At 42.9% G+C, this 144,179-nt stretch overlaps 1 protein-coding gene across 1 annotated transcript; it reads right to left on the reverse strand.

Moving 5' to 3' along the window:
- Nucleotides 1-388: 388 nt before the first annotated feature.
- RGMB (repulsive guidance molecule BMP co-receptor b) lies at nt 389-117,295 on the reverse strand. Its single transcript, XM_056537551.1, has 6 exons — nt 117,150-117,295; nt 92,799-92,964; nt 90,702-90,749; nt 53,084-53,298; nt 27,870-28,378; nt 389-3,825 (listed from the first exon to the last, which is right to left on the reverse strand). Coding segments are annotated over exons 3-6 (1,392 nt in total). The 5' UTR covers nt 90,704-90,749; nt 92,799-92,964; nt 117,150-117,295; the 3' UTR covers nt 389-3,159.
- Nucleotides 117,296-144,179: the final 26,884 nt, after the last annotated feature.

Genomic DNA, 144,179 nt, shown 5'->3' on the forward strand with positions numbered 1-144,179 from the left:
TTTCATAAAGAAGATGAGACATAGCCACTCCAAGTCTCCGTGGTGGTTATTTATCTCTTTTGAATAGCAGAAGTTTGGGGTGTTCAAATTTATCATGGCAATTCGGGGTGAAACGGCAGGTCCCCATACACATTATGGTTTCCCAACCATTGTCCCTCCATCTGTTGAAAAACTACAACTCCCAGCATGCTCGGGGACACACTGGTTTGGAAACTCTGCTTTAAAGGGGTACTCTGCTGGAAAACTTTTTGTTTTAAAATCAACTGGGGCCAGAAAGTGAAACAGATTTATAAATCACTTCTATTTAGAAATCTTAATCCTTCCAGTACTTATCAGCTGCTTTATGCTCCACAGGAAGTTCTTTTCTTTTTGAATTTCCTTTCTGTCTTACCATAAGTGCTCTCTGCTAACACCTCTGTCCATGTTAGGAACTGTCCAGAGAAGGATAGATTTGCAATGGGGATTTGCTCCTACTCTGAACAGTACATAAAATAGACAGAGGTGTCAGCAGAGAGCACTGTGGTCAGACAGAAAAGAAATGCAAAAGAAAAGAACTTCCTGTGAAGCATATAGCATCTGATAAGTACTGGAAGGATTACGATTTTTACATAGAAGTCATTTACAAATCTGTTTAACCTTCTGGTCCCAGTGGATTAAAAAAAAAAAATGTTTTCTCAGCGGAGTACCTCTTTAAGAGTCAGCCATGTGGGGCCTTTGAAGCATGTATGATGTCTCCATTTTATGAATAGTAATTTAACCTTTGATGATGAATTTCTGTAACAATGTAGTTGGATCTTTCCTCTATAACTAATAGAACCATATAGGAGAAAATATAAAACTTTAACTAACCTGACATTGCGCTAGTTTGGCTAACAAAGTGTTTTATACATCCAACATGAACAACCAAACCCACTATGAATTTAAAAAAGAAAACAAACACTCTTCCACCTAACAATGGCAGATCCTTCCATGAAAAGTCAACTAAGTTCACCGTGCACCTAGATGGCAATGGCAAGGGTGGGGAAAATTTGTCATCCAGACAATTATATGGACATCACCCATGACTCCCATCCCAAATGTTAGGCAGTTAGGGGCACAGGAATTCGGGGTGAGCCCACTTGACAACATAAGCAACTGCTCAGAATAACAGTATATTCATTGTAATATATAAAAAATGTTTCAGACATGACTGAAACAGATAAGAGGTTAGCGTTTTCATTCAAAGTTCGGAAAAGCAAGGAACAATAGTAAAGTTTACGTCTCAGACGAGTTCTTAAAAGAATAGGCATGCCGCCGTAGTGGGATCGGTTCTATTCTATAGCTCGTATGCTCAAAAATGGAATTGTGGACACTGTTTTTTTTTTATTCCAGGAACCCATAGGAACAATTATGTGTTTTTTTTAAGTAAATATCTTAAAATAATATAATTTCTGTGCAGAAGTGGCTGTCTAATGAGAAAATATGAGGCAGCTGTCTCCGGCAGGAGGGTTTGGGGGGCAGCCAAAATTAGGGAATCAATTTATAAGATGAACATTTTCTTCCTGCCTTAGTATAAATGAACAGTTTCTAATAATGACTTAATAGGACACAACAGCAATATAAATGTTTAGAATTCTGGGTAAAGGATGGGAACGATGCCATCTCTGATGAATCATCACCAGTATTATTAGGTCGACAACTATTTATGGTAAAAGGGCAAAAAAGTAAGAAGAAAATCACTTAAATATGTCATTTATAGCAGAGGTCCCCAACCCAGTCCTCTGGGCCCACCAACAGTCCGAGATTTATATTTTTCCCTGTTCTATTCCATTGGAGTAACCAGAATGTTGGTGGGCCTTGAGGACTGGGAAAAATTACTATAATATGATACTACAGATCTATAGGAGATGATACAGATGTGTAGTGCCTGTGACATAATGGAAGTTTGTTTTTATATGAACAAAAGGGTCTTCCCATTTAACAGTAACAGTGTCACTCTTATCTAAAGGCCATGTTTGGTACTGCAGGTCAGTCCCATTAACTAGTATGTAGCTGAGTTGCAATACCTGAAATAGCCTATAGACAAAAGAAACACTGTTTTTGGGGAAAAAAATAAAATATTTTTTTAATGCAACTTTTGTCTACAGGAATATTGTGTTTTACAAAGGTATGTACAGGGACCATAACAGGAGGGTTTATCATATAACTAAGGAGAGCAACCAAGTCTTTTTTTTAAGAATATGGCCTATATAAAGCTGTTCACTCGAAAAACTGAAAAACAGAATGGAAGGGTTAACCATCAGAAATAATTGGAAGGGTTACCCATCAGACACCAGAAATAGTTTTGTTCTAGCAAGCATCTGTACTGTGTGAACAGCGTGATAGTTTAAACGGGTACTCTGCTGCTCAGTGTTTGGAACAAAGTGTTCTGAACGCTGGAACCGGGAGCTCGTGATGTCATAGCCCCGCCCCCTCATGACCTCACCCCCCACCTTCTCAATGCAAGTCTATGGGAGGGGGCGGGGCTATAATGTCACGAGCTCCCGACGCCAGCTCCAGCGTTCAGAACAGTTTGTTCCAAATGCTGAGCAGCGGAGTACCCCTTTAATCATCACTACTAACCCTTTAGTGTGGCCCATTAGAACAGGAAAGATAGCTGCTCATAGCTTATTTTTTTATTTTTTCTTCAATAAACTATTAGAAAAATTCCATGACAAACCATGGCAACGCTACTGCCATTACATGGAAACTACATCTAACCTGCCAAGTCACACAATACAAAACTTTCTTAGGTATCAACACAATACATAAACAGAGCTTAGTATGCGTGTGTTCACACATATTAAATCTCACTTGTATAGACACATAAATATCTTATAAAAAATAAAGTGCTTTCTAAAAGGTTCCGGCAAAGGAACATATAAAACATTGTACAACTGAAATAAAAATAAAAAAACTAACAAAAAAAACAAACTAAAGACCATAACAAGACAAAACCAAACAAGTAATAATACTACATCCAGCTTCAGTATAAACAATAACACAATATGTACAATCTCATGGGCATCCCAAGACAAACATCCCTTCATATACACGGTATATACATATATGCTGTTATCCTTGCTCAATATATTATAACAATATATATTTTACAATTTTTTTTTATACACCAGAAAACTTCTACAAAAGAGCAACAAAGACCAAGCTCACAAGGCCGAGAATAAGAGCAGGCAAAGCGGGGGTTCTGCCTATGTTTCCATTTGTTGGAAAGATTATCCAAAACTCCTTTCTAGGGTGCAAAGCCTTCACGTCCTCCCAAGCACTCTGAGCCGCCGCTGTAAAGTTAGCGTCACTGGTAGTAAGTAAGTCAAAAACACAAGAATGGAAATAGATGTGCCTGACTTGGAACTTTTCAAGACATTTGGCAATGGCACTTTCCAGTGTGTATGATGAGTGTGATTGTCCAGACGATGAGGTGGGTGAATTGGTACTGCTCATGGGCAGGGGCAGATGTCCATGCTCGTCGATGCGTTCACTGGATGGACAGCCATTCATACACAGTTGCAAGTCTTGGCTTTCCTCATAAGCCATGGCCAATTCCTCTGGCATTCGAATCGCTAGAGTTAGGTAGTTTCCAAGCTGCCGCACAATGACGGTTGTCCCAATGTATCGGGCATGCATTTCAACATGCTTTCCACTGACTTTCTCTATAATCCGCAAAGTTTTCGTATCCCCATCGCCACCGCTGGTTGTGCCGTCCACAAATGCTGCAGGCAGGTCGTCCGTCACAGCCTGGTACACTTTCTGATCTGTGCAGTCTTGGTAGGATTTGAAGATAATGGTTATCTAGAACAGAACAGACAAAAAAAAGTTAAATATTTGCAAAATTAACATTCAAATTGCATACAAACAAAGCAGTAGTCCCAGGAGATTTTATAAATATGGTGCCCTGTCTAAAGCATCAAATATAAATTCAAAGCATGTGAACTGGGTCTGGGTCTTAAGATGCCCATACACAGTAGGGTAAAGTTGGCTGAACGGGCCGACTTGTCTAAAGTGTATGACGGCCTCTCGACTTTCCACCAACAGATGACCTTGGTGAAGAGAAGGGTCAGGTGTTTACATTTTTACCGCCCAGCCCTATTGTTCTGGGCTAGAGAAGCTGGTGCCAGAACTCTCTGGTTATGGCTTGTCCCTTCACTTCCAGCAAACATGAACATTCGGCCATGCTGAATTTATTTTGCGTATGGGGAGGTCGGGAGAGAGAACTGTCAGTCTTATGAATGTTGGGCAGACAGCTATGGCCCTCTTTAGATTAAAGAGGTACGCTGGAGGAATAAAAATCTAATTAACTGGTGTCAGAAAGTTATGCAGACTTGTAAATTACTTTTATTAAAAAATCTTAATCCTTCCAGTACTTATCAGCTGCTGTCTGTTCCAAAGGAAGTTGTATAGTTATTTTTTGTCTGACCACAGTGCTCTCTGCTGACACCTCTGTCTGTGTCAGGAACTGTGCAGAGAAGGAGAGGTTTGCTATGGGGAGTTACTCCAACTCTGGACACATCCTGACATGGTGGTATCAGAGAGCACTGTGGTCAGACTGGAAAGAACTGCACAACTTCCTCTGGAGCATACAGCAACAGATAAGTACAGGAAGGATTAAGATTATTAAATAGAAGTAATTTAGAAATCTGTTTAACTTTCTGGCACCAGTGGAGCTGAAATTCCCCCCCCCCCCCCCCCTCCGTAGTACCCCTTTAACAGGTGTATAAAGAACTGCACACTGTGTTTTTCTAGGTAGACAGAAGCCGAAAATCTCTACACACATCAAAAAAATTCAAGACCTGCAACATTCTCCTTGGTTTACTCAACACCTGGGAGAGTGAAGTGATCTAACAGGAGCAGTCATAATGAGAGGCAAATGACAGGTCTCTCTATTTAATAGGTACCTTAGGCGAGCCACAATCATAACATTAGCGCACTAAATTAGAGAATCAACTCTTCTCACAAAGCTGAGCAATTTGTCTGTTTGACAGCCGTGACTCATAAAAGTCTCTCAAGTGGATTCTTGATGCTGAAATATAGGTTAGTACAGAGCAGCAGGACGCACGTCCTGACATGGACGCGGGCTTTTATATTAGGAAATAAATCAGTTCTTATAAGAAACCAAATGATCAAATGGGGAACAATCGGGTTGCCTGAATGCACATCCAGTTGTCTGGAGACTTTATAGAAATGGAATGTGACTGTATGGTTTGCTTTAGAACAACATATATTCTGCAGAATATAACAGCACATGAGCTAAAATGGTGGGGGCATGCAATTTCATAGCACCTATAGCATGGCATTAAAGGAAGATATCTCCCCCGTGATCTCCGCCACGCCCCCTCCATTAATGTCTATGGGAGGAGGCGTAACGGCTGTTTAATAGCTGCCACGCCCCCTCCCACAGACATGAATGAAGGGGGTGTGGCGTCATGATCACGGAAACTCCAGGCTTCCATGACCGTAAGGCCGGCAGCACAGGCCCAAAGATTGCAGGGGGTCCCAGCTGCCGGCCTTCCAGCGATCAGACATGTTATTCCCTATTCTTTGGAAAAGAAAAAAAAAAGGATTAGGCAATTGAAATCCAACATGCCTGATCCTTCTCTCTCCAATGTCGTTTGTTGGGGGATAAAGTCGGGAGGCCCCTGTACATGTTAGACAGTTGGTTGATCCACTGAAATCTGTAGGTTTAGGAGACTTTATTAATGTGTGCAGATTTTTACAAAAATGCACAGGGCCCATAAGGCAGTGTTCCCTAACAGGGTTCCCCCAGCTGTTGCAAACCTACAACTCCCAGCCAAAGGCACAACTTGTAGTTGAGTTGTAGTACTGCAACAGCTGGAGGCAAACTCATTGGGAAATGGTGCCAAGTATTGAAAGGTTCCACATTTTTACTGATCAAAGGGCCATTTGTTCTGGGCTCTTGGGCACTAACCAGATTTGGGGTTATTTAGTTTGGGAAAAAGATGGTTTAGAGATAATGTACAAATATGTTAATAGTGCAGTGATATTTCTAGAGATTTATTTTGATCTTTTTATACCTAGGCCCTTAACCAGGACAGGGTACATCCTCTAAATCTCATTGGCTGATTTATTGAATATGTCCAAGAGGGGCCTCTATGCATTTTTGAAAAATACTAAATATTACAAGATATAGGTACTAGATTTCCGGAGGTGGGACACCTATCAAATCAAGTCCTAGTCATGAGTCTTATCTGTAACCTTGACATGAGAGGTTTTGATGTATATACTGCAGGGGAAGAGCAAAAGTATGCTACACCCACGAAATACAAGGTCGTGTCAAGTCAGCTGAAGTGGAAAGAAGCTCATTTCAGTGACCCCCCCACTTTAAATAACAGAGGGGGTCCTAACCAGCACATCCTCTTTTATACATCCATATACCCTAGTAAGGTTGCCCAGATGCTTAAAGGGGTATTCCAGGAAAATACTTTTTTTTTTTTTTTTATATATCAACTGGCTCCAGAAAGTTAAACAGATTTGTAATTTACTTACTATTAAAGAATCTTAATCCTTCCAATAATTATCAGCTGCTGAAGTTGAGTTGTTCTTTTCTGTCTGGCAACAGTGCTCTCTGCTGACATCTCTGCATGTCTCAGGAACTGCACAGGGTAGAAGAGGTTTGATATGGGGATTTGCTTCTACTCTGGACAGTTCCTGAGACAGGTGTCATCACAGCACACTTAGAGAGAAAAGAACAACATCAGCAGGTCATAAGTACTGAAAAGATTCAGATTTTTTAATAGAAGTAATTTACAAATCTGTATATATATCCAAATAGGCAGCAGCATACACGAGGTAGGTGAAAAAACGTAGCAAAATTTATTGCATCATCATGCCAGTGTACAGAGAACAACGTTTCTGCGGCCTCTCGCCGCCATTTTCAAGCCCCGCGAGAGGCCACAGAAACATTGTTCTCTGTACACTGGCATGATGATGTAATAAATGTTGCTACGTTTTTTCACCTACCTCGCGTGTGCTGCTGCCTATTTGGATATATCTATGCTGGGATCCCCTTGCCAAGGCTCCGACACAGCTTGCACCATTTACATATAGCCTCAGTTTTGTTGGTGCTGCTCTTCTGTGAAGTGTGTATATGTTTTTTTTCCTAGATAACCCCTGTTCTACTTTTGTCCAAAGACCTTTTGTTAAGATTGGTTGGGATGTGATGAAACCCTTTCCGATAGTTTGGTAAAGCCAGATGAAGTGCGTGCTTCATTCCCGGATTGCCACTCAATATGAAGACTGGCTCTATTGACTATAATGGAGTCAGTTTCTTGTAATCAGTCAGAACAGAGCACCAAGCCAAGAAGTGAAGTGTGCACTAAGCCAAGGAGTGAAGCGTACACTAAGCCAAGAAGTGAAGCGTGCACCATGCCAAGGAGTGAAGCGTACACCAAGACAAGAAGTGTATACCAAGCCAAGGAGTGAAGCGTACACCAAGCCAAGGAGTGAAGTGTACACTGAGCCAAGAAATGAAGCATACACTAAGCCAAGAAGTGTAAGCGTGCACCAAGCCAAGGAGCGAAGCATGTCCCAAGCCAAGAAGTAAAGTGTGCCCCAAGCCAAGTAGTGAAGCGTGCACCAAGCCAAGGAGTGAAGCGTGCCCAAAGCCAAGGAGTGAAGCGTGCCCAAAGCCAAGGAGTGAAGGGGGCACCAAGCCAAGGAGTGAAGCGCGCACCAAGCAAAGGAGTGAAGCGCGCACCAAGCAAAGGAGTGAAGCGCGCACCAAGCAAAGGAGTAAAGCCTGCACCAAGCAAAGGATTGAAGCGTGCACCAAGCAAAGGATTGAAGCGTGCACCAAGCAAAGGAGTGAAGCGTGCACCAAGCAAAGGAGTGAAGCGTGCAGTGGCTGCAGCCACATAAATCCAATGTCCAACCTCAACGTTTTACATGTCTTTGCGACGGAAACTCTCTATTAGCAATATTTAATCTACGTTCTCAGTATTTGTGAGAGTAAATTAATTCAACAGTTTAGGAAATGTGTTGGGTATAATTATCCTTCTATTGTTACAAATTGGGGTGGAGGGTGGGACAAAGACAAGAATTGTTACCACACGTTGTGTATTTGATGTCTATAAACTGGGAGGATTTCATGAGTGTCTGGTCAAAATTTACAACAGCTACAAAGGTAATCCGAGGACACACTAACAAAGTCATATGAGAATAATTATAGTTATTATTGTTTATTCATATATCTTACTAAGGAGGTAGATACATATATATATACAAGCACAAATGCTATACTCAAAGCCAGGAACAGCAGAACCAGAAATCTTTTCATTATAATCAATTGAATTGATAACTTCTTCTGTGCTATACAAAACAACATAAATCACTATGATGGGCTTTTTGCAACATATTTTGAACAATTACTTGATGAATCAGTATGTTTAGTACCAACTGTGACACTACCACTGCAATTTTCTTACAATATGACATGCCAGGAAGCCAATGTGCCTAAAATAATAACCACTGGCACATTTTTTTAGTCATTTCTATTTAAGATAATGGATAAACATATCCCGTCATTCCCTTTGGGAGCTGCCTGATGGAAGCTATCTGCTAGTTTCCTGTTACACCACGTCAAGCAGATACAGATATGAACAAACCATATTCAATAACCTTAGAGTAGTGTTCTGAGGACACAGAATTATTGTTAGATTATATATATATATATATATATATATATATATATATATATATATATATATTGAGACACATATTTAGAGAAAATCATCTAATTAAGATAAAAATTACAAATCACATCTTAGTTGTTTATGGACATTTCCAGTGGAAAGATCTAGGCTTTTCTGCTGGTCCAAAATTTTGGGCTTACAAGCTTAAAGGGGTATACTGCCTATCCAAAGGATAGGGGATAAGATGTCTGATCGCGGGGTCCCGCCACTGGGGACCCTTGTGATCTCCGTGCTGCACCTGGCATTTGTTTAGAGCATCAGGTTTAGCGCTGGAGACTCGTGAAATCACAGTTGTACCCTGCCCCGCCCCCTCCCATAGACTTGCATTGAGGGGGCATGGCCATGACATCACGGGAGGGGCATGACCTCGACCTCACGAGCCTCCGGCCCGCATCGCCAGTCATCCAGCATTGAGTGAAGTTCGCTCCGTGCACTGGATGTCTGGGGTGCCGCAGCCGAGATCGTGGGGGTCCCCAACGGCGGGACCCACGCAATCAGACATCTTATCCCCTAACCTATGGATAGGGGATAAGATGTCTAGGGGCGGTGTACCCCTTTAAGTAGACTTGTATTACAGGTAACAGACAAACCTTTTGTAGTCTACAATCATGATTATCTTACATCAGCCCCTTTCAGCTAGATCAGCACTCGTCTGCAGAGCCTTTACAAGGCTCAATCAATAATGCGCTCATTCAGATTCATCCTTATTGGCCGCACATCACCTGTTTTATCAGGGCAATAAGTCGCACAAAAGATCCAATCAGGAGATAAACAACCATTTGCTTGTTTGTCAGCTGATTGCTGGCCCTTTTACATGAGCTGTGTATAGGGGGAATAAGAGACATAGCTATCTAAAATGTATGGCCTGCTTAAAGGTGCCCAAACATCTTAGACTAAAGTGGAACGAACCTGAGCACAGTTATGGATAGTCTATGCCCACCTCTACATATGACTGCAGAATCAAACTATGCAGGGTGACTTTATAGCCTGGAATCGCAAACTAAATGGGTCTACATAGGAAGTGTATATCAACAATAGTTGGACATTGGATGTTGTTTATTTACTATACATTTATTTGAATGATAAATAGTAAAATTGTTACAAAACTGTACATACCCTAAATACTCTGTAAAGGGTGGGTTCACACTACGTTTGTAGTGTTGAAGTGTCGGATTCGGTTGGAAGGAGTGAAAACCGGCCGCTCCCATACCCCAGCCGGAACCCCATTCATTTCAATGAGCCTTTCGGAGTCAAACGCTGACTCCGGTTGGCTCATTTTTGCCACGGTTTTAGCTCCAGTGGGAAAACCGCATACGGGGCAAAAATGAGCTCCGGGTGCTCATTGAAAAGAATGGGGTTCCGGCCGGATCCGGCACCTGTACACTACAAACGTAGTGTGAACCCACCGTAACATACGTTCTATAAAACGGTTTGGACGTATTGTCTAATGGTTGGCCTTCTTTTGTTTAGACTCGGTGGTTCCGACGCTGACACTCTCATACATGACCCCTATAATGCCCTTGTTCATTAGACAAGCATTCAGGTATTTGGCACGTTTGCGCCCTCCCAGTGTCATTTATTATTGATAAGCAGAATTCCTGTGCATTAAACATCGATGCTTATGTTAAATTTCTTTCCCGGACGAGCTGCTGCACTCATCCATTATTAAACTATTTGCTCCTTGGCTTCAAACCAGCTGTGAAAACAGTAACATCAAGGTACAAAACAGAGTAATGTTTCAGGCCCTCAATGTCAACCTCTATGGTAAATGCCCTTATATAGAAAGAAAATAACCAGAAACAAATGAGCTGTAAATTCTTATAATTCCATTAAGGAACTTTTTGTAAATCTGAAGTTTTCAAACCTAGCCCAGACACACAACTTTTATTGCCATTATTTATATACATGGCACATTTCATAGAAGATTTGGAAATTGTGAAAATCCCTCAACTAGCAGGAATCCAATTATTCTCTCCATACAGAGAACCAATAAAGCCGGCCATCTTCCCACAAGGAGATCAGTGTTTTGTTATTGTCATTTATGTACAGACAAGAAATGTATGTATTTATGTATTGTGGGGAGCAGAATGGAAGGACCTTTTAAGAACGCCCCAGTGTGTGCTTGTGAACACCTATACTATTAATTTAAAGCCTTTTGGCTGACCTTTTTGCTGCACTGTTTGAAATCCTGCGCAGGCACTTTGCAAAAGATGTGCGGCACATGTACAGCAAAGATTGCTTCTGCTGACTGCCTTAAAAGGGGTACTCCACTGGCCAGCATTTGGAACATTTAGTTCCGAATGCTGTGTGTGCACTGCGGGGGTCGGCCACGCCCCCTAATGACGCACCATTCTGCCCCCTCAATGCACGTCTATGGGAGGGGGCGTGACGGCCTCCACGCCCCCTCCCATAGACGTGCATTGAGGGGCGGGGCGTGATATCACAAGGGGCCATGGCCAAACTCTGCAGCGCGCACACAGCATTCGGAACTAAATGTTCCAAATGCTGGCCAGTGGAGTACCCCTTTAACTGCTCACCTGCACTGTTTTGACAACAGAGACAGCAGGAAGAGTTGGCCTGGCACATGCGCTGTAATTTCTGCTTCCCGAAGATGTCACTCAACGTAGTGTAGGCATTTACAAGCAGGCACAGGGGCATTCTTATATGGTGATCCATGGGCTGAACCATGCTTCTGGGCTTTTGAGTCCTTAGTGTGGGATTTGCTAAGTCCCAATATATATATTTGGGGGGATGGATTTTGCGAGTACCCCGATGCATCTCATGATCCTTTTCTGCACAGTCTTATAAGCGGGTGCTATGAGCACTTTTCTGTGCCATTTTTCTGTTTTGTTGAGGCAAACATTTTGGCAAAAGTTACAACAGGAAGCGTTGCCAACTTGGTCATCTTTTTACACTTGAGTGTCATTCTGTCTCTGTGCTCTATGACTAATAAAGTGATAACCTTGCCTTTGATTTTTAGAAGCTAATTCCAACTTGACAACCAATATGGCCTCAACTCATTTATGCCAAAATGTCCGCCACCACAAAAAAAGAAAAATAAAACTACCACCAAGCATTGGCTGCTGCTCTAACATCTGAACTATTAATATATGGCCAAGTGTACTTTGGGCAGACATTCATAAGGATTGGAACATCACAAGCGCCATCCTCCCATGACCGACGGTGCATGCAGAACCTCTGACAAGTTCGCAGACATGCTGGCCCAGTCAGTAAATGTCAGGAAATGTCTTCTCCATCTGGCCACAATTATGATGCTGGATAAGTGATCAACAAGTTCCAATGAATGTCTTTTTTCTGTAATTACTTACACATCACAATGGGGTTAGGAAGCCAGCTGTAAAGTAAAAGAACTGCTGTATCCCAGGATGATTAGAAAGCTCATTTTCTTCAATTAGAATCATTAAAGCAAGACATCTGTTCATATGTTACCATTAGCATGCCATGTAATGCAATCACCCCTCCCAGAAATATATATGTGCCTCATGTGTTTGCAAACACAAATCGGCAAATGGCTTGTTTTGCACGGCAGAGCCGCTGTCAGGAACTACCAGTATCTCACGTCCATCTGGTAAATGAAATCTTTAGGGTGCTCAATTAAAACTTCTGTACATGAGCTATAAATTCTTAACAGTGTACACGTGCGGGGGACCTGGGAATGGAATACAGCTCGCCATTTAGAGCCAATATAATTTGCAAATGAGCTTCAAACTGTGTCATGTGGTTTATAGAAGCCATTTGGTTTGATGAGAGTTTAATTGCCGTTAAAACTTGGTTACCATTAAATGATTTCTATGGAGTCCTCTGGGTTGGTAAGCGACATTATGTTATTTACAGACAGAGTGCGCATCTGGTATAAAGGGCGTGATGTATGCCAGGAAATCTATGGTGCCTCCAATAATTGCTATACAATAAAAAAATATGCACGATATATATGGCAGTGGCTTATCTCCCAGAGTTGAAGTCATTGTCATTTAAAAAAGAAATAAATGAATAAGAAATACATATATAAATAAAAATGTATATATATACATATATGTGTGTGTGTGTTCAAAACTGATCAAAACACCTTTCAAATTAACCCCGTAAATGGGCACTGTCAGATACAAAAACTTTTGATATGTTGTAAAGCATGCTAAACCAATAGGTTTTGCAATTGCTTTCATTAGAAAATTTTCAGTATTTCATACTACAAAAGCCAGTCAAACAACTGCCCCCCCTTCCTGCTTGGACACATACTAGTCCTGCTGTGTCCATACGTCATCACCTATGTCATGGACACACTTCCTTCATTGACAGCTGTGAGTGCAGGGCTCACAGCTGGAGGGAAAATCCTCCCCCTGTCAGCTTGTGTGCCGCTACTGACAGTGAGGACAAGCTGGGAGTTGTAGTTTTGCTAATGCTAGGGGACATGTGAGCAGACAGCATACTGAGGGAGGGGGCGGAGACCTGCACAGTGATGCCACGTCCCCTCCCTTTGAGGGGAATTCAGACTAGTGAGCTAAATTAAAAGCGTAATAAAAAAAAAATTATAATAAAGGTGCTAGACACATAAAAATTAGATGTCCATGGTCAGGATTAGGTTCTGAGTGATATATAAAAAAAAAAATTTTTGTTGGATCTGACGGGTACGCTTTAAGGACGCAGCCCTTTTTTGCAAATCTGACCACTGTCACTTTATATATTGTTAATTCTGGGATGCTTTTACCTTTCCTTCTGACTCAGAGAATGTTTTTTCGTGACATATTCTACTTTAACATAGTGGTAAATTTTCATCGTTACTTGCATTTTTCATTTTCACGGACCACTGTACAAAAAATCTGTCAGACACCTGTGGGGCATAAATGCTCACTGCACCCCTTATTACATTACGTGAGGGTGTAGTTTCCAAAATAGGGTCACATGTTGGGACCACGGGGGGCTTTGTAAACACATGTGGCTTTCAATTCCGGACAAATTTTCTCTCCAAAAGCTCAATGGCGCTCCTTCTCTTCTGAGCATTGTAGTTCACCCGCAGAGAATTTTACATCCACATATGGGGTATGTTCTTACTCAGAAGAAATGGGGTTACAAATTTTGGGGGGCTTTTTCCTATTAACCCTTGTGAAAATGAAAAATTTAGGGTAACACCAGCATTTTAGTGAAAAACATAATTTTTTTCATTTTCCCATCCAACTTTAACGAAAATTCGTCAAACACCTGTGGGGTGTTAAGGCCTACTGTACCCCTTGTTACATTCCGTGAGGGGTGCAGTTTTCAAAATGGGGTCACACGTGGGTATTTATTTTTTTGCGTTCATGTCAGAACCGCTGTAAAATCAACCACCAATTTAGGCCTCAAATGTACATTGTGCGCTCTCACTCCTGAGCCTTGTTGTGCGCCAGCAGAGCATTTTACCTCTTTTAAATATGGGGTATTTCCGTACACAGGAGAAATTGCGTAAAAATTTTTGGGGGTCTTTTTTTTCCCTTTTACCTCTTGTAAAAATGAAAAGTATGGGGCAACACCAGCATTTTATTTTTTTACAATAACATGCCGGCGTACACCCAAACTTTACCTTTTCATTAGGGGTAAAAGGAGAAAAAGCCCCCCCAAAATTTGTAGCGCAATTGTTCCCGAGTACGGAAATACCCCATATGTGGCCCTAAACTGTTGCCTTGAAATACGACAGGGCACCGAAGTGAGAGAGCGCCATGTGCATTTGAGGCCTAAATTAGGGATTTGCATAGGGGTGGACTCGGATGCAAGTGTTACAATTGCGTCCGCTACCAAAAATATTCTATGCCAGTGATTCCCAAACAGGGTGCCTCCAGCTGTTGCTAAACTCCCAGCATGCCTAGACAGTCAGTGGCTGTCCAGAAATGCAGGTATTTGTTATTTTGCAACAGCTGGAGGCTCCATTTTCAAACACTGCCATACAAGTTTTTAATTTTTATTGGGGGGGGGGGGGGGGGGACAGTGCAAGAGTGTGTATATGTAGTGTTTTACCCTTTATTTTTTGTAGGTGTAGAGTAGTGTTTTTAGAGTACATTCGCACTGGTGGGGGTTTACGGTGAGTTACCCACTAGGAGTTTGCGCTGCGGTGGAAAATTTGCCGCAGCCCAAACGTAAAGCAGGAAACTCACTGTAAAACTGATAGACTGTACATGCTGGGGGTTTTACTTTTGCAACATGTACTGATCGATGAAGGGCATGCTGGGAGATATAGTTATGCAACAGCTGGAGGCACACAACTAAAACTCCCAGCATGCAGAAACAGCCGTTTGCTGTTCTTGCATGCTGGGAGTTATAGTTTTGTAAGATTTAGAGGGCCACGGTTTAGAGACCACCACACAGTGATCTCCAAACTGTGGCCCTCCAGATGTTGCAAAACTACAAATCCCAGCTTGCCAAGACAGCAAACTGTTGTGTGGGCATGCTGGGAGTTGTAGTTTTGCAAAATCTAGGAGGGCCACAGTTTAGATACCACTGCACAGGGATCTCCAAAGTGTACCCCTCTATATCTTGCAAAACTACATATCCCAGCATGCCCAAACAGCAAATGGCTGTCTAGGCATGCTTGGAGTTGTAGTTTTGCAATATCTGGAGGGCTACATCTTAGGGACCACTGTAAACTGTGGCCCTCCAGATGTTGCTAGGCAGATGGCCGCCGTAGCTGCCGCACACAGAGGATCGCAGTTGGTCAATGACCTCCGGCGCTGATCCCAGCACAGTTCCCCTGCTCTGCCCGGACTACCGCGGGTGGGTAGAGCAGGGGGAACTGAAGTTTAACCCGTCCCCGATCTGCTATTGGTCGGTCGCTTCTGACTGACCAATAGTAGGGATAGGAGGGTTGGCACCCCTGCCACCTCACTCCTATCCCTTCTGGGGGATTGGGGTGTCTTGGACAGCCCCGATCCCCCTTACTTTCCAGTTCACCGGAGACCTGTATAACCTGGAATCGCCGAAAATCGCCGGTCTGAATTTACTGGCGATTTCTGGTGATTGCCAACATGGGAGGGGGGGATAGGCGCCCCAGAATGATTTCAGCAGGCATCCTGGTCCAGTCCCCGACTGGCTAGCGGCGGGGACCAAAATTCCCACGGGTGTACCTGTACGCCCCAGATCCTTAAGGACTCAGGATGCAGGGCGTACGCGTATGCCCTGCGTCCTGAAGAGGTTAAACATGCCCAAGCTGTCGCATCACATTAGACCAGTGTTTCCCAACCAGGGGGCCTCCAGATGTATCCGGGCATGCTGGGAGTGATAGTTTTGCTACACCTGGAGACTCCCTGGTTGGAAAACACTGCATTAGACGATTGTCCGGCCACACAGAAATTGTATGGGGGGACTTTAGAGAGCCATTCTCTCTAATAAGCTACATCTACCAACCTACTGCTGCTGTTAGCTTATCTAGTCACCTACCATTCATCCTTCCTTATTAAATCTTCTCTTTCTGATTTTCAGAACTTTTCTTGAGCGCTACCTACTCTGTGAAACTCACTGTCCCAAACGTAACATTTCCAGTTTTTCCTTAAAACCTTCTGTGTTCAGTGAGGTCTACACATATCTTCATTTTGACTACAACCATAGTCCATGGCCCACACACGACCTGCTATGTTTGCAGATCTCGCTCCACTTTCGTTTGCACATTGTTGCTATATAAATATTTGCATTAAAGAAAAATTCTATAATTCCAAGCACTGCGTCTATACCCAGTCATTTACTGTGGTAAAGAAGTAGTAGGATAGGTAAAGGGGAGATTTAACACTAAATATCAATAAAATGCACACAAAATGTATACCTTATAAGTTACATTAAAGAATACCTGTCATGATCTTGATATTTTTTTTATCCTGCCAGTTCTCTCGCCCATTATGATAAACCACCCCCTGCCATTATTTTTTAGTTTTCTACCTTGATATTGTGTTGTATCTTCTGCTCAGTTTCGTTGAGCTCCACAGAATGGGAAAGGGTGTTCCCCAGCAGGTGTGACATCATCTGAAGCCATACAGGAGAGAACTTCCTCCTTCACTCTGCTACACACAGCTGGGAGCAGTTCAGTGGGAGATGGGCTGTGATTGGCTGAAACCGAACAACCCCCCCTCAGCTCTTAGCACTGAGCTCTACAGTGTATATGGCTCTGCCCTGTGGCTTGCAAAGGGAGCTGAAATATTCAGCACAAAATTTAGCACAATATTCAGCACTATACACTGAAGGCATCACGACTACAGTCTGGCTCAGCTTAAAGGGAGCTGAAATGTTCAACTTTATACACTGTGCTGAGCTGAGATCCCACCTACATTTCCTGACTTATCTTTGCCAGGCTCCTGCAGGAGACAATCTGCTAGCAGGACTGCAGGCAGGACCAGAAGGAGGACCCCTGGTGGCCGAACTTTTAAGAGTTAATTTAACACATAAATTTACTGAATGTTATTAAGAAGTATATTAGAAAAGTAATAGGCTAATCTATAACATACTAATTTTTATTACTAATGACAGGAACCTTTTAAATTGACTGGCGTTCATGATAAAGCAGGTAGACACCAGGGAAGACGTGACATCAGCACCAAGTTGGCTCTTGGATTAAGAAATCCCTATCGGCATACTGCAAGCTTTTAGCTGTTGAACATTATAATTACAGGACATAAAATCTACATGTTATGCCAGAAACAGAAGAGTCTATGCAGTCCAAAGCTCACCTGGTGAAGTGACTTCCTTGCTATGTCACGCACAGCCTGACAACTAGAATGTGGTATAGAAGAAAACACTGGTTGCCAGGGAGGCATAACAGTCTCTTTTAAATGTAAGGGCATGAAGGGCACTGAATAACATTTAATACTTTACAGATGCCACGTACATATCATAAGGGAAAAGAAACAAGTGATGTAAGCAAGAGATATCTCAAACTCTTCAGGAAACAGCCACAGAAAGATGGAAAGTTTCATGGCTTCTACTGCTTCATAATCTTTTAGTAAAGACTGATAGAGAAGAACAATGGGCAAACGGGAAAGTCAAACCTACTGGCCACCAAGCTTTAGGAACTGTATTAAATATTGATTTAAATGAACACTAGACATAAAATATAAGGAGTATCCCAGCATTTCCTCCTTTCATCTTCATCTTTCCTTTGATCCCAACTTGTCTTGCATAACAATTAGAACTGAGAAATATTTCAGGAAGTCCCTTTTCCTCCTTCTCCTCCTCCATGTCCCATGTCTGGTTGCAAGACAACTGGCTGAAGCAGGAGCCTCCCCCCCCCTGCACTGTCCGCAGCATGAAACTTAGTCCCACCCCTCTAGGTCCAGTGTTCCTAATATGGCCACATCATCCCGCTCAACTGCTTCAATCCCTAAATTTTCATCAATACTATAGACGTTACCTTAGAATAACATAACTTTCATATTATGTGTTACATATTGCAGTATAAGGAGTGCCATATTATTAGATTCATTGTCTTATGGCTCATGCACATAGCCCATGACCCAGGCGAAAAATGAAAGTGCTTCCCAAAGGCACATGGAATGCAAATGGCATAGTTGTTTGCATGAGCCAATATTTCCTTTATCCTTTTACTTTTTCAATATAGTATGCAGACATCTTCCATTCATAATAACAGGCTAGAATGAAGTATGCAGCAGGCCAGGCATGTGATGACCAGACTGGATATGTTTCTAGCTCAAACCTTTGGAAATAGCCTTGTATCATTGGTGGCGCACACAATATTCAACTCCTGTGCTGAACCACTTTGTGCTTTTATCTAATGAGCAATGAAATGTACTTTATTATGCTTTTGGCACAGAATGAAGGTGATGTTGGATATTATGTTTAAAACTATAAATTCCGTTCAGCCGTGAGGTCAATAGATTCCAATATTCTAATGACTTTTCTGACTTTCCACTGGAGAGACTGGCTTTCATCACAAGAGGTTAATAAAGTTATTTTACAGACGGCTAATGCACTCGGAAAGCCAAAGAAGGAAGCTAATGTGGGCGCACACACAGCGTCAGGGCCATGCTGTTGGTTGCCTTCAGGAACAGAATCTTTTTTACATACGCTGTGAGTAAGGCTATGTTATCGGATCAGAGGGTTGTCAGAAGCCTCTATTGCAGATTACATAGAAAAAAACAGGACAAAGTAATGAAGCACCAATTTGTACGGTAAAATACTGAACACCATGAAGGAAACCTGACAGTCCCCAATAAGGTCAATGGGTCCGTCAAGCACTATTAGGATATGGCATGCAAAAGAGCAAGCACTGCCCTTATTTTAGCCGTGACAGAGCCAAAAAAGATACATTAAAGATGTGAAGAGAACCTAATGTAAATTATTACCCCTGTCCTTATAGGAGCTAGGCCTATGATTAGAAGCATTACATATAGTACAGTGGTCCCTCAACATACGATGGTAATTCGTTCCAAACGACCCATCGTTTGTCGAATCCATTGTATGTTGAGGGATTCGTGCAATGTAAAAGTGCATTAAATACTCAACTGTCCCCGCCGCTCCGTACCACGTACTCACCGCTCCCGATGGTCTCCCAGGTGCTCCCGCTGCTCCGGCATCTTCTTCTGGGTCCTCCGGCGTCTTCCGCATCTTCACCGGTGTCAGAGCCTCGCTTTCTGGTGACGTTATTACGTTGTTGCGCCGGGACGGTGTGCGCACCTACGTAATAATGACCCGGAAAGCGAGGCCCGGATCCCGGAGAGGACCCGGAGCAGCAGGGATAGGAAAGTGAACCTGCTGGGGCACATTACACTGCTATCCGACAGCAGCTTAAGCATTTTGCGCTGCCGGATAGCAGTTAATATACATATCCCCTCCCTCACACTAACTATTAACCTGCCAGATAGTTAAATCATACTTTACCATCACGTTGGTTCGGCACCAGGAAGATTGAAAGTCCCGGGCAATCTCTGCAGCCTGAAAGTAACGTGATCAGGTGAAGTACAGACTTCAGAGAAAACGCCTGCCCCTCACATAAGGGGGTTGGTTAGAATTGATTAAACCTTACTATATTTTTAGTTGACATATAAGTAGCATGTGTACCAGGTTTTATCAATATATCTCCAGCCATCTGAAAGTTAAACTGGAACATACATACATATATATATATATACACACAATTCAATTTGTCACAAGTCACACATAGCTTCCCATGTTACTATAACATACCGCCCAAAAACGTTTGTTTATATTAAAAAGTATTGTCTCTAATAGTAAAGCTAGAGAGGTTTATTAAAAATCACTACACTAAGTATGCCATTGGGACGCCAACCAATAAAGGGGGCAAACGTGTATGTTTCAAGATAAAAGGTATCTTACAGGGTAATGAGTCTGTTTGGAGAGACTATCAAGCTGTCATAGGGAGATTATAGGCCCGGCAATGCAAAGTAGCCCTCCACTAAAAGGAAAAAGTGCTTGCTCTCTAGTGCCACCTATTGGATTTTCCCTGTAAATCAATGAACAATCCCCTTAAGATACCTTGAAACATGACTGGGGATTACCAGCCAAAAGGAAGAGTCTCCCATCTCTGTAGGCAGCAATTATATATATATATATATATATATATATATTTTTTTTTTTTTTTATTTTTTTTTTTTAAGGTTGTTGTTTCCAACCGGAAGGCCTGCAGCTGTTGCAAAACTACAACTCCCAGCATGCCCGGACAGCCTTTGGCTGGTGGTTGCAGTTTTGCAACAGCTGGAGGCACACTGATTGGAAAACATTGCTTTAAAGGGGTCAAGACTATGACTTACAAGGAAGCTAAGGAATGTATTCAGTGGTGCATATATCCCTGACTTATAGCCCAAATGCATTGTGATCATAGCATAAGACTTCATACTAAACCAAACATAAAAAAAAAAGTGGTCCGCGTGAAAAACCTAATGGAAACCGTATATGTTTTTTTTTTTTTTTTCTAACATGGGAGTCAATGGGAACCATACAGAACCATATGTGCGTATGATTCCATCCGATTTGCACCATACGGTTTTTGACACTTAAGTATTTTTTCTTGGAATTTCAATCAAACAAGTGAAAGTTTATTCATAATGGAATCAAAAGTTAAAACGTATCCGTTTTTTTTTTCTTAAAAACGGATGCAACCGGGCATCATTTTTTTAAACCATATATGGTTTTCAACCGTATACGGGTTAAACACACGCGTTTTGATACAGTTTAGTCAGGTTTTGAGGAATCCCTTTTTCATCAAAAACCTGATACATGTACTGTATTGCAAAAACAGCCTTATCTGGAAGACAATCCCTGTCCTAGTAAATAGGTTTCATCATCATCATCGTTGTGGCCCACAAAAAGGTCAGCATAGTATGAGGGTGATGTAACGTGAGCGTGTCAGCAGGTAGACGCTGAGGAAATGTGTGTCATAAACCACACTAAGATAGACAACTGCGCACAAATTGAAACATGTTATAGAGCCCATTGCAACAACACGCCTGTTTGCTAAACACAATGTAAAAAGTCCGCCAAAGCAGCAGATGCCGCAGAGTTTACATACGACACACACCTTGCTAGGGCTGCGTGCCCACAGAGTATGAATGCTACATTCAGTCTCTACACAGAGAGGCTTGTGGGAAATACAGGGTATTGGTTACCACACGGAATAACTCTTTAGGTGCCAGATTGCATATTACTGTGAGGAAAAACATCACAAATCTGTCGCTACACTGCTCCACCCCAGCTCTGTAGCGATACTGACACTGGCTGGTTGCTAGGGATGTGCTGTCTGACAATACTTTTCAGCAGACTTGTTGTTAGGCAGTGTATCCATAGCAACTACTTTTAGGGCTGTCTCAGTCGATCATGTCTAAGCTCAAATGACGGTTGTGTTAAAGGTGTATTCCAGGTTTTTTTGAGCTTTTAAAGGGGTTATCCAGGAAAAAAAACTTATATATATATATATATATATATATGATATATCAATATATATCAGCAGATTTTTGCGTAACCCAATACCTGCTGCAAAAGTGTGTGGTTTTCCCAGTTGCTGTGCAGAATTGATGATGCTGCGCACGTCACTTCATAAAATTGCACAAATGACAGGAAGCCCCTGAATAGTGCAAACAAAGGGTGAAAAGCTCACACACATTCCTACACCAGCAGGTCAAACAGTGCATCTGCTAACCACGCTCCCTGGAAGCGAAAGTGCAAACAACATAAAAATAGTGCAAAATTAGATTATAATTTCAGCACAAAATAAAAACACACTGCGTGTGCCATTTTGCTGGTGCAGTTCAGTTGACAAAATTCCTCCCCCCTTCCCGGAGATTCTTTTTTCTCTGACAGATTCTGACCAAAGCCGTCAGGAATAAAATGGTATGTGGTATGATCTCTCTTATTGGAAGGGCGCCTTTTCCCAACAGCAATTTTAAGATCTCTCCACAGGTGTTCAATGGGATTTAGATCTGGGCTCATTACTGGCCACTTCAGAACTCTCCAGCGCTTTGTTGCCATCCATTTCTGGGTGCTTTTTGATGTATGTTTGGTGTCATTGTCCTGCTGGAAGACCCAAGATCTCGGACACAAACCCAGCTTTCTGACACTGGGTAGTACAGTGCGACCCAAAATCCATTGGTAATCCTCAGATTTCATGATGCCTTGCACACATTCAAGGCACCCAGTGCCAGAGGCAGCAAAACAACCCCAAAACATAATTGAATCTCCACCATATTCCACTGTAGGTACTGTTTTTTTTTCTTTGTAGGCCTCATTACGTTTTCGTTAAACAGTAGAATGATGTGCTTTACAAAAAAGCTTTGTCTTGGTCTCATCTGTCAACAAGACGTTTTTTCCAGAAGAATTTTGGCTTACTCAAGTTCATTTTGGCAAAATGTAGTCTTGCTTTTTTATGTCTCCGTGTCAGCAGTGGGGTCCTCCTGGGTCTCCTGCCATAGCGTTACATTTCATTTAAATGTTGATGGATAATTCACACTGACACTGATGCTCCCTGAGCCTGCAGGGCAGCTTGAATTTCTTTGGAACTTGTTTGGGGCTGCTTATCCCCCATCCGGACTATCCTGCATTGACACCTTTCATCAAATTTTCTCTTCTGTCCCTGCCCAGGGAGATTAGCTACAGTGCCATGGGTTGCAAACTTCTTGATAATGTTGCGCAGCACTGTGGACAAAGGCAAATCTAGATATTGGAGATGGACTTGTAACCTTGAGACTGTTGATATTTTTTCACAATCCTCAGACAGTTCTCTTCTCCTCTTTCTGTTGTCCATTCTTAGTGTGGCATACAAAGACACACAATGCAAAGACTAAGTGAACTTCTCTCCTTTTTTTATCTGCTTTCAAGTGTGATTTTTCATATTGCCCATGCCTGTTACTTGCACCGGGTGAGTTTAAAGGTGAATCACATGCTTGAAACAATCTTATTTTACCACAATTTTAAAAGGATGCCAATAATTTTGTCCAGTCCATCTTTGGAGTTTGGTGTGACATTATGTCCAATTTGCTTTTTTTCCTCCCTTTTTTACATACAAAGGGAATAAACATGTGTATAGCAAAACATGCGTTTCTGCAATCCTTTTCTGTGAGAAATACTTCATTTACTTGAAAAATTTTCAGGGGTGCCAACATTTACGGCCATGATTGTAAACTACATAATACCAGGACTCCTATATTGTATAATGACTGTATATGTGATAGAGTCTCCCTAGTAAGCACTATACAGGAGCACACACTATGGGACGCACTAAAACAGAGCAGGTTATTCATTAATGGCTGTTCCCTGTAGCTGCCCTCCCCCCGCCGCTCCGCGCTCACAGGAGAGCAGTCATTTACCGGCTCTTCTCTCTTCTGCTGCAACTGAGTTCTTTATGAACTTCAGTAAAATGCAGTTTAATACATCCTGGCACAACCTGTGCACCGTCGCCAGGGCCCCATCTGTCCCAGCTTTACCAGAAGTATTACAGACTCATATTCTATGTACTTTTAAAGCTCTTAGAACAGTGTTTCCCAACCAGGGTGACTCCAGCTGTTGCAAAACTACAACTCCTAGCATGCCAGGACAGCTGAAGGCTGTTTGGGCATGCTAGGAATTGAAGTTTTGCAACAGCTGGAGGCACCCTGGTTGGGAAATACTGACTTAGAAGGTGAGCTATTCTAGTAAAATAAAAATAACTGAATTTCTACATGTAAGGGTCTGAATGGAACAGATTAGAAAAGGACACGGAAATGTTACTAGTACTACCGAATCACCCAAGTGCCAACATGATGGCGGTATTCTGAATACGACACTTACGGGAAACTTTATGATGGTTGATCATAAGGAAACACAATACAGGGAAATCTCTACAAAAGACCACATATTTTAGAAGACCAACCCCTTATCCCGAAGACATTTTTGGGGTGCTGAAATTTCGGACCATCATAGAAAAAGTGTCCCGTGGCCGGAAGAAGCGTCCTGTGACGACGCAAAACTAGTTACCATTCATCACTCCCCGCGTGTGGAACCTGTGTTTCCTTGTATCCACTACATATTGGGTAAGTGCAACCTTATATTCTTGTTTGCAACTGTATGGAATTGCGTTCATTTACCTATGGAAGTTAGCACCCCCAATAGGATACTTCAGCAGTATTCCAGAATAGCAGGATTAACCAACTGGCAAATGTTACTCAAAGCACAGCAGTGCCTGATTGACTGTTTTAAGAGATTTTACTATGCTTCAGGCTTTTACCCAACAGGGACATGGGCAGCAAGTAAAGGAACCAGATATTGGCAAGCTGAAGGGGTACTACGGTGGAAAACGTAAAAAATTTTTTTTTTTTAATGAACTGGTGCCAGAAAGTTAAACAGATTTTTTAATTACTTCTATTAAAATATCTTTATCCTTCCAGTACTTATTAGCAGCTGTATGCTAATTCTGTATTCTTTGCTTTTTGAATTTCTTTTTTGTCTTGTCCACAGTGCTCTCTGCTGGACACCTATGTCGTGTCAGGAACTGTCCAGAGCAGCAAAGGTTTAGAATGGGGATTTTCTCCTGCTCTTGACAGTTGCTGCTACAGGCATCAGGTGTAAGCAGAGAGCACTGTGGACAAGACAAAAAAAAGACATTTAAAAAGAAAATAATTTCCTCTGTAGCATACAGCTGCTAAAAAGTACTGGAAGGATAAAGATTTTTTTTTAACAGAAGTTACATACAAATCTGTTTAACTTTCTGGCACCAGTTGATAAAAAAAAAAAAAAAGTTTTCCACCGGAGTACCCCTTTAAAGTGTTATTGTAATAAAAAAATTTAAAAAACTTTTGACATGTTACAGAGACATTTCACAAGTTTTGATCCATTTGGGTCTGCCAACTGCTAGAATGAGCAAGGGTAATGCTCAGCGGAGCACTTGTTCTAGCTCCAGAAGATAAATTCTAAGGAAGTCTATGGCCCTGTCTCCTGCAGAACAATAGCTCAGCTAAATGCTTCTCCCTACTCATTCTAGCGGTTGGTAGAGGTCTCAGCATCTAGACCCTGACTGATCAAAACTTATTTTTTTCCTAAACGACAGGAACACTTTAAGCTAGCTATATAGCAAAGACAGGACCCACCTTAGGGTATCTCTACCCTGCTTTGACCAGAAGTATATGCCTATATGCATACATTTGCCTAGCTGTAAACCATATGCAATACTCTGTAATCTAAACCTTATTTATTAAAAGCATAAAAAACTGACAGCAGAAAAAGACCACCATTTCCATGATAGTGTTTTATGTCAAAAGGATCATTTCTAGTTGCTAGTTGCTGGCTCCAATAGTCAACGACTGACCCCAAAAGTCTACAGTATTTTGCATACACCCGCAGTAGGACATGTCATCGAGCACTTGGGGTCCAAACACTGGGACCTACCACGACCTCTAATCTCCGATGGAAAGCAATTCATGTATGTAAGGTTCAGTTTTTGTAAGTTAAAGAACGGCACCAAGTGCTTCCATGGGTGCAATGTATTAATACCCTACTAAGGAAAAAGCCTCCTCTGACAAAAGCATAGTTTTGGATCAACCTGTAGTTTATGGACTGAAAACTTAGGTTCTGCATAAACAACAATATTACAGATAAAAAAATGCCACAAAGTAAGGCAGTGCAAGGGGCGAAAGGTCCATAGATCTATATTCTATTTACTGGCATAAAGGTCGGTAGCTGGTGCCTGACAAGTCAGAGGTATGTACAGATTTTCTTTTGGAGCTTTAAATTCTTTGCATTTTAACCTAAACTTATCGGCATGTACATAGATATCTGAAATTTCAGACTGAACAAATATATCGTATATGTCAAAATTGATTTCAGTTTGTTATCCATATTCATGCTACATCATTCGGATAGGTTTGTTCTCCTGAAAACATTGCTTGCTTGTAGGCACTAGGACTTCTCTACTGCAGTAGTGGGTGGCATGTTTTATTAACTTAGCCTGCAACATGGCAGCCAGTACTACAAATCCCTGATGATTAACCCCTTAAGGACGCAGGGTTTTTCTGTTTTTGCATTTTTATTTTTTCCTCATCACCTTCTAAAAATCATAACGCTTTAAATTTTGCACATAAAATTCCATATGATGGCTTATTTTTTGCGCCACCAATTCTACTTTGCAGTGACATTAGTCATTTTACCCAAAAATCCACGGCGAAACGGCGCTTTCGTTTCTATGCAGTGCATTTTTCTGTAAAAATAAAACCTTATCTTCATTCTGTAGGTCCATACGGTTGTATTGATACCCTACTTATATAGGTTCGATATTGTCGTACTTCGGAAAAAAATCATAACTACATGCAAGAAAATTTATATGTTAAAAATTCTCATCTTCTAACCCCTATAACTTTTTTATTTTTACGTGTACGGGCCGGTATGAGGGCTAATTTTTTGCGCCGTGTTATCAAGTTTTTATTGGTACCATTTTTGTATCGCTTTTTATTCATTTTTTCATGATATGAAAAGTGACCAAAAATACACTATTTTGGATTTGGGATTTTTTTGCACGTACGCCATTGACCGTGCGATTTAATTAATGATATATTTTTATAGTTCGGACATTTTCGCACGCGGCGATACCACATATGTTTATTTTTATTTACACTTTTTTTATGGGAAAAAGGGGGGTGATTCAAACTTTTATTAGGGAAGGGGTTAAATGACCTTTGTTAACTTTTTTTTTTTCTCGCAGTGCTATAGCACTGCACACACTGATCTCCTATGCTGATCCCTGCAAAGCCATAGCTTTGCACGGATCAGTCAGATAGGGGCTTGATTGCTCAAGCCTGTAGCTCAGGCTTGGAGCAATCAATCGACGATCGGACGCCGCGGAGTCCGGTAAGGAGACCTCTGCATGCGTCCCAGCTGATCAGAACATCGCGCTTTTATTGCAATGTCCTTATCAGCCCAAATGAGCTGCCGGGAAGCGTTTACTTTCGTTTTCAGACGCGGCGGTCAACTTTGATCGCCGCGCGCTGTTAGCCCAGGGTCCCAGCTATGATTAGCAGCCGGGACCGACCCAGTGTGATGCGGGGTCACGGCGTTACCCCGTTTTAAACACTGGGAGCGGGCGTAGGGTGTACAGGTATGCCCTACGTCCTTAAGGAATTAAGGGGGTTATCCAGGAAAAACTTGATATATATATATATATATCTCAACTGGCTCCAGAAAGTTAAACAGATTTGTAAATTACTTCTATTAAAAAATCTTAATCCTTTCAGTACTTATGAGCTGCTGAAGTTGAGTGGTTCTTTTCTGTCTAAGTGCTCTCTGATGACACCTGTCTCGGGAACTGTCCAGAGTAGAAGCAAATCCCCATAGCAAACCTCTGTGCAGTTCCCGAGACAAGCAGAGATGTCAGCAGAGAGCACTGTTGCCAGACAGAAAAGAACAACTCAACTTCAGCAGCTGATAATTATTGGAAGGATTCACATTTTTTAATAGAAGTAATTTGCAAATCTGATTAACTTTCTGGAGCCAGTATATAAAGTATTTTCCTGAAATACCCCTTTAACTTTACATATGGGAATGGACTGAGTAAAGGCTGTTTATTCTGTAAAACAAAACCATCATCTGAGAAAGTTTTAACATTGATTTCAGATGCATCTCACCCCCCACAAAGTCGAAGCAAGTCAAGGCTTGTCATTGAGTTACCTTGTTAGTAGCCGTAGCACTGGATCCAGGGACCACAGGCACGTTGGTCACCTGTACAGACAAATAGTTGTTGTCTATTAGCGGCCAAGCTCCTTCCACTTTGCAAGTCTGAAAATGGTCTTTAAAAGTTCTGAGATGTGGATCTCCAAACAAGCCACAAAAGAGGTATTTGGGCTGAGGCTTCTCTCCTGCCCCCGTTTCTCTTGCCGTCACCTTGTTGTGGAAGTTACAATGGTCATTGGAAAGTTCCGGGTTTGTAGAAGATGTAGGACCATCCTTCGAACAGTTTCTTTGAGTCATGAGATCGCTGATCCCCAGCACAGCAGAATGGTATACTAAGTTTCCACGACAAGCTTTAGAAGTCCTCTGCGTGCAGCCATCATAAGCCCGCAATGCTTTACAAAACTCAGAGTCAAAGCCATCGCTTCCTGAATTTAGATGTGATGTTAGAGACACGAAGTCTGTTGTGCACTTCTGAATGCGGCATTGTGTTTGCTGCTGACTATAACCTGATGGAGAGAAAAAACAGTAATGAGAAACTGACGGACTTCATGAGACAATAGAATACTAAAATACACCTTAAAGGAGAACTCCAAAACATAAAAATTGTCACCCATAGTGCCGGCAGTAAAAAAATAAAGATGTACATACCTTCCTCCGCTCCCCCGGGGCCTCCGGTAACTGGCTCCGGTCTCCGCCGCGATACACTTCCTGGTGGTCTGATGAATCATACTGCGCTCAGCCAATCACCAGCCGCAGCGCAGTCCGACTCGGCCGGCGATAGGCTGAGCGGCAGTGTGACGTTTTCGGCCCCGGCCGCAGGTGCCGGTGTAGTGAAGAATTTTGTGTCCTGAAGCGTTTTCACACTGCCGCTCAGCCTATCGCCGGCCGAGTCGGACTTCGCTGCGGCTGGTGATTGGCTGAGCGCAGTATGATTCCTCCGACCACCGGCAACCAGGAAGTGGATCGCGGCAGAGACCGGAGCCGGTTACCGGAGGCCCCGGGGGAGTGGAGGAAGGTATGTACATCTTTATTTTTTTTTACTGCCGGCAGTATGGGCGACAATTTTAATATTCCGGAGTTCTCCTTTAATATCAAGCATACATGTATGTAATGGGGAACTAGCATATCAACATAAAAACAAAAGGAAATAAGCCCGGCACTGCTATACCACGGTGGAAAAAGCTTAGTGGGATAAGTAGCCGGGGTTTGACAGCTGTACTTTAAGTCCGTATCAGTGCTCTGACTATGCAGTTGAAAATGAACTAAAAATCCATAGAGAAAAAAAAAAAGGTAAGTTGGCACTCACCGGGTTCTTCTGATTTTCTTTATTCCATATACTCACGTATATCACAGGACGGTGGACATTACAAAGTGTGGGGGGGGGGGGTACCACAAGCGACAGCACTTTCGCTCTGTCTTGAGCTTCAACGGCCCGTTGAAGCTCAAGACAGAGAGAAACAGTGTTGTCGCTTGCGGTAGCCACCCCCCCCCCCCCCGCACTTTGTAATGTCCACCGTCCTGTAATATACATGAGTATATGCAATAAAGAAAATCAGACGAACCCGGTGAGTGCCGACTTCCCCTTTTTTTCTCTATGGATTTTTAGGGAACTAGCATATGCCAACAAAGTATGGGTGAAACTTGTAGATGTAAACGCTGCAGGTTCCCTAGTTTCACAGCAAGATAAAACTGAATGATTCCAACATAATAGGATATCAACGATCTTACAGTCGTAAAGATGTTATACAATATAAGAATCTTACAGCATAGCATTAGAATACAGGTCCTACAGACTGCTATCGGGCCATACTGGGTCCAATTTAAGCGTAACCTTTTCAATCTGTTCCTTCAAGATAAAAAGTTATCATTATCTAGGTCGGCTTCACACATAAAGTACATTATCTGTTGCGTTGTTTTTTGGTTCGTTCTTTGAGTGGAGGCAAATGGAAGAGTGTAAACTTCTTTCTTTTGTATCTACTTCTGTAGCTTAAAAACTGCAGGAAAACTGCCTCTGCTCGTAATCCTAGTAAAAAAGGATGATGGCTGTAAAGATGTCCATGCATGTTAGAGGAAAGTTATCAGATTTCGGTGGGACCAGCAGGATATTGAATTTACCCAAACTATAGATGTCAGGGTTTAAACCCTCTGTTTCTTCAGCAGACAAGCTGCTGGCAGATCTGCCTGACAGAAGCTTATTTCCTTCTACCCATAATACATGCATAAGCCAAGCAGGGGAGTTAAAGGGGTACTCCGCTGCTCAGCGTTTGGAATAAACTGTTCCAAATGCTGGAACCGGCGCCAGGAGCTCGTGATGTCATAGCCCCCTCAATGCAAGTCTATGGGAGGGGGTGTGACAGACATCAAGCCCCCTTCCATAGACTTGAATTGAAGGGGCGGGGCGTGACATCAAGATGGGGCGGGGATATGACATCACGAGCTCCCGACGCCGGCTCCAGCATTCGGAACAGTTTGTTCCAAACGCTGAGCAGCTGAATACCCCTTTAAATAGCCCAATTTCCTCAACTTTAACCTAATGTGTATGGCTACCATAAAAAGAATCATCATTCAATCAAAATCTGTTAAAGTCTATGGCCATTTATTAGTGTTGAGGGGATTTACAGGAAGTTCGGCCATTGATTGCTTCAGTCTGCATACATTAGCATCGCTTTCAAAGAACCATACTTTTCCACCTTTGTCCAGAGATTCACTAACCCTATATTACATAGCCTATTCGCATCTCCCTGTGCTCATACAGGGTGTCCATACAACGTGAGCTGATGGAAATTTATGCATTCCATCCACACGTTGCATTTTAGGTGCGACTCAACATTTTTGAGCTTGCACTGGGATATCTGGTAAGCAGCAAAAAGTTTTGCAATTTCAATCTGAAGGAAAAGCTATTTATCTTCCCCAAATCACAGTCACTATAGAAACACTTTAGGGTCCTGTCTGAGAATATCTGTAAATCAGAGTGGGCTGCAAGAGAAAACCCCAGACTAACCATTGGAGAAGAATGGTACTAAACATACATTCTTTGTGGCTATTAGGTATGACCACCCTGATGTTACTTCACAGCCTGGGAAACCCTGCCAGAAAAACACAGGTGGTAAGCTAATATTCCAATCCATGTACATACAGAGGAGGGAAAAAAATGAATATCAAATTTCAGACTATGCAAACGAAAAATTCTAGCTCCACTTCTCACAGACAGAACAATCTAGTTCTCCTGCTTGAAGCAAATCAAATTTCAAGCCTGCTCTGCCTTTCACAAGACGTCTTGGAAGAAAAACAACTTGTGCCGCAATCAGACAAGATACATTTGTAGCCTGTCACTTCTTCAAAGGTCACAAAAAATCCAAACAAACAGACTGGCCACAGAGCAGGCCTCCCCCCCATGAAATGAGGGCTTTCCTCTGGAAAATTGGACCGCTGGCAGAGCCGCACATTTTGGCTACAATAGAGCCTCTACTGAAAAGTATCACTTAGTTCTCGTCACATCGAGAGTGTTTGCAGAAATCCGAGATATAAAGAGTCACAAATTCCACATTGCTTAAACTATCAACATTTGAAGGAAAATTTGTTATGAGTAAAATGAGGTCACGGTGAACGGCAATGCATTTGCAGTCTGCATTTGCCGTCCTGTCTGTGAATAGTGAGACTCTCTTAAGCCAAAGTAGAACAGAAGAACGATGATCCAGCACTTGAAATACGAAAAAGCTTTATTGAAGATCAATGGACACAGGTAAAACCGACCATTTCAGACGCGTTTCGAGTGCATGCGCTCTTCCTCAGTGAGGTAGAGCGCATGCGCTCGAAACGCGTCTGATGGTATGGTTGGTTTTACCTGTGCCCATTGATCTTCAATAAAGCTTTTTCGTATTTCAAGTGCTGGATCATCGTTCTTCTGTTCTACATTGGAGTGTACAGATCCGTGCACTACTACGAGGTGGTGAGCTGGAATTCTTCATACTTTGTTTTCTCTTAAGCCAAAGTCTGAAGGCCCTGTATTACTGCTTGCTTGTGATATGTGATATTTAGGGCTGCAACCAACAATTATTTTCATAATGGATTATTTGGCCAATTACTTTTTCGATAAAGTGAGTTCAATGAGACAAGCGTACACCGGCAACTCCACCACTAGAAGTCCCAGCAATATCCCTGGACAAATAGCCAGCAGACTCCTTGCACCTTCCCTGGTTTCGGTAGTGCACAGTGCTCCAAAGGTGAGAGTACGATAAATGCACAATAAGAAAAGACAGTAGCCAGCACTCACCATCCGGGGGTCCTTTATTGCTTACACGTATCAGCTCGTGGAAGCGCAAGGAAGCGCGAAACAGTGCTGTCCTGATACCCCCGTCCCCTCTATACCTGCCCGCTGTCTGTATGTATAAGCACCGCTTCAAGCAATAAAGGACCCCCTGGATGGTGAGTGCTGGCTACTGTCTTTTCTTATTGTGCACTTTTTTTGATAAAGCAGATTTAAAGAAGAAAAAAAAATCTTTAGTTTTTATCAGTACCAATTTGGCATAGACATTTTATTTGTAAAAAAGGGTTATATCAAAATTTTGAAAGGGGTTTATTTATATTTGAAAAAATATATATTTATATATATATATATATCTATATATATATATATTTTTTTTTTACTTTTTACACACTTTTTAAGTACCCCTATAGGACTAGTATCATTTGATTGCCCATACAAATTAATGCAGTACATATGTACTGCATTGATCCATAGGCAGAGAGCCAGCAGCTACATAGGCTACTACTAGCAGAGACCCCCAGCTGCTGAAAGCTGGTGTCTTTGGGTATGGACCAGGCAAGAGCCCTTTCCATTCACCATTAAAAACCCCATGACAAAGATAAACATCATGGGACGTAAAAGGGGACTCCGTGACCAACTAATCGATAATGAAGATTGTTGACAATTGTTCATTATCAATTTTGTGCAAAAATTATTTCCCCCCTAGTAAGAAAAACTAGACATAAATACACCCAATTCCAGCATTCTGCTCCCATTTTGAATCTTTGGTACCATGGTAACAAAATAAATGTCAGACTTTGCTTATGTCCTGAGCTCTGATGAACAGTTCTATAATAATTCTGGAGAAATCCTTTAAAATCTTTAAAATTTCAAAACCCAGTGGTCTAGAAACAAACCGTAAGGTAGCTGATCCTTGCAGATGAATTATCAGAGTTCATTCTGTAAAGAATATCTATGGCAGTCCACATCTTTACTAAAAAAGAAATCCATTGTTTTGTTTTGGTCAGCCATATATACTTTATTAGATTGCATTTGGTTATAGAAAGTGCCATACACGCATATTATGGAATTACTACATACAGTCATGGCCGTAAATGTTGGCACCCCTGAAATTTTTCTAGAAAATGAAGTATTTCTCATAGAAAAGGATTGCAGTAAAACATGTTTTGCTATACACATGTTTATTCCCTTTGTGTGTATTGGAACTAAACCCAAAAAAGGGAAGAAAAAAAGCAAATTGGACATAATGTCACACCAAACTCCAAAAATGTTCTGGACAAAATTATTGGCACCCTTAACTTAATATTTGGTTGTACACCTTTTGGAAAAAATAACAGAAATCAGTCGGTTCCTATAACCATCAATAAGCTTCTTACACCTCTCAGCCGGAATGCTGGACCTCTATTCCTTTGCAAACTGCTCCAGGTCTCTCTTATTGGAAGGGCTTTTCCCAACAGCAATTTTAAGATCTTTCCACAGGTGTTCAATGGGATTTAGATCTGGACTCATTGCTGGTCACTTCAGAACTCTCCAGCGCTTTGTTGCTTTGGTGCTTTTTGACGTATGTTTAGGGTCATCGTACTGCTGGAATATCTTGGACGCAAACCCAGCTTCCTGACACTGGTCTGTACAGTGTGACCCAAAATCCATTGGTAATCCTCAGATTTCATGATGCCTTGCACACATTCAAGGCACCCAGTGCCAGAGGCAGCAAAACAACCCCAAAACATCATTGAACCTCCACCATATTTCGCTGTAGGTCCTGTGTTCTTTTCTTTGTAGGTCTCATTCCGTTTTCGGTAAACAGTAGAATTATGTGATTTACCAAAAAACTCTATCTTGGTCTCATCTGTTCACAAGATGTTTTCCCAAAAGGATTTTGCCTTACTTAAGTTCATTTTGGAAAAAATGTAGTCTTGCATTTTATGTCTCTGTGTCAGCAGTGGGGTCCTCCTGGGTCTCCTGCCATAGCGTTTCATTTCATTTAAATGTCGACGAATAGTTTGCGCTGACACTGATGCTCCCTGAGCCTGCAGGACAGCTTGAATATCTTTGGAACTTGTTTGGGGCTGCTTATTTACCATGATGGACTATCCTGCATTGACACTTTCATTAAATTTTTCTCTTCCGTCCACTCCCAAGGACAGTGCCATGGGTTGCAAACTTCTTGATAATGTTGCGCACTGTGGACAAAGGCAAATCTAGATCTCTTGAGATGGACTTGTAACCTTGAGATTGTTGATATATTTTTCCACAATTTTGGTTCTCAAGTTCTTAGACAGTTCTCTTCTCCTCTTTCTGTTGTCCATGCTTAGTGTGGCACACACAGACACAATGCAAAGACTAAGTGAACTTCTATCCTTTTTATTAGCTTTCAGGTGTGAATTTTACATTGCTCACACCTGTTACTTGCCCCTGGTGAGTTTAAAGGAGCATCACATGCTTAAAACAATCTTATTTTTCCACAATTTTGAAAGGGTGCCAATAATTTTGTCCAGACCATTTTTGGAGTTTGGGGTGACATTATGTCCAAATTGCTTTTTTTCCTCCCTTTTTTGGTTTAGTTCCAATACACACAAAGGGAATAAACATGTGTATAGCAAAACGTGTTACTGCAATCCTTTTCGGAGAAAAACACTTCATTTTCTCGAAAAATGGAAGGGGCGCCAACATTTACGGCCATGATTGTAAGCATTTCCCTATTAACTGTATGCAAACTCTCTATGGGAATCACGGCCTATATTATGAATCCTATCCTATTTACATATCTATACAAGGTGTTCTCACGCATATGTACAATGTTATTTCATGGGAATTTCTGAATTCACCTTCTCACCATTGCAGTTATACATTATAGAGCTAGCGCTGCCATATACCAGATAAGAAGCATAAATTAATGCTAACTCTATGGGTGTGTCTCACACATACACTTTACATAGGACGTGTTGCTGCTCCAGCAAAGGAATCATTCCTATCTCACAATACAACCTGTCTTAATCCTATCTGATGATATCTATAAATCATAAAAGCATATACTGAGAAACGGTTATATAAGTTTTTATGATACAATAAAAGGCTGGGTATATACAGATACTGTGAAATTTCCTTACAATATATGGGGCTGACTTATGCTGAAATGGTGTCCTCTCAGCACATATTTGGCAGGATACCTACATCTGGGTACAGTTATGTTATTCAGTAAATTCTATAGTGTCCTTTGTTTTGTTAATCACAAGATTAAAAATGCTAATTTATGTCTATGTTAAGGGGACACTCCAGAAAAAAGTGACATGTAGAACTATGGCTTAAGAGGCTTAGACACCAAAAAAAACTATTCAAGCACTGCCCTTTTGGACCCTGTACTAGGCATAACCTAGTAGATCTGTTTTTCCTGGCAATTTTCTTTATCAAATGATCAAAACTAGGGTTTATTTAGTTTTAAAAAAAAATGAATAAAAAAAAAAAAACAGCTGAGGGGTGACTTAAAGGGCCTTAGGGTAGGGCACGAAAAACCCCAGATGCCAGGGTGGCATGTGGACTGAGAATTTTGTAGTGGTGTCTAGGTATTTGTCAGCGCTTAAACATAGGGGTTGTCTCTGTTCACGCATTGATTCTCCGTTCTGCCTGCAGTTGGTGCTCCAGTGTCAGTTGACCATCGCAGCTAATCAGCGGCCTCGTACTGTACTCAGGATTATGGAGCTTGACTACTGAGGCTGTGATGTCACGTGACATCTGCATCTGAACACCAGAGCGCCGACCTCTACTGCTGAACACAGAGCGGACAGCGGGAGAGATGTGTGGGGGGGGGGGGGGGGGGGGGCTGGCTCTAATGACCATGACACAAGGAGAGATAGAAACATAAAATGTGTTGGCAGATAAGAACCATTTGGCCCATCTAGTCTGCCCAATAATCTGAATCCTATGAATAGTCCCTGGCCCTGTCTTATATGAAGGATAGCCTTATGCTTATCCCATGCATGTTTAAACTCCCTCACTGTATTTGCAGCGACCACTTCTACAGGAAGGCTATTCCATGCATCCACTACTCTGTCAGTAAAGTAATACTTCCTGATATTACTGCAGAAACCTTTGCCCCTCTAATTTAAAACTATGTCCTCTTGTGGTAGTTTTTCTTCTTTTAAATATCCTCTCCTCCTTTACCATGTTGATTCCCTTTATGTATTTAAAAGTCTCTATCATATCCCTCTGTCTCTTCTTTCTTCCAAGCTATACATGTTAAGGTCCTTTAACCTTTCCTGGTAAGTTTTATCCTGCAATCCATGTACTAGTTTAGTAGATCATCTCTGAACTCTCTCTAGAGTCTCTAGAGATTAGGGGAATCCAACGACTGACACAGGGAGAGACGACGGGACCCCAATGATTGACACAGGAAGAGATGAGGGAACACTAATGACTCATTATATGACGCCACTTACGTCACACTGGATGACATTACGTTTTGTGACGTGCTGCATCCTGGTACCTAACTTTTTTTTTGCTTGCTCCTAGATTCATTACAAATTTGTCAAGTCCAGCCTTAGGGGACCTAACAGGTTGCCTTTAATAGCTATACATGAATTCAGTATATAGGGACAATACAGTAGGTTTCTCCTATGATCTATTACTACCCAACAACTAGGGGGCATCCTCTATGCCTACAAATTGTTTACTGTAGGAGCAGTGAGATTATGGAACTCCCTGCCAGAGGAAATGATCATGATAAACACAATAAATTAGTCCAATTACAGATTATGGTCAGTAGATTCTGGAGAGGGGTTGTTGATCCATGGATTTATTGAGTGCCAGATTTGGAGTTGGAGAGGAATTTTTCTCTAAGGCAATAAAAATTGGCTTTTCCCTCATGTTTTTGTTGTCTTCTTCTGGATCAACACTGCAGGTTGAAGGTCTGAATTCTATAGACGTGTTTTTTTCCAGACCCATTTGGTTTTTAGTATATTTTATTTTTACTTCAGACATTGAGACCAACTGGGATGTAAAGATAGGTATGTAGGATAGGTATGCTAGAACCAATGCCATAAGACCCTTCTAATTCCTACAAATAGGCTTTACTGCATTGCTCTTGAACATTCTGTGCTGCCTACACCCAGAAATATCCATTATTCATGAATTTATAATGACAGCACAAACTTTGGTTAGACAGGGTGCCTAATAGGAAAGAAAAAAACACTTGACAAGATGCCAGAGCAATGCTAAGTAAAACAAGCTCGGGGAGCCGGCCAAGAACAGCCATGAAGTGTATGAGTAAGCAGCCTACGCTCCATTCAATCTTCATTCAGGAAATGCATGCATTGCTTTGTTGAAACCAGAAGCCTCTACCTGGCATTTGGATAAGATTACACGTAGGTAATGCTCTGCATTGATTTACAGTTCACCCCCTACCCCCCTCACTGCTTCTAGGTAGGCTGCATCGTAGACACAGATTTGCAATTTAATACATTTTGGAGGCCTCAGCTGGTTTACACCTTACAATTATATCCCAATTAGACAGGCAACCCAATTATTTATAATTGAAACAAATCGACAGCGCGGCCCGTTTATATACCAGTAGATTTTACTAGGAAGGCAACAAGTATTACAGGAACCATTATTCCTATTGCAGCAAGATAAAAAACCTGCTATTCCTCATTTGGGATCTTTATGTTAATCAAATGTATATGACTTTTTTGCTCAGTTTCTGACATGGTAATTGTTGCAACAAGTGTAATAAAAAAACAATCAAACAAATAAAAAATGCCATAAATTATTACTCTGATACGTGTGATTAGTAAATTGTCTTGATTGAAATGTATCTCCATGGTTACAGACTACCCTGCAGTCACACTCACCTCTGTCCCCTACTTCTTACTGCTCTTATATGTGTGTAAGGCCCCTTGCACACTTCATAATTCCCGCCTGGGGGGTAGATAAGCCTCCCGCTGTCTTCAATACACTGTGCATACTACAGAATTTCCATGGCGGATTTATATTCCAGACTATCCTGAAAGATTAAACATGATCACTCTTTTCAGGTGCAATTCTGCCCAGAACTGCTTTGCCATCAATGGGGATGACGGATGTCCATGCAGTCGAGAGCTCTGAATCGGAATTGCAATGGGCAGAAATTGTGGAATGTGCAAGGAGCCTTAGAGCCTATTCACATCACTTTTTGGTGTATGCATTGCTTTAGGACAGGTATATGTCAACATATAAGCAAAAAGTATACCGGAGCATAATCCTGGCAGGCCCACCAAGTTTAACAGAACAAATGTAGTCTACTAGTGACTACATTGAGTCCATTTGCTGAATGCATACAGTTTATTTGCATGACTCAAAGGAAAGGTCTACTGTGTATTTGAATCCTTAACAACTGCAGTTTATGTAGGCATATATTTTTGCTAAAATGCTGACATATGTCCTGAGCGTACCTGAAAACATGATGTGAACAGGCAAAATGAATGGAGTGCTACTCCTGGATCAGACTACTCAGGGATTGCTGGTGTATATAACCACAGTGACACACAGGCCTCCTGACAAAGCCACTGCTATTGTGGTAAAACATGTTGAGGGGGGCTGAGGAATACTTGTATTAAAGGGGTATTCCAGGAATGTTTTTTTATTTGACTATGCTACAGGGGCTGTAAAGTTAGTGTAGTCCATAATATAGTGTCTGTACCTGTGTGTGTGACGGTTTTCTCACAATTCTTAAGTGATTTTCACCCCAATATTTATTTTTAACAGCATATAAAATGACTCTTTAGGAACAGGGAGACAAACCTTATAGTTCGACACTGGGGTATAAGTGTGACTAGACGAAGGCTCCAACTTCGTTACTAATGGCAACCACAAATGAAAGAGTCACACTTGACAAAAATATGTGCCTTGACTTGAGAAAGGGGGCGTATCCTCCGAAACGTCGGAAGTGTCTGGCAATCACTCACCGGTCTACCCCTTCGTGAGAGGAAGGAAGGAAAGTCAGTTCCGTAATGCCCGCTGAAGGGTGAAATCTGCACCGGAGGCTGTACAAGGACTGTCGGACGTTTTAGTGAACACTGTGGGTGAAACATATTTTTGTATCTATATGAATTTGAAAAGTGGAGAACTCTCCGTATCTGTATTGCAATAATGGAAAACTAAAAAGCATTGAAAAAAGCACAAATTTTTGTCAAATGTGACTCTTTCATTTGTGGTTACAAAATGACTGTTGTCTCAGATTTTTCCCAGGTTGCAATGCGGCCGAGACCTGATTCACTAGTCAGCTGATTACAGGGAGCCTGTCTGCTTCAATGGGTGGAGGGATCGCTTGGTGGGAGAGAGATCAATCTGCAACTAATGCAACAGCTGTAGGCACCCTGATTGAAAACCACAGGTCTTTTGAATGGATGCAGCTATTTATGTTTCAATGGGTGAGGTGGCTGATGTGTGGGAGGGAGGAAAATGGAATTGTGGGATTTGTAGTCAAAAAAGAAAAGTCAAACAGGAAATACCAGTTCACAAAGAGCTAGCCACAGTGTTATGGTAATCTCATGACATAGCCATTTAGCCCCAAGACAAGCGCAGATCCTTCCGAATCATGTCCATTACTGTCTGCCAGGTACGTACTAAAGGGGATAACCCTTTTAATAGAGTGCATAATCCCATTATTTCTGCAGGCACATGTTGCCACAGTGTGACTTTGTGACATAGTGAGGCCACTGGCTCAGGTTATAAGAAATCACATGACAATATGGGTCCAGATCACAAATTTTTAAATTGTGTGTAATGATTTAATAAAGATTACAATTTTAGGTACTCTATATGGGAAGGGAATTTTTTGCAATGCCTATTTTGATCTAATGATCTATGGGTATATATGAACTGAACTTTAACACAATTCATAGTAATAAGACGAGTGTCATGTGCTCCAGAACATGGGCCTTATTGATGTCAAACCATAATAATCCTTTATCATGCCATGCCGTTCTGTACCCATGTGATACCCATCAGACAGCTATGCCCTAAGAACCAAACAAATCTTGTCATGCTTTGCATTACGACAATGAATAAGAACGCTTCTTATGGTAGATAGATCATTTTATCTAATCTGGACATGACATGCATCGCTCTTCCTAAAGCTTCTGGTGTCAGACAGCGTATCATACTTTCTCATGATTCCTGGGATAGATTGCATTTACTAATGGAATTCTGCTTCTAAATGTGCATTTTGGCCACACAAGATGAGATTAATGGTTTGTTTGTTGGGCATATTGTGAGTGACAATGTGGTGAATGAGAAATAAACACCATGCATTACCTAACACAAAGAGCTCCTAATGGCCGAGTGCTGAGCAGTAATTCTATTATTTTATCTATCATAATCAGTATTGGGACAGTACGCCTGGAAGGGTGGTGGCCATTTACTTTCTTTACGGTGTCAGGATATTATTAGAAATGTTGAACGTTACAGAAACACGTAATACAAAATGAAATACAGTGAAACCTCTCCAAAAAGCCACCACTTTGAGAAAATCTGTTATACATAGTGGCCATTTTCTTTAAGAAGACCATCCCCATAAAAAAATCACTTTTCAATACATTTCCAGTTTTAACAAATACATTTATTATTTAATTTTGTAATATACTATGTGTTTCATGATACCTGAAGCAAGAGTCATTGGGGTGAACCCTCATGGTTCTTTCCTGCCCCACTGGCCTCGATCGATAGATCTCTCCCTATACACAGACAGGAGAGACCTATAAAGGCTGGTGGAGCAGGTAGAGAAGCCTCCGGGTCCGATGCCTAGTGGTTCAGGTAGGATGAAAATTAGAACAGGTTCCCTTTAAGGAAGAAGTATCATGCATAAAAACGCATCCACTCTCTGCAGGATAGGGGATAAGTATAGGGGATAAGTTTTTATGCATGACATATCTCCTTTAAGATTTCTCCTTACAGTCATTTAAAAAGAACCTTTATTCTTCCATTTTTCCAGGTAAAAATTTGACAGAAAAGGTCCGTGTGACCTATTACATGGAGTGATTATCAGCCAATTAAGGCCAATGATCTGTTGCCGAACAGACAAACGCTGATTAGTCAGCTGATCAGGTCATTTTGACCAATCCCAAAAAAATCACTGGTGATCGCCTGCCCATCTTTCCATGTAACGGGGTGTAGGGCCGATTGCAGGCAAGGGACCCCCGCCCCTACTGAGCTGAACCGTACAACACTATTAGGATCTATGATGCTTTCAATCTGGGTCATTAAACCCACTATCGGGTCAGGATTTGCAGCTGTAATACAGACTAAAAAAAACCTTCTGTATTAAAGTTCTCTGAATTCGGCCTTAAACATAGATAGGCAAGAGAACATCCAACTAGAAATAAGCAAAATAAAGGAAAATGTAATCTACAAAGTTAGCAGGAGCTTTATTAGTTTGCTATGTATGATTCCTCATCTGAAAAAAAAAAAAAAAAAAAAAAAAAAAAAAAAAAAAAAAAAAAAAAAGAAGTAAATTTATATTTACAAACAATTTTTTTGTTTTGTATAATTTCCCTACATATGAATATCATTTTATCACAGTATAAAAAGCAGAGAACTACAAAATAGACTACACCTCCTTGTAGGGATCGACCGATTATCGGTTTGGCCGATATTATCGGCAGATAATCACGATTTTGGATGTTATCTTTATCGGCAATTACCTTGCCGATAATGCCCCCCGCCCCGCCCCGGCCAGAGACCGTTGTCGCCGCCGCTGCCCTATTGCCTCCCACATCCCCGGTTTTATAATTACCTGTTCCCAGGGTCCACGCTACTTCTGGCTCCTGCTGCGTTCTGCGTTACGCGGTGCGTTGCGGTGCACATTGACGAGTAACGTCCTCAACGCGACATCACCGTCAGTGCCCACAGTGACAGCTCAGGACGCCGCTGGAGCCAGAAGTAGCGTGGACCCTGGGAACAGGTAATTATAAAACCAGGGATGGGGGAGGCAATAGGGAAGCGGCGGCGGTCTCTGGCCGTGGCGGTGCAGAGGTTGGACTAAGGACCGGCAGGAGGGAGAGAAGCGGGCGGCGGGGTGTCAGGGGGCATGCTGAAATAGCCGATAACTTATACCGGAATATCGGTATAAGTTATCGGCTATTGGCCTTAAAGTCCACAGAGTATCGGTATCGGCCCCAAAAAAATCGATATCGGTCGATCCCTACCTCCTTGTGCCCCTCCATAGGCCATCCCCACGTTAAAGGGGTACTACGGAGGAAAAAAAAATGTTTTAATCAACTGGTGCCAGAAAGTTAAACAGATTTGTAAATTACTTCTATTTAAAAATCTTAATCCTTCCAGTACTTATCAGCTGCTGTATACTACAGAGGAAGTTTTTTTTAAATTTCTTTTCTGTCTGACCACGGTGCTTTCTGTTGACACCTCTGTCCATGTCAGGAACTGTAGGAGCAAATCCCTATAGTAAACCTATCCTGCTGTGGACAGTTCCTGACACAGACAGAGGTGTCAGCAGAGAGCAGTGTGGTCAGACAGAAAAGAAATTCAAAAAGAAAAGAACTTCCTGTGGAGCATACAGCATTTGATAAGTACTGGAAGGATTATGATTTTTAAATACAAATAATTTACAAATCTGTTCAACTTTCTGGCACCAGTTCATTAAAAAATTTTTTTTTTTTCCAATGGAGTACCCATTAAGGAGCCAAGGGATAATATTAGGTGGATATATGCATCCACTGATCTTTAAAAAACAAAAAAACAAAGGTGTACCTACCCCAGTTATTCTAGTAAAATGACTGGCATTAAATACAGCTTTTTGCTGGCACCACCACGTATACGATGGTATGAATAGTTTCCCATCAAAAGATTATTTATGAGGAACATTAGAAGTGATGGATGGGAGTCAGATACTGCCAGGGTACCAGTCCCTTAACAACACAGATATTCTGCTGCTGTTTGCAATGCATAAGGAAGTTATCAATAAATAATGCAAAGAGTCAAAAGTCTAAGTGGAGTGGCTGCTAAGGAGAAATATTTATGCCGTATAGAATACGTTTTTCTTTACAAATTTACATTCATTCACAAAATGATTTTCATATAATGGATTAACCATTAATATGTGCTAATGAAAAATCACATCAGGTACTTAAAGCGTGCCTGTCATTTCAGGTGACTTGTCATGATAACCTGTCCTGTATGTGTACATGAGAAGAAGCACTATTTCTGGCCATTATATAACTTTTATATGGGATGATTCAGCAGATGTTTGCCCTGCAGGCTTCATCTATAATTTACAGCTCTCCCAAAGAGGATGTTTAACATGGGACAAGTGAAGGGAAGTTCCCAAAAATGAAGACCCTATTAGGAATCATTATACACTTAGCAATACAGGGATGTGGAATTTGTATCACCAGACGCCCTCGACATGCAGTTCCGGGCGCCGGGCAGGTGATTTCTTCAGGCATTTAGCTGCAGCGCTAAATGCCAGAAGAATTCACACACGTTCACACACACTGCTACTGTACCTATATCTCCCTGCTGCAGCTAATAAAGAGCCTTCCTTGCAGGGATGTGCGCGATTGGTGACATCTTAGCATCCGCAGCGTAGGATGCCGGGACGCTGGCGTCCTGCGCAGTGCGTGATGACATCACCTATCGTGCACATCCCCGCAAGGAAGGCTCGTTATAGGCTGCATCAGGGAGATGTAAGTACAGTAGCAGTGAAATACCCTAACTTGCCTAATTACTCAATAAGGGAGTAATTATCACCAGTGACTAACCTATCTTCTTAGGGGGGATTATTGTTTAACCCGTTAGGGACTCAGCCTATTTTTCACCTTAAGGACTATTTTCACCTACAGACCCATATAAGGGCTTGTTTTTTGCGTCACCAATTACACTTTGTAATGACATCACTTATTTTATAATATAACCTGCAGCGAACAAAAAAAAATTATTTGTGGGGTGAAAAAAAAAAGAAACACCATTTTGTAAATTTTGAGGCCTCCCATTTCTACGCAGTGCACTTTTCAGCCCCCATAACATACTGATCAGTTTTATGCCATTGCATAGCATTGATCAGTGTAACCAGCGCTCTGCTGCTCTAGCCTGACCCTCCCGTTGTCCGGTAAGCTGATCGGAACATCGATATTTTGTTGCAATAGTCCAGATCAGCTCCGCTGAGCTGCTGGGATTCTTTTACTTTCGCTTTAGACGCCACGATCAACTTTGATCGCGGTATCTAAAGGGTTAATGCCGGGCACCGGCCCTATCGGCCGTGCCCGGCATTAGACGTGGGTCCTGGCTGCCGTAGCAACCGGGATCCACTGGATTTAACCCGTTCTCTGCCGGTGACAATGGTTTAAAACCATTAAACTGGACCAGGGCGTACAGGTACTCCCTGAGTCCTTAAGGATCGGGGATGCAGGGCGTATGCCCTGCGTCCCCAAGAGGTTAAATATCACCCCCGGCAGGTAGGGCTATCTATCTATCTGGGGGCCTGTACACCTATTGGGAACCCCTACCTGATCATGGGCCTGTCTTCATATGGGGGAGTTCTACCTAATGGGAGACATCTATCTGGGGCTCTGTCTGCATTCTGGGGGAGCCCACCCTTTCTACCAACTTGGGGGACATATCTATATGGGGCATTATTTACTTACTAGGGGAGACCTACCTGATGAGGAGACGTAGCGACCTGATAAAGGGACATACCTTCCTAAAGGGGACTATCTACTTTATGGAGCAGACTTACTTATCAGGGGCCCTATCCACCTAAAGGGGTTACATACTGGTCTGCCTATTAAGTTTAAAGGCCTTATTTACAGCATATTTTGGTTGAAATAATTTTATGTACCAGGACAAGTGGATTGTGCTCCATTTTAGTCCCTCGGACAAGTTTTTTATTTTTTTTATTTCAACACCGCTGCAGAAGCAGCCTTAGGTTCCCAGAAATGGCTGTAATAGAGATGCACATTGTATATGTCAGTAATGAAGAATGGCACTCCCCAAATAAATCCAATGGCTTCTTTATTGAGGCTTGATCTCGTAGGCTGTAACTTTCATGTCGTGAGACCAAGCCTCACAAAAGAAGGCATTGGATTTATTTGGCGGATGCCATATTTAATTTTTACAATGCTCTATAGCAGTGATGGCGAACCTATGGCACGCATGCCACAGGTGGCACGTCGTGCCCCCTCTGTGGGCACACGGCCATAGTTCACCATCAGCCCATTCGGGACATCCCTGTGTCCCAAAAGATATGTCCCTGCTACCTTTCTGCGGCCCTGCGTTAACTTTAAAAATGCAAGGACACCGGGAGGTAGTGCAAGCAGGGACGTCACTGACATCCTGTGCGTGCGCCCACAGCAACAGCGGAGCATCAAGGAGGACGGCGCGCGGGCATGGTAAGTTACATGCGCGTCATCTTCAGCATTCCGACCAGTCCTCCTCCGGTCCCGGGACCTACTTCTATGGCCTGTAGGCAATAGCAGTAGATTGTGACCCCTGACCTGCGGATCGGTGGTCGGAACACTGAAGTGGGGCAGTACACAGACCTCCAGCCTCCAGCCATACACTGTATATGGCTGGAGGCTGTATGTCTGTGGGGGAACTGTACTCCACCTAATCTGAGGGAACTATACTGCCAACCTAATGTGGGGGAACTATACTGCCAACCTAATGTGGGGGAACTATACTGCCAGCCTAATATGGGGGAACTATACTGCCAGCCTAATATGGGGGAACTATACTTCCAGCCTAATGTGGGGGAACTGTGCTGCCAACCTATTGGGGGGGAAATATAAACTATCAATAAAAAAATAAAATAAAATAAAAGTTTGGATGATTGAACTTTGTTGTGTTCTTCTTTTAAAACAAAAGATGTTAATTAGTTATGGCAACTGTATGCATTGTTTTTTCTAAGCTTAAACCTCAATATTTGAGGGGGAAAAAAGTTGACGTGCATTACGGTTTGGGCACTCGAGCTCAAAAAGGTTCACCATTACTGCTCTATAAAATGTTTGTTCCTATGAACAGAGCACCACCATTTGTCCAGTTACCGATATCTTCACATGACCTCCAGTGCCAGTATTTATTACCTCTTTTTTGGATTGTGTGGGTCAGCAATATGGCACCCACTGAGTATGTTGCGCCCACTGAAATTCCTATCAAAATGTTCTATTATAGAGCTCTTTTCCATTAAAAACAATGTTTTTACAGGAAGATAGAGTGCCCAATGAAGACATATGTCCTGTCTAGGGTTCCATGTTCTGCCAAACAGGGTCAATGCATGTGGCTTTGTACATGCATTGACTGTAGCAATGATTGTTACAGAATTTACACAGAAAAAAAAAATTCTCAATTTCAAACATTCCCCGACACAGAAGAAATTGTATCCCAGGTCTAATGAACGGCGAGAATTCAGCTGTCACTCAAGAGAAAACCATTGTAACACTACCCAATACTCAGTAAAATGCCTTTACCACTGACTCTAATGATAAACCCTGTACGACAGAGAAAAGGTCAGAGTTCAGGAAGCACCTGATGAAGCCTCATGTCACATTATTAATTTTCAGAAAGGAAAAAGTCTTGTCATAATCCAAGACAAATTATATCAAGTACACGGATACTGCCAAGGTCAGAGCTCTACCCACACCTATGACAATACCTGCCATCAAAAGCCTTCCAAAAACACATGGGAAATTTTGTCTATGATAGGCCCTCTGAGTAGGTCAAATAGCAAGGACCATATTTACACTTCCAAGAAGAGTAGCTACTTCTTCAGTATGATGGATCGTGCTAACACCATTGCCCCCTTAGAGAGCAACTACAAAGAGGGTCTGTGTCTCCGGAGAACGAAGCATGTCTACGTATTACAGTGACAGCGCATTCATTTTAAAGGGTACCACTTACGGTTTTGTTTTTCTTAAAGTAACAGTGCTAGAAAACTGCCTGGTTTTCCTACAGATTACAGCAGATCCTATCAGTTTATGGTGGCCAGACACATTAGACTAGGTTCACATGTGTGTCGGGATTCCATTTAAATAATGGGACACAAAAACACTATGTGCAGTATTTCTTTTGTGCCGTTATAATCCAGTAAGATAATGGACACCAGTGCAGTGAACTGTCCAGCTCTGTCTACAAGTCTTGAACGGAATCTGTGATGGAGGCTCCAAACAGATGAAGTACACAAAGGTGGTAGATACTGCTCGATCTGGTAGGTGGCCAAATACACTAGTCACGTGCATACCTTACACATTGTAGCAACAAATTAAAGTGTATATAAGAGTTGACTGGTCTATACATGATTAATGACATTGTGTGATGGATGATTATTTCGGAGAACACACTCGTTGCTGGAAGACTCTTCATGGACAAAGAGCTGTCATCTGACTTTTAGGCGACAACTTCAAAGAAAACCAACTTTTTCTCAGGCCGTGATGTCTGTAAGCAGCCAAGTAAAAGAAAAACCTGAGAGCATCCGACCAGGCGTTCGGTTATCAAAAACTAAAGAAGCTGTTTATTTCTCCATACAAAATAAAGTGTGGTGTTACAATGGAGAATTAGGTTTTTTTTCTGTGTAAATTCTGTAACAATCAATCAATATATAAACAGTTTTTGCTAATGTCAGGTACACTTTAAGTGTCGCCCACGAACTATAATTCTGGTTGAAATCATTTGTTTTCATCAAATTTAATCTGATGTGTATGGGTTTATTTTGACAAGACAACAGGCTGCCCGGACATGCTGGGAGTTGTAGTTTTGCAACAGCTGGGGGCACTCTAAATGGGGAAACACTGGCTTAAAGAGGCAATTTACATGGAAAAGCTGTGTGCCAAACACTTGACTGACTGTCAGGCAGCCCCCAAATACATGAGATTGGCAGGCGTGACCAACTTTGATGTATGGGCTATCTTAACGTTAAGTCTCTGGAATAACCTAGCGGAACCAAGTCCTTTGGCATTATGTCATACCGTCACTACCACTATCTACAGACGCTATCTACAGACAAACTACAACTCTCTAAGCGACCAATGCGGTTACTTAATAACTGGCCGATAGAAATCCAGATGTAAACATTTAATAGATAATCGGGCTTTGTTGATCAGATTTAGATTAGCCTGCCCCAACCTTTCCCCGGCTAATCGCTGCAGGAATTATTCAAGGTAATGATCTCGAACAAAAGCGCCTCTCAGCCATCCAGCCCCGTACAAACTGTTCAAATTAGTCACAAGCCACAAATATTAGGACGTTATGCAAAGGTCAAATCACATATGTGGACCCTTGCATGTTTCGTTAAAAAAAAAAAAACTCCAGTATGCAATTCTAACCTCTCCGTAGCAACCCCAACTTAACCATTCACTGCCAGAGGGGAGGAAGTAAGCTGGGGGGGGGGGGGGGGGATGTAATCCAATCCGCTCCTAGTGAATGGCTGCTGCAAACCACATATCATTGCACACATCAATTGTTACAATTACAACCATAATTAGCTTCACAAAGCTTAGGAATAAACAGCAAAGAGTGGCAGCGAGTGCGCCAACTGGACCCCATGCCAACCCCTAATGCCCTGCACTAACTCACAACCAGCCGCTGATAAGTGGGCATACAGAACACAAGTTTGGCAGGGGTTAATTTTTTTTTTCATCTCTTTCCCCGACTCCCATTCAGAGCAGAATCAGCACAAGGCTCCCCTTTCTCCTTGTAGGAGCTGGAAACCTGATCTCAGCCTGACTCTCAGAAAACACCAGGAAAGGAATTGGGGGGGGGGGGGGGGTGGAGACATCTGGATCATTACACACCATATACCTAACAAGGATGACTTAACCCTTACTTGTCTGCATAGGCTAGAGGGGAAAAAAAATAAAATAGCATTTTGGATAACAAATCGGTTGTTTTATTATGCAAGTCGAATAGGGAATAATAGCCATACCCATTGGGATTATCATTAAAAACTGATATTTAAAAGGAGAGGCTGAAGAGAAAATTGTCTGATGGAGTAATATAGAACTCAATACAAGACTAGAATAAATAACAAAAAAATTATATTGTAGAACATGCACAATAAACAAACAGGTACGCAACACAGAAGTATAAATAAATAAATAAAAATGTATAAATATGACATATAAAGAAATAAAAAGGACTCGGCACACACACAGATAATGAGGCAAGTCAAGAAGGTTTTTTTAGGCACTATACCCTGGACTATTGATGCAATGCCCTCTTGGGGAAATCACAGACGCTTCACGGTGCAACTCTCAATGGAGACTATTTACCAGGTGTGCAAGTCAATGGTACCAGACATCAACACCTCCTCCAATAGGCAGCACAAAGGATAATCCTAAGCATGCTCCACACATAAGCACCATGGGGCACATGTATCAAGGAACGCCATGAAATGGTCTCATAATAAGTGCCATGTTTGTGAGAAATTGATGCCACTTCCTGGACCACCTATAGACCCCCCTGACACATTTCCTTAGAGTAAAGTGTAACGTGATGGGCCTTTAAGTGCCACATGCCATTGTCCTCATGTTTGCACACTTGACTGACAGGCAGGACTATCCAACCTTCGCACCACGCCATGCAAATACCAGTGACTGGCTAGGAATCCTATGCGTGAAACACAATGGGGGAGATTTATCAAAGGATTTAGACTGCTTTTTCCTATCTAAAATTGTCGCACAGAAAGTCGCAGTCTAAATATGTGCGACTTTTTCGCGACTTTTGCTTAAGAGAATTTTTAGCACATGATGCATTCTTTTCTATTTTAGATGGAAAAATGCATTGGTGCTGAATTTATCAAAAGCGCCTTTTCGGCGACAAGTCGCATCGGCTGAAAGTACGCCGAAATGTCAGACCATGCTGAAGCAGGTTTAAATACAGTCTAATGCATAGATCCCGAAGTCTGTGCGCAGTATTTATCAAGAGACGTGTGACTTTTGATAACTTAGGCGCACAATAGACCGGCCTAAGCCTCTGTAGTTTGGTCTATATTGATGCAGGACATAAGACAACTTTGATAAATATCCCCTAATATATTTTCTGCAGAAGACGGCACTCACCAATCAGTGGGGTACTTTATTCTTCAGTTGCGAACATACAGCGGCAGGTCAGGGAGTCAGACAGACAGCGGGAGACGCATCGGGGCAACCGTTTCGCACGTGATGACGGACTTCCTCTAGCCGACGCTCCAGCGTCGGCTAGAGGAAGTACGTCATCACGTGCGAAACAGTCGTCCCGATGCGTCTCCCGCCGTCTGTCTGACTCCCTGACCTGCTGTTCTCATAGATATTTCTGCAGTTATGTGGTTTCAAGGATGAACCATGTGAACATCAGGATGGTTACCTAATAGTCCTAACTAAATCTCTGTGTCTTTAGCAAGACTGGTGGACTACCGGAACCCAACGAGTGACTAGATATTTTGGTTCTTATCTCTTGACGACTATGAGCATGATTTAGTACCATGTTTTGGCGTCGTCCATCTTGACTATGACCACTTTTGATAATGGGACACATAAAAGGTAACTCTGCTGTCACACCATCAGCTTTTCTTATGACAATCGACTTCTAAGCAGCTCTACAAAGCCTTGAATGAAGATGTGGATACAATGAGGCTCTCCCAGCCCTGAATTAGGTGACGTTGCCGCTTTGTGTATAACCTCACAATGTTGCACACGTTTGGCACTTCATCAATAAATAATCAGGATAAAAGGGGAAGTGGTCAATAGAGGCCTGAAGTGGAGGTATACGTGACTCCTGGAGAAGTGAACGTACTCATCTAGAGATGGAGCCTTCACCCCCTGAAGGAGAATTCACTGAATGTAATGTCAGTCTATGGGGAGGGGGGGGGGGATGTAGGACCACAAAGCATTTTCCAGCATCTCCATCACTATCCAGTGACAATCAGTCCTGACTGTATACACTCTAGAGCTGTCACTGCTGAACCATGTATCACTTCCTCTAGAGCCATGGGCATGATGACAACTCTCCTATATCCTTCATCTTATACCAGGACCGTAGATGCCACAATTTCTTCTATCCAATCTTCATTCAATGGACCCTATAACACATAGGCATAGCCAACGACATCATGGTTCTGAGTGGCAGGACCTTCACTTGCCGGGTCATGATCAGAATCAATAAGAATTTTAGACACAATACATTATCCTGACAACTTACAGATTTCTACAGGTTCTATTTGATCACACCATGCTCAAAACAAATCCATATTATCAGCTTTGTACCAAAACACAGATTATTAGAACCTATTATCAACAGGATTTAATCATCCTAAAGCCAAATATTCTAGGAATGCTTACTGATAGAAGGTCCTAATGATCCAGTTTTGGTCCAAAGGGTAGTAAAACCATTAGGAGGACCCATAGACGAGATCTGGTTCTGGTACCATGGACCTAATTACTGTTAGTTGTTATTAGGGTTGTCTGGTTCTGGTCTAGACAAAATAATTCAGAGGGTTAATTATTGGAATATTCCGATTCTGGTACAATTGATACAATAACAATATAGTGGCGTGATCTAGTTCTGGTACCAAGGACATAATTACTGTTAGGTGGGATCATCATTGTCATGATCTGGTTACATTATCATAGATATAATAATAATAATAATAATAATAATAATAATAATAAAAAAGGGAGCTCATTATTGGTATGATCCAGGTCTGGTACCAAGGACATGCAGTTTGCAGGATTAATTATTCACATATTAGATGATATGATCACTGTCATGATCTTATTCTGTTAATATACATATAATTACTATTTAGAGTACTGATCACTGTCATGTTCTGGTTCCGGTACCATATATATTGATATACTGTATATATATATATATATATATATATATATATATATATATATATATATAATTATACATAGTGATGATCACTGTCTTGTTTTGGTTCTGATACCATAGATATGATCACTGATGTGTTCTGGTTCTGATACTGTAGATATAATCTTTTAATGTAAGGATCACTGTCATGTTCTGGTTCCGTTAGCATAGATATAATCTTTATGTGTATGGATCACTGTCATGTTCTGGTTCCGGTACCGTAGATATAATCTTTATGTGTAAGGATCACGGTCATGTTTTGGTACCATAGATATAATAATTATGAAGATGATGATCACTGTCATGTTCTGGTACCATAGATATAATATACAGTGCCATGTTCTGGTACCATAGATATAATATACAGTGTCATGTTCTGGTACCATAGATATAATATACAGTGTCATGTTCTGGTACCATAGATATAATATACAGTGTCATGTTCTGGTACCATAGATATAATATACAGTGCCATGTTCTGGTACCATAGATATAATATACAGTGCCATGTTCTGGTACCATAGATATAATATACAGTGCCATGTTCTGGTACCATAGATATAATATACAGTGCTATGTTCTGGTTCCATAGATATAATATACAGTGCCATGTTCTGGTTCCATAGATATAATATACAGTGTCATGTTCTGGTACCATAGATATAATATACAGTGCCATGTTCTGGTACCATAGATATAATATACAGTGTCATGTTCTGGTACCATAGATATAATATACAGTGCCATGTTCTGGTACCATAGATATAATATACAGTGTCATGTTCTGGTACCATAGATATAATAATATACAGTATTATGATGATCACTGTCATGTTCTGGTACCATAGATATAATATACAGTGTCATGTTCTGGTACCATAGATATAATATACAGTGCCATGTTCTGGTACCATAGATATAATATACAGTGTCATGTTCTGGTACCATAGATATAATATACAGTGCCATGTTCTGGTACCATAGATATAATATACAGTGCTATGTTCTGGTTCCATGGGCACTATCATTAGAACTGTATGGGCACTATCATTAGCACACGAGTTCCCATCAGGACCCTGGGCATCCTATGAGATATGAGAAGTGAAGTCCTTACCTGTGTCCCCCCAGAGGGCCAGCAGCAGCAGCAGGAGGTGCAGGGGCCCCAGAGAGCGGCGGCGGTCAGCCCCGGGGCAGAAGAGTGCGGCCCTTCTCCCCATACCCATCCATCCAGGTCGCGGTGCCGGGCTCGGGGGTACAGCAGCGGGACAGCAGCGCTCACTGATCCGGACGGTGATGCCGGGAGCCGGGCACAGCCGCTTTCTCTTCCTCCTTAACGACCGCGGGAAAGTTTCCAGGAAACACAAATAAGGACGAAGACAAACAGAGAGCAGAGAGGAGGAGAGTTATACGGGAGCGGAGCAGACGGGACCGCGGAGCGGGGGGCACAGATCCCGGGGACACGGCTACACTGCGAGCAGGACAGGGAGAACGGCCAGAACGAGGAGGGAGGGGGAGGAGAGGGCTGACTGCTGGGCGGCTCCTCACACCGCACCGCTCCCTCCTCCTCCTCCTCCTCCCCGCTGACAGCCGCACCGCTCCCGCCCTGCACTCACTCCCAGGACTGGGCGGCCAGAGCGGCTGGGGGCCCGGGGAGGAGAGGGTACAGCAGACACTGGGCAGCGCAATACAGCACTGGGTACAATATACAGCACTGGGTACAATATACAGTACTGGGTACAATATACAGCACTGGGTACAATATACAGTACTGGGTACAATATACAGCACTGGGTACACTATACAGCACTGGGTACATTATACAGCACTGGGTACAATATACACTACTGGGTACAATATACAGTACTGGGTACAATATACAGTACTGGGTACACTATACAGCACTGGGTACATTATACAGCACTGGGTACAATATACAGCACTGGGTACATTATACAGCACTGGGTACAATATACAGCACTGGGTACAATATACAGCACTGGGTACAATATACAGTACTGGGTACACTATACAGCACTGGGTACAATATACAGCACTGGGTACATTATACAGCACTGGGTACATTATACAGCACTGGGTACAATATACAGTACTGGGTACAATATACAGCACTGGGTACAATATACAGCACTGGGTACATTATACAGCACTGGGTACAATATACAGCACTGGGTACAATATACAGCACTGGGTACATTATACAGCACTGGGTACAATATACAGCACTGGGTACATTATACAGTACTGGGTACATTATACAGTACTGGGTACAATATACAGCACTGGGTACATTATACAGTACTGGGTACATTATACAGCACTGGGTACAATATACAGCACTGGGTACATTATACAGTACTGGGTACATTATACAGCACTGGGTACAATATACAGCACTGGGTACATTATACAGTACTGGGTACATTATACAGTACTGGGTACAATATACAGCACTGGGTACAATATACAGTACTGGGTACAATATACAGTACTGGGTACAATATACAGCACTGGGTACACTATACAGCACTGGGTACATTATACAGCACTGGGTACAATATACACTACTGGGTACAATATACAGCACTGGGTACATTATACAGTACTGGGTACAATATACAGCACTGGGTACATTATACAGTACTGGGTACAATATACAGCACTGGGTACATTATACAGTACTGGGTACATTATACAGCACTGGGTACAATATACAGCACTGGGTACATTATACAGTACTGGGTACATTATACAGCACTGGGTACAATATACAGCACTGGGTACATTATACAGCACTGGGTACAATATACAGCACTGGTGATAATATACAGCACTGGGTACATTATACAGCACTAGGTACAATATACAGTACTGGGTACATTATACAGCACTGGGTACAATATACACTACTGGGTACAATATACAGCACTGGGTACATTATACAGTACTGGGTACAATATACAGCACTGGGTACATTATACAGCACTGGGTACAATATACAGCACTGGGTACATTATACAGTACTGGGTACAATATACAGCACTGGGTACATTATACAGTACTGGGTACATTATACAGCACTGGGTACAATATACAGCACTGGGTACATTATACAGTACTGGGTACATTATACAGTACTGGGTACAATATACAGCACTGGGTACAATATACAGTACTGGGTACAATATACAGTACTGGGTACAATATACAGCACTGGGTACACTATACAGCACTGGGTACATTATACAGCACTGGGTACAATATACACTACTGGGTACAATATACAGCACTGGGTACATTATACAGTACTGGGTACAATATACAGCACTGGGTACATTATACAGTACTGGGTACAATATACAGCACTGGGTACATTATACAGTACTGGGTACATTATACAGCACTGGGTACAATATACAGCACTGGGTACATTATACAGTACTGGGTACATTATACAGCACTGGGTACAATATACAGCACTGGGTACATTATACAGCACTGGGTACAATATACAGCACTGGTGATAATATACAGCACTGGGTACATTATACAGCACTAGGTACAATATACAGTACTGGGTACATTATACAGCACTGGGTACAATATACACTACTGGGTACAATATACAGCACTGGGTACATTATACAGTACTGGGTACAATATACAGCACTGGGTACATTAGACAGTACTGGGTACATTATACAGCACTGGGTACAATATACAGCACTGGGTACAATATACAGCACTGGTGATAATATACAGCACTGGGTACATTATACAGCACTAGGTACAATATACAGTACTGGGTACATTATACAGCACTGGGTACATTATACAGCACTAGGTACAATATACAGTATTGGGTACAATATACAGTACTGGGTACACTATACAGCACTGGGTACTATATACAGTACTGGGTACATTATACAGCACTGGGTACAATATACAGCACTGGGTACAATATACAGTACTGGGTACAATATACAGCACTGGGTACAATATACAGTACTGGGTACAATATACAGCACTGGGTACACTATACAGCACTGGGTACATTATACAGCACTGGGTACAATATACACTACTGGGTACAATATACAGTACTGGGTACAATATACAGTACTGGGTACACTATACAGCACTGGGTACATTATACAGCACTGGGTACAATATACAGCACTGGGTACATTATACAGCACTGGGTACAATATACAGCACTGGGTACAATATACAGCACTGGGTACAATATACAGTACTGGGTACACTATACAGCACTGGGTACAATATACAGCACTGGGTACATTATACAGCACTGGGTACATTATACAGCACTGGGTACAATATACAGTACTGGGTACAATATACAGCACTGGGTACAATATACAGCACTGGGTACATTATACAGCACTGGGTACAATATACAGCACTGGGTACAATATACAGCACTGGGTACATTATACAGCACTGGGTACAATATACAGCACTGGGTACATTATACAGTACTGGGTACATTATACAGTACTGGGTACAATATACAGCACTGGGTACATTATACAGTACTGGGTACATTATACAGCACTGGGTACAATATACAGCACTGGGTACATTATACAGTACTGGGTACATTATACAGCACTGGGTACAATATACAGCACTGGGTACATTATACAGTACTGGGTACATTATACAGTACTGGGTACAATATACAGCACTGGGTACAATATACAGTACTGGGTACAATATACAGTACTGGGTACAATATACAGCACTGGGTACACTATACAGCACTGGGTACATTATACAGCACTGGGTACAATATACACTACTGGGTACAATATACAGCACTGGGTACATTATACAGTACTGGGTACAATATACAGCACTGGGTACATTATACAGTACTGGGTACAATATACAGCACTGGGTACATTATACAGTACTGGGTACATTATACAGCACTGGGTACAATATACAGCACTGGGTACATTATACAGTACTGGGTACATTATACAGCACTGGGTACAATATACAGCACTGGGTACATTATACAGCACTGGGTACAATATACAGCACTGGTGATAATATACAGCACTGGGTACATTATACAGCACTAGGTACAATATACAGTACTGGGTACATTATACAGCACTGGGTACAATATACACTACTGGGTACAATATACAGCACTGGGTACATTATACAGTACTGGGTACAATATACAGCACTGGGTACATTATACAGCACTGGGTACAATATACAGCACTGGGTACATTATACAGTACTGGGTACAATATACAGCACTGGGTACATTATACAGTACTGGGTACATTATACAGCACTGGGTACAATATACAGCACTGGGTACATTATACAGTACTGGGTACATTATACAGCACTGGGTACAATATACAGCACTGGGTACATTATACAGTACTGGGTACATTATACAGTACTGGGTACAATATACAGCACTGGGTACAATATACAGTACTGGGTACAATATACAGTACTGGGTACAATATACAGCACTGGGTACACTATACAGCACTGGGTACATTATACAGCACTGGGTACAATATACACTACTGGGTACAATATACAGCACTGGGTACATTATACAGTACTGGGTACAATATACAGCACTGGGTACATTATACAGTACTGGGTACAATATACAGCACTGGGTACATTATACAGTACTGGGTACATTATACAGCACTGGGTACAATATACAGCACTGGGTACATTATACAGTACTGGGTACATTATACAGCACTGGGTACAATATACAGCACTGGGTACATTATACAGCACTGGGTACAATATACAGCACTGGTGATAATATACAGCACTGGGTACATTATACAGCACTAGGTACAATATACAGTACTGGGTACATTATACAGCACTGGGTACAATATACACTACTGGGTACAATATACAGCACTGGGTACATTATACAGTACTGGGTACAATATACAGCACTGGGTACATTAGACAGTACTGGGTACATTATACAGCACTGGGTACAATATACAGCACTGGGTACAATATACAGCACTGGTGATAATATACAGCACTGGGTACATTATACAGCACTAGGTACAATATACAGTACTGGGTACATTATACAGCACTGGGTACATTATACAGCACTAGGTACAATATACAGTATTGGGTACAATATACAGTACTGGGTACACTATACAGCACTGGGTACTATATACAGTACTGGGTACATTATACAGCACTGGGTACAATATACAGCACTGGGTACAATATACAGTACTGGGTACAATATACAGCACTGGGTACAATATACAGTACTGGGTACAATATACAGCACTGGGTACACTATACAGCACTGGGTACATTATACAGCACTGGGTACAATATACACTACTGGGTACAATATACAGTACTGGGTACAATATACAGTACTGGGTACACTATACAGCACTGGGTACATTATACAGCACTGGGTACAATATACAGCACTGGGTACATTATACAGCACTGGGTACAATATACAGCACTGGGTACAATATACAGCACTGGGTACAATATACAGTACTGGGTACACTATACAGCACTGGGTACAATATACAGCACTGGGTACATTATACAGCACTGGGTACATTATACAGCACTGGGTACAATATACAGTACTGGGTACAATATACAGCACTGGGTACAATATACAGCACTGGGTACATTATACAGCACTGGGTACAATATACAGCACTGGGTACAATATACAGCACTGGGTACATTATACAGCACTGGGTACAATATACAGCACTGGGTACATTATACAGTACTGGGTACATTATACAGTACTGGGTACAATATACAGCACTGGGTACATTATACAGTACTGGGTACATTATACAGCACTGGGTACAATATACAGCACTGGGTACATTATACAGTACTTGGTACATTATACAGCACTGGGTACAATATACAGCACTGGGTACATTATACAGTACTGGGTACATTATACAGTACTGGGTACAATATACAGCACTGGGTACAATATACAGTACTGGGTACAATATACAGCACTGGGTACACTATACAGCACTGGGTACATTATACAGCACTGGGTACAATATACACTACTGGGTACAATATACAGCACTGGGTACATTATACAGTACTGGGTACAATATACAGCACTGGGTACATTATACAGTACTGGGTACAATATACAGCACTGGGTACATTATACAGTACTGGGTACATTATACAGCACTGGGTACAATATACAGCACTGGGTACATTATACAGTACTGGGTACATTATACAGCACTGGGTACAATATACAGCACTGGGTACATTATACAGCACTGGGTACAATATACAGCACTGGTGATAATATACAGCACTGGGTACATTATACAGCACTAGGTACAATATACAGTACTGGGTACATTATACAGCACTGGGTACAATATACACTACTGGGTACAATATACAGCACTGGGTACATTATACAGTACTGGGTACAATATACAGCACTGGGTACATTATACAGCACTGGGTACAATATACAGCACTGGGTACATTATACAGTACTGGGTACAATATACAGCACTGGGTACATTATACAGTACTGGGTACATTATACAGCACTGGGTACAATATACAGCACTGGGTACATTATACAGTACTGGGTACATTATACAGCACTGGGTACAATATACAGCACTGGGTACATTATACAGTACTGGGTACATTATACAGTACTGGGTACAATATACAGCACTGGGTACAATATACAGTACTGGGTACAATATACAGTACTGGGTACAATATACAGCACTGGGTACACTATACAGCACTGGGTACATTATACAGCACTGGGTACAATATACACTACTGGGTACAATATACAGCACTGGGTACATTATACAGTACTGGGTACAATATACAGCACTGGGTACATTATACAGTACTGGGTACAATATACAGCACTGGGTACATTATACAGTACTGGGTACATTATACAGCACTGGGTACAATATACAGCACTGGGTACATTATACAGTACTGGGTACATTATACAGCACTGGGTACAATATACAGCACTGGGTACATTATACAGCACTGGGTACAATATACAGCACTGGTGATAATATACAGCACTGGGTACATTATACAGCACTAGGTACAATATACAGTACTGGGTACATTATACAGCACTGGGTACAATATACACTACTGGGTACAATATACAGCACTGGGTACATTATACAGTACTGGGTACAATATACAGCACTGGGTACATTAGACAGTACTGGGTACATTATACAGCACTGGGTACAATATACAGCACTGGGTACAATATACAGCACTGGTGATAATATACAGCACTGGGTACATTATACAGCACTAGGTACAATATACAGTACTGGGTACATTATACAGCACTGGGTACATTATACAGCACTAGGTACAATATACAGTATTGGGTACAATATACAGTACTGGGTACACTATACAGCACTGGGTACTATATACAGTACTGGGTACATTATACAGCACTGGGTACAATATACAGCACTGGGTACAATATACAGCACTGGTGATAATATACAGCACTGGTGATAATATACAGCACTGGGTACATTATACAGCACTGGTGATAATATGCTACACTGGGTACAATATACAGCACTGGGTACATTATACAGCACTAGGTACATTATACAGCACTGGGTACAATATACAGCACTGGGTACATTATACAGTACTGGGTACAATATACAGTACTGGGTACATTATACAGCACTGGGTACATTATACAGTACTGGGTACATTATACAGCACTGGGTATATTATACAGCACTAGGTACAATATACAGCACTGGGTACATTATACAGCACTGGGTACAATATACAGCACTGGGTACAATATACAGCGCTGGTGATAATATACAGCACTGGTGATAATATACTACACTGGGTACAATATACAGCACTGGGTACAATATACAGCACTGGGTACATTATACAGCACTGGGTACAATATACAGCACTGGGTACAATATACAGCACTGGGTACAATATACAGCACTGGTGATAATATACAGCACTGGGTACATTATACAGCACTGGGTACATTATACATCACTAGGTACAATATACAGCACTGGGTACAATATACAGCACTGGTGATAATATACAGCACTGGGTACTATATACAGCACTGGGTACATTATACAGCACTGGGTACATTATACAGCACTGGGTACTATATACAGTACTGGGTACAATATACAGTACTGGGTACACTATACAGCACTGGGTACATTATACAGCACTGGGTACTATATACAGCACTGGGTACAATATACAGCACTGGTGATAATATACAGCACTGGGTACACTATACAGCACTGGGTACACTATACAGCACTGGTGATAATATACAGCACTGGGTACAATATACACTACTGGGTACAATATACAGCACTGGGTACATTATACAGCACTGGATACAATATACAGCACTGGTGATAATATACAGCACTGGTGATAATATACAGCACTGGATACAATATACAGCACTGGTGATGATATACAGCACTGGTGATAATATACAGTACTGGTGATAATATACAACACTAATATACAGTACTGGTGATAATATACAACACTGGTGATAATATACAGCACTGGTGATAATATACAGTACTGGTGATAATATACAACACTGGTGATAATATACAGCACTGGTGATAATATACAGTACTGGTGATAATATACAACACTAATATACAGTACTGGTGATAATATACAACACTGGTGATAATATACAGTACTGGTGATAATATACAGTACTGGTGATAATATACAGTACTGGTGATAATATACAACACTAATATACAGTACTGGTGATAATATACAACACTAGTGATAATATACAGCACTGGTGATAATATACAGTACTGGTGATAATATACAACACTAATATACAGTACTGGTGATAATATACAACACTGGTGATAATATACAGTACTGGTGATAATATACAGTACTGGTGATAATATACAACACTAATATACAGTACTGGTGATAATATACAACACTGGTGATAATATACAGTACTGGTGATAATATACAGTACTGGTGATAATATACAGCACTGGTGATAATATACAGTACTGGTGATAATATACAACACTAATATACAGTACTGGTGATAATATACAACACTGGTGATAATATACAGTACTGGTGATAATATACAACACTAATATACAGTACTGGTGATAATATACAGTACTGGTGATAATATACAGCACTGGTGATAATATACAGTACTGGTGATAATATACAACACTAATATACATTACTGGTGATAATATACAACACTGGTGATAATATACAGTACTGGTGATAATATACAACACTAATATACAGTACTGGTGATAATATACAACACTGGTGATAATATACAGTACTGGTGATAATATACAACACTGGTGATAATATACAGTACTGGTGATAATATACAACACTAATATACATTACTGGTGATAATATACAACACTGGTGATAATATACAGCACTGGTGATAATATACAGTACTGGTGATAATATACAACACTGGTGATAATATACAGCACTGGTGATAATATACAGTACTGGTGATAATATACAACACTAATATACAGTACTGGTGATAATATACAACACTAATATACAGTACTGGTGATAATATACAACACTGGTGATAATATACAGCACTAGTTATATGTACATGATCATATACAACACTGGATATAACATACAGCACTGGCACAGTGTACAGGATCATATGCAGAACTGGTTAAAATGTACACGCTCATATACAGCATTGATAGTTAATGCCGGGGGAGCACAGCCAGTGGGGGCGCAGGCCGCAAAACAGATCAGTCCGCCCACTTCTTGGTAAATAATTAAGACATGCGCAGGGGCCGGCCTCTGCTTGTTGTTACTCTGACAATGAGGGGCAGCCACCTACGGCGTCCATATTAGGACATCATCAGTTGTCAGCCGTCCCGCCTCCTCCCTCGGACCAATCTCCGTCAGGCGTCAGCCGCAACTCCCTCATCCGAAACTCCCTCATCCAAAACGCTGTCATTCCTCAGACGATTCTCACTCAGACGTACGCAATGTACAGCAGAACCCGTATAGCAGGGAGCCGACACTGAATAGCATGTACAGCAGAACCCGTATAGCAGAGCCGACACTGAATACCATGTACAGCAGAACCCGTATAGCAGGGAGCCGACACTGAATAGCATGTACAGCAGAACCCGTATAGCAGAGCCGACACTGAATACCATGTACAGCAGAACCCGTATAGCAGGGAGCCGACACTGAATAGCATGTACAGCAGAACCCGTATAGTAGAGCCGACACTGAATACCATGTACAGCAGAACCCGTATAGCAGTGCCGACACTGAATAGCATGTACAGCAGAACCCGTATAGCAGAGCCGACACTGAATACCATGTACAACAGAACCCGTATAGCAGGGAGCCGACACTGAATAGCATGTACAGCAGAACCCGTATAGCAGAGCCGACACTGAATACCATGTACAGCAGAACCCGTATAGCAGGGAGCCGACACTGAATACCATGTACAGCAGAACCCGTATAGCAGTGCCGACACTGAATAGCATGTACAGCAGAACCCGTATAGCAGAGCCGACACTGAATACCATGTACAGCAGAACCCGAATAGCAGGGAGCCGACACTGAATACCATGTACAACAGAACCCGTATAGCAGGGAGCCGACACTGAATACCATGTACAGCAGAACCCGTATAGCAGGGAGCTGACACTGAATAGCATGTACAGCAGAACCCGTATAGCAGAGCCGACACTGAATACCATGTACAGCAGAACCCGTATAGCAGAGCCGACACTGAATAGCATGTACAGCAGAACCCGTATAGCAGGGAGCCGACACTGAATACCATGTACAGCAGAACCCGTATAGCAGGGAGCCGACACTGAATAGCATGTACAGCAGAACCCGTATAGCAGAGCCGACACTGAATACCATGTACAGCAGAACCCGTATAGCAGGGAGCCGACACTGAATAGCATGTACAGCAGAACCCGTATAGCAGAGCCGACACTGAATAGCATGTACAGCAGAACCCGTATAGCAGAGCCAACACTGAATACCATGTACAACAGAACCCGTATAGCAGAGCCAACACTGAATACCATGTACAGCAGAACCCGTATAGCTGAGCCGACACTGAATAGCATGTACAGCAGAACCCGTATAGCAGAGCCGACACTGAATACCATGTACAGCAGAACCCGTATAGCAGGGAGCCGACACTGAATACCATGTACAGCAGAACCCGTATAGCAGTGCCGACACTGAATACCATGTACAGCAGAACCCGTATAGCAGTGCCGACACTGAATACCATGTACAGCAGAACCCGTATAGCAGGGAGCCGACACTGAATACCATGTACAGCAGAACCCGTATAGCAGGGAGCCGACACTGAATAGCATGTACAGCAGAACCCGTATAGCAGAGCCGACACTGAATAGCATGTACAGCAGAACCCGTATAGCAGGGAGCCGACACTGAATAGCATGTACAGCAGAACCCGTATAGCAGAGCCGACACTGAATAGCATGTACAGCAGAACCCGTATAGCAGGGAGCCGACACTGAATACCATGTACAGCAGAACCCGTATAGCAGGGAGCCGACACTGAATACCATGTACAGCAGAACCCGTATAGCAGGGAGCCGACACTGAATACCATGTACAGCAGAACCCGTATAGCAGGGAGCCGACACTGAATACCATGTACAGCAGAACCCGTATAGCAGAGCTGACACTGAATACCATGTACAGCAGAACCCGTATAGCAGGGAGCCGACACTGAATACCATGTACAGCAGAACCCGTATAGCAGGGAGCCGACACTGAATACCATGTACAGCAGAACCCGTATAGCAGGGAGCCGACACTGAATACCATGTACAGCAGAACCCGTATAGCAGGGAGCCGACACTGAATACCATGTACAGCAGAACCCGTATAGCAGGGAGCCGACACTGAATACCATGTACAGCAGAACCCGTATAGCAGGGAGCCGACACTGAATAGCATGTACAGCAGAACCCGTATAGCAGGGAGCCGACACTGAATAGCATGTACAGCAGAACCCGTATAGCAGTGCCGACACTGAATACCATGTACAGCAGAACCCGTATAGCAGTGCCGACACTGAATACCATGTACAGCAGAACCCGTATAGCAGGGAGCCGACACTGAATACCATGTACAGCAGAACCCGTATAGCAGAGCCGACACTGAATACCATGTACAGCAGAACCCGTATAACAGGGAGCCGACACTGAATACCATGTACAGCAGAACCCGTATAGCAGAGCCGACACTGAATAGCATGTACAGCAGAACCCGTATAGCAGTGCCGACACTGAATAGCATGTACAGCAGAACCCGTATAGCAGAGCCGACACTGAATAGCATGTACAGCAGAACCCGTATAGCAGGGAGCAGACACTGAATACCATGTACAGCAGAACCCGTATAGCAGAGCCGACACTGAATAGCATGTACAGCAGAACCCGTATAGCAGGGAGCCGACACTGAATAGCATGTACAGCAGAACCCGTATAGCAGAGCCGACACTGAATAGCATGTACAGCAGAACCCGTATAGCAGGGAGCCGACACTGAATACCATGTACAGCAGAACCCGTATAGCAGGGAGCCGACACTGAATACCATGTACAGCAGAACCCGTATAGCAGAGCCGACACTGAATAGCATGTACAGCAGAACCCGTATAGCAGAGCCGACACTGAATAGCATGTACAGCAGAACCCGTATAGCAGGGAGCCGACACTGAATACCATGTACAGCAGAACCCGTATAGCAGGGAGCCGACACTGAATACCATGTACAGCAGAACCCGTATAGCAGGGAGCCGACACTGAATAGCATGTACAGCAGAACCCGTATAGCAGAGCCAACACTGAATACCATGTACAACAGAACCCGTATAGCAGAGCCAACACTGAATACCATGTACAGCAGAACCCGTATAGCTGAGCCGACACTGAATAGCATGTACAGCAGAACCCGTATAGCAGAGCCGACACTGAATACCATGTACAGCAGAACCCGTATAGCAGGGAGCCGACACTGAATACCATGTACAGCAGAACCCGTATAGCAGTGCCGACACTGAATACCATGTACAGCGGAACCCGTATAGCAGTGCCGACACTGAATACCATGTACAGCAGAACCCGTATAGCAGGGAGCCGACACTGAATACCATGTACAGCAGAACCCGTATAGCAGGGAGCCGACACTGAATAGCATGTACAGCAGAACCCGTATAGCAGAGCCGACACTGAATAGCATGTACAGCAGAACCCGTATAGCAGGGAGCCGACACTGAATAGCATGTACAGCAGAACCCGTATAGCAGAGCCGACACTGAATAGCATGTACAGCAGAACCCGTATAGCAGGGAGCCGACACTGAATACCATGTACAGCAGAACCCGTATAGCAGGGAGCCGACACTGAATAGCATCCGACACTGAATAGCATGTACAGCAGAACCCGTATAGCAGGGAGCCGACACTGAATACCATGTACAGCAGAACCCGTATAGCAGAGCCGACACTGAATACCATGTACAGCGGAACCCGTATAGCAGTGCCGACACTGAATACCATGTACAGCAGAACCCGTATAGCAGAGCCGACACTGAATACCATGTACAGCAGAACCCGTATAGCAGGGAGCCGACACTGAATACCATGTACAGCAGAACCCGTATAGCAGGGAGCCGACACTGAATACCATGTACAGCAGAACCCGTATAGCAGAGCCGACACTGAATACCATGTACAGCAGAACCCGTATAGCAGGGAGCCGACACTGAATACCATGTACAGCAGAACCCGTATAGCAGGGAGCCGACACTGAATACCATGTACAGCAGAACCCGTATAGCAGAGCCGACACTGAATACCATGTACAGCAGAACCCGTATAGCAGGGAGCCGACACTGAATACCATGTACAGCAGAACCCGTATAGCAGGGAGCCGACACTGAATACCATGTACAGCAGAACCCGTATAGCAGAGCCGACACTGAATACCATGTACAGCAGAACCCGTATAGCAGGGAGCCGACACTGAATACCATGTACAGCAGAACCCGTATAGCAGGGAGCCGACACTGAATAGCATGTACAGCAGAACCCGTATAGCAGTGCCGACACTGAATAGCATGTACAGCAGAACCCGTATAGCAGAGCCGACACTGAATAGCATGTACAGCAGAACCCGTATAGCAGGGAGCAGACACTGAATACCATGTACAGCAGAACCCGTATAGCAGAGCCGACACTGAATAGCATGTACAGCAGAACCCGTATAGCAGGGAGCCGACACTGAATAGCATGTACAGCAGAACCCGTATAGCAGAGCCGACACTGAATAGCATGTACAGCAGAACCCGTATAGCAGGGAGCCGACACTGAATACCATGTACAGCAGAACCCGTATAGCAGGGAGCCGACACTGAATACCATGTACAGCAGAACCCGTATAGCAGGGAGCCGACACTGAATAGCATGTACAGCAGAACCCGTATAGCAGAGCCGACACTGAATACCATGTACAGCAGAACCCGTATAGCAGGGAGCCGACACTGAATACCATGTACAGCAGAACCCGTATAGCAGGGAGCCGACACTGAATACCATGTACAGCAGAACCCGTATAGCAGAGCCGACACTGAATACCATGTACAACAGAACCCGTATAGCAGAGCCGACACTGAATACCATGTACAACAGAACCCGTATAGCAGAGCCGACACTGAATAGCATGTACAGCAGAACCCGTATAGCAGGGAGCCGACACTGAATAGCATGTACAGCAGAACCCGTATAGCAGAGCCGACACTGAATAACATGTACAGCAGAACCCGTATAGCAGAGCCGACACTGAATACCATGTACAGCAGAACCCGTATAGCAGGGAGCCGACACTGAATACCATGTACAGCAGAACCCGTATAGCAGAGCCGACACTGAATAGCATGTACAGCAGAACCCGTATAGCAGGGAGCCGACACTGAATACCATGTACAGCAGAACCTGTATAGCAGAGCCGACACTGAATACCATGTACAGCAGAACCCGTATAGCAGGGAGACAACACTGAATAGCATGTACAGCAGAACCCGTATAGCAGAGCCGACACTGAATACCATGTACAACAGAACCCATATAGCAGGGAGCCGACACTGAATAGCATGTACAGCAGAACCCGTAGAGCAGAGCCGACACTGAATACCATGTACAGCAGAACCCGTATAGCAGGGAGCCGACACTGAATAGCATGTACAGCAGAACCCGTATAGCAGAGCCGACACTGAATACCATGTACAGCAGAACCCGTATAGCAGGGAGCCGACACTGAATAGCATGTACAGCAGAACCCGTATAGCAGGGAGCCGACACTGAATACCATGTACAGCAGAACCCGTATAGCAGGGAGCCGACACTGAATAGCATGTACAGCAGAACCCGTATAGCTGAGCCAACACTGAATAGCATGTACAGCAGAACCCGTATAGCAGAGCCGACACTGAATACCATGTACAGCAGAACCCGTATAGCAGGGAGCCGACACTGAATAGCATGTACAGCAGAACCCGTATAGCAGGGAGCCGACACTGAATAGCATGTACAGCAGAACCCGTATAGCAGAGCCGACACTGAATAGCATGTACAGCAGAACCCGTATAGCAGGGAGCCGACACTGAATACCATGTACAGCAGAACCCGTATAGCAGGGAGCCGACACTGAATAGCATGTACAGCAGAACCCGTATAGCTGAGCCAACACTGAATAGCATGTACAGCAGAACCCGTATAGCAGGGAGCCGACACTGAATACCATGTACAGCAGAACCCGTATAGCAGAGCCGACACTGAATACCATGTTCAGCAGAACCCGTATAGCAGGGAGCCGACACTGAATACCATGTACAGCAGAACCCGTATAGCAGAGCCGACACTGAATACCATGTACAGCAGAACCCGTATAGCAGGGAGACAACACTGAATAGCATGTACAGCAGAACCCGTATAGCAGAGCCGACACTGAATACCATGTACAACAGAACCCATATAGCAGGGAGACAACTGACTCTGCTTACAGGGCAGGAACGTTTTTATCTGAAGGGTGACAGAGTTTGGGATGAGGGAGTTTTGGATGATGGAGGAGGGAGTTGCGGCTGACGCCTGACGGAGATCGGTCCGAGGGAGGAGGCGGGACGCTGTTTCGCCTGACGCGGGACGGAGTTAAAGCTGACGACTGGCGATGTCCTAAAATGGACACCGTACCAGGGCTAGTAATGAAATGCAGCCCACAGTATCCATACAGGGGACTTCTAGCCTTGGGTGGTCATTTCAGTCCCTTTGCTTGTCACCTCAGGGATATGACCAATGACTTGTGATAACAGGGCTACAAAAATGCATAATACTATTGGGTAGATTCATCTAATTAAACATGGAGCTGTTTGGGTCAGCAGCAGAGCTATAGACTGTATCAAGGCATGCAGGGAGTTCCATTCTGCGACAGAGCCTGTGGCTTTGCAGCTGACCCAAAACTCCAAATCCCAGCGTTTTGCACTATAACCTATACTATACTAAAATATAATGCAACATGCTGGGAATTTGGGTCATCTGCAGAGCCATAGGCTATATCAGGAGATGCTGAGAGTTGTTGTTAGTAACTGAAACTCCCAGCATATCCTGATTTTTGGTCACTTCATACATGAGAAAAAAAAATTAATAAAAAGTGATCAAAAAGTCCCATCTAAAGAAAAATGGTGCCATTAAAACTACAGGTCATAGCGCAAAAAAAATGCAGCCCTGTATACACAGCAAAAAAAAAAGTTAAAGGGGTCAGAAACATACTCATTTCCGTACAAAAAGGTATCATTTTTTAAAAGTAGTAAAATAAACTATGTGATTTGGGTATCACTGTAATCGTATGGAACTACAGAATTAAGATAATGGCCCAGATTTATCAAATAATGTCTATGGTAGAGTTATTTTCCCACGTTTATTTGGGTGGTGGGTTTGAATAGCGTGTATCTTATTTATCAAGAAGGATGATGAATTTTGCGCAGCTCTGCTGTGGTGGGAAAAGCTCGACCACATACACTTTTTCTAGACCATTGTGAGGGAGGGAAGAAGACACATTCCCGGGTCCTGAATTTGGCAGGTTAGGTGTTTTTACTTCATTTCACAGAGTTGCCGGGACATTTTTACTTGCATTTTAGACGCTACAATCAAATTTGATTACGGTGTCTAAGAGGTTAAAGCTGGGTATCACAGTGATCGGTGATGTCTAGCATTAGAAATGGGTCCTGGTGGCAGATAGCTGCCAGGACAACCCAGCTATGACCTGCACTCAGCTCATAGAAGGGGAGTGGGACACTGTCATCCACAAGAGGTTAAAGGTTGAATTGCGGAAGGAAGAAGTGATTCTCACGCCTACTGGTAGATGGTGTAGCTTTGTGCCTAATGAATTACCTTTGCGCACAAAATAAGGACTTTTGACAAAAGTCGCAAATGATAAATACGTGACCACTCTGCATGGTCAAAAAGAAAAAGTTCTTCGGGTAGGCAAAAAGAGTGAAACTGTCTATATCAAAAGGCGCATAAAAGTCACTAAATATGCTGCGTGCACCTGAACTGCGCCAACCCCCCCCCCAAAAAAAAAAGCTCTAAAAGGAATGATAAATCTCCCCCATAGTGTTATTTGTTCTGAAAAGTGCACTGTGTAGAAGGGGAAGCCCCCCCCACCAAAGTTGCATTCTTTTTTTCCACCTCTCAAAAAATATATTCTTTTGCTTTTTTACTAAAACGAGTGGTGTTATTACAGTACAATTGGTGGTGCAAAAAACAGGCCCCCATATGGGTCTGTAGGTGGAAAATTTAAAAACTTATGGCTATTAACCCCTTCATGACTCTTTTTTTTCCTCCTTATCTTACTAGACCCAAGGCTTATTTTCTGCGTGACAGGTTTTTCCACTGATACACTTTTCTTTCATCATACAATGTATAACAAAGCCATAAAAAAATTATATGTAGGGCAAAAATTGAAAAAAATATTGAATTGCACAATTTTGTAGGGCAATGCTTTTTTCGGAGTTCAAAATCTAGTAAATCTGACATGCCATTTTTATTCTATGGGTCAGTATGATTCCAATGATACCAAACCATGTTCTCACCCCTATAATTTTTTTTACTCTTCCACCTACAGAGCTGTGTTAGAGTTTTTTTTTTTTGCGCCATGAGTTTTAGTTTTTAACGTTACTACTTTTGTGTAGTTCTGGCCTTTTAATCACTTTTTATTACTTTTTTGGGGATGTAATGTAACCAAAAATCAGCCATTTTGGCGTTTGGATTTTTTTTGCGTTTACACCGTTCAGGATCAGAAACATAATTTAAGAGTTCAGACAATTAATTACATATGTGGCGATACCAAATATGTGTATTTTTTCTTTTTTGTACAGTGTTTTATTTAAAAAATGAGAAAAGAGGGGTAAATTGAATTTTTATTAGGGGAGGGACTTTATAAACAATTTTTATAAAGGGGCCTATCATAATCTTGGGGGGTGGGGGGGGGGGGCTATGGAACCACTAGACACCAGGGAATAGCACCATTTAATGTTTAAGAAATTGCTGTATTTATCAGCATATAACAAGCATTAGTACCGAAATTTCCTTGGAAAAATTAGGGTGCGTGTTATAGGCCGGTGCATGGTATAGCCCGATAAATAGGGTAAACAATAAATGACGGATGTTGGCGCGATCTCTAATGCTCATCATTACCGGCAGATATCAGCTGGCATCTCCCAGTTATGATGCAGACCCGACCCGCAGGCTTGCATCATGTCCGCTCACCCGACCCATGACGTACATGTATGTCATGGGTCAGGAGGGGGTTAAAGGGGTACTCCTTTTTTCAAAATCCTGCCCAAGCTGCCAGCATTAATAAAAAAAAAAACTCTACTTACCTCCCTTCTCTCCCCCAGTGCCTTCAGTATCGATGCCACAGCCTCTACTGCGTTCCTCTCTCTGTTGCCGGGGGTCAATGAGACAGACTGCATCTCAGCTAATCATGTGCTGCAGTCAGTGTGCCGCCTCAGCCAGTGATTGGCTGGGCAGCAGTGTGGCTAATTAAAGGGGTACTCTGCTGGAAAAAAATTAAAAAAATTAATCAACAGATGCCAGAAAGTTAAACAGATGTGTAAGTTACTTCTATTTAAAAATCTTAATCCTTCCAGTACTTATCAGCTGCTGTATGCTCCACAGAAAGTTATTTTCTTTTTGAATTTCTCTTCTGTCTGACCACTGTGCTCTCTGCTGACACCTCTGTCCATGTCAGGAACTGTCCAGAGCAGGATAAGTTTGCTATGGGGATTTCCTCCTACTCTGGACAGTTCCTAAAATGGACAGAGATGTCAGCAGAGAGCACTGTTGTCAGACTGGAAAGAACTACACAACTTCCTGTGGAGCATACAGCAGCTGACAAGTACTGGAAGGATTAAGATTTTTAAATAACAATTTACAAATCTGTTTAACTTTCTGGCACCTGTTGATTTAAAAAAAAATGTTTTCCAGCGGAGTACCCCTTAAAGTCTTGGCCTCGGTGTTGGTGCTGGGTCTCAATACTGCACACTACTGTATCAAGCAACAGGATCAAACCGATAATTTTTTGTATATACATTTTTGTTTGAGGCGCTAGTCCAATCTTTTGTAGTTTATACAAAACAATTTCTGGTCCAATCTGTGTAAAAAAAAACTGTCTTAAATGACTTGCGCCTCATTCATTGATCATTATTTGAGTTTTGCCTCCATGACACCATCTGTTCTGAGTGCATGTTACTGTACAACATGATGTGCAGAGCTCTGGATGTTCTCTATACAGGCTCTGCTGCTCCTCATCCAGGTCTATAAATAATAAGGAGCAGCAGAGCCTGTATAGAGGATGTAATAGACTATTATCTCTGATTGGATTTGTTCTCTATACTCTGCTCCGCCACTTGCCACAATCACCTGCAGTCATATACAGGGAGAGAGCCTGCAGTCAGAGAAGTGCAGCTGCAGCAGACATTTCAAGGTCATTCGTGACAGTGTAACCTGTGAAGTGATAGTTCTACAGTTTTCGGTCTGTTTTTGTATTGCAGTTTATATAATTAATTTTTTTAAAACCTTTTTTGAACTCCTAGAGGATGCTACAGGACTTTGAAGCGGGTTTAGATGCTAAGTTTGCTTCAAAGCCAGTGAGTAATGGCTGCTTTCAGCAGCCAGGACTCACCACTGTCGCCAGACATTGGCATGATCTCCGATGACCGACATTAACCCTTTAGATGCCGTGTTTTAGAAGTTTAACAATCTAAAGGTGCACAAATACAGGTGCTGGCTGATTAGGACCCTCTGCAGTGCGATAATGAGGTCCCAATTAGCTCAGAGGTCTCTAATCCATGGGGGGGGGGGGGGGGGGGGAGGCACAGTATGATATTGTGTATGGATTAGATACTCTGCTACCCCCTCATATGGATTAAATACTGTTCACTCTCCAGATCTATTAGATAATATGCCCCCTATATGGATTAGAATTAGATATTATTCTCCTCTTATATGGATTAGATACTGCCCTCCCTCCAAACCATATAGGGTGCACAGTATCTAATCCATATAGGAGGTCACAGTATCTAATTCATTTCAACCGGTCACCACATCTACTGCACCACATCTAATTCATAGAGGGGGTTACAGTATCTAATCCATACAAGATGGCAGAGTATTTAATCTATATGGGGGGAGGGCAGTATCATAACATGACAGCATCTAATCCATTTAAGGGGGCACAGTATTTAAAGGCGAAATCTCATGGTTAAAAAACATTTCTATAATACCCAGGCTGCCTATATATAAAACAATAAAAAGTACTCAACAAATCACAGGCCGCAGAGATGTCCCTCCTTGGCCGGCGATAGGCTGAATGGCAGTGTGATGCATTGAGCTTAGGGCGATCAGCTGGGCATGTTGGGAGTTGTAGTTTTGCTTTGTGCAGTAGCTAGAGATGAGCGAACTTACAGTAAATTCGATTCGTCACGAACTTCTCGGCTCGACAGTTGATGACTTTTCCTGCATAAATTAGTTCAGCTTTCAGGTGCTCCCGGGGGCTGGAAAAGGAGGATACAGTCCTAGGAGACTCTTTCTTAGGACTGTATCCACCTTTTCCAACCCACCGGAGCACCTGAAAGCTGAACTAATTTATACAGGAAAAGTCATCAACTGCCGAGCCGAGAAGTTTGTGACGAATCGAATTTACTGTATGTTCGCTCATCTCTAGCAGTAGCCACTAAAATAGAGTGGGGAATAAAGTGAATATTAATAAGCCTGCACCCCAAGCTGCTCATTTAAATATTAAAGGGGTATTCCGGGCAAAAACTTCTTATCCCCTTGTGCCCCTGGCGAGGTGCCGATACAGCACCTCGCCAGGGGCACAAGGGGCACTAGATACGCCTCTGACTATACGTTATAATATACAGTGCTAATGATTCTAGTTCATGCTATAATATACAGTGCTGATAATATATGTTATACAGCATTGATGATCACAGTACTGTATAACAATATATAACAAATAAACTCCCTCCCTCCCTCAGGTTGGATTCTACACAGACAAGATTTTTAAGATAGATTAGGGTCCAAGCTGTGGGACCCTCATTGATCGTAAGAAAGAGGGGGCTCCAGCCCTTCACAGTGTTTTTCTACACAGCAGCATACCCTGGATTTCTCCATTTGGAGGTGGACTTCCCATGCAGTTTTAGATCACTCATCTGACAGTATTTTGGTCCGTTTTTACAAATGTTTTTATATATATAAATAATATGGTTTGTTTAGTTCCCACGCCAAGTTTTACCTGATAAAAAATACTGACCAGAATACTGCAGTGAGAGTGAGACCTTAGGGCAGTGTTTCCCAACCAGGGTGCCTCCAGCTGTTGCAAAACTACAACTCCCAGCATGCCCGGACAGCCAACGGCTGTCCGGGCATGCTGGGAGTTGTAGTTTTGCAACAGCTGGAGGCACCCTGGTTGGAAAACACTGCCTTAGGGTTAGAAGTCCTTAGCCATGATGTGCACTGGGCACTTTAGCTCCCTCCTAACATTTCTTACAATTCCTGGCAACTTTATGAACTTTTTTAACAGCTGAAAATCTGCTTCATCTGTCAGGACACATATTGCTCATTACTCAACATTTTCTCTGCAGCCAACGTTGTCAGGCATGCTGGGCATTGTAGTTCAGTTCTGCACCAGCTGGAGGTTCACACTTTGGAGACCACAGACATACAGTAATGTGCCCATGTAAATGCCAATTTCTTAACATCAGTATAGAGGACAAGTCTGTTTTTCTAAGTATTTAAAGGGGCACTCTGGCGCTAAGACATCTTATCCCCTATCCAAAGGATAGGGGATAAGATGCCTGATCGTGGGGGTCCCGCCGCTGGGGACCCCCGTGATCTTGCACGCAGCACCCGTTATAGTCAGTCCCCAGAGCATATTCGCTCCGGGTCTGATTACTGACGATCACGGGGGCCTGAGCATTGTGATGTCGGGCCCCTCCCTCGTGTGATGTCATGCTCTGCCCCCTATGGGAGGGGGCGTGACAGCTGTGCATTGAGGGGGCGGAGCATGATGTCTCACGGGGGCGGGGCAGTGACATCACAATGCTCCGGCCCCTGTGATCGCCAGTAATCAGACCCGGAGCAAACATTCTTCAGGGACTGATTATAATGGGGTGCTGCATGAAAGATCACGGGGGTCCCCTGCGGCGGGACCCCCGCGATCAGGCATCTTATCCCCTATCCTTTTGAAGTACCCCTTTAAATTCTTCATTTAATAACAATGCCAAAGCATAATTTCTTAGAACTTTGTATTGTGCTGTTCCTCTGTTACTCCTCCTGGAAATGTTAGTGAATAGGCATTACCATGGTTTATCCCTGCATAACCTGACTCTGCCCGCACTGACTGGCTGTATCAGAGCCAGAAGTGGCACACTACTTTTGACAAAGGGTATGGGAACACCTAGTTTTTGATATATATATGATCTGTATGTAAACCAGAAGTCCCAGTCATTGCTGCCAATATCAAGTTTGTGGATAGAAATGTAGCACAATGGCTCTCATATGCTAAGAGTGTCGGGTTATATTTGATGTTGGTTTAATGTTTTATCACTATTTATTATTATGTGCGTTTGTGTGGGTTATTTGGTGAAAATTTTGGCACACATTTGATTTTTTGGTGAATGTGGAAAAAATGAAAAATTCTCTCCAGAAGGATATAGAGACATTGGAGAGAGTTCAGAGAAGATCTACTAAACTAGTACATGGGTTGAAGAATAAATCTTACCAGGAAAGGTTAAAGGACCGTAAAGAAGATCTCCAGCATCAATTACCTTATTCTCTATCCACAGGATGGGGCATAAGTACCTCATTGTGAGGGGTCCGACTGCTGGGGCACCCCCTCGATCACCAGGATGGGACCCGGCGCTCAGTGAGGAGCATGTGCCAAGTCGGCGTGCGCTCCATTCATTTCATTTCCAAAACGACTTAAGTACAGCTCTTGGTCATTGGCGCTCCCATAGAAATTAATGGAGCGTGTACTCTCTACCAGTAGACGACACTTGCTCCTCACTGACAGATCGCTCCTGGAGATCGCAGGGGCCCCAGCGGTCAGACCCCTCGCGATCAGCTACTTATCCCCTATCCTGTGGTTAGGGGATAAGTTAATTTTCATCTGAGTACTCCTTTATCATGCATAGCTTGGGAGAAAGATGAGACAGAGGGGATATGATAGAGACTTTTATATAAAGAGAATCAACACAGTTAGGTTGGGTTCCACGCAGGTTTTTGGCATTTTTTGGAAAACTGCAGTTTTTGAACCAAAGACACAAATGTATTCAAAGGGAATAGGAGGTAAAAAAGAAAAGACTTATACTTCTCCCTCCTACTCGATCCACTTCTGACTTTGGCTCAAAAACTGCAGTGGCAGTTTTTCAAAAAACACCAGAAAAAAAACCTGTATGGGAACCCAGTCTAAAGGGGGAGAAGATATTTAAAAGAAGAAAAACTACCACAAGAGGACATAGTTTTAAATTAGAGGGGCAAAGGTTTAAAAGTAATATCAGGAAGTATTACTTTACTGAGAGAGTAGTGGATGCATGGAATAGCCTCCCTGCAGAAGTGGTCGCAGCAAATACAGTGAAGGAGTTTAAACATGCATGGGATAAGCATAAGGCTATCCTTCATATAAGATAGAGCCAGGGACTATTGATAGGATTCAGATTATTGGGCAGACTAGATGGGCCAAATGGTTCTTATCTGTCGACACATTCTATGTTTCTATTCTAACAAAAAAATGATAAGTAGGAAAACTAGCATCAAGAAAAATCATTTAGAAAAAACAAATCCAAAACATTCCAAAGGACCAGAATTGAAGTGATTGGTGTGGTGTTGTAGGGTTTTTCAGAAAATCTATTCATCTGTTTTGTGGTCAGCAATTTTCCCGACAGAATTCTCTTTTTTAGACTATGTTCGCACGGCGGAATTTCCAGACGGAATTCCACCAAAATATTTCACTATAAAATTCTGCTGCAGCAGAGTACATTGGTTTCAATGGGATTCTGCAGCGCTGTGCACACAGTTGAATTTTTATAGACTTGTCTATTCTTTCTGCGTGATTTCTATTGGAAAAGCATTGCTATCTATGAGACAGGGCATTTCCGAGCTATCCTAGCGCCCGCCGGAGCATTCAGATGCGGGGAATGTTGGCCCATGTTTTCAGGGGCGGACATTTCACACATTTTTGACTGTGTGAACATGGCCTTAGTAGGAAACCTTAATAAATATGTAGGTTTCTTATGCAAATTTATTGCCATGCCAAATTTTTAGGGTTTTATTAGATTTTTGTTGGTTTAGTAGAATTTATGCCACAGGCGCAGCCCTGGTGCAGACATGTAGCAAACAATGTGCGCCAAAAAAAATTATAATCCCAGTTGGAAAGAGCTTAAAGGGGTATTTCGCCCCTAGACATCTTATCCCCTATCCAAAGGATAGGGGATAAGATGTCAGATCGCCGCGGTCCTGCTGCTGGGGAGCCCTGGGATCCCCGCTGCGGCACCGCGCTATCATTACAGCACAGAGCGAGTTCGCTCTGCACGTAATGATGGGTAGTACAGGGGCCAGAGCATCGTTATGTCACGGCTCCGCCCCTCGTGATGTCACGGCCCGACCCTTTCAATACAAGTCTATGGGGGGGGGGGGGGGTGTGGCGGTCGTCACGCCCCCTCCCATAGACTTGCATTAAGGGGACGGGCCGTGATGTCACAAAGGGGCGGCGCCATGATGTCACGCTGCTCTGGCCCCCGTATCGCCCGTCATTACGCACAGAGCAAACTTGCTCTGCGCAGTAATCATAGCGGGGTGCCGCAGCGAGGATCCCGGGGGTCCCCAGCAGCGGGACCGCGGCGATCTGACATCTTATCCCCTATCCTTTGGATAGGGGATAAGATGTCTAGGGGCGGAATACCCCTTTAATAATTGAGAGCCAATGCATATTAGGAAGATAGAACACATATATGGCTGTGCTGTACCCCAGAGAAAAAGCTGATATTTTATACAGTATTATTTCACTGAATGATATTGCAGCTCAGGATGTTCTTGTAAACCTTAGGATGAGAGAGGAACAGAAGACGCAGCATATGTTGGGCGGCCGGTTGTTTCTGCAGTCCCGATGGTGGAGGAGTGTGAACACCAGCATTTATGGGTGGTCCTACATCTAATTTTACTCTGACAAATCTCTGGCACATTACAGCTATCATAGAGTAATGCTTCTCCATGCTATCCAGCATCCAAGAGGAAGCCACTAGTAAACCATGTGAACTCAGCTATGTGCTCCCGTTTTTTTTTTCTTCTGGCCAGACCTCATAATAGTCCCCATTCAGGGCTGCCGGAGGAATGTGTTGACAACTGCCACCTACAATGCGTCCTTTTCCTTTTAATGCGCTCAAGTACAGACTAATATTCTCTTTGCCAAATGCGTGTTTACTGACCAAGAAAAATGTTTTCACTTAAAGGTAAAAAATAATGCTGCGCCGTGTTAGCCCAGGACGCTTGCAACTGTGTTTGTTTTTTCCTGTTTTTGTGTTACTTTTATTAGAATCAAAAACATGATTCTCATGTTTTATTATTTACATTATTTTTGTATTAATCATATTTTATGTACTTTAATCTGTGTAAAAAAATAAGCAGATTTATTATTATTACTGTTATTATCATCATCGGTATTGTTATTATTATTACTATTTATTACTACTACTACTAATATGAATAATAATGTTATATCCACAGGTGGTAGCAGGAGATATGCAAAAGGTACTAGTTGCACCTGGGTCCTGGTGTGTAAGAGAGCCCAAAGGCCCCCTACAACATAAGACCCCAGTATATTAATAGAGCACGGTAAACTTTTACATCAGTGTGAATGGGTTTCCGCAAGACCTGTTCACACTGAGCAATTTCAGCAGCAGAAAATTCCACCGCTGAAATTGTTCCGCACAGAGAATAAACATGTTCATTCTTTGTGCGGAATTCCGTGAGCTCTGCATAGCTGTCAATGGAGACGGCGCAGTGCCATGGGGTCCTACCGCCGATGGTGGCTGCCAGGCTGAATCTCTGCTCGCTGAATTCCGCGAGCGGAGATTCAGTGTTCATTCCACAGTGTGAACGCACCCTCAATGTAACACCTATGAAGATATTATAAAATTATTATAATACTTGGCTTATGTATGCTATGATAAATGGTCACTATCTGTTAACAGTGAAGGGATTATCCCAGTGTTTCCCAACATATGTGCCTCCAGCTTTTATCCCTATGATAGTCTGACTGTTGGGATCCCCACCTATTATGAGAACATTGGTCAATTGTTAGTAGTGCATATGTTTAGCCACCTTTCCATTTATTCTCTGTAGGACTTCCGGCTAGGTTCGGAAGTCCTATAGAGTGACTGGAGTTCGTGGCTGAGCAAGTGCGCTGCTGCTCCATTCACTTGGGGAACAAGGGACCTCTACTTTCATGGAGGTCGGATGTCCACCAAACAGCTAGTTATCATGTACCCTATTTATAGGCAAAACGCTTTTAATGTTGGGATATCTCTTTTGACCTAATTCATTTGCCGTCCTAGAGGGGTGCCTCACAGACAACCCCTGTTCAGATGCCATAATAGGGCATACAAAGGTCATAAAAGGGATCCCTCTCTAGGTGGTCTACAGAGGGCAGACAGAAAACAGCCAGGTAGTCGACAATGAAAAGAGAAATGGATAGCCAGAAGCTGGTGATGGGTCAACCCTACACATTCAAGGTCAACCCTACACACGTCAAGTTGTAAAGAGTTGAGCCGACAGTTGTTCTTTATGGCAGCCACCTCTGGTGACAGCTTATCCCCTGTTTGGACAAAGGACTGGGCATCTTTCTCCCTTAAAGGGGTACTCTGGAGGAAGAAAAATGTTTTTAAACCAACTAGTGCCAGTAAGTTATGCAGATTTGTAAATTACTTCTGCTAATAAATCTTAAGCCTTTCAGTACTTATCAGCTACAGAGGAAATTGTGTAGTTCTTTCCAGTCTGACCACAGTGCTCTCTGCTGCTACCTTTGTCCTTGTCAGAAACTATTCGGAGCAGGAGAGGTTTACCATGGGGATTTGCTCCTGCTCTGGACAGTTCCTGACATGGACATAGGTGGCAGCAGAGAGCACTGTGGTCAGACTCTAAAGAACTACACAACTTTTTCTGTAGTATACAGCAGCTGGTAAATACTGGAAGGGTTAAGATGTTTTAATAAAAGTAAATAACGAATATTTATAACTTTTTTACACCAGTTGATCTGAAAACATTTTTTTTTTCCTCTCTGGAGTACCCCTTTAACATCTGTCACCAGGAGAGAGTCAGGACACATGTATTAGCTTCAGCATAAACTGACTGACTCTGATCTGCTATTTTTATGTGGCTGAAGCAAGTACCAAAGGGTATGCTGTAAGCCGATTATTTATTGCAAAACCAACTTTTTGAAAGATGTCAAAGGAGGTGTTGGCTGAATTATTTGGGCTCAGCTTACTACAGCTACAGCCGTAACAAGGGGGCGGGACTATGACATCACGAGCTCCCGGCACCAGCTCCCGTGTTCGTAACAGTTTGTTCCAAACGCTGAGCAGCGGAGTACCCCTTAAGTTGGTTAGGTGCCAGTCCACCCGCTTCTAGTCCTATTCCAGTTGATTTGCTCCTTTGGTGGTTCAGTGTTTATTTTGCACAAAATCCCAGTGTTAGTATATTTTAATATTGTATTATAAATGATATTTTATTATGTTTAGTCAACATGTGAAAATCCAATATGCTGCGGAGTATAATTTTATTTCTCTTTTATTGCAGGAGATCTGTGACAAATGTTCAGAATTTCATATCGATATTCGGATGCCCATTTAATAGCCGAGCCAAGGCTATAAAAGATCAGAGGTCGTCCCTCATAAACCCTCTGTAATAACCTTATAATAGACATGAGCATAAGAATAATTGCCATGAGGTTTGGTATCTAAAAGTGATAAATTAAAAACAGATTACCCTGCTGTCATGGCATTGGTGAGTGATATCTCTGTGATAACCGAGTGAGATTCTCTGAAGCCAGAGGATTCTCATAACAGTGACATTTTTCATATACATTGTAGCCTATTACCTACTACTTATCATGTAAAAGGTTACATATAGAATGGGCTTACTATAACCTTATTAAATACATATATTTAACGAGCCACTAGAAACCAATTGTATTGCTGATCCCACCTATGGGCAAAGATACTATTGTCAAGTACTGCAAGGTTAGCAGACAAAGGGAGAAATGCCTAAAGGGTCTGAGGGGATGTGGTGTCTCCTTAGTGAGACTACGATCTGGAAAATGTAGTCCTATAGGCCATGCAATGTTCCGTAGAAAAAAAAAAATGCAAAGTAGCTATCCTTCAGAAGGAAAAGATCTGACTCTCTAGTGCCATCCATTTAAAGGGGTACTCCACTGCTCCAGCGTTCTGAACATTTTGTTCTGAACGATTGGCTACAAGCTGTTGGGGTCGTGACGTCACGGCTATGCCCCTTGTGACGTCACTCCACGCCCCCTCAATGCATGTCTATGTGAGGGGGCGTGGCAGACACCACGCCCCCTCCCATAGACTTGCATTGAGGGGGCATGGCGTGACATCCCGAGAGGCACCGCAGCTCGTAACCAATCGTTCGGAACAGAATATTCCAAACGCTGGGGCAGTGGAGTACCCCTTTAAGGTAGCTTCCCTGTAAATAAAAGGGGTATTCTGACATAGAAGCTTATTCCCTATCCACAGATGAGAGGATGCCAACCACTAGGATCCTCTGTGATCTCGAGAACTTTGTTATGAACGGAGAATGCATGCTGCTGCTTCATTCATTTCCTATAGGAGTTGAGGTAGGTTTCTGAGTGTTGTACTCACCTATCTCCGGCAGGTCCATAGATAATGAATGGAGTAGAGAGTCATAACAAAAACGGAACTTATTCTAAAGATGATAGGGGTTTCCAGCGGTTGGGCCCCCCCATGTTCTGACATTTATCCCCTATCTTGTGGAAGGGGATATGTTCTATCTTGGAATGCCCCTTTAAGGCTTGACCCATTAAAGGGGTACTCCGGTGCTTACACATCTTATCCCCTATCCAAAGGATAGGGGATAATATGCCTGATCGCGGGAGTCCCGCCGCTGGGGACGCCCGCGACCATGCACACGGCACCCCTTTTGTAATTAGTGCCAGGAGCGTGTATCACGCCCCCTCCCGTAGGCTTGCTTTGAGGGGCGGAGCGTGATGTCACACGGGGGCGGAGGCGTGACGTCACACGCCGCCGGCTCTGCGGTCGAGCGTAATCAGACCCGGAGCGAACACGCTCCGGGCACTGATTACAAACGGGGTGCCAGTGGCGGGACTCCCGCGATCAGGCATCTTATCCCCTATCCTTTGGATAGGGGATAAGATGTGTAAGCACCAGAGTACCCCTTTAAAAAGCCTTGAAAAATGTCTAGTGATTATATAGGCCCAGATTTATCAAACTGGAAAAAATGAAGTGATTTTCCCACAAGAACCAATCACAGCTCAGGTTTCACTTTACCAGAGCTTGTTAGCTGAGCTGTGATTGGTTGCTGGGGGAAAATCACTATTTTTTTCTCTCACACAGTTTGATAAATCTGGGCCTATGAGCTTATGCAGAATTTCCTCCAAAATGAAGAATGCCATCTTAAGACAGTTTCAGCTTGCTGGTTGCTGGTTGGTTACTCTACCCATCTCCTACTGTCCCATAAAACTAGCATTAGGGTGCTCTTTAGATTTCTCTTGTGGGACTAGCTGCTATTCGATGTACAGTGGTCCCTCAAGTTACAATATTAATCGGTTCCAGGCCGACCATTGTATGTTGAAACCATTGTATTGTGAGACCATAACTCTATGGAAACCTGGTAATTGGTTCTGAAGCCACCAAAATGTCATCTAAAAATAGGAAAAAGTGAGCATTAAAGAAAAATAAGTAGATAACTAATATAGATAAAGCAAATCCTTCCATATAAAAGTAAGAGAGATCTGCTGGGAGCTGTAAATCACGGTCTAATTCAGTGTTTTACAGCCAGGGTGCCTCCAGCTGTTGCAAGAACTACAACTCCCAGCATGCCCGGACAGCCTTTGGCTGTCCGGGCATGCTGTGAGTTGTAGTTTTGCAACAGCTGGAAGCACCCTCGTTGGGAAACGCGGGTCTATGTAGAGGACAAGAGCTTATTCAGGGTCCTGTACAGTACACAAAATGTCCTAAAAAAATTTAAAATGGAGCCGCCCTTACTTGGTGTCCAAAGGAGCAGCTAACCCTGGCACAGGTAAATAGTACAGAACATGTAATACCTCCCTGTACTGTAGGGGGGCGCTACCAGACAGCCAGTCAGTCCATACACTTTAGGAATACAGGAGTTTTACCAGTGAATGCTCATTCTGATTGGTCAGTTCTTCTGGCCAGTGACATGTTTCACACATCTGGACTGTCCGTACATTGTATGTTGAGTCTGGTTTCAAGTTACAATGGTCCAGAAAAGACCATCGTATGTGGAAACTATTGTATATTGAGGCCATTGTAAGTTGAGGGATCACTGTATATACCTAGTCTGGGAATATAAAGCCTTATACAAAGCTGTAGTTCCATGGTACGCCTCTTTTTCCAACTTTTTCAGTGATAGTCTCATCTTCAAATACAAGATGTGCCATTAAAGGAGAATTCCGGAATATAAAAATTGTGGCTCATACTGCCGGCAGTAAAAAAATAAAGATGTACATACCTTCCTCCGCTCCCCCGGCTCCGGTCTCCCCCGCGATCCACTTCCTGGTTGCCGGTGGTCGGATGAATCATACTGCGCTCAGCCAATCACCGGCCACAGCGAAGTCCGACTCGGCCAATGATAGGCTGAGCGGCAGTGTGAAGACGCTTCAGGACACAAAATTCTTCACTACACCGGCACCTGCGGCTGGGGCCGAAAATGTCACACTGCCGCTCAGCCTATCGTCGGCCAAGTCGGGACTTCACTGCGGACGGTGATTGGCTGAGCGCAGTATGATTCAATCGACCACCGGCAACCAGGAAGTGGATGCGGCGGAGACCGGAGCCGGTTACCGGAGGCCCCGAGGGAGCGGAGGAAGGTATGTACATCTTTATTTTTTTACTGCCGGCAGTATGGGCCACAATTTTTATATTCTGGAGTTCTCCTTTAATGCCTGGGAGGAGTCCAATAGATAGAGTCCCATAGTGGGAATGGACAGTTTGTGGTAGTACTTATGGTATGTTGTTCTCTGCGAGGGAAGCCTTACTACCGAGATAAGGTCAACAGGCATACTTGAAATACACGAATAAGCCAAAGCCACCAGAGCAAGACGTGCTCTTTGTAATGGCTCCATGTTTTGGTCAGTGGGATGGTTGGAAGTGGAATGACTTGAGTGTCAGTCACGTCTCATGGCTGGGTAACAACTGCTTCTGCTGTGGTAGAATTATAGGGCGAACATCATATAGAGAGAAGCTGAATGTCACTTGTGCTTACTCGGCACTCTCAGATATCCCTCCTTAGCCCCTATTATCTGCCGCCTGTCTTCACCTAATTACTTCACAGTTTTAGTTGAAGCCAAAGGGAGAGGAATGTAGTGACAACATGTACGTAATGGGAGGGGGAGGGGCGCACAAGACACCGGTCTGCTGCTAACTATTACACTAGTTCTCTGGAAGCTTCAAGTTCAGGTACAGACACAAGCTGCCTCCTATGGAAATATTCTGTAAAGAAAACATTACAGTAAATAAATCACAAGTCATATTAAGAGGCAGTGAACCCAGATTAGAGGGTTTGTTATCAGCAAGTGTGAAGTGCCATCTAATCTACATGAATGGTCTCTGCCACTTGAATACACATTGCCAATGCCCTTCCCCCACTCCCATCTTCACATTGGAAAATCTGTTGTTAACTCTCTCTACGCTCTTATTGAAGTGAAGCACATCCCTCTTCTGGGGGTGGAGAATTTTTTTTCTTGTTGCATGTGTTTTTCTGTTTGCTTTTTCGTTTAACCATTGTAAATATTTTTGTTTCCAATGTTTATATGGAGGCTCTGTTAAGGGTCTATATTATATCAATTTCATGAATAAAAAAAAAAAGTTTAAATTCAAATCAATAAAAATAATTCCGTATTCTTTATTAAGAGTGATTAATATGAAGGTGTCTAATAAAACTTCTAAGGGAGGAATTACAATTTGTACCATGCCCTACAGGATCTGGAAAGTTGCATGGCTATAAATACATCAATGGTTTTGTCTATGGTAAAATGTATTAGACTCAATGACATATGATACCTGGTCCCTAGTCAATCACTTTTTTTTCACAGATTTTAGGGAATATATACATGATCCTGTAAAGGCACACTGACTGCTGAACTGCTGCAGGTTTTTCACTGTGAAATTTTTCACTGTGTTATAAAAATGTCTAGGGATTATGATCTTATCAAGAATTTCCTCCAAAATGAAGAATGCCGGGGGAGATTTATCAAAACCTGTCCAGAGCAAACGTTGCTGAGTTGCCCATAGCGACCAGATCGTTTCTTTCATTTTCACAGGCCTTTTAAGAAATAAAAGAAGCGATCTGATTGGTTGTTATGGGCAACTGGGCAACTTTTCCTCTGGACAGGTTTTCATAAATTTCCCCCAATATCTTTAGACAGCTTGTTAGATGTCAGTGCTTGCTGGTTGGTTACTCTACCCATCTCCTACAAAAAAACAAAAAACTAAACAAAACAATGCTCCAGGTTTATTGCAGATTTTTCTCATTGATGTAGAAATGCTGCAGAACCAGAACCAGGACCAGCCTTTTGTATACTCCAGAATGCATCACCTCAGCAGGTCTAAGAGGGCACTGCGCTGGCTCCCCTCCCCTCCCCTGCATGGTGGGCATCTCTCAACCTGCATGGTGGGCAGCACTCAATGCATTGAACCGTGAGCACGTCCTAATGACATTCTTACAGTGACAGAGCATAGTATAGCAATTGTGTCAATACCCCTTTACGGTCTATTCACACGCACAGTATTCTGCGCAGATTTTATGCGCAAGATTTTCTGCTGCAGATTTCAATGTTAACTGAATGACAACACAATTTAAATCCTGCGCATCAAATCTGTGCAGAATACTGTACGTGTGAATAGACCCTTAAGGAGATCTCCGGTGAAAAATAACATCCTCTTTCCACAGGATAGGGGACAGATAGCTGATCACGGGGGGGGGGGGGGGGGGGGGGGGGACAGCTGAGGCCCCCTGTGATCACCAGGACGAGACCCGATGCTCAGTGAGGTGAGCTCATATGGGAGCTTTGAAAATACCTGAGTACAGCTTTGAAAATACCTGAGTACAGCTCTTGGGCATCATCGGCGCTCCCATAGGAATGAATGGAGCACATGCCGTCTACCGGTAGACGACACGCACTCCTCGCTGAGAGTGCCGTGGTCCCATAATGGTGATTGCGGGGGGGGGGGGGGGGGGGCGGGGGATGATAGAGGATAATTTATTTTTCAACGGTCGCAAGAGGCTGCTCTTTTCCTCTGCGCTCTGGCATCACTTGTCATTCATGCCCTGGCAGGGCGGAGAGAAGGAGGAGCAAGAGCCAAGTGAAGTTTGGTATGTTTTTTTTTATATAAATATATATTGATAAAGGGAGCTACCAACAGGAGGTACTTACTTACATGAAGGAACCTATGAAATGGGGCAAACTACCTACTGGGGAAAGCTGTCTACCAAGGGAACCGACCTATCAACATATAGAGGGGGCCACCTACCTCTATCCCCCTAACTCACTTACGTCCCCAAGGGGGCATTATTACTGTTTGGGATATATAGATGCTCATAAAATGGGAAGCCTGAGATGTTTGTCTGGCATGTTCTGCAGAGAGTCATGGCTGGAAGAAATTGTCCAGGGGCTAGATGGAGAAGAAAAAGGAAAGTGAATGCCTTCAATCAGAGAAGACATCACCTATGAGTCACTGGATGTAACTGCACTGTAATCTCTTATAAGGTCTGTATGGGTAATGACAGCTGTCATGGTGTGGCAGTGATACGTGTGGCAGTATGTAGCAATTTCACTGGTAATATCTTTCTACTTATAGTTTTGTTCGGTTGCATTAGGAAGGTAACATTTCATGACTGTATGGTGGTAATATTTACGACTGGTGTATAGGAAACAGTATTATATGATCATGTTCAACACAGTAAGAGTGAAAGTAAAGCATAACATTTTGCTGTGGGTAAATCATTATCCTCTTATACCCTGAAACTGTTGTTTAAAAACACCCAAGACATTAATTGTGGACAATATATAAATGCAGTCTTAAGGATATTTAAATTCTTATATGTCCGAGGCAAGCACTGAGCCTGCCCGCACTCCCCATGCATTCACTTCCTTCCTGAGTGTGCTGTGCTGTGCAGGGTCTCTTTATCATGGCAGGCTGCTCTGTAACCTCATCCTCTTTGTTTTCAGACAGGAGTCTAATAGAGCAAAGAGAAGTGATATTCCCTCCCTCAATTACTGGTCTTCATCCCTGTCTGTGCTTCAGCATGGACAAAGAAGATACTGCAGCCCAACAGGACCATGTTCTGGATGGTATGGGGATCCCTATTGGTCTTTTTTTTATTTATATATAAGCCATGATTCTGTTTAAAATAAAGGAGATAAAAAATGTCTTATAACGTATATAAGAAAGGTTAAAGGGGTACTCCGCCCCTATACTACAAAGGATAGGGGATAAGATGTCTGATCGCGGTGGTCCCACTCCTGGGTACAGCGCCGGAGGCTCTTGACGTCACGGCCGTGCCCCACTCGTGACGTCATGGCCATCATGCCCCCTCCATATACTTGCATTGAGGGGGCCTGGCTGTGACATCCCGGGTGGGCCTGCGGCCGCATCGCCAGTCATCCGGCACGGAGCAAAGTTTGCTCCGTGCACCGAATGTCTGGGGTGCCGCAGCCGAGATCGCGGGGGTCCCCAGCAGCGGGTCCCCCACAACCAGACATCTTATCCCCTATCCTTTGGATAGGGGATAAGATGTCTGGGGGCGGAGTACCCCTTTAATGTTTGGCCAAGATGTACAACATAAAAAGAGTTTTCGATTCTGACAGGGCCCATTTAAAGCAACACATCTGTGGTTGTTTGTTGGGATCTGATGACTTATCTGATATTTAAAGACTATTGTGAGCAACATGTGATTGAGTCCATACAATTCTATAGATTATGTTCCCATAAGAAATTTTTTTACAGCATGACTTTCCCTTGCACTTTCTATCATTTACGCCTTTTATTTGGTTATATTTTTTTATTATATGAAACTGTGTAAAAAGCTACATTTTTCATAAGCATTATATGTATTTGTAAAAAAGAAGTGTAGAAGGGCACTGACCAGAGTAGATGTCATCTAGATCTTCATACCGAGGATCGGAAATGCGGGATGGCATGGATAGATGCTACCGAGGGCGCTTGAGCGCCCTCGGTAGCATCTATCCATGCCATCCCGCATTTCCGATCCTCTGTATGAAAATCTAGATGACATCTACTCTGGTCAGTGCCCTTCTACACTTCTTTTTTACAGTGAATTTATTATGTCTCAATTTATTTTCTCTCTATACTAACCCATGTTTAACAGCCCATACTTGTCAGTGTTCCCCTCTCATTCTCTTTGTGGCTATAGTATTGTATGTATTTGCCCAATATAGCAAAGTAGTTTGGAATAGCCATATTAGTCCAGTAAAGTGGATGCAAAACATAAAGGAAGGACTCCCGAAAACTTGCCTTTACAAAATACTGTCAAATAAAAAGGTATTACAAGATTCTGCAACATTCTACGATTTTGCATCCAAGATAGTATCAACAGAGGGCAGTGTTGAGTTATACGATTCCGAATTGTAACAAGCAGCAAATCAGCTTGAGCGCAGCTGGAGAAAAAAAAAGTCTGGCAATAATTCAGTGTACTTTGCATTTGAATATTTATGATTATTATGCATTTATAGCCCTGTTACAAAATATTAATTTTGCAGCTACACTTCAAAATCTTACAGTTTTTACAATACAATTACATTATCGCTCTTTGTGACACTCTGGGCACGTTATTAAAAAAACATCATTTTACAATCTTCTAACTCATTAAGTCTATCCGTGTCGAGCAATAAGCCGCTGTGACCCAGGGCAATTTTAATATTTTCCTATTTTGCCTTATTGGTTCAACACATCTTTAGACCATGTAATTTGGCAGATATTGTTAAAACAAAGATCTCGCGGCCACATCGCATTTCCTTCGTTTTGCCTAGGGACTGTTGGGAACACAGCAAAAGTGATATACAGCTGGGATGTGCTCGAACACATGCAAGATACATTAATGGACTTTAATGGGAATAAATTCTTGCTTTTTTTTTTTTTTTCCCGGAAGCCATGTGTGAAGGACCAAGACTTAACTTTCTGCTCAAAGGAAGGTCAATCTAAAGAAATATTTAAAAAAAAAAAAGGCAAGACCTAAGTCATCTTTCCAAAGGGATGAATTAACTTTTTCACATGTTGCTGGTTATTACAAAGAAAAATCAATATAATTAATAAGGATAGAATGGAGAATTGGATACAAAGAAAAGGAGACAAAGAGTGTAGAAAGGGTAGGGAGAGGCAGGGTGGAGGTGAAGGAGACTCAAAAAACAGACAATGGGGAGGTAAGGGCTGGAAAGGCGGGAGGAGATATGTAAAAGAAGGAGTGAAAGAAAGAAAGGAACAATGAAAACTGGGGTTGTCTCGGAACGTGATAGAGAAAAAAGAAAGAACATGCAGCGTGGAGCAAGAAGGCAAAAGCCCAGAATGAATGGAAAGAGTTAAATATATCACAGCAGACAGAAGCAATAGTAACAGGTGGATACACACAGAACATATAGCAATACTTACATGGTACTATAAGATGATGTCGTTTAATGAATCATTCCAATCTTCAAGCTGAAAAACATTATTAGGGGGATAAGCCCTTTATTTTAGCATCTGTTCCTCAGATTAGATTGTAAGCTCCCTGGGCGAGCCCGCCAAATATTATTAGTATGAAGTATCGCTGCCAGGGAGCTTGAGAGAGCATGAATAAATGATCACAATAATAGCAAATTTGCTAAGGATTTGGATGTTGCACGAGTTCAGATCCAAAGTGTTCCAAGCCTATTATTGCCTAAGGTAAGTTGCTAAACTACGCGCAGCCTCCAGTCCTAAAACGCTCTCAGCTCCCCATTAGCTAAGCTCTCAGGGAAAAGCTTTACAGTGAGAATACTCAGTCAATAATGTCTTTTCAAGGTGAAGTAATGTAAAGTCAATTACTAACAGGACCAGATGCTTTTTGGCCTTTCTGATCTTTACTTGTCCCAGTCCCATTTGCAGGGACAAACTCCAAACCTTTGGTCAAGTAACATACTCCGGTTTCCATTAACATTTCAGTTCTTTTCTTTTGTAAATATTTCACTTTTTTGTTGATTTTTAAGCTTGTTTGTCTTTTCTTTGTTATCATGTAAACATGAAAACAAAGTCATATACAATAAATAGGCAAAGTTCTAAGCCCTGTATATGAATGTGTCTACACCAGTGTTGTCCAAACAGTGTGTCCCCAGCTGTTGCAAAACTACAAGTCCCAGCATGTCCAGACAGCCTTTGGCTCATATTTGGTACGCTTGGTCCATATATGATATGTTTCCCAACCGGCGTCCCTCCAGCTGTTGCAAAACTACAACTTCCTGCATGCCCGGACAGCCTTTGGCTGTCCGGGCATGCTGGGAGTTATAGTTTTGCAACAGCTGGTTCTACACGGTTTGGAAATCACTGGTGTAGACACATTCCTATACAGAACTTAAAACTATGTCTAATGTTTTGGATCGTTTTTTTAGAGTGTTTTCCAAACAGCGTTTTCCAGCTTTGGGCTGTCCGGGCATGCTGGGAGTTGTAGTTCTGCAACAGCTGGAGACACATTGTTTGGAAAACACTGGTCTAAACACTGTTTCTACAGCGGTTGCAAAACTACAACTGCCAGCATGCCCGGATAGCCAAAGGGCATGCTGGAAGTTATAGCTTTCCAACAGCTGGAGGCACACTGGTTTGGAAACATATCGAATATGAGCCATAGGCTGTCTGGGCATGCTGGGAGTTGTAGTTATGCAACAGCTGGAGGCTCACTGGTTGGGAAAGACTGCTTTAACATATCATATATGAGCCAAAGGCTGTCCGGGCATAATGGGAGTTGTAGTTATGCAACAGCTGGAGGCTCACTGGTTGGGAAAGACTGCTTTAACATATCAGCCAAAGGCTGTCTGGGCATGCTGGGAGTTGTAGTTTTGCAACAGCTGTAGGCACACTGGTTGGAAAAGACTGCTTTAACATATCATATATGAGCCAAAGGCTGTCCAGCATACTGGGAGTTGTAGTTTTGCAACAGCTGGAGGAACATTGTTTGGAAAACACTGATCTAAAAGAAGGAGATCAAAAACATTAAACATAGTTCTAAGCCCTGAATACTATACGAATGCATCTACACCAGTGTTTTATAAAGTGTGGCTTTGGCTGTCCGGGCATGCTGGGAGTTGTAGTTTTACAACACTGTTTAGAAAACACACATCTTTACCCCACTCTGAAAAGCAGATCCAAAAGTTGACAATTGCAAGCCCACCCTGGTTGGCAGCGTCAGCCTGTGCAAGGTGTATTAACATAGGCAAGGCTAAGCAATATGTACTTAGGATATTTGTACATTCAATATTTGAACACAGCATAGCTGGCATGCCTATGTGCCAAGCTGAACAAATAGATTTCATGCCCTTTTTCTTCTGGAACACAGTGAAACCTATACTGCATGACTGACACGTCTATGATCTTTCTATTTATTTGCAATGGCAAGTGTATAGACTAAAGAAGAAATAAATATATGTAAGCGCCCCACCTCCTAAGACACCATAATCATATTATTGCATCTGGACAAACAAGCAAACGAATAAAGTTGGAGACATTGACAGCACTTACCTGTGAGGTGACAGAAGAAGGCTTTAGGTGGAATGCCCAGCTGTTGAGGGTTGCTGAGACATAGAGACAAGTCAGGTTGCTGCTGCCTTCATCTGGGACTTGGAAGTGCTTGCATTGCCTTTGCCTGCCTGGCTCTCCTTTTCTTTGTGCGTGTTTTATTTCTCGTCTGTAAGAGAAAAAACGAAGGTTCTTGTCACTGCAAACTGTGACACACTTAGCAGCGTGAAGTAAGGACTGTCTGGCGTGGCATTATGGCATGGGTGGCACAAGAAAAAAATCAGACAGAAGCCAGAGATGTCTGAAACACTCACCCCTCTGTATCATTTCCAGACAGACAAAGGATGGACCATGCCTGAAAACAGAATACATTCCCAACTATTGTTGTGAAAGCAGATTAGACATACAAAGCATGTAAGAGCCTTGAGCCACGAACTGTTACTTAGTATATCAGCTAATCACAAAGAAGCTTATCGCTATATATATATCTAATATAATAATATATGCCAATATCTACCACTTCATATATAATATATGCCAATAACTACCACTACATATATAATATATGCCAATATCTGCCACTTCATATATAATATATGCCAATATCTACCACTACATATATAATATATGCCAATATCTACCACTGCATATATAATATATACCAATATCTGCCACTACATATATAATATATGCCAATATCTGCCACTACATATATAATATATATCCAATATCTACCACTACATATATAATATATGCCAATATCTACCACTTCCTATATAATTTATTCCAATATCTACCACTTCATATATAATATATACCAATATCTACCACTACATATATAATATATGCCAATATCTAACACTACATATATAATATATGCCAATATCTGCCTCTACATATATAATATATACCAATATCTACCACTTCATATATAATATATGCCAATATCTACCACTTCATATATAATATATGCCAATATCTGCCTCTACATATATAATATATACCAATATCTACCACTTCATATATAATATATGCCAATATCTGCCACTAAATATATAGTATATACCAATATCTACCACTTCCTATATAATATATACCAATATCTACCACTACATACATATACATATATATATATATATATATATATATATATATATGACAATATCTGCCACTACATATATAATATATGCCAATATTTGCCACTTCATATATAATATATGCCATTATATAGTATGGAGCATTCCAAGGTAAAAATTAATGAAAATGCTGCAAAAATACCTATTCACTTTATTGCAGGTCATAAGCTAGGCTTATGCCGTCTATAGTTTTTGTATGATTAAACTAATCAGGATTCTTCATATTTTAGATGCACTCACAAAAGCTGTTGGAGCTCGTGACATCTACAAAACCACTTGTAAAGATGGTCATACACATGGGTAAAGCTGTCGACCCTCTGCTTTCTCTTTACTCTCTTGGGGAGAGGAGAATAAAGGACTTCTAGGCAACTCTGGCAGCAGGTTATCTCCCATAGGGACAAAGTATTATGCATGGAAAAGGCAATATCTCTCTTTACCCTGACATCTGCCATCGGTGGCAGTCAGGAGGCCCCCACACACATGAGATGTGTGACATTAGCAGGTGTGGATGACTTTTATCTGAAGTGAATGTGCAGTTTAATGTCTCATAGGCAACAAAACACATGGCTCTTATACAGTAAGATTCATCACACTCAAATCTAATGTATCAGCTGCATATTCATTTAGTCTTGTAAAAATTGCTCAACTTTCCCAGTTTTTCAATTTTGAATATGTCTGAAATGAGATAATGGACTTGAAAAGCTAAACAAATATTTTACAAGACTAAATGAATCGATGGCTAAGGATTCATTAGATTCCAGTTTTGCAGATCTTACTGTAGAGTCGCCCAACTCTGTTGTTTATTTTATACATTTAATCTCACTGAATTTTAATTCCTATTTATAAACAGGAGGAGGTCAAGATCTTTTGGCATTAAGTGCCCTTCACCCTCCGCTCTTGGCCTATGAAGTTTAGCATGATAACTGTTGGATGGACAATCATCACATAGTCTTCATTCATCAGTCTAACCATTCATATTTAGAACCCATAGTCTCCATTTCCTTCCCCCCTATCCCTAGGATGCATGTAGTTAACATGTATGGCCAACTGCCCAGCCTACCATATGTCTACAGTATGGTCCAACTGCTCCAGTTGTCCCCTCTTAGCTTCATCCCTCATCCTATACTTATCATACATACATTCTTCAGTTATTTTATCTATTCGGAACCATATAATTATAATTTGTCTGTCACATTGTAGTGAAAGTCCATTGCTTTGTACTATCATGTGCACTAAAGAAAAGTGTTCATTGTACCCTGGCACCTACAGCGGTTGCAATAGTTTGGACACTGTATACAATTACTTGGACAGTAAAATTTAATGTCTATGAACATCTTCATGGCTGAATTGTTTTTTGTTTGCCCGAATAGGTTGCTGGTCCCTTGGTGAAAAAAAAAAAAAGCCTTACTTACTTATCCTGATCCCCTACTGGTCTTCTACAGCTTTTGTTTGGCTCTTTCTGGTCCCTCATGTTTTGTCTTCTTCCTGATCCAGGACCTGCCCACTTACCCAACCACTAGCCACAGCGTTGTCCTGTCTCAAAGAAGACAGGCGATTGAGGGACCAGAAGGAGCTGAACTGGAGCTTCGGAGGACCAGTGGAAGTCAGGAATATATTTTTTTTTTTCCTTTCATCATAGTCCCAGCAACATGTTATGTTTTTCTAAGGTGTCTATACCCCTTTAACCACTGAAAGGGGTATTCCAGGAAAAAAAACTTTTTTTTTTTTTTTTTTTATATCAACTGGCTCCAGAAAGTTAAACAGATTTGTAAATTACTTCTATTAAAAGAATCTTAATCCTTCCAATAATTATTAGCTGCTGAATTTGAGTTGTTCTTTTCTGTCTGGCAACAGTGCTCTCTGCTGACATCTCTGCTTGTCTCGGGAACTGCACAGAGTAGAATTGGTTTGCTATTGGGATTTTTAAATTAAAAATAAATAAATAGGTCCCATTCACCTCTAGACTAATACCAGAAAAAACTGATACATGATGTTTGTGAATAATTGTAATACTAATAATTAGAACTGTAATAATAATAATAATAATTAGAACTGTGCTTCAAATTTATGATGAAAACTAAATAGTATTTATTCATATAAAACAACCGCTAATAAAATGATATGTCATATAATATAACAATGTATCTGACGATACCTACTTACACAGGGCCCTTGTGTGGAGGAAAAATGTTATACAATGACCTTAAAAATTATATAAAATGTTGCAATACCGCAAAGAGTCTTAAATCCAATAATCCAGCAGAGATATAGTGCAGTTAAGCAGGTATGCATGTATTATCCAAGTCTGCATTTACATATGTTTGTGCAGCATATATTTACCGGCTTGAAAAGATAATGTGCCGAGCTTTAAAGCTGTTTTTTGCTGTCTGTCCTATGGAGGCCAATGTGCGCTGGCGTGCGCACCGGCGACTGGTCTCTTTGCCGCAGACCTAGCAATGTCTAGACGTGTTTCAGGGTGCTGTATGTATTGACCCTTTCCTCAGTAGAGATATTATCTCTACTGAGGAAAGGGTCAATATATACAGCACCCTGAAACGCGTCTAGAGCCTTTTTACCACGACAATACCGCCATAAGAGGAACCATTGCACCATTGCTGCAGTATATAGCAGTATTTCACCACCAATCCAGCCGCCTGCATTTGGTTTCCACCGCTTCTACCAACATTAATCCAGCCGCCTGCATTTGGTTTCCACCGCTTCTACCAACATTAATCCAGCCGTCAGCATTTGGTTGCTACTGCTCCTATCAATACCATCTAACGGGCTGACTAGTGCTGCAGAGCTGACGTCACATGCTGAGAATCCCTCCATGAGGCTTGTTTCCACCGCCAGAGTTCCAACATCTATCTCCATGATCGGCGACATTGCTAGGTCTGCGGCAAACAGACCAGTCGCCGGTGCGCACGCCAGCGCACATTGGCCTCCATAGGACGGACAGCAAAAACAGCTTTAAAGCTCAGCACATTATCTTTTCAAGCCGGTAAATATATGCTGCACAAACATATGTAAATGCAGACTTGGATAATACATGCATACCTGCTTAACTGCACTATATCTCTGCTGGATTATTGGATTTAAGACTCTTTGCGGTATTGCAACATGTTATATAATTTTTAAGGTCATTGTATAACATTTTTCCTCCAGACAAGGGCCCTGTGTAAGGAGGTATTGTCAGATACATTGCTATATTATATGACATATCATTTTATTAGCGGTTGTTTTATATGAATAAATACTATTTAGTTTTCATCATAAATTTGAAGCACAGTTCTAATTATTATTATTATTACAGTTCTAATTATTAGTATTACAATTATTCACAAACATCATGTATCAGTTTTTTCTGGTATTAGTCTAGAGGTGAATGGGACCTATTTATTTATTTATTTATTTATTTATTTTTTTTAAAACTTTATTTATAAATTTTCATATAACACAAACCAGTACAGTTAAGCACCTATTAAAGGAGCAGAACCAACAGAACAACAGTAAGGTCCTCAATATATAAAGTATAAAACAAGGAATGAGAGACCACCAATACAATCATAATCATAATACACATATCATAATACACATATCAGAGTGAGATACATCGTGCATATACGATTAGCTAATCTACGACCCTAATTGAGGTCGAACAACTGTCCGTCCACTGGGACAGAGTAGCTATACGGCTATTAGAAGCCCCACACCTCTTCGCTATCAATCCCTCCAACACGAGGTTACTATGCACCTCCGCCAGAATGGCAGGAAGACCCGGCACCTCAGTCGACTTCCACCTCCGAGCAATGTGAGCCCTCACAACTGTCAGAATATGATATAAAATGGTCATATAATGCGGGGGAACTTGTTCTAGGGACAGGAATAGTAGTGCACTCTCTGGGCCCCATGAGAAGGGGCAATCCACTAGGTTGTCCAATAACTTCTTAATTTCGGTCCAAAGAGGTGCAATTAACGGGCAAGTCCACCACACGTGTAGCAAGGTACCACTTTCCCGGTTACATCGCCAACACACTGGGGAGGTGGTAGGGTATATTTTAGCCAGACGAACCGGCGTGTAGTACCATCGGTATAGGAGCTTCCTAGAAGCTTCGAAATGATTAACACATTTAGAATATTTTTTGTGCATGTCAAAGACAAAGCTCCACTGCTCAGCCGTGAATCTGCGTGCCAGGTCCTCCTCCCATCTGGACTTAAACGTACTGTCCATTTCCCCCTCCTCCCCAGTCAAAGCTACATAAGCAAGGGAGATACCCCTAGTAAAGGAGTCCCTGCACAGGAAATGATGTTCATACGCAGTGCGAGGCCGAGAGCTATCCCAAGGGAGGGATCTCAAAAAATGTCTAAGCCTCAAATATTTGTAAAAGTCTTTCTGTGATATAGAGAACATGCGTACAATATCAGTGAAAGGCATCAACCCATTAGCATCGCTAATCAATGCCACAGTGAGGATGCCCGCATCTATCCAGGGCTTAAAATCTATATCTAGAATATAGTCTCCTATAGCAGCTAAAGGGATATCCTTCACTCTAGGTGGACAAAGACTTTTAATTCGCGCCACCTTACTCCACAACCTGATAGCAGCCGCAATAGTAGAGAAAGGAGAAGAGGGAGCAAAGGTAGGGTTAAAGCGCAATGCCCAGAGAAAGTTATTAAAATTAGAAACATTGAGGACAGCAGCTTCAATATCTACCCACAGGGGGGGAGCGTCCTGCCACCACCATTTTTTAAGCTGATCGAGTAGAACAGCGTGATAGTACATTTTAAGGTTCGGCACCCCCATACCCCCCTCATGCACAGGGCGATACAATATATTCGCACCAACCCTAGGATGCTTACCATCCCAAATAAATCGTAAGAGCATTCTCTGTAGTTGTGAGAGGAAGGAGGCGGGCACTATCATCGGCAGGCATCTAAAAAAATATAAAATTTTAGGGAGCAGCATCATCTTAGCAGTGGCAACACGTCCCGCCCATGAGACAGGAAGCCTGGAGAAGTGATCAATTTCTTTGGTAAGCAGGGACCGCACAACAGCAAAATTAGAAGCAATTGTCTTATCAGGCAACGCAGTAAGGACTATGCCTAGGTAAGGAATCTGGTCAGTGACCCATTGAAAGGGATATTTAGCTTGTAGTACTCGCTGTTGCTCAGTGGGTATCTGCAATGGTAAGATACACGACTTTGTGGGGTTAATCTTATAAAAGCTAACTCGACTAAAGGCATCAATAATGTCCATAACTGGGCCTAAAGAGCTTAGGGGGTTGGAGAGACTAATGATAACATCGTCGGCAAACAAGCCAATCCTGTGGTCTACTTTACCTATTTGAATGCCCGCAATGTCTGGGGAGTCCCTGATGGATTGAGCAAGCGGCTCCATAACTAAGGTAAATATAAGGGGGGATAGTGGGCACCCCTGTCTAGTCCCATTGCTAAGTGAGAAACTATTAGAAAGGGTACCCATCGTGTAAATTCTAGCAGATGGGAGCGTATATAGTGCCATAATGGCGGATTCCAAAGAGTGGGGAAAACCAAACTTACGCAGCACACTTCGCAAATATCCCCAGTGCACTCGATCGAACGCCTTCTCCGCATCAAGGGATAGCAAGAGAGAAGGCGTCCGATCGGAATGCGCTTTTGTGATGATGTCGAGAAAGCGTCTCGTACCATCCACCGTTTGACGACCCTTGACGAAGCCAACCTGGTCCCTGTGAATTAGGTCCGGCAAAACCCTATTCAACCTGGCAGCAAGAGCCAGGGCATACAATTTAATATCACTATTCAGGAGAGAGATTGGTCTGTAATTTAGGGTAGAGTCCAGTGGCTTACCAGGTTTAGGTATGGTAATGACCAGAGCATCCAACATCTCCTTAGGGGGCACACCGTTCTCCTTAATACGGTTAAACGCTCTGGTCAAAAAGGGAGCTACGGAAGGGCCAAATCGCTTATAAAATTCATTTGTAATACCATCAGGGCCAGGTGACTTCGAGGGCTTGAGGGAATGCACACATTCAAGAATTTCTTCTGTGGAGAAGGGAGAGCAAAGATCAGATGCTTGGTCCGCGGACAGAGAGGGGAGGGACATAGAGGACAGAAAAGAAGAGATAACTGCTTCATCAGGCTGTGGAGTAGCAATGTCATGTTGAAGATTGTACAATTTGCTATAAAAATCTGCAAAACAATTGGCTATACTTTGAGGATCAGTAACTATAGAACCATCAGATTTAGTAAGGAAGGGGATTCTCCCCTTATCCTGACGTTTTTTAAGTTGTTTAGCCAGTATAGAGCCAGATCTATTACCCTGCCAATACCATGTCATTTTGAGCCTTCTCAATGCCATCTCGTAGCTGTGTAAAGAGAGGGAGTGTAGGGTAGCACTAACCTGAGAAATTTCTCCTACTAGTGATGGAGAGTACGAGGTCTTATTGCGCCTATGTAAATCCGCAAGGCGCTGTTGGAGTTCTAATGTTTTGGTCTGGCGGAGCTTCCTGTCATAGGCTGTTTGGCTAATAAAGTGGCCCCTAATTGTAGCCTTAAACGCACACCAAAGCATGGGGTCTGTGACATCACCAGTATCATTAATGCGGAAGTAGGCATCAACCGCCAACTTGGTCGCTTCAGAGTATTCAGGATTATGGAGTATTAGTGGGTTAAGTCTCCAAATATAGGTCGGGCGGGTGCTATGCGATTCTTTAATGGTTACGCTTATGGGGGAATGGTCCGACCATTCTATGGGCATAATTTGGGCCTCTGAAACCAATGATAGGAGAGAGTGGGAGGTAAGGGCGTAATCTATTCTGGTGTATATCTTATGCACATGAGAAAAGAAGGTGAAGTCCCTTTCCGTGGGGTGGGATATACGCCAAACATCATATAGGTCATTTTGGGACACACTAGTGAAGAAACCTGTGGGTTCTTTTTTCAAACTGGGCGAAGTAGAATCTACACTAGGCCACATGGTCATATTAAAATCTCCTAGCAGTAGGCAGTGTCCCTTTCTCAAGGACTCCAATTTGCGCAAGAATGCCCTGAGGAAGGTACACTGTTTCGCATTAGGCGCATATAAGGAGCCTAAGGTATATTGAACATTGTTTAGTAAGCACACAATAATTATAAAACGACCTCTATCATCTATCACAGAGTGCTGGACAGTAACCGTCAGGGTGTTCTTAAATGCAATCGCCACTCCTCCCTTTTTGTGAACAGCATGCGCTTGATAGATATGTGGATATCTCTTATTTTGGAGTCTATGGGCATCTAGGGCTAATAAATGGGATTCTTGTATACAGAGGACATCGGCCGCCAGGCGTCTAGCCTCCCTCCACACCAGAGACCTTTTATACGGTGAGTTAAGACCCCGCACATTCATAGACACAACCTTAATAACCATAGTTAAAGTATACATCAACGCAAAGCAGAACCATTAGCACAGTAAACTGAAAAGGAGCAGGTACTCCCGTCGAAGAGGATACATCTACACTTAGCAGCTCGCAAGAGGAGCCTCTCATATCCATTATCAGAGAAAGTAAGTGATGGAGGACCAACGGGACAGAAAACAAGTAAACAGAACGAACAACAAAGAACAAATAAATTGAGCAAGCAGTAGTAAAGACCATGTGGTAGGTCTTAATGGGGGTAGGTAAGTACATTCGACTGCAGTTAGGCCAAATGTTTAAACATTCAGGAAAAGTATCCAGAGCACTAAGAGGATAAGTAACCCAAAAGATGGGGAAGGATACCCCAGTCGCAAGCCAGTGAGACAAGTCGGACAGGCCTGTCTAAAGGCAGAGGAACAGTTCATGTCTTGATTTTTTTCTTGCGGTGGGAGACAACCTTCCATTCCTCAGCTATCTTTACAGCACGTGGTATGTCCAGGGACCTCTGAGCAGTCAGATCAACAGGCAAGTTCCATTCCGCACACAGTTGCAAAAGGGTCTCCGGGGAAGAGACCACATGTTTGGACCCCTTATTGGTGATAATCAATTTCACAGGGAATCCCCATTTATAAGAGATCCCTTTTTCTCTGAGAGCTTTAGTCCCTGCACTGAACTCACGTCTCCTGGCTAGAGTGGCAGCAGAAAGATCCGTGAAAAGTTGGAGTCCCGAATACCCATCTGGTAGGGAGGGTGAGGAGCGCGCCACCAACATCAATTGCTCCTTAATATGGTAAAAGTGAAGGCGCAGAATCACATCCCTTGGTGTAGCAGCAGGTAGGGTTTTGGGCTTAGGGAGCCTGTGGACTCTGTCCATTAGCAGATCTAGAGTGGAAGCCTGAGGCAACAACAATGCAAAATAATCCGTTAGGAAGGTGTTGAGGTCCTCCGTTTTCACAGACTCCGGCACCCCTCTCACCCTCAAATTGTTTCGGCGAGACCTGTCCTCCATATCAGCTATCTTAAGTTGAAGAGCGGCAACCTCATCCTCCAGGCCATTAGCTAAGTCCACTACTTCATTATGAGAAGAGGTGAGTTCCGCCATCTTGTTCTCAATGTGCGATGTGCGGTGTCCAAGAGAGGAGATCTCATGCTGTATATTGGACACGGCTGCCTTAATGTCACCCTGAATGGAGGTATGTAACTCAGCGAGAAGCCCCCTCATAATAGGTTCAGTTAGGGCCGCCGACGGAGAGCTCCCATCAGGGCCTCCTGGGCCTCTAGTATGCAGGGTCCCCGCTCCCAGTGGCTTGGAGGAGATCGGGGAAAACGGTACCTGCGGGTCCTGCTGCACCGAAGGCGACCAGCCTGTCAGGAGAATCGGAGGAGTTGAAGGAGAAGCCTCCAGGGCGCAGCCCGTCTGAGAGGATGAAGACGCTGGTGAGGCACTTCCAGTAGCCGGAGACGCTGACCCGCACTGAGCCGCGCCATCTTGTGAGGCCTCTGCAGCAGGAAAGAACGCCGTGAGCTTCAGTGGGCTCTTTTTCCCTCGCCTCCGGGTCATCATCAGGTGCCCCGATAGTTCAGGTACCGGTGGGCACAATTGCCGTAGCGATATGCTCAGGATCAATGCTGTTTAGCCGCTATTAGGCCTGGGCTGCAGCGGAGCACAAGGTTTATGCGACCGCCGCCATGCACTGCAGGACACGCCCCCTATTTATTTATTTTTAATTTAAAAATCTGTTTAACTTTCTGGAGCCAGTTGATATATACATAAAAAAATGTTTTTCCCTGGATAACCCCTTTAAGAACAGGTTGATTTTGAGCCTTAAAGGGATTTTTCGAGACCCATCCTTAGGATTTTTCGAGACCTTTCCTTAGGCTCAGTATGGTCTTGTTAAATATCTGATATATTGATCAGCTGAATGAAGGGGCTGCAGTGCTTTAAGTGAATAGGATGAGCCACAATACCAAGTTCAGCAGAGGATTCAATGCTTGCATTAGTTCAGTAGCCCTTTCAATCAGCTGATCTGTGAAGTGCAGATAGTTGAACCTCTCCTGATCGGATATTGATGGTCTCTGCCTGGGACCAAGCAACTTTCTTTTGCTAACCCCCCCCCCCCCATCATTTCATTCCAAAAGCTGTAACTCAACAGTAATTCCACAATTCATTTTTCTATCTTAGTTAACATTATTCTATGGATTGATACAAATTCAGCCAAACCAACCTCATTAACTGTATACATTAAATTTGAATAATTTCATATACAGTGATCCCTCAACTTGCAATGGCCTTAACATACAATAGTTTCAACATACAATGGTCTTTTCTAGACCATTGTAACTTGAACCAGACTCAACAGACAACGCTACAGACAGTCCAGATCTGCGAAACATGTCAGTGGCTGGAAGAACTTACCAATCAGAATGGGCATTCACTGGTAAAACCTGTATTCCTAAAGTGTATGCACTGACTGGCTGTCCGGTGGCGCCTCCTACAGTAAAGGGAGATATTACATGTTCTTTACTACTCTTTACATGTGCCACGGTTAGCTGCTCTTTTGGACACCAAGTGAGCGCAGCTCCATTTTACTTTTTTAGGACATTGTGTGTACTGTACAGGACCTTGAAGAAGCTCCTGTCCTTTACATAGACAGTGATTACAACTCCCAACAGCTCTCTCTTACTTTTATATGTAAGGACTTGCTTTATCTATATTAGCTATATACTTATTTTTCTTTAATCCTTACTTTTTCCAATTTTTGGATGATATTTTGGGGCTTCAGAACCAATTACAAGTGTTCCATAGAGTTATGGTTTCAACATACAATGGTCGTCCTGGAACCAATTTATATTGTAACTTGAGGGACCACTGTATAGCTTTTATTAATACCATTTTGGAGTACATATGGTATATTGATAAATGTGTTGACTCCCCATTTAAATGCAGTATTTTTGTAAAAGTTCCCTTGAAGGAGGACCTTACCTGAACATGGATTTTAAAAGGAGAAATTAAAGTATTTTTTTTTAAACTGCCAGTGCTGTGTAGTTCTATGTGGATTCTGTTTTTAGACTGGGAAAGAGCAGTGTATGGACTTTATTTTGTTAAAAGTAACAAGTTAACTCAATTCTATAGGTTGTGTCAAGTGTAGTGGTAACAAATATATATTTTTATGGTCAGCTATTTAAAATATATTCTAAATACTGTTTATTTTAATAAAGGATGAACCTGTATAATATTTTGGTTTATTTTATTTTATGAAGCAGTGATCACTTGTTCCCATTCATCGGGCTCTGATAATATTCCAAGTTATTATTCACACTATTGAAATTCAGCAAGGAATTTCATCACTCAATTTTTATAGTGGATCCATGATACTCTTTCATAGAACAGAAATAATCCGGATTTGGCGCTTATATCTGTGGCAATGGGCAGACTATTTGGCAAGGCTCTCTCTATAGTATTAAGCCACCAAAAACATGCACATACACTAATAACGCTTATGGTAGAATGGAAATAAAGGACTGGGCACGTTGTGGTCCATAATGCTATTTTCCTTGATCAGGGTCACAAGTTTATGGAGAAGTGGGAACGAAGAGAACACATACACATTACTCCATTGATCAATCCCAAGAGCTAGCTCTAGAGATTTATTACACAGCCTGATCCCCACCCTTTATGAGCGCCACTCACTAACTGAGGCTCTGTATCCAGTGGGCAGGGCCATGAGAATGAGGCTGGGTTCACACCACGTTTTGTTAAATACGTTTCCCGTATACGGCTGGGAGGAGGGCGGGGCTTAATGGTGGCGCCCGCACTCAGCCGTAATCGGCAACCGTATTTAATGCATGTCTATGAGCCGACCGGAGTGAACCACAGCCTCCGGTCGGCTTAGTTTTCGGCCGTATGCGCTTTCCAGACCGTAGGCAAAAACGCGGTCGATCACTGTGGTCGGCTCATAGACATGCATTAAATACGGCTCCCGAATACAGCTGAGTGCGGGCGCCGCGATTAAGCCCCACCCCCCTCCTCCCAGCCGTATACGGGAACCGTATTTAACAAAACGTGGTGTGAACCCAGCCTTACTGGGTTGTTATTCATGGGCCGCACTCACCCTATTAAACAGGGGATGTGCAACCAAAGAATGACCATTTTTATACACGGTAAACGCATGTGATCAGCCAACAAGCAATTGTTTGGTCGTTCATCGGCTGATGGCTAGCCCTATTACACAGAGTGTTTTGGGCAGACAATCGCCCCTTGTAATAGGGCATTACAGTCAATCACAGATTTATAAAAAAAAAAAAAGGAAAACATTGTGGATCTCCTAAGACATGCCTAATTTACATGAATCCTTGATAAACAGTATTAATTTAAGTATTAAAATATGAGACAGTAGACGATCAAATAACGTAAAGATAGTTTTGCTTCTTAAAAACATAGGCTTAATTAGATAAATACAATGTATATACACGACATCAAGAAATAATATTGGCGTCTCAGTGCAAAATTTATACAATTTCGTATAAGTATGATTAGAACACAGTAATTATATGTTATTTTCCATTTCTGCCTCCTCTGCCAGGCCTATTATACACCTCCGCTGTCATTTGTACCTTCTTTTGTTCTTATTCAAATGTACTAAAATCTGTAATAGATGGAAAATGTACTTTCAACAGATTGATGTTCAAAAACATCATAATATCTTCACCAATAGAAACTGTTATGTACAGTATTATTACATATATAGATTGTAGATGTATCCCAAACAACAAGATGAAGATATTTAGGAAGCTTGTCCAGAAAATGTGCTGCTCCTCATGTACGTACACAGGGCAGCTTATACTAATAGTCCCTTGAAATGACAGAAAAGTATAATTTGTGTGGCAAAAGACGTTATACATAGATAGCTCCTTTTGTCGATCCCCATGCAGAAAATTCCATTTAGGTCACCCTAAAAGAACACAGAGCATAACATTTATTTTTGCATATATACATCCTGTTTTTATTTGCATTTTATTACAACAAATAAACACAGATTTATTTAGTTTATTTTTATACAGTGAGTTAAATGTAAAATATCAGTAGATTTTTATAGAGTTTAGTAATGGAGTTGATAAAGGTGAAGTAGCCATTATTTACTTGATGACAATGTGGAGGTGGAGTGAATTTAAAATAACACACATGCACGACTCAAGTGCCACAGTCTGGCCTGCCTCCTCACTCACCCTCACTTCCTAGCCCCTCTTTGACTGATGTATTAGGCTCGGCTTAAAATCAAGGAGGGGCTAAGAAATGAGGGCAGTGAGGTGGCATGCCAGGGTGTGGCACTTGAGAAGCTCTGCCTTCTTGACACTTGGCTGAAATATAAAAAGACAATTTTATAAGTTTTTTTTTTACAGTATCTACTGTTCATACTGTACCAGCAAATAGAGCTGACAGATTCCCTTTAGTGTCAAAAGGATAAATTTATTAAATCCACAAGAACAGTAGTATCAACATGAAGTTACATAAATTTGTCTGTACAGAGTATTACATATCAGACATGTACTGTAAACCTACTCGAATACATGAGAAAGTTATGACACTTCAGTAGAATCAAAATAAAAAAATGACATAAAAGGCATAAATGAGAGCTATACTCAAGAAGTCATTCCTCACTCCTTGGTCCTCTGAAGAAGTACCTTAGAAGGTATTAAAAGCCGGGGGAGACACATGAGGAAAGACGGGGTAGGGAAGGTGGTAAGGAGGGGCAGGGGCGGACACAGACAACAGAGGGCCCCTGTGCAAAGAATGTGCCTGGGCCCCCCCCCCCCAAAAAAAAAGTAATATGCCATAAAATTGCACTGCAACTTACATTAATTTGCATTAGATAGGCAGCAGTTCCCCCACATTAGGTAGCATAGATTCCCCACATTAGGTAGCATAGTTTCCACATTATGTAGCATATATTCCCCACATTAGGTAGCATTGCAGTTTCCCCACATTAGGTAACGTAGCATAATTTCCCCACATTAGGTAGCGTAGCATATATTCCCCACATTAGGTAGCGCAGCATATATTCCCCACATTAGGTAGGGTAGCATAGATTCCCTACATTAGGTAGCGTAGCCCCACATTAGGTAGCGTAGCATAGCATATATTCCCTACATTAGGTAGCATGGCATAGATTCCCCACATTAGGTAGCGTAGCATATATTCCCCACATTAGGTAGTGTAGCAAAGATTCCCCACATTAGGTAGCATAGCATATATTCCCCACATTAGGTAGCATAGATTCCCCACATTAGGTAGCATAGCATATATTCCCCACATTAGGTAGCATAGATTCCCCACATTAGGTAGCATAGCATATATTCCCCACATTAGGTAGCATAGATTCCCCACATTAGGTAGCATAGCATATATTCCCCACATTAGGTAGCATATATTCCCCACATAAGGTAGCGTAGCTTAACCCCAACAAACAAACACACACACACACTCTCACTCACCCACACACTCTTACATGGCCTGCACTACTTACATTTGCCCATGGGGACTTCCTGGCAGAGGTGCGCGCTATAAGTGACATCATCGCACGCTCTGCGCTGGACGTCAGCGTCCAGGTGCTTGCGATGACGTCACTCACTGCACGCACCTCAGCCAGGAAGTCCCCATGGGCAGATGTAAGTAGCAGTTTAGTGACTTGGCAAGACTGGTTTCCCTGTCATATGTGCACTGGCAGGGCTGCCATCAGAAATTTCGGGGCCCCTTACACAACTCAAGGCCTGAGACCCCCACCGATCACCTCGGTTGAAGAGGTTCTCCAGCTGTTGGAAAGCTAAAACTCCCATCATGTCTGGAGAGCCCAGGCAATGGGAGTTGTAGTTTTGTAACAGCTGAAGAGACACAGATTGGACACAGTTTTACCCATCATCACTGCAGAACTTACAAGTGACTACAGCTCTGATGGGACAGTCATAAGAACACACAATGATGTCAGTGACCTGAGTGACGTCTTCTTTTCTTCTTCATCTCGTCCAGAGACCAGGTCTTCCCCCAGCTCCATCTTCTCTGCAGAGTCTGACATGCAGACATCATTGGCTCCTCACTGTCAGCAGACCCTCATCCTCTGCATGAAGACAGTAATCATTATAACCTTGCCAGAAAGTGTAACCTAAATAAAATACTGCCCCACACTGTACCCTGAATATAATACTGCTATACACTGTACCCACTAAATATAATACTGCCACACACTGTACCCTGAATATTATCCTGCCACACACTGTACCCTGAATATAATACTGCCACACACTGTACCATGAATAGCATACTGCCATACACTGTACCCACTAAATATAATACTGCTATTCACTGTACCCACTAAATATAATACTGCCCCACACAGTACCCTAAATAAAATACTGTCACACACTGTACCCTAAATAAAATACTGCCCCACACTGTACCCTAAATATAATATTGCCAGACACTGTACCCTGAATACAATACTGCTGTACACTGTACCCACTAAATATAATACTGCTATACACTGTATCCACTAAATATAATCCTGCTACACACTGTAACCTGAATATAATACTGCCACACACTGTACTCCGAATATAATACTGCCACACATTGTACCCACTAAATATAATACTGCCACACACTGTACCCTGAATATAATACTGCTATACACTGTACACTGAATATAATAATACTATACACTGTACCCTGAATATAATACTGCTACACACTGTGCCCACTAAATATAATTCTGCCACACACCGTACCCTGAATATAATAATGCTATACACTGTAACCTGAGTATAATACTGCTATACACTGTACCCACTAAATATAATCCTGCCACGCACTGTACCCTGAATATAATACTGCTATACACTGTACCCACTAAATATAATCCTGCCACACACTATACCCACTAAATATAATACCTCTTATCCTCTGTGTCCTCATCATTCCTCATCACCCCCATAACCCCTGCCAAACCTCTCCTCAACACTACTATAACCACCCCCGCACCTCTCCTCATCACTACTATAACCCCCCCGCACCTCTCCTCATCACTACTATAACCCCCCCGGCACCTCTCCTCATCACTACTATAACCCCCCACACACCTCTCCTCATCACTACTATAACCCCCCCACACACCTCTCCTCATCACTACTATAACCCCCGCACCTCTCCTCATCACTATTATAATGCCCCCTGCATCTCTCACCACCCCCATAACACCCCCCTGCACCTCTCTTCACCCCATAACACCCTCCTGCACCTCTTATCACCCCCATAACCCCCCCTGCACCTCTCATCACCCCATAACACCCCCCCTCTCATCACCCCCATAACACCCCCTGCATCTCTCATCACTCCCATAACACCCCCTGCATCTCTCCTCACCCCCATAAGCCCCCCTGCATCTCTCATCACCCCCATAACCCCCCTGCACCTCTCATCACCCCCATAACCTCCCCATGCACCTTTCATCCCCCCATAACACCCCCTGCACCTCTCATCCCCCCCATAACACCCCCCTGCACCTCTCATTACCCCCATAACACCCCCCTGCACCTCTCATTACCCCCATAACCCCCTGCACCTCTCATCACCCCCATAACCTCCCCATGCACCTTTCATCCCCCCATAACACCCCCCTGCACCTCTCATCCCCCCATAACACCCCCTGCACCTCTCATTACCCCATAACCCCCCCCCTCTCATCACCCCTATAACACCCCAAGCACCAGTTCCCCTGCACCTCTCATCACCATTGTAGTCTGCAAACAACATAGCCCCCATCCAACCCCCCCCCCCACACACACACCCGTTCACTCACCCTGCCGGGGTTCAGTGCAGCTGCTGCTCCTGTCAGAGTGTCACTGCATGGGGAGGATCCGTCGGGAAGATGATGGACTGGAGATCGTGCTGGGACAGGTCAGGTGACAGGAGTAGACTTGCGTGCCTGCGCGGGGCACGTCGACTCCCATCAGCCCCTGGCCTGTCCGGCCCTGCCGTACTTCTTAAGGGGCCCGCGCCCTAGAAAGAACGGGCCTAATAGTCCTGCGGGCCCCCCAGACTATGAGGCCCGGTCATAGTTCTGACAGGTTCCCAGCCAGGAGTCAGTGAGTGACAGTCGCAGTCACTCACTGACTAGCCGGAAAAAAAAAAGTACAGGGACGTCCGGGCCTCCCTGGAGCTCCGGGCCCCATACAAGTGTATGGGTTTACCCCCTGATGGCGGCCCTGTGCACTGGGTCCGATGGTAGGACCGGCCCAGCATGTGAGGGCGGGCCCCCTCACACGCTGGGCCCCTGTGCAGCTGAACCGGCTGCACAGGCGATATGTCCGCCCCTGAGGAGGGGTAAGCAGAGAAAATAGAGGGGAAGAGATGGTAGGAGAAAACACAAGGATATGGGAACAAATTGAAGGCTCAAACTGTCCAGGTGAATAGACTATATCATTAAATTAGGGTACAATCGTGTAGTAGAGAAATTACAGGGAAAAACAATATGACATATCAGGAGCATAAGTAGAGGAGATCCACCCTTCCCATACCTCTTCGAACTTGGACATGGCGTCCTCTCGAATCGCGTTCATTCTTTCCATAACCATGATGGTATTCACTCGATTGATCAACATTGGTAACGATAAGTCAGGAGACTTCCATTTAAAGGCTATATGAATACGTGCTGCTAGCAATATATATTGTGTGAGGCGAGATAATGCATTAGACAATCCATTGGGTTTATGACCTAGCAGACACACCGCGGGGTCACAGGGAATCGTTCGGTTGGTTACAGAGGAGATCAGGCTCATTACCTGCTTCCAAAAATCAGAGACATGTGGACATGTCCACCAAGTATGGAGCATGTCACCCATAGCAGCACAACCCCTGAAACAGTGGGGCGACACTGAGGGGAATATAGCATGGAGCCTGGCAGGAACATAGTATGAGCGGTGGAGGATTTTGACAGATTCCCTTTAAGAAGGCAGAATGAAATGCTATACAAAGTCTATGGAAAGCTTGTAGACAACCCTCAAGGACATTGTGGTGATAGCTGTTAGATGTTGTTACCCAACATCTATAACAGTTTGGAGATTAAGGTAAGTAAAAACCTGTCTAGGGCTATCCTTGGTTTATAACTTCACTTTGAAGAAAGATGTTTGTCTGTTTAGTATTTTAGCTCATTATCTTCAGATGTCATGCATGCCTTATTATTGCTCTGTTCATCTACTTTAATACATATTTATAGACGGCCTCGCTCATCCCCAAAGGTCATTATTCTTCTACATCTTTTAATCATATGATCTTAATTTCTAGGGATTGACTCAAAGTCATTACTTTACCTGTATTTTCTTCAGGCTATGTTTGACTTTTCAATGTCTGATGATACAGACAGATTCACACTATCAGCACATGATTTGTTAGCTTTGGTTTACATAATACACTTTGTTTGCTAAGATCCATCTGAGCCCCATTCTTCTTGGCAATGACAGAAAGTAAAAAGCTGCCCATGGGAGAAGCTTTAATGTCCCCATCAAAACCCTAGAATATAGTGGATATCATGGGACAGCAGTGAAAGAAAATAGTATAATACTGTAGGTTTGCAGACTGTACATCCAAAGCCTGATAAATTCTGAATGTATAGAATCACTATTTTACTTTTTTTAAATCACAAAGTTTAACTCCTTGGGGACGGAGACCATTATAACCCTAAGGACGGGAGCATTTTTTGCAATTCTGACCACTGTCACTTATAGCATTAATAACTCTGGGATGCTTTTACTTTTCATTCTGATTCCGAGATTGTTTTTTCGTGACATATTCTACTTTATGTTCGTGGTAAATTTTTTGTCATTTCTTGGTGAAAAATTCCAAAATTTGATGAAAAAATTGAAAATTTTGCATTTTTCTAACTTTGAAGCTCTCTGCTTGTAAGGAAAATAAACATTCTAAATAAATAATATTTTGATTCACATATACAATATGTCTACTTTATATTTGCATCATAAAGTTGAGATGTTTTTACTTTTGGAGAACATCAGAGGGCTTCAAAGTTCAGAAGCAATTTTCCAAGTTTTCTCAAAATTTTCAAAATCGGAATTTTTCAGGGACCAGTTCAGTTTTGAAGTGGATTTGAAGGGCCTTCATATTATAAATACCCCATAAATTACCCCATTATAAAAACTGCACCCCTCAAAGTATTCAAAATGACATTCAGTAAGTTTGTTAACCCTTTAGGTGTTTCACAGGAATAGCAGCAAAGTGAAGGAGAAAATTCAAAATCTTAATTTTTTACACTCGCATGTTCTTGTAGACCCAGTTTTTGAAATTTTACAAGGGGTAAAAGGAGAAAAAGCCCCCCAAAATTTGTAACCCAATTTCTCTCGAGTATGGAAATACCTCATATGTGTATGTCAAGTGTACGGCGGGCGCAGTAGAGGGCTCAGAAGGGAAGGAGCGACAATGGGATTTTGGAGAGTGAGTTTTGCTCAAATGGTTTTTGGGGGCATGTCACATTTACGCTATGGTGCCAGAACAGCAAAAAAAAAAAAAAAAACATGGCATACTATTTTGGAAACTACACCCCTCAAGGCATGTAACAAGGGGTCCGGTGAGCCTTAACACCCCACAGGTGTTTGACGACTTTTCATTAAATTCGGATGTGTAAATGAAAAAAAGATTTTTCACTAAAGTGCAGGTAATGGGAGAAAAATTTGTAACGCAATTTCTCCCGAGTACGGAGATACCCCATATGTGGCCCTAAACTGTTGCCTTGAAATATGACAGGGCTCTGAAGTGAGAGAGCACCATGCGCATTTGAGGCCTGAATAAGGAATTTGCAGTAGCGGTGGACCCGGTTACAAGGATGGGGCTTGTCTCCACCAAAACCCTACAGCAGTGTCTCCCACAGGGTGCCTCCAGCTGTTGCAAGACTTCCAGCCTGCCAGGACATTCTATGGCTGTCCGGCAACACTGGGAGTTGTGGTTTTGCCACAGCTGGAGGTGCCGTTTAGGAAACACTGCCGTATGAGACGTTTTTTATTTTTATTGGGGAAGGGGGGTGGGGGTGATGTGTAAGGGGGTGTATGTGTAGTGTTTTACTTTTTATTATTTGTTAGCGTAGTGTAGTGTTTTTAGGGTACATTCACACAGGCAGGGGTTCACAGTAAGTTTCCTTGAAGGAAACCTACTGTAAACCCGCCCGTGTGAATGTACCCTGTACATTCACATGGGGGGGGGGGGGGGCGCGCCCCAAGGGGGGCACCCCAAACCTTCAGCTGTGGCAAAATGACAACTCCCAGAATGCACTGACAGACAGCTGTAGGCACACTGGTGGGGAACCACTGAGTTAGAAAACAGACTCTAGCTCAGTGATTCCAACCCATGTGCCTCCAGCTGTTGCAAGACTACAACTCCCAGAATGTACGGTCTGTCAGTGCACTCTGGGAGTTGTAGTTTTGCAACAGCTGGAGGCACACGGGTTGGAATCACTGAGTTAGGAAACAGACTCTAGCTCAGTGTTTCCCAACCAGTGTGCCTTAGCTGTTGCAAAACTACAATTCCCAGCATGCCCGTACAGTCAGGGATGCTGGGCGTGTAGTTCTGCAATATCTGGCCCTTCAGATGTTGCAGAACTACAACTCCCAGCATGCCTGGACCGTCTGGGCATGCTAGGAGTTGTAGTTATGCAACAACTGGGAAAGAACAGTGGCCTCCAAATTGTAGCCCTCCAGATGTTGCAAAACTACAACTCCAAGCATGCCCAGACTGTCCAGGCATGCTGGGAGTTGTAGTTCTGCAACATCTGGAGGGCTACAGTTTGGAGACCACCATATAGTGGTTTCCAAACTGTGCCACTTCAGATGTTGCAAAACTACAACTCCCAGCATGCCCAGACAATCAGTGCATGCTGGGAGTTGTAGTTTTGCAACATCTGGAGGACCACAGTTTCGATCTTCACTGCAGCCTTCTCAGCCACACTTTCCGGCCGCCGCTCCTCCTGCTCGCGCCGCTTGTTCCTGAGCCGCCTCCGCCGCCTCCTACGGTCCGGGTAAGCCGGGCCATGCCCTCCCCCTCGCCGCCCGTGTTCCCCCCGCTCTGTACCGACTTCGATCGGTGCGCAGAGCGGGGGGGAAATGAACTCTAACCCGCCGCCCCCCCTCCTACCATTGGTGGTCAGCCTGACCGACCAATGGCAGGGAATAGGAGGGGGTGGCAACACTGCCACCTCGCTCCTATGCTTTAGGCTGGTCAGAGACAGCTCCGATCAGTCTTATTTTCCGGGAGATCGGGTCACCTGCGATTTGCTGCGATCGCCGATATGGGGGGTCTCAGGACCCCCCTAGGCATTGCCACGGGATGCCTGCTGATAGATATCAGCAGTCATCCCGGTCCGATCACCACCCGGCGAGCGGCAGTGATCGGAAATGCCGAGGGCTTATGGATACACCCTCCGTCCTTAAGTGACGGGACGCGAGGGCGTATGCATACGCCCTTCGTCCCCAAGGAGTTAATGCACAGGAATGGTGGGATGTAAAAGGTGACCCCCAACTTTACTTTCTTTACACAGTGAAGAATGAACCTTCTATCTTTATGGCAGACTAGCATCTGGGAAATAAAAAATAAGTTCATGGGAGGGATTTATCAAAACCTGTGCAGAGGAAAACTTGCCCAGTTGCCCATAGCAACCAATCAGACTGCTTCTTTCATTTTTCACAGGCCTTCATATAAATGAAAGAAGCGAGCTGATTGGTTGCTATGGGCAACTGGGCAAGTTTTCCTCTGCACAGGTTTTGATAAATCTCCCCCATTAAGTTTTTTAAATGAGTATCGAGGATTGTTCAGTGGGCATGTTAAATAACAATATGTCACTTTTCCCCCCAAAGGTTGGGTAACCTCTTTAATGGTAAGTTCACATGGGCACAAATAAGCACCTATGGGAAGTCCTATTGCTCTCACTGAGTCGCAGGGGGCAGTGCGGGCCCTGAAGTTCCCATTGACTTCAATGGGAGCTTCAGCACTGGGACCCACTGACCCCGACCTCCCCCCATCCACCAATTCCTGGACACTGCATACCACATACACTTTAATAAAATGGTGCCTGCATTTGCATCTAGCCACATCTCAGCTAAAGTGTACTGAAAATATAGTGGTAAGAATTGATTTATAGGGGTCAGCCGACCATACTTATCCCTGCTTATTCTAAGAATCTTTGTGCATATTCATACATACACCCTCTTTGCTATGCTAGGGACAGTAGCCCATGACCTGTTACAGAAATCCCTGGTCTGCAGGCAGAGGATATGGGCACAGTATAGATGAGAAGGGCTGTAATGGAGATTCTCTTTATCTGCACAAGCTCTTTGATCAGAGCCAACACTAACACTGGGATTCTCTTCCCACACCCTAAGCTGCTGTCCCGACTGCCTCTAATAAAAGGAGACATGAGGAAGTAGAGCATATAAAAGTGGTCTTCAGTGCAAGGGCTGGCCGAAGAGAAGAGAGACGGAAGAAGCTGCAGACACTAAATCTAGAGTCCATTGCAGCCTGGTTACTGGTATTGACAGCTCATCTGTACTCAGGAGGATTAAGAGCCAGCCCTGCTCACTATACTACACAGTCTTTTAAAGCCCAGTGACTGTAGCAGACTATGAAGTATGGGAAGCACTCTGCGCAGGGAAAGGTACAAGAGACAAAGGAGACTGGCCTACACAAAGGGACCGGCCAATGTGGCAGATGGTCAGTTTGGTCAGCTCTGGAGTGCAGATAATTAGAAAAAAATATCTTTATTTACCCTCCTCATTCCCCTGCCACTTTTGCTGTCTCTGTCACGGTCCCCTTCTACTCTTCAGTTTCTTTTGCCTTTATTGGAAAAGGACCCTCCCACTCCATTTAGTGTCCACAGCGGTGTCCACCTCAGGAACTGATTGGCTAAGAGGGAAGGTCCTTGTGCGACACAGACACAAGGAATTGAGACACAGTGGGGGATTGAAACAGACATGGCAGTGGGGATGGAGGATCAAGGAGGGTAAGTTTTGGTTGTTTTTTATATTTGACTGCTTCCTGAGCACAGTTAAATAGAAAAAAAATTCCGCAAAATAAGCCTTTAACTTTTACTGTTTTTCACCAGTCTTTCTCCACTGGAAATTAATGTTGCATTTGACACTAAAACAGAACAAAAAAAAGTCCTCACTGACTGGTTAAAAGAACAACAGTTAAAGTGGTATAATGTTTTCGGTAAATAAAGCATATTCATTGTATAAAATAAGTGATTTATTCTTCCAATATAGTTTCTGTCAAAAATCATCATGGTTTCCAAGATCTATGTTTGTAGTCATATAATAGGAATGATCATTGTTTACTTCTGGTTGATAAAAATGTTTCCTAGTCATAAGTCCATGGGCCCCTCTCATTTCCAGTACTATTGGCAGGGGTTTGCTGGGAACTTTGTTTTGAATGGAGCCACACGTCACTATAGAGTTATCTTGAGATAGTCTGAATTAAGCCATTGTCCTGGGGAAGATTTACACTGAGTTTTTGAATATTTATAAACAACAAAGTGATTTTATGAGATTGGATAAGCAGTTTACTTCTAGGCTAGCCACATAGTAAAAGAGCTATTTGAGAACACAACTAACAAATTAGAAAGGGACCATATAGATTACAGGAACAATAATAGTTTGACCACTGAACACAGTTTACTCATGAAGAACCATCCAACATCTCAACATGAAGAGAAACCATTTCCGACAAAGTAGATCTGTAGCATGTGGCCACTGAATTCGTGCCTTAGGTTATTAGGTAATACCTATTGTAATGAGTCTTCCAATCCAGTCTTCATCTTAATTTCTCCAGGACCAAGATATGAGCTATAGAATAGATATATAAAGGTCCCAAACAGTCCACAAGAACCTTCTAAGAAGGTTCAAAGTAGACAACAGGACAATGAATTAGAACTATGTACTATGGGGGAGATTTATCAAAACCTGTGCAGAGGAAGAGTGGTGCAGCTGCCCATAGCAACCAATCAGATTGCTCCTTTCATTTTCCACAGGCCTCTCATTGGTTGCTATGGACAACTGCACCACTCTTCCTCTGCACAGGTTTTGATAAATCTCCCCCAATGCCCTTACCATCTGTGCCCCCCACATAATTTCCAAACATTTTGGTATGTTCAGGTGTTTTGGAAATGAAAGTCTACCTAAAATGAAAGACCAGTCCACTAGTCTATACAGGTTGATTCATCACTAACAGTTTACTCTGTATCACAAGGTATTAGTTACCATCCATAATGCAGACTTTGCCTTTAGTCACTTACGCTCCACTAGTTTAATAAATTCCGATTTTGAGTCTTTTTTACAGTAAGCTCAAAAACTGATAGATACAAAAATCTCATATTGTACAAAAACCTCAGCTCTGACTTTCACCCCAGCAGTAATGTATCATGTTAGAGAGAAACCAACCATGACCCACATTTCTCAGTTTTTCAGTCCACAAACTCCAAGAAGGAAAACCACAAAAATGAAACCAAAAGAGATTGTTGGAGGAGAAGAAGGGGGTATTATGAAAAAAAGAATCCCACAGTCTGAAAAGGAGCAGTATTCTTTAACAACAGTTTTATTCTATCTAAATATGTAATTTCTGAACAGGGAAAGATTCATCAAAGTGGAGCAGTTGCCCATAGCAACTAATCAGATTGCTTATTTCATTTTTCAAAGGCCTTTTTAAAAATGAAAAAGAAAAAACACACAACAATCTGGTTTTTATGGGGAAAACGATACCACTTTACCTCTGCATAGGTTTTGATAAGCAATGACTGATGGGACCCTGCGATCTTTCGCCTGGCGACAATACACCCCTCTATGCATCTCTATGAGAGAGCTAGAGATTCATGAGTACAACGCTACAGCGCACTCCCATAGAGATGTACAACAACAAAGATGTGGTCTCAAATGGCTGGAGGTGCTCAACCCCAAATGCAGTTGTGCATTTATACTGGGGGAGCAGATCTTACCCTTGTGGTCTGTTGCTAGGGGAGATCCCCAGCATAAAAATACATACAATGGAGGATGCCTGCAGCAGACCACAAGTGCCACAATAGAATCCTACACCAGATTGACGGTGTGGATGTGTAACAATATAGAATAATACAGGAATTTAGGTACACTACTGTGGTAGATGTATACAATGACATTGGCTATCCCTCAACACTGATGTTAAAATTGAGACATTAGCCAGTATATCCTTATATGAAGGACATACCACACCAACACCAAGCTTTCTCAAATGTCACGGGACCTAACACTAAACCTACCTGTGCATGATAAGCAAAAACTGGGGGCCAGTGGGCAATTACGGCAGCATTAGGCCGACTCATAGCCTCCTCCCAGATACCCTCCAGTGTGGCTGAGCACACATGCAATGGGAGGAGCGAGGCAGACTACAATCCCCACCTAAGTTGGCTTGATATAGTTGCATGGCCTCACATGTGCATCTTAATGCTGCCTGGAAGATGTTCAAGGCGCATTACATATGGAGTTTACACACCTCCAAGTATAAAGTTTAAACAACAACAAAGACGTGGTCTCAAATGGCTGGAGGTGCTCAACCCCAAATGCAGTTGTGCATTTATACTGGGGGAGCAGATCCTGCCCTTGTGGTCTGTAGATGTGTACAGAGGCATGCTGACCCCCGCTCTGTGAATGAAGAGAGCCGCAGCACCATGCAGGAGATTGCGGCTGGTCCCAGCTGTCTTACCAACCCATCCCCACAATCAGATACTTATCCCCTATCCTTTAAAATGAAGTACCCCTTTAATGTCTTTGTATGGAAGTTACAAGAAATTTTCTTTTAAAAAAAAACAGACTAGTCAGGGTCCCTGTAGTAATATAACTCCACCAGCTAAGGCCAAGCCTTTCAGACCCCCCTTCACTAATACCTTCAGAAATTTCACCCAAATAAAAGGTAAGAGTTTAACCTGAGAAATGCAGCTCTGGACAGTAATGCTGATATTGTAATTTAAAATGTGCAGACAAGGTGTATTATAGTAATATGGGACCATTTCAGATATGTTGCAGAAGATCATAGGACTTGATACTCAGTATTATTCTAATGAACTCACACTCTCTTGGGAAACTGTCTATCTTGTGCGACAGTATCTAAGCCTAGCTGACCAATTTGTTGTCCTATGCCAAAAAGTCACATTTTTAATCAAATAAACTTATCTGAAAGCATTGTCCAAAAATGCATCTTTACATTAGGATTATATCTACAAGAAGTGAATTAGCAAAGTTTATGTACAACTCACAACAGATAATGGGGTTTATTTATTAACGTGATCCTGACTCTTTTTTCTCGGGTTTTGCGCCCATATTGTGTCGCACGTGGAACGTGCAACACAATTTGCGACCCAAAAAAACAAAACCCTCCATTTTACAAGTAAAATCCAAAAGGGGGCGTGGTCATGGGAGAAAGAGGGCATGGTTCTGACAAAATGGGAGTGTCCCCGACAGTTTTGAAAAATCCCAACATATTTTCTAAGGTTTCCACAGAAAATGTGGTGGATTTGAGCTGGGAAAAACCCGACAGATCAGAACAGTTGTAAAAAAGAAAAATGTAGGGAAAAGTGCAAAAGCGAAGACTGTATGGTATTACCTGCTTCATTTGCTTTTCTACTGGAGACATATTTGTAATTTTCCTTCTGTATGTTACTATGCGTTGTTTGCTTAGTATACAATGTTTGTAAAATTACTTTTAAAAAAAAAAAAAAAAAATAAAATAAACAGTTATTTAAAAAAATATATATTAGCACCCCTATGTATACAATAATATTACAATGGTAGTTCTGAACCTGCTACTGAGGTTGGTACATTTAGGAACTTATTCCCAGTAGTAAACCTAAATAAATAGGCATATATTGATTAAACTGATAATGCAGATTTTTGGTGATTTCTGTGAAGAAATATATAATAGTTACTATTTCAATTCTGATATCCGTATAACCTGTAAAGAAAATATTCATAATGCTGCAAACCCTGAAAAAATGTCCACATGTCCTGTAAAGAATATGTCTAGAATGTCCACATGTCCTGTAAAGAAACATTTTGTCCACAATCCTGTGAAGAAATATAGACAATAGTCCTTTTATATAATGCTCTGTGAGCAACAGATGATTGGCAATTGTATGTTTTATATTGTATAAGTCAGGGCAGGATAAGCGGAGTCCCACTATAGTTGGTAATTGAAAAAATAAAAGGGAGATGTCGGCACCACAGTACCACTCACCCAACCTGACTCACGCCTGGATACAATTCGGTTGCTGGTATCGCATTTACCGCGTCCCTCTGACTGGAGGTGGCTAGAGACGCGCGTTCAGCACCGCCGGCAGATTTTCAGTGGCGTGTAACAAATACTAGTCAGCTGATCGCAGGTCTGAGGGCCGAACTTGTAAACTCTGTAAGTGGCTCCGACTTAGCAAGCTAATGGCAGGTATAGCTTATTGAGCAAGCTGTGATGGTTTTCTAGGCATGCTGGTGCCAGTAGTGCTCATGGATTGTAAAGTCCCAGACATACAATGATAACAGCACAGGAGAGATCTCTTCCAACAGGAAAAAAGGTGTTCAGATAAAAATGAATGAAATGAAAGTAAAATGCAGCAGCAGTGAACTTTGTTTCAAGTGTTAATAGAGTGCTTAAATTCCAGAGCTTCTAAACCACACGCGTTTCGGGGTAAATAAGAGCAGAAATATAGTACCCCTTCTTCAGTGGTGTGCAATGTGCGATGAAGCTCCTGGTTCTTTTTATATGATCTGAGAATCCCACATCTGGGTTACAGCTAACTCTTCTCAAAGTGTGGAGTGGATCAGGTTTGGTCCTGACCCGATGAGATTGGGCTGGACTTAGAAAGCATAATAGTAAATACACATAGACAGCAATAGTAAAGCTATATAGGGGAGTATATCTCTAGTGGTACATATATCAAGGATTATATCCTTCAATGTTGTAGATGGAGACAGCAAAAGTGTAGGATTGTACCAAATCATTTATTATACGTAGCAGAAGGAGCAAAGTACAAACCATCTCAGCATATATGCATGTATAATATAAGTCTAGTAATGAGATTTCTACCACTATTGGGTACAACCCTACACTTTTGCTGTCTCCACCCATAACATTGTAGGTATAATCCTCGATATATGTACCACTAGAGATATACTCCCCTACATACTGTATCTTAAGTATTGCTGTCTATGTGCATTTACTATTATGCTTTCTAAGTCCAGCCCAATCTCATCGGGTCAGGACCAAACCTGATCCACCCCACACTTTGAGAAGAGTTAGGTGTAACCCAGATGTGGGATTCTCAGATGATATAAAAAGTACCAGGAGCTTCATCGCACATTGCACACCACTGAAGAAGGGGTACTATATTTCTGCTCTTATTTACCCCGAAACGCGTTTGGTTTAGAAGTTCTGGACTTTTAACACCCTATTCACACTTGAAAAGAAGTTCACTGCTGCTGTGTTTTATTTTTATTTTATAAATTTTTATCTAAACACCTTTTTTTCCTGTTGGAAGAGACCTCTACTGTGCTGTTATCATTGTATGTCTGGGACTTTACAATCCATGAGCACTACTGGCACCAGCATGCCTAGAAAACCATCATAACTTGCTCAATAAGCTATACCTGCTCTAGCCGCTGTTACGCCGAGCGCTCCGGGTCCCCGCTCCTCCCCGGAGCGCTCGCTACACTCCTCTCACTGCAGCGCTCCGGTCGGTTCCACGGACCCGGGGCGCTGCGATACCGCCTCTGGCCGGGATGCGATTCGCGATGCGGGTAGCGCCCGCTCGCGATGCGCACCCCGGCTCCCGTACCTGACTCGCTCTCCGTCAGTTCTGTCCCGGCGCGCGCGGCCCCGCTCCCTAGGGCGCGCGCGCGCCGGGTCTTTGCGATTTAAAGGGCCACTGCGCCGCTGATTGGCGCAGTGGTTCCAATTAGTGTTTACACCTGTGCACTTCCCTATATCACCTCACTTCCCCTTCACTCCCTCGCCGGATCTTGTTGCCTTAGTGCCAGTGAAAGCGTTTCCTTGTGTGTTCCTAGCCTGTGTTCCAGACCTCCTGCCGTTGCCCCTGACTACGATCCTTGCTGCCTGCCCCGACCTTCCGCTACGTCCGACCTTGCTTCTGTCTACTCCCTTGTACCGCGCCTATCTTCAGCAGCCAGAGAGGTTGAGCCGTTGCTAGGGGATACGACCTGGTCACTACCGCCGCAGCAAGACCATCCCGCTTTGCGGCGGGCTCTGGTGAAAACCAGTAGTGACTTAGAACCGATCCTCTAGCACGGTCCACGCCAATCCCTCTCTGGCACAGAGGATCCACTACCTGCCAGCCGGCATCGTGACAGTAGATCCGGCCATGGATCCCGCTGAAGTTCCTCTGCCAGTTGTCGCTGACCTCACCACGGTGGTCGCCCAGCAGTCACAACAGATTGCGCAACAAGGCCAACAGCTGTCTCAACTGACTGTTATGCTACAACAGTTACTACCACAGCTCCAGCAACCATCTCCTCCGCCAGCTCCTGTACCTCCTCCGCAGCGAGTGGCCGCTTCTGGACTACGACTATCCTTGCCGGATAAATTTGATGGGGACTCTAAGTCTTGCCGTGGCTTCCTTTCCCAATGTTCATTACACTTGGAGATGATGTCGGACCAGTTCCCCACTGAAAGGTCTAAGGTGGCTTTCGTAGTCAGCCTGCTGTCTGGAAAAGCCCTGGCTTGGGCCACACCGCTCTGGGACCGCAATGACCCCGTCACTGCCTCTGTACACTCCTTCTTCTCGGAAATTCGAAGTGTCTTTGAGGAACCAGCCCGAGCCTCTTCTGCTGAGACTGCCCTGTTGAACCTGGTCCAGGGTAATTCTTCCGTTGGCGAGTATGCCGTACAATTCCGTACTCTTGCTTCTGAATTATCCTGGAACAATGAGGCCCTCTGCGCGACCTTTAAAAAAGGCCTATCCAGCAACATTAAAGATGTTCTGGCCGCACGAGAAATGCCTGCTAATCTTCATGAACTTATTCACCTAGCCACTCGCATTGACATGCGTTTTTCCGAAAGGCGTCAGGAGCTCCGCCAAGATATGGACTCTGTTCGCACGAGGCGTTTCTTCTCCTCGGCTCCTCTCTCCTCTGGTTCCCTGCAATCTGTTCCTGTGCCTCCCGCCGTGGAGGCTATGCAGGTCGACCGGTCTCGCCTGACATCTCAAGAGAGGACACGACGCCGCATGGAGAACCTCTGCCTGTACTGTGCTAGTACCGAACACTTCCTGAGGGATTGTCCTATCCGCCCTCCCCGCCTGGAAAGACGTACCCTGACTCCGCACAAAGGTGAGACAATCCTTGATGTCTACTCTGCTTCTCCACGTCTTACTGTGCCTGTGCGGATGTCTGCCTCTGCCTTCTCCTTCTCTTCTGTGGCCTTCTTGGACTCTGGATCTGCAGGAAATTTTATTTTGGCCTCTCTCGTCAACAGGTTCAACATCCCAGTGACCAGTCTCACCAGACCCCTTTACATCAATTGTATAAACAATGAAAGATTGGACTGTTCCATACGTTTCCGCACGGAGCCCCTTCTAATGAGCATCGGATCTCATCACGAGAGGATTGAACTTTTGGTCCTCCCCAATTGCACCTCGGAGATTCTCCTTGGACTTCCCTGGCTTCAACTTCATTCCCCAACCCTGGATTGGTCCACTGGGGAGATCAAGAGTTGGGGGCCCTCTTGTTCCAAGGACTGTCTAAAACCGGTTCCCAGTAACCCTTGCCGTAACTCTGTGCTTCCTCCAGTAACCGGTCTCCCTAAGGCCTATATGGACTTCGCGGATGTTTTCTGCAAAAAACAAGCGGAGACTCTACCTCCTCACAGGCCTTATGATTGTCCTATCGACCTCCTCCCGGGCACTACTCCACCCCGGGGCAGAATTTATCCTCTCTCTGTCCCAGAGACTCTTGCCATGTCTGAATACGTCCAGGAGAATCTAAAAAAGGGCTTTATCCGTAAATCCTCCTCTCCTGCCGGAGCCGGATTTTTCTTTGTGTCCAAAAAAGATGGCTCTCTACGTCCTTGCATTGACTACCGCGGACTTAATAAAATCACGGTTAAGAACCGCTACCCCTTACCCCTCATCTCTGAACTCTTTGATCGCCTCCAAGGTGCCCACATCTTTACTAAATTGGACTTAAGAGGCGCCTATAACCTCATCCGCATCAGAGAGGGGGATGAGTGGAAAACAGCATTTAACACCAGAGATGGACACTTTGAGTATCTGGTCATGCCCTTTGGCCTGTGCAACGCCCCTGCTGTCTTCCAAGACTTTGTTAATGAAATTTTTCGTGATCTGTTATACTCCTGTGTTGTTGTATATCTTGATGATATCCTAATTTTTTCGGCCAATCTAGAAGAACACCGCCAGCATGTCCGTATGGTTCTTCAGAGACTTCGTGACAATCAACTCTATGCTAAAATTGAGAAATGTCTGTTTGAATGCCAATCTCTTCCTTTTCTAGGATACTTGGTCTCTGGCCAGGGACTACAAATGGATCCAGATAAACTCTCTGCCGTCTTAGATTGGCCACGCCCCTCCGGACTCCGTGCCATCCAACGCTTTTTGGGGTTCGCCAATTATTACAGGCAATTTATTCCACATTTTTCTACCATTGTGGCTCCTATTGTGGCTTTAACCAAAAAAAATGCCGATCCCAAGTCTTGGCCTCCTCAAGCGGAAGACGCCTTTAATCGACTCAAGTCTGCCTTCTCTTCGGCTCCCGTGCTCTCCAGACCTGACCCATCTAAACCCTTCCTATTGGAGGTTGATGCCTCCTCAGTGGGAGCTGGAGCTGTCCTTCTACAAAAAAACTCTTCCGGGCATACTGTTACTTGTGGGTTTTTTTCTAGGACCTTCTCTCCGGCGGAGAGGAACTACTCCATCGGGGATCGAGAGCTTCTAGCCATTAAATTAGCACTTGAGGAATGGAGGCATCTGCTGGAGGGATCAAGATTTCCAGTTATTATTTACACCGATCACAAGAACCTCTCATACCTCGAGTCTGCCCAGCGGTTGAATCCTCGTCAGGCCAGGTGGTCTCTGTTCTTTGCCCGATTTAATTTTGAAATTCACTTTCGGCCTGCTGATAAGAACATTAGGGCCGATGCTCTCTCTCGTTCCTCAGATGCTTCTGAAATTGAACTCTCTCCTCAACACATCATTCCTCCTGACTGCCTGATTTCCACTTCTCCAGCCTCCATCAGGCAAACTCCTCCAGGAAAGACCTTTGTTTCTCCACGCCAACGCCTCGGAATCCTCAAATGGGGTCACTCCTCCCATCTCGCAGGTCATGCGGGCATCAAGAAATCTGTGCAACTCATCTCTCGCTTCTATTGGTGGCCGACTCTAGAGACTGATGTGGTGGACTTTGTGCGAGCCTGCACTATCTGTGCCCGGGATAAGACTCCTCGCCAGAAGCCCGCTGGTTTTCTTCTTCCTCTGCCTGTTCCCGAACAACCTTGGTCTCTGATTGGTATGGATTTTATTACTGACTTACCCCCATCCCATGGCAACACTGTTATTTGGGTGGTCGTTGATCGATTCTCCAAAATGGCACATTTTATCCCTCTTCCTGGTCTTCCTTCAGCGCCTCAGTTGGCTAAACAATTTTTTGTACACATTTTTCGTCTTCACGGGTTGCCTACGCAGATCGTCTCGGATAGAGGCGTCCAATTTGTGTCTAAATTCTGGAGGGCTCTCTGTAAACAACTCAAGATTAAATTAAATTTTTCTTCTGCATACCATCCTCAATCCAATGGACAAGTAGAAAGAATTAACCAGATCTTGGGTGACTATTTACGACATTTTGTTTCCTCCCGCCAGGATGACTGGGCAGATCTTCTACCTTGGGCCGAATTCTCGTATAATTTCAGAATCTCTGAATCTTCCTCCAAATCCCCGTTTTTCGTGGTGTACGGCCGTCACCCTCTTCCCCCCCTCCCTACCCCCTTGCCCTCTGGTCTGCCCGCTGTGGATGAAATTTCTCGTGATCTTTCCATCATATGGAGAGAGACCCAAAATTCTCTCTTACAGGCTTCTTCACGCATGAAGAGATTCGCGGATAAGAAAAGAAGAGCTCCTCCCATCTTTTCCCCTGGAGACAAGGTATGGCTCTCCGCCAAATATGTCCGCTTCCGTGTCCCTAGCTATAAGTTGGGACCACGCTATCTTGGTCCTTTCAAGATTTTGCGCCAGATTAATCCTGTCTCTTACAAACTTCTTCTTCCTCCTTCTCTTCGTATTCCTAATGCCTTTCATGTTTCTCTTCTTAAACCACTTATCATTAACCGTTTCTCTCCCAAATCTGTTTCCCCCACTCCTGTCTCCGGCTCCTCGGACATCTTCTCCGTCAGAGAAATTTTAGCATCGAAAAAGGTCAGAGGGAAAACCTTCTTTTTAGTGGATTGGGAGGGTTGTGGTCCAGAAGAGAGGTCCTGGGAACCTGAGGACAATATCCTGGACAAAAGTCTGGTCCTCAGGTTCTCAGGCTCCAAGAAGAGGGGGAGACCCAAGGGGGGGGGGTACTGTTACGCCGAGCGCTCCGGGTCCCCGCTCCTCCCCGGAGCGCTCGCTACACTCCTCTCACTGCAGCGCTCCGGTCGGTTCCACGGACCCGGGGCGCTGCGATACCGCCTCTGGCCGGGATGCGATTCGCGATGCGGGTAGCGCCCGCTCGCGATGCGCACCCCGGCTCCCGTACCTGACTCGCTCTCCGTCAGTTCTGTCCCGGCGCGCGCGGCCCCGCTCCCTAGGGCGCGCGCGCGCCGGGTCTTTGCGATTTAAAGGGCCACTGCGCCGCTGATTGGCGCAGTGGTTCCAATTAGTGTTTACACCTGTGCACTTCCCTATATCACCTCACTTCCCCTTCACTCCCTCGCCGGATCTTGTTGCCTTAGTGCCAGTGAAAGCGTTTCCTTGTGTGTTCCTAGCCTGTGTTCCAGACCTCCTGCCGTTGCCCCTGACTACGATCCTTGCTGCCTGCCCCGACCTTCCGCTACGTCCGACCTTGCTTCTGTCTACTCCCTTGTACCGCGCCTATCTTCAGCAGCCAGAGAGGTTGAGCCGTTGCTAGGGGATACGACCTGGTCACTACCGCCGCAGCAAGACCATCCCGCTTTGCGGCGGGCTCTGGTGAAAACCAGTAGTGACTTAGAACCGATCCTCTAGCACGGTCCACGCCAATCCCTCTCTGGCACAGAGGATCCACTACCTGCCAGCCGGCATCGTGACAGCCGCCTCCAGTCAGAGGGACACGGTAAATGCGATACCAGCAACCGAATTGTATCCAGGCGTGAGACGGGTTGGGTGAGTGGTACTGTGGTGCCGACATCTCCTTTTCATTATTTCAACCACCAACTATAGTGGGACTCCGCTTATCCTGCCCTGACTTATACAATATAAAACATACAATTGCCAATCATCTGTTGCTCACAGAGCATTATATAAAAGGACTATAGTCTATATTTCTTCACAGGATTGTGGACACAATTTTTCTTTACAGGATATGTGGACATTCTAGACATATTCTTTACAGGACATTTGGACATTTTTTCAGGGTTTTCAACATTATGCATATTTTCTTTACAGGCTATACGGATATCAGAATTGAAATAGGAACTATTATATATTTACAGAAATCAGAGAAAAATCGGCATTATCAGTTTAATCAATATACAGTCATGGCCGTAAATGTTGGCACCCCTGAAATTTTTTTAAGAAAATGAAGTATTTCTCACAGAAAAGGATTGCAGTAACACGTGTTTTGCTATACACATGTTTATTCCCTTTGTGTGTATTGGAACTAAACCAAAAAAGGGAGGAAAAAAAGCAAATTGGACATAATGTCACACCAAACTCCAAAAATAGGCTGGACAAAATTATTGGCACCCTTAACTATTTGGTTGCGCACCCCTTGGAAAAAATATCCGAAATCAGCCGCTTCCTATAACCATTAATAAGCTTCTTACACCTCTCAGCCGGAATGTTGGACCACTCTTCCTTTGCCAACTGCTTCAGGTCTCTATTATTGGAAGAGCTCCTCTTCCCAACACCAATTTTAGGATCTCTCCACAGGTGTTCAATGGGATTTAGATCTGGACTCATTGGCCACTTCTGAGCTCTCCAGCGCTTTGTTGCCATCCATTTCTGGGTGCTTTTTGAAGTATGTTTGGGCTCATTGTCCTGCTGGAAGACCCAAGATCTCAGATGCAGACCCAGCTTTCTGACACTGGGCTGTACAGTGTGACCAAAAATCCATTGGTAATCCTCAGATTTCAGGATGCCTTGCACACATTCAAGGCACCCAGTGTCGGGGCAGCAAAATAACCCCAAAACATCATTGAACCTCCATCATATTTCACTGTAGGTACTGTGTTCTTTTCTTTAAAGGCCTCATTCCATTTTCGGTAAATAGTAGAATGATGTGCTTTACCAAAAAGCTCTATCTTGATCTCATCTGTCCACAAGAGATTTTCCCAGAAGGATTTTGGCTTACTCAATTTCATTTTGGCAAAATGTAGTCTTTTTTTGTATCTCTGTGTCAGCAGTGGGGTCCTCCTGGTTCTTCTGCCATAGCGTTTCATTTCATTTAAATGTCGACAGATAGTTCATGCTGACACTGATGCTCCCTGAGCCTGCAGGACAGCTTGAATATCTTTGGAACTTGTTTGGGGCTGCTTATCCACCATCCAGACTATCCTGCATTGACACCTTTCATCAATTTTACTCTTCTGTCCCTGCCCAGGGAGATTAACTACAGTGCCATGGGTTGCAAACTTCTTGATAATGTTGTGCACTGTGGACAAAGGCAAATCTAGAGCTCTTGAGATGGACTTGTAACCTTGAGATTGTTGATATTTTTGCACAATTTTGGTTCTCAAGTCCTCAGACAGTTCTCTTCTCCTTTTCTGTTGTCCATGCTTAGTTTGGCACACACAGACAAACAATGCAAAGACTAAGTGAACTTCTCTTCTTTTTATCTGCTTTCAGGTGTGATTTTTATATTGCCCACACCTGTTACTTGCCCCATGTGTGCTTGAAAGATTCTTATTTTTCCACAATTTTGAAAGGGTGCCCATAATTTTGTCCAGACCATTTTTTGGAGTTTGGTGTGACATTATGTCCAATTTGCTTTTTTTCTCCTTTTTTAGTTTAGTTCCAATACACACAAAGGGAAGAAACATGTGTATAGCAAAATATGTGTTACTGCAATCCTTTTCTGTGAGAAATACTTCATTTTCTTGAAAAATTTCAGGGGTGCCAACATTTACAGCCATGACTGTATGCCTATATATTCAGGTTTACTACTGGGAATATACAGTTCCTAATTGTAACAACCTCAGTAGCAGGTTCAGAACTACCATTGTAATATTGTTGTATGCATACTAGGGGTGCTAATATTTTATATGCATTGGACAGCCGTACGGCCCTGCCCTTTATTTCATTTCATTTAATCTTATTACGATTGTCCGTTTAAATAAATCTAATATTTATTCACAAATTGACGTACTGTGACTTTTCAACATCCATCATGCATCAGTACTTTGTACATATGGTGTACTGAGGACTGAGAAATCTTTATCTGATATCTAAAAGACTCAAAAAGTTATTTGGTTCTCCCAGTTATAAGTCAGTATTCTTGGATGTTACTGTCATGTCTGGGCAGGGAAGGAGTGCACACTATTCTCACCCACTCCCCTGTCCCTGCCTACTTATGTACCTGCCCTAAACAACAGATCCATAACCACGGTGACAGAACCTTCCTAAACAAGTAAGGGACAGTCAAAAAGTCAAAACAATAAACTAAAAAACTGACAAAAGGTCGGGAAAGGCTGAAGGTACACGACTAACAGAAAACAAACCTAAACACGCACACACAAATATACGTAGTCAGAGGGCTAAGTCGTAACCTTGAGAGCACAAAGTACAGTAACAGAGTATCAAAGGGAAGTCAAAAGCAAAGCCAAAAGTCACAAAATCATAATAAACAGAATGAGCAGAGAGATAGCTAGGTAAATTACTAAAACTATCACATGCAGAAAATGACTGATAAGGACCTCGTTATATATGCCTGAGCTGCAACCAGGAGGACTCTAATTGGCTCAGCAAGCTTAACCACACCCAGGAGCACAGAGGCGTCATCCCAGCAACCAAAACAAACAACAGGGCTAGAAATCATTAACCCTATGGGTTCTGGCAGAACCAGTCATCACAGTTACAGCTTTATAAAGGACTTCCGTTGGTAAATCTTATCCTTTACCCATGGGAGACTTTAAAGGGGTACTTCGCCCTAGACATTTTATCCCTGATCACGAGGTTCCCGTTGCTGGGAACCCCCACGATCTCTCCTGCAGCACCCCTTGTCATCTGCTGCATGGAGCAAACTTTGCTCCGTGCCTTATGACGGGTGATACAGGTGCTGGAGTATCGTAACATTACTGCCCCGCCCCCTCAATACAAGTCTATGAGAGTTGGCATTACGGCACCACGCCCCCTCCCATAGACTTGCATTGAGGGGGCGGACCATGATGGCACGAGGGGTCGTGGCAGTAACGTTACAATACTCCAGCCCCTGTATCGCCCGTCATCAGGCACAAAGTGAAGTTTGCTCTATGCAGCAGATGACAAGGGGTGCTGCAGGAGAGATCACGGGGGTTCCCAGCCACATGACCCCCACGATCAGACATCTTATCCCATATCCTTTGGATAGGGCATAAGATGTCTAGGGCGAAGGACCCCTTTAAGAAGTCCTTTGTAGATTTTAACCAACAACAGAAAGAACATATTGAGGTACAAAAGGTATATTGATGATCTAGTCATCTGGATCTGTTGATAATGGAGAAAAAAAGTGAAATCATCACCAACTTTTCTTTTTTTAAATTGTGGACCATAACAGCCTGAAGATTTAAATAGCATTAAAGGAGTACTCCGGCAAGCACTTTTTTCCTTTTATCCCGTCTGGGCTGCAAAATAAAAGAAAACACACTTTCTCTTACCTGCCAACGAGCCCCCGGAGCTCCGGTACACTCCGGTACAGGTGTTCGGTCCCCAGGCTGTATTCTTCTTACTTCCTGTTAGCCCGACACATCACACGGAGCTTCAGCCTATCACCGGCCGCAGCGATGTTCCGCCTCGGCCGGTGATAGGCTGAAGCTCCGTGTGACGTGCCGTGCTAACAGGAAGTAAGAAGAATACAGCCTGGGGACCGAACACCTGTACCGGAGTGTACCGGAGCTCCGGGGGCTCGTTGGCAGGTAAGAGAAAGTGTGTTTTCTTTTATTTTGCAGCCTGGATGGGATAAAAGGAAAAAAGTGCATGCCAGAGTACTCCTTTAAGTCCATGTAGCTTGTGTTTTGGCCAGTTTTCAAGCCAGGTCAGTAAATGGCAATGAAAGGGCCAAGTAAGCGACTAAATATAACGCACAATATACCAGATTTACTAAAACTGTGTAATTTAAACAAAACAGTATTAGAATGTGCCAGTTTTACCCCAGTGGCTTAGGCTGTTTTTTAAATCTGGTGCATCTTTAGTCTGTGCTTAGACGAACTAATAGTTGGCTGCTCCAATATCTTGTGATTTGCATGGTGTCACATGCTAAGCCATGCCCCCTTTACCAAAACCATGCCTCCTTTGTTAATATGGAATAAAAAGTGTCTAAAACACATAATAACTGTGTTGCACAGCATGTAAGCCAAGTTGTGATGCAAATTGGGCCAAAATTCTTTTGAATTTATTCTATTAAATAATTGCCTATGTGCTTGTTTTCAGTAAGATGTATGTAGATCATATTTCACATCAATGTATGCAAACCAGGTGTAGGGAAAGTCTTGTGTGAACTTCAGGAGCCCAACAGATTCATTTCATCAAATGGTGTTTTTAGAAGCTCTTGACATAGTGATTTAGTGGCAGATTGTTGCCAATGGAAATATTGACATTCTGTAAACATACAGCTGTCATATTGCAGGTAGTATGATAAATTATTTTCCTAATAAGAACAAAATGTAACGCAGAACTTTAGCATACTATCAGTGTCAAAATGAACCCTCAAACAAAACCAAAAATATTCCAAAGAATATACAGCTGGCAAGACTTCTACATTGTAATTAATCAATCATGGAAATATGAGTTTAGAAAAAGATATTACATGAAAGGAAAGTTCACATTTATTAATGTTTATTATAGTCAGCAGAAAAGATTTTGCAATACTGTGATGTCTCATTAGATTTTAGTCTTACTTTACTTTAGTGCAGAAAGTACTGGTACTCCCTATAAACCTTCAAAGCTGGATGGCTTCTAGTGATACATCTTGTTAGGGGTCACATTTCTCCATGATCATTTGAGTGTAAAAGGATGTGGGGTTCTGAAATGACTGTGTCTACATACAGATGTGTTTAGTACAGAGCATGGTGCAGATTTTAGATTCCGCAGAATTTCATTTCTGCTGTGTGTACGTGGGGACTTCTAAATCTTATTAGGCCTCCATCACACACATGATTTGTAATATTTTGACCCTGAGTACAAATTATGCTCTTTTCCCAGGGGACTCTGTTTCCAGCAATCAGGCCCCCACTATCAGATAGTTACCAAAGACTGATACTACTGTAGTGTATATTTCTTTTTCACTTTTATCTAACATCTGTCCACAGCATTTTTCTCCTCAAAAACCCATGGAGAAATGCCAGTTTTTCTGTGTGACAGTGTCTGAACATACATTCTGCTGTACTGAAAGTTTAAAACAAATGTGGAATATCTGAATATTTACCTCTACAGTTGGTTAAAATGTAAAGGGTGAAGATGGACTGTGTGTCTTGTCTGTCATAAAATAATTTTCTATATCTGACTTAAAGCGTACTTGTGGATTCTGGCCTATTTTTCTAGCACTATTTTTGGCCATTATTAATTTTAGTTGTTCCTGGGCTATTTGGTGGAGCGTAGCCTCTATTATGTCTCTATGATACACTGCACACACATAAAAAGGGATCTTCATTGTACAAAAAAGCAGCAGCAGCATGGAGGACATTACAGAGAAGTAGAGAGCAGTCTAAACTGCAATAAGCTCTTGTGTAGTCTCTGCGTGTCTTTCTGTCTGCCTCTGCTCTCTGAACTCACTTCTCTCCTATCTGCCTCCTTACCCATCCCCGTCTCCTTACCCATCCCCCTTTTATTGTAAACTAATCTATTAGGGACCTGCTAGCCCCTCGTATAAACACAGGAGGGAAGTGAGACATTTTTTTTCTTCAGTGAATGAAAGTTTAGTCATAGGGGGCATGTGGAAAGAAAAGAAGCATAATCTGAAGAGAAGGAAGCGTTGTTTTCTTATAAGATATTACAAATGTTCTTATATTTGCTGGCACTATTGATTTATGAAAAGTTTGTAATTTACTATTTAATGGGGTTGCCTGTTTGAAAAAAAAAACTTAAAGCATAAAACAGCTTACATAGACAGTCCATTGATTACATCGAGAACTGTATAATGCTTCTTTTTCAATTTTTTACAGAAGAATTAAACATTTACTATGTGGCTTCTCACCAAAGGTCTCTGCAGCAGAACAGCTTGTGATCAGCTTTTCTTAAGAGGTCTGTGCTAAAAAATAAATAAAAAAAAAAGTGAACGCCCCCATGAACCAGAAACGGCGCCTGACTGATAACATTTTACCCTCTTTCTCAATAATTGCTGTACAAACTAAGGTGACACTCATCAGATATGTGCCGAACTACAAGCCTGAGTTCATCTATGCTAATACTGCTATATCCTGAGATAATAAACACCATGCCAAAAAAAAGAGATCGCTAACACTAATCTTCCTGTTGAGCAAAACTATTCTCATTGGGAGAGAAGGCAATGTTTGGTTTATTTAGAGATGCCACTGTTAAATTAGCAAGTGCTACTGGACATAATAGGCAAGCCGGCTTTCTTAAGCAGACCTGGAATTGATGGGCTTGAGACATACAATTGAATATGTTCTTCTCATTAAGGAGGATTTAGAAATCCCTATTTGTAGTATGTATGAACATGGGTCGGTAATTTACTCAGCGCTTTCATTTATGAAATACAGCGCGGTAGTAATCAGTAAAGCAGGACATTAGCTTTGATAAAATCCTGGGAGTTTATTCAGTCCTTCTCCCATCGCATTCACAGCACAAAGAAGTGCTGCGCATAAAATAATAATGACAGAAGTTCAAAGCTCCAGTACGAATGCTCCTGGCATGGAGAAGGCTGTTAATGGTGTTCTACTTAATGTAGCCACTGTTTTTTTTCTTCGTTTTACAGACCCTTTTGAAATCACAAACAAAAGTTAATATTAAAATGAGTGAAATGATAGTTTGATTCAATATCTAGCAATTAAATGGTTATGTAACTGCTCAAATGTATCTTATGTGATACTTTATATAGAATGTCTATTCTTGCTGAATAAGGGGTACTCCGATGTGAGACATATAGCATTGCTAACCTGTCTGTCCCAGTTCTATTACCTTAAAAAATGCATTTGTTTTGGGGGCTCTTAGTCCTGTACTTCCTAGTTGTACTTCCTGGTTAAGCAGGTACTCATTACTACAATACCAGAAAAAATTGCTTTCCATCACTGTTCTCCTGACTACTCCCCCCCCCCCCCCCTCAGCATGCCTGCCAGTTCTTGGTCAAAGCTGTTGAAAAACATCTAATTTTACAGCAGACTATTGAACAATCAGTGAGGTTGCAGCACCTGCTGCATTCATTGTTGTCTGCTCCTCTGCCTGTGCCATCATTCAGCACAAGGCAGCGTTGCTGTAAACACATCACATTCCCCCTATTATTGGAAATTTGGCAGTTGTTGCAAAATTACACAGACAAAAGAAAACAGTGTGGTTGCACAAATGTGGCAGTAACTCGTAATGCACACAAAAGTCTTTTTGGAGCCCTAGCTATAACATTGAATTGCTTATTTTCTGCAATGTTTCCTTTGATATTTATTGTCCCTCTTTCTAGATACCAGCAGATGTTTTTAATGGAATGTAATGCAATTGGCAGCTTAAATGCTGTTACTATTGGAATACTAACTCCCTATATGCAAATAAGTTGCATGGTAGGAACTCTACAGTAAGTAGTCTGTAAATAAAACATGCACATCAATCTCCTCCAAAAACATCTGTCCACAATGCCATGCACAGTCGTACTGCAGGTCTCCTTATATATGAAGTGCAAAATTTTAGGAAGGTTCGGAAAAAAAATCTATATATTAAGTTTCATAAATTAAAGTATTAATAGTTTATTTTTATCAACACAATGCAAAGTGAATGAGCAGAAGATAAATCTAAATCAAACACAGGTAGACATCTCGGTGCGACTGCGATGTCTGAGTACACCGCGCATGCACGCTGCGAATCGCACAACGATTTGCCCTGTGTGACTGCTCAGAGTGGCGGATTGCAGGGGGGAACAGTTGGAGTCACACTAAGGGTCAGGTCACTGGCGGATCCAAAGCGTGAAATACACTGCGGATCCATTTTGTTTAACCCTACCCTAAAACTGCATGTGGAATAGCCAAAAGGTGAGATTGTAAAATGTCACATTGTGTTATGTCACAGGTCGAGCACCATGGCAAGACTGAGCACACTAACAAGACAAAAGTAGTTCTACCCCCTCAGCATGTTCTCACCCAGGCAAAGACTTCAAAGTAGTCTGTTGTGCTGTTCAAGCTCTTTTAGAGAAGCACAAAGAAATGGGCAATGTTAAAGACCGTTGACAAAGTGGTCCACCAAGGTTGGCAGTAGATGAAAGACACATCATGCTTACTTTTCTTTGAAATTAGAAGATGCCCAAAGTGCCATCAGCTCAAAACTGACAGAAACCAGGGTGACCCAGAAACACCCATCTATTGTTTGGAAAAATCTGACCAGAAGTGGTCTTTATAAAGAATTGTGGTCAAAAAGCCATAACATGAAATCGACTCAACTATGCAAAAAAACATAGGAACTGGGGTGCAGAAAAATGTCAGAAGGTACTCTGGACTGAGGAGTCAAAATGTGAAATATTTTGCCATAACAGAAGACAGGTTGTTGTCTCCTTATTCTCACCGATACATGCAGAGCATCCAGCAGAGCAAGCTTAGGGCCAAATCTAAATGAGCGGTCCTATCAGGATAGAGCCAACACCTGATTTACAGCGAATCCTACCGCAAAATTTATTTCAGAAGAATTTCTTATCTATAAATATGAAAGAAATAAATATGACACAGATGAAGACATATTTTGAAAATGTTGAAAACCAGCAGCCCAGATGATTTACCAAAATCACTTTTGTGATAGGTGGAGGTAACTGGACCCTAACTTATCTGGCCTGGCGCTAAACCCTTGGCATGCATTTAACATTGTACCAAGCATTCTCCACAAAGGCATACAAGCCCAATATCTTGGCTTACTGTTTGAAATGTATTAAAACATGTACAGAGGGATAGTGGTGCAGTTGCCCATACCAACCAGATTGCTTATCTAATTTTAAAAAAATATCTCTTGAAATCATTGAAGCAATCTGATTGGTCGCTATGGGCAACTGCCCCACTTTTTCTGTACACAAGTTTTAATGATCTCCGCCAGGTCTATTTAAAAAAAAAAAAAAAAATATATATATATATATATATATATATATATATATATGTAATTTGATTATGTTAGGTAAATCTTAGAATGTCCCAAGAGTTATAATGTCACACTACAAATTATTAGATCATTATTGATAATCTCATATTATATTATAAGTCAAGTAAGCTTTGACTGCAATAGTAATGAGCGTATTTCTAGAGAATTATAAATGTTATGTGATATAAAAGAGAACATGTGAGGAGAGATTAAATATTCACACAGAACCCTTTTCACAAAACAGGTTAAAAATATCAAATAGCAGTATAATCGACTCTTGACATTCCACAATATTGACCTAATAAAGTTGTTAAGTGTCAGGGGTAGCATGATGAATTGCCTTCTGCTACAGGATTTGATTGGAGCCATACTGTTCATGTCATACATACAAAGTGTTGTTTATGCATACCTATATGTGTGTATTCTTGTGTATTATCTATCTATAAATGATTTTTATTAGTATATATCTGTATAGGATTTTATTAGTATGTGTATATAATTTTATTAGTATCTGTCTGTAAATGACTTTATTAGGCAAAAAATATTAAATTTATGGCAGTGCTTTATATATCAGTGCGCCATTTAAACTATGCACCAGTCACTCCCTTTTGATTAATCTTTTGTATTCTTAACCTTTTCTATTTCTATTTGTGTCCAGTGGGAGGTGAGAGCTGTCTACTTGCCTTGGATTTTCTATTTCAGCTATTTTTTTTTGTACGTTGTAACTCTTTGCCTTTTAAAAGTCATAACTTTTTTTTTTTTTACCATATACAGAGCGACATGAGGGCTTGACTCAGCACAGACCTAAACAGAATGGGGATAGGGAAATGGAGTTCAGGTGAAGCCCTATTAAAATGCACAATACTAGCCCTACCTAACTAGAGAAAGTTCCTCCCTTTTATAATGTGTGGAATGGGGTAAGGGTACAGAAAATATATTTAAATAATATACAGTATAATGGATAGCTTCCATAACCAACGCGTTTCACCTGGAAGATAAAGCAGGTTCATCAGGGAACAGGAAGATCAAATATAACACCTGATCAAATGATAAATACAAAAATGATAATCCAAAATACTGGACCCAGGGTAGCGTCTCAGTCACAGTCAAGATAGAAAGTGTGTTAGTCTCAGAGGTCAAAAGCATCTATAGTGGTAGTACAATAACATACGTACTAAGCAGTGTTAATACACAAAATGCAGTATTAGCAGTGTAAATACAGTGTTAAAGCAGTGCTAATGCACAAAATGCAGTATTAGTAAGTACTGGAATACATATACAATATGCACATTGCAAGATAACACATATACAGGCACACACAGGTAACATAGGTAAAGTCCAAAACAATAGGCCTAGGCGCTAAGGCACAAAGGATATCACAGAAGATTATGGATATCAACCGAGTTGGGAATAGTTAGATGGTAGTCAAACAGTGCCTTAATAAAATGTGCTGAGGCCCAGGGGATAAGGGCCACAGAGTATGTAAGATGATGCCACCCAGGCATAATGGTATCACATGATAATTGCCAAAGGACACAGGTGCCGAAGGAGGTTATCCACTATATGTATAATAACAGTCCAGCCATCAAGCCACCAATATAAAAGAGCTCCAAAACCTGGAATAGATAAATCCAGACCAATCAGTACAAAAGATTGGATAGATGGGGTAAAAGGAGCCCAGCAGTGTAGGCAGATATGTGCACCAAGTCTATGGGACTCACAGGATCTAATTGGTTAGATGAGCGGAGACATGCTGGTGGGTATTTTCTCTCCTGTAGTGTTATATCATACAGTTCACTGCCATACTACCCTGTGATTGTGTTGAGGGGCAGCCAATCGGACCCCTGACAGGTGGGGCATCTGTCAATTCAATGTCTTCATGCCACAATCACTATTCATCACAGCATGAAAAAAAAGTTAAACTGCTGGTGCTGGGATTGGATTGAAGGCGGACTGGACTAAAACTTAGTTTAACCTCTTAAGGACCCAGGGCGTATGGATACGCCCTCACACCCTGGGCCTTAAGGACCCAGGGCGTATCCATACGCCCTGGCGGTTTCCGGTCCCTGCCGCGCGCCGGGCAGAGAACGGAACCGGATGCCTGCTGAAATGCTTCAGCAGGCATCCAGGGCAAACGCCGAGGGGGGCCAAGTAGGAAATCGCCCTTGCGATCTGCGGCAATACCGGTCTGATCAGGTCTCTGGGACCCGACCGCCCGGTAATTTTGCATGATCCAGGACCATGCTAAAATATAGGAGCGAGGTGGCAAGCCGGCCACCTCCTCCTATACTCTGCGATCCATCGGTTAGTTAACCGACCAATCGCCGGGGGGGGGGGGGGGGGCGGTTACTTCCTCCCGCCCTGCCCGGCCCCTTGAAGTCCGGAGAGGATGGGAGGAAGACCGGAGGACGTGGCGGGGGACGGGGGAGTGCTGGGGACCGGCCCCGGTACTTACCTCTTCCCTGAAGACCCGGATCCCGGCGATGAAGACGGCGGCGGCAACGACAGGTGAGTTCCTCTTCAGCCGCGGTCGGGCCCTTTACAGCAATGCATGTCGCCGTAAAGCGACATGCATTGCTGTAATGGGACCCTGTATACTACAACTCCCAGCATGCCCAGACAGCCCTTGGCGTCTGGGCATGCTGGGAGTTGTAGTTTTGCAACATCTGGAGGTCCACAGTTTGGAGACCACTGTGCCCTTCCAGATGTTGCAAAACTACACATCCTCAGCATGCCCTTAGTGTCCAGGCATGCTGGGAGTTGTAGTTCTGTAACATCTGGCCCTTCAGATGTTGCAGAACTACAACTCCCAGCATGTCTGGACAGTAAGGGCATACTGGGAGTTGTAGTTTTGCAACATCTGGAAGGGCACAGATTGGGAACCACTGTATTAGTGGTCTGCAAACTGTAGTCCTCCAGGTGTTGCAAAACTACAACTCCCAGCATGCTGGGAGTTGTAGTTCGGCAACATCTGGCTCTAAAGATGTTGCCGAACTACTACTTCCAGCATGCCTGAGAATGTTTGGGAGTAGTGGTTTTGCAACAACTGGAGGCACACTGGTTGGGAAACATTGTCTGTTTCCTAACTCAGTGTTTCCCAACCCGTGTGCCTCCAGCTGTTGCAAAACTATAACTACCAGCATGCACTGATAGACTGTGCATGCTTGGAGTTGTAGTTTTGCAACAGCTGGAGGTCCCCCCCCCTGTGAATGTACAGGGTACATTCACATGGGCAGGGGCTTACAGTGAGTATCAGGCTGCAAGTTTGCGTTTGCGATCGCAGCGGGAAACTCGCTGTAACCCCCTGCCCATGTGACTGTACCCTAAAAACACTACACTACACTAACACAAAATAAAATAAATAACACTACATATACACATACCCCTACACAGCCCCCCTCCCCAATAAAAATGAAAAACGTCTGGTACGCCACTGTTTCCAAAATTAAGCCTCCAGCTGTTGCAAAACAACAACTCCCAGTATTGCTGGACAGCCGTTTTGCAACAGCTGGAGGCACCCTGTTTGGGAATCACTGGCGTAGAATACCCCTATGTCCACCCCTATGCAAATCCCAAATTCAGGCCTCAAATGCGCATGGCGCTCTCACTTCGGAGCCCTGTGGTATTTCAAGGCAACAGTTTAGGGCCACATAAGTATTGCCGTACTCGGGAGAAATTGCCTAACAAATTTTGGGGGGCTTTTTCTCCTTTCACCCCTTATGAAAAGGTGAAGTTGGGAGTCTACACCAGCATGTTAGTGTAAAAAAATTCATTTTTTACACTAACGTGCTGGTGTTCCCCTATACTTTTCATTTTGACAAGAGGTAATGCAATTTCTCCCGACTACGTAGACACCCAATATGTGGGCGCAAAGTGCTCTGGGGGCGCACAACAAGGCCCAGAAGGGAGAGTGTGCCATGTACATTTGAGGTGATTTGCACAGGGGTGGCTGATTGTTACAGCGGTTTTGACAGACGCAAAAAAAACAAAACCCCACATGTGACCCCATTTCGGAAACTAAACCCCTCACGGAATGTAATGAGGGGTGCAGTGAGAATTTACACCCCACTGGTGTCTGACAGATCTTTGGAACAGTGGGCTGTGCAAATTAAAAATTTCGTACAGCCCACTGTTCCAAAGATCTGACAGACACCAGTGGGGGGTAAATGCTCATTGTACCCCTTGTTATGTTCCTCAAGGGGTCTAGTTTCCAAAATGGTATGCCATGTGGGGGTTATTTTGCTGTCCTGACACCATAGGGGCTTCCTAAATGCGACATGCCCCCAGAGCAAAATTTGCTCTCAAAAAGCCAAATATGACTCCTTCTATTCTGAGCATTGTAGTTCGCTCGTAGTGCACTTCAGGTGAACTTATGGGGTACCTCCATACTCAGAAGAGATGGGGTTACACATTTCGGGGGGTATTTTCTGCTATTAACCCTTGCAAAAATGTGAAATTTGGGGGAAACACATTTTAGTGAAATTTAATTTTATTTTTTTACATATGCAAAAGTTGTGAAACACATGTGGGGTATTAAGGCTCACTTAATTGCTTGTTACGTTCCTCAAGGGGTCTTGTTTCCAAAATGGTATGGCATGTGTTTTTTTTTTGCTGTTCTGGCACCATAGGGGCTTCCTAAATGCAACATGCCCCCCAAAAACCATTTCAGAAAAACGTACTCTCCAAAATCCCCTTGTCGCTCCTTCGCTTCTGAGCCCTCTACTGCGCCTGCCGAACACTTTACATAGACATATGAGGTATGTGCTTACTCGAGAGAAATTGGGCTACAAATATAAGTATAAATTTTCTCCTTTTGCCCCTTGTAAAAATTCAAAAATTGGGTCTACAAGAACATGCGAGTGTAAAAAATTAAGATTGTGAATTTTCTCCTTCACTTTCCTGCTATTCCTGTGAAACACCTAAAGGGTTAAAAGGCTGACCAAATATCATTTTGAATACTTTGGGGGGTGCAGTTTTTATAATGGGGTCATTTGTGGGGTATTTCTAAGATGAAGACCCTTCAAATCCACTTCAAACCTGAACTGGTCCCTGAAAAATAGTGAGTTTGGAAATTTTGTGAAAAATTGGAAAATTGCTGCTGAACTTTGAAGCCCTCTGGTGTCTTCCAAAAGTAAAAACTCATCAATTTTATGATGCAAACATAAAGTTTACATATTGTATATGTGAATAAAAAAAATATATATTTTGAATATCCATTTTCCTTACAAGCAGAGAGCTTCAAAGTTAGAAAAATGCTAAATTTTCAAATTTTTCATAAAATTTGGGGATTTTTCACCAAGAAAGGAAGCAAGTTACCAAAAAATGTTACCACTATGTTAAAGTAAAATATGTCACGAAAAAACAATCTTAGAATCAGAATGATAACTAAAAGCATTCCAGAGTTATTAATGGTTAAAGTGACAGTGGTCAGATGTTCAAAAAATGGCCGGGTCCTAAGGTGTAAAATGGCTGGGTCCTTAAGGGGTTAAAGGGGTACTCTACTGCCCCGGCATTTGGAAAAAAAATTCAGAACTCTGGGTGCAGGCAGCGGGGGTCGTGGTGGCTGTCACGCCCCCTCCCATAGACTTGCATTGAGGGGGCATGGCTGTGAAATCACGACCCCCGCCTCCCGCACCCAGCGTTCTAAATGAACGCCAGGTGCTGCACATAGATCATAGGGATCCCAACTGCGGAACCCCCGCGATCAGACATCTTAATCCCTATCCTTTGTATAGAGGATAAGATGTCTATGGGCGAAGTACCCCTTTAAGAACAATGAACAAAAATCTGCTTTAAAGTCAGAAATTCTATTGCTGTTTAAACCTCTACTATGATTTTTAAAGTTTACAGAATTTTTTTTGTAGTGGTAAGTGACAACAAAGTTATATGAAATGTTTATATTGATCTGAGGCTTTACTTAAATGGGCAAAAAACTTTTTTTTTTATATGTTGTAGTACTGATCATCTAACGTGATATGGAGTGACCGAACTTTGTCCTATAGACTTGAGCTGTTTATCCTTAGGTGGATTACTCCTTAGGTGGACAACTCAAGCTGCTGTTTCTTTTAGGTGGAAGCGTTCATTTTTTCAGGCGGACACATTATATCCACATATTTCCTGTGGACACCTTGAATTTATTTAAATTTGCATAATTTTATAATCTAAGTACGTGAATGTTTTTGTTTATACTGTTTTATCACGCAAGGGCCCTGCGTAAAATATTATATATATATATGTTTATTTAAGTGACTGAACTTTGGAGGAGAGAAAATAAAATTTCCTTTTATACATAATATTTGTGCATTGATTTCCATCATATACCCCTAAGGGGTGTGACACTGAGGACTGTGAATTTTTCTTAGTTATTTCACAAATTTTTTTTTTCCCTCTTGGGTGAGAGGGTGACAGTTAACCTCGTGTTGTGTGTTTGTGAGCTCCACTCCCCTATACTTGTATTATATTTCTAATATACTTTAATAATTTTTTTTTGTAATTAAAATACTTTATTTTAATGTTGAAATCTGGCCACTAGGGGTCTCCCTCCTGGTGGCCGGCTGCAGCCTGCTGTGACGTCACAAATGAATTCGGACCGATCCTGGCCGGGCATCGGTCCGAATTCAGTCAGGCTGCGCTCGCTCCCTACCTGTCAATCAGACAGGCGGGAGCGAGCGCTTTGAACTACGAGGATGCGCGTACGCCCTGAGCTCGCATGCTGGCCCCAGCTTCCAGTGTGAGGTAGTGTGGTGGCGGAAGTGGGATAAAGCCTTGTGGGGGTGTAGGGTAGTTAGAGTGTTGCCGTTAAGGATATTTAAGGGCGCTGTTAACCCCTTTCACTTGTGATGCCAGGATGAGGGTTAAATGCTGTGTTTCTTGATAGGCCTATTGCCACCCTTCCCAAGAGCAACAGGTGATGCAGAAACAAAGGACTGTCCACAACCACAGTTAACTGAAAACTTGCAGGAACTTTTACTGAAGAATTTCTGTACATGCAGTAATAGTAACAGTCCAGATAACAGAGTCTCTATGCATATAGCTTGAGCAGCGATTGACAGTTGGTTGGGATCAGATAAGCTCAATTTAGCTTCTTAAGGATTGTGTAGCAGAGATCCGCTGGATTTAGGG

Source organism: Hyla sarda, chromosome 1, assembly GCF_029499605.1.
Source record: "Hyla sarda isolate aHylSar1 chromosome 1, aHylSar1.hap1, whole genome shotgun sequence".
NCBI lineage: Eukaryota > Metazoa > Chordata > Amphibia > Anura > Hylidae > Hyla > Hyla sarda.

Coding starts and splice junctions, on each gene's coding strand:
- RGMB (XM_056537551.1), bottom strand. Junction 28,379..53,083: donor GGCCCTCTGGGGGGACACAG/GTAAGGACTTCA, acceptor TCTCTCCATCAG/GTTATAGTCAGCAGCAAACA. Junction 3,826..27,869: donor GTGCTACGGCTACTAACAAG/GTAACTCAATGA, acceptor GTTCTGTTCTAG/ATAACCATTATCTTCAAATC.